The 109,451-nt window shown below is 33.0% G+C and overlaps 5 protein-coding genes across 6 annotated transcripts; 2 read left to right on the top strand and 3 right to left on the bottom strand.

Annotated features, from left to right (window-relative positions):
* Nucleotides 1-8,242: 8,242 nt before the first annotated feature.
* On the bottom strand, nt 8,243-8,674 carry LOC132717639 (prostatic spermine-binding protein-like). The gene has a single exon (XM_060701152.1). The coding sequence runs from the start codon at nt 8,672-8,674 to the stop codon at nt 8,243-8,245; it is 432 nt and encodes a 143-aa protein (XP_060557135.1).
* Nucleotides 8,675-13,461: 4,787 nt separating this feature from the next.
* On the top strand, nt 13,462-33,481 carry LOC132717643 (von Willebrand factor D and EGF domain-containing protein-like). The gene is made up of 21 exons (XM_060701156.1): nt 13,462-13,580; nt 14,036-14,250; nt 15,975-16,134; nt 19,866-19,919; nt 20,314-20,645; nt 21,355-21,490; nt 22,329-22,528; nt 23,342-23,436; nt 23,988-24,051; nt 24,547-24,750; nt 25,240-25,331; nt 25,810-25,926; nt 26,294-26,432; nt 26,858-26,981; nt 27,729-27,889; nt 29,034-29,287; nt 30,380-30,482; nt 30,937-31,045; nt 31,469-31,605; nt 32,099-32,279; nt 33,217-33,481. Exons 1-21 carry the CDS (start codon nt 13,532-13,534, stop codon nt 33,381-33,383), a joined length of 3,093 nt encoding a protein of 1,030 aa, XP_060557139.1. The 5' UTR covers nt 13,462-13,531; the 3' UTR covers nt 33,384-33,481.
* A 548-nt stretch (nt 33,482-34,029) lies between these two features.
* On the bottom strand, nt 34,030-40,600 carry LOC132717638 (uncharacterized). The gene is made up of 2 exons (XM_060701151.1): nt 40,463-40,600; nt 34,030-34,791 (listed from the first exon to the last, which is right to left on the bottom strand). The coding sequence occupies exons 1-2, from the start codon at nt 40,598-40,600 to the stop codon at nt 34,030-34,032; spliced, it is 900 nt and encodes a 299-aa protein (XP_060557134.1).
* Nucleotides 40,601-42,047: 1,447 nt separating this feature from the next.
* Nucleotides 42,048-75,626, bottom strand: LOC132717642 (protein Wnt-11b-2-like). 2 transcript variants are annotated; one of them, XM_060701154.1, is made up of 6 exons: nt 75,304-75,626; nt 72,853-74,711; nt 51,198-51,430; nt 47,771-48,042; nt 43,409-43,701; nt 42,048-42,995 (listed from the first exon to the last, which is right to left on the bottom strand). In XM_060701154.1, the coding sequence occupies exons 2-6, from the start codon at nt 72,936-72,938 to the stop codon at nt 42,821-42,823; spliced, it is 1,059 nt and encodes a 352-aa protein (XP_060557137.1). In that variant the 5' UTR covers nt 72,939-74,711; nt 75,304-75,626; the 3' UTR covers nt 42,048-42,820. The 2 variants fall into 2 exon arrangements, with proteins under 2 accessions (XP_060557137.1, XP_060557138.1); XM_060701155.1 differs by having other exon boundaries at nt 75,336-75,626.
* A 24,438-nt stretch (nt 75,627-100,064) lies between these two features.
* On the top strand, nt 100,065-104,068 carry LOC132717640 (serine/threonine-protein phosphatase 6 regulatory ankyrin repeat subunit B-like; the record flags this gene model as incomplete). The annotated part of the gene is made up of 2 exons (XM_060701153.1): nt 100,065-100,194; nt 103,193-104,068. A coding segment is annotated over exon 2 (829 nt), but the record flags the coding sequence as incomplete, so codon positions are not given.
* Between the last annotated feature and the right edge of the window lie 5,383 nt (nt 104,069-109,451).

Raw genomic sequence — 109,451 nt, 5'->3', positions numbered from 1 at the left:
ATATTTCATAAATTTTACGAAACTAGACTTTTTAACCATCAATTTAGATTTAGGTCTTTAATTCTTGTCCTAATCCTTACATTACCCTTTTAGCAAAGCACCAACATGATTTAAGATGTCATTTTATCTTCACTGATGATCGGATGATGGGTTTACATATTGTTAAAGCAGAATGCCTCCAGATTCATGATAATTTTTATGAAAATTTTGAAACTGTATTTAAAGAGAAAATATTGTGAAGTGAACAAAGAAAGAACTTTACACACTACAATTAATGGCACTTACAATTTACGTAAATTTTACAAAAAGATGTCAATAGCCCTTATTGCGTAAGTCACGTAGTAGAAATATGTCGATAACTACTGCACATTTAGTCATTAGTCGCACATTACATGTAAATTATTGACTCTTTAGTATTCTAAAAATCCTGGTACATTTTCTCAAGTTTTATTTTTTTAGATACTTTGGCTCAACCGGAGGCATGCAGCTTTAAGAGAATACAAATAGAATGTTTTCTTCCAGTTATTTGCTTTTGACATGTATCAAACAGTTTAATGGTTCATACGAAGTGACATGTAACATTATCAGTGAGAAAAAATCACGTATAAAACGTTCTGATAGTAACGTTAATTGATACGGTCTGAATAAAAATGAATATTTAAAAATCAAATACATCCATAAACCTATTTACAAGTCAGCGCTCTTTGTTGATTTAACAGTTTAAGTGATTAAAAACATCGTCCACACTTAAGCATGTAAAGGCAAATGATTATAAATGTAAATTTCAAACGAAAAAAAAATCTGAATGTCACACAGCATTTATACATGCAGGCAAATAATTGATAAATAATAAATAAATAAACTTACACATTTTAACGAGTTTATATTCCAATATGCACGATCCCGTTCCCGTTATACGGGCAAGTCTCACGCAAATGTAGTTTTCACGCACCGGTTACCACAAGGTTATTGACTTTTACATTTACAAATATTACAATCTATCTACATAAGTCACGTGACTCTGAAGGGAAAAAATATTTGATTAATAAAATTAATGTGCAGTATGTGGAAATAAACCAGTTTAAGTTGTTTTCGTTTTATTACCAACCGATATGTACAGATTATATCAGTTGTGTAGGTTTAGTCAAATGGATGTGATTTTATGACTAAATTTCATCTCATATCATTAAAAAGTTTATAGTGTTTGAAATTATATTTCGAAATTATATAAATGAAGAAAGGATATTCAAGTTTTATCTATAAGTTTTATCTATAAATACATGATTTATTTTCATCGAGTGGTATGAAATTGAATATTTCATGAGTGTTAGTAAGTATAATAATTTTCAAACCACAAGATGAAAATAAATCCTGTATTTAAAGACAAAATTGAATTTTCTGTTTATTATATAAATTTTTCTCTTTTTTGGCATTACAATTTGAAAGGCTTTTTGTGTACTGACAGAATTAAGAAGTAGTCCGGCGGTGAAAATATGGATAATATATATTATTAATATGCACCGATGATAAACATCAGTTCATTACTTTCATTATTTTTAAGACAATATAAGACATTTATATTTCAATGATTACAAAATTTTCTAGCGCTGCGATTTTTGTTGATTTTTTGTTATTATTGTGTTTTTGTTGATTTATAATTATTAATTTGTCTTTAATTTTGGACCTTATCTATTTATAAAGTGACCATATCTATTATAAGTTACAAGTAAGCATTGCTTTTAACAACTTTTTTCATCTCAAATAAATTCATGCAAATTAAATACCCCCTCCCTCCTCACAGGTTCGGGAATGACACATCGTTCGCAACAACTGAAACAAGTATCCATGTGTAAGACATCTAATAAAACTTAAAACAGAAACATCTTCATATGTGTATGCACAAGTTGTTTAAGTATAACACACTATTACCGTCTAGGTTATTTTGCTCTAACAGTTTAAATTCGATATACACGGAATTTTGCTTGGTCAGAATTTTCAAACTAGGTTTTGACCACCTAATCTTTATGCAAAATCTAAGATCATTCGCGCACTTCGTTTTTCCAGAATAATAATTCAAATTGTGCAAAAATGACCCAAAATAAAAAGCGTTTAAACGCTTTTCACTCAAATCAGTCTAAGAAAAGCATAAAAATACGATTTTCAATTTATTTCAAAGTATATTTCAACTATCTTTGCACATATTTCTGTTTAAAGTGCCCCAGCTCATTTATGTAAGAAATTCAAGTCCCTTTAAACAAAACGTTATAGATAATTTTGGGGAAATAATCAATAATTCTACAAAAAAGTGAAATTCATGGAAAGGTCATGGTCAATACTTATAGGTATTCACTAAAACGTAGCTATGCCCATGAATTAATACAAATGATCCAAAAAATAATATAGTCGTGGCCAATTTTTAGAAATATTAGACAGTTTGACTTTCGAGGTCAATGTCAACGTCAAGCATCAGTTGCTCAACATGACGATGTTTATGCTAAGTGTTGTTTTGTCCAAGTATCAATCAAATCCATTAGTAGCATAGTTATGGCCATTTTAAGAGCAATTCAACAATTTGAACTTGAAGGTCAAGGCCAAACTTTAGTTGCTCAACATTTTAACTACGTCTTGTTTTGTAAAAGTATATATCAAATCCATCCATGAATAACAAAGAAAATGAACCTTTCCATAATGACCAATTTTAGCAAAGGTCAATAATTTGACCTTAAATGTTACGGTCATTTAAGTGTTAACATCGCGATCAGCTTGACCACCTCGAAAATATTATATAAAGGGTTATTATGCGCGAAAATGCATACAATACATCCATCTATAACAAATTTTAGCCACTTTTAGCCAATTTCAGTAAATTTACATTGAATGTCATTGTCATTTATGGGTCAAGGTCAAACTCCTTATAATATGCAAAAGTGCACATCATCAAGTTTCTTAAAAATCGATTGAGCGGTTTAAGAGAATCGTGCACAGACGGCAAGTGTGCAAGACAACCAGACGGCTATACTGATAGACCGCATCTCACCAGTATAACACCCTTACAACTTTCGTTTTGCGATGGGTAAACACTACAATCAGTCGTCTGGACCGGGATTCGATCCCCCGACATCTCACATCCTAAGCGAGCATATTTCCCCTAGACTAAGTAAGGGCTTTCAGTATAGTTATAAGGAAAAGTTAGAAGTAACCCAAATTAATTTTTATCAGGATTTGTAATCTGTTAAATCAGTGTACCGCATTTGCACGGTGAAGACCTTAAAAATATAATTTAACTTATTTGTTGTTTAGACAGCATTAATTCCATCTAAATCTTAATAGATTTAATGTCATTTATGCTAAGTAACAGAAGCGGTTAAATGCAACGCCGGAAATCCCACCAACTCCGTATAGCTTGGACTTAGACATTAGGAAATATGTACAGTTGCGTCGCAGACTGAGGTGAAAAATCTAAATGCGACATATCTGAGTACGTTCATGAGAACTGACCGAGCGATCACATACACGCATCAAGGACAAATAGCTTAATGATCCTGGTCATCATATTGTACAAATGAGTCCTCTCCAAACTTGATTGAATTTGTTTACTTATATTTGATTTCAAATGAGATATTTCATCATGAAAAAATAAATCATAATAATTATATCAATGATGACGATGATGATTATTTTGTTGTTATTGGATGGTGATGATGATGATGATGATGTTGATGATGATCATGATGTTGTTGTTGTTATTGTTGATGATGATGATGATGATGATAATGATGATGATGATGATGACGACGACGACGAAGACGACGACGCCGACGACGATGATGATGATGATGATAACGATGATGATAATCATACTGATGATAATGATGATTATTATTATGATGATGATGATGATGATGATGATGACGACAACTAGTGTCTAATGTTTTACTTGTTCTTTCTACTCGAGGTAGGGTTATTTCTATTCCCGATGGCTGTGTAGTACGGATAGAGTTGGTTGTCAATGTTATTCCTGAAAATAAAAAAAAATCTACATGTGCATCCACTTAAATCAGGGAATAATTTTAAGTTCCCTCAGCTGACATAAAAAATGTTTAACTTAGTTAAGCGATTTGGCATTAAGTCGTACTTGGTGATAATATTATGCCTATTTAGTTATTGTCAATTTAAATAGTGAATTTCAAGTTAAAATCCGGAAACTAATGTTAAAGGTGTAAGGTATTGATGAAAATAGCACAAGGTATTGAATTTCTTGAAAATAATTATTAAAAGAACTCCAAAAGGGCCATAGAAATTGAAGGTTGAATGTTACAGCATGGCCTTAACAATATAACGCCTTTCGAGTTCCATGGACATTTGATAGAAGTCTTTGAGTTAAACTTTGAAAAGATTAAAACGACATTTTAACTGAAATCAAGGGGCCAACTAGAATGGATACCGTAAGCATGTCCATTAGAAATTACCATGAAATCATGCATATTTTAAATGAACATAAAAAGGTTTTATTTTTCCTAGTTACTAAAGCACAAAAGTCTTAAAAATTGTTTCGTTGAACGGTTTTCAGCGTTCAACTTAAATACCCTATATCTTTAAAAGAAAAGTATTTTTGAAGGTATGGTTTGGAATATGTAATGACAAAATATTGACGTTTACAAATCGTATCTTAAAATGATTTATTATTATGAGAAAACGTATTTTTGTGACTTTTTTTAAAGAAAAATGCCGCATCTAATCGGAAAGTATGGTTATTTTCAATCAAAATTCACGAAAAGAAAAACTTGCACAGACAATTTGTTAGCATGCTCCTTTAGATCCATGTTAAAAATAGATAAATACTTATCGTCCGTCAATTATATTTTTATACCGACATGTTTATAATAGTACGGCTGTCGACGCGTTGAACGGTTTTCTACTCATTTGATTGTACGGTCTGCGATAATGTTTAATTTACGGGCTTGCAATAAATATATAAACTTACCCATATCACACCAGCACTATCCCGGTATCCGAGCAAATATTCCACGCACTGTAGTTTCCACACAACGGAAAACCGTAAATATTGAATTCTACAAAAATAATCTGACAATCCGTCGTAATGCTCATATTTAAATTAGTCACGTGACGCTTAAGGGAATAAATAGGTAATAGAGAGTAACAACAATAATAACATATGTCTCCGTGATGTACATTATTAAAGACAGATGATCATGTGACTTACATCTTTAATCTAAAAATGGAATTAGGTAGAAAATGTACATATATGTAAATCTGATATTAAAAAGACTGAAAATTTGTCCCTATGGAATTGGCATCAAAACGACCGTCTAATGCTGACTTAATGGTAAATTGTCATAAAATAAGCTAACAAGTAGTCACAGAAGAGTGGGAAAAAATATTTCCCTCGCTTGATTCATTGATTGGAAAAAGACTAAGTACGTTTGCGATTTTGAGAAGAATGAAGCTATTTCAATGGCCAAAACGTAAAAACAAATGCGAAGATCATTTAAATTGTAGAAATAGTAGACAGTTCTAAATACAATAATGTATTGGTCAAAATAATTATTGACGGTCACAAGTTAGACATAAGATAATCAATTAACTGATGAAACTATTTAATTGTTGTTGAAAGCATTGATGAGGCCCGACCAGGGCGGGCTGCGAAAAATGTTATACTCTATTTTATGGTGGCTGATTTGATACGTTTTTGTGCGTCGCGTTGGCTCTATCGACAACACGACAAAGAGCCAAACGGCGCGTTGTCGCGCTGTCGTCTTGTCGTCCTGTCTCTAGCGCGGTACGCCAAACGGCGTGTTGTCATGTGGCGTGTTGTCGCGATGTCACATTGTCGCTCGGTTCAAATTGAAGGGTTGGCTTATAAGCCAAGCGACAGGACGACATCGCGACAACGCGTCGCACGACAACGCGCCGTTTGGCGTGCCGCGCTAGAGACAGGACGACAAGACTACAGCGCGACAACGCGCTATTTGGCGCTTTGTCTTGTTGTCGCTAGCGCCAACTAGACGCACAAAAGCGAACCAACTCAGCCACCATACTATTTGAGAAAATGAATTTTGCGGCAAATTTCATTAAAAATGATATTGAATTTGATAATGTACTAAGTAAGAGCGTATCAAGGGAAATAGTGAAAAGATTTCCTCTTTTCAAAGGAAAAAAACAGGTTGGAAACCATATATAACCAGAGATATTCATATTAAACGAAGCCTTTTAATGTATTTTAAGATATCATCGAGCGGTGCTTGATTTTACAGAAATCATTAATTTTCAGCGTTTTTTTTTTATCTAAGCGTTATCACATCGCACGATGTCATCGTATATGCAGCTCAGCAGCTAAAAGTAATCAGATATTTTCAATTTTCTGAAGCTGCGTTCAATAGACTAATTAAGATACACTATTTCTATCTTAGTATAGGAAGTGTGACAGAAAAAAATATAATCAAATGAAATATTTGAAATTACAGAAGAGATATTCACGTGGCCGTCAACTATTGCTCAAAATTAAAGTAGCATGCCTCAAGATTCATGCTTATTTTCATGAAATTTTTGAAAATGTATCTAAAAGTAAAATTATTGTGAAGTGAACATAGAAAAGAATTTACACTCTGCAAACGGCATTTAAAATCACGTAAATTACCAAAAAGAGATAAAAAATGAAAAATAGCCCTTACTGCGTTAGTCTCGCAGTAGAAATATGGTGTTACATACTGGAAAATCTCTGCGCAGGTCATACTGTAAAATGTATTTTACATTGGGGATTATAATCGTTCTTCATAACAAAATGATGTGTTCATTGAATGCCTTCCTTCCTCTCATATTTTAAACCTGCATATCACAGACGTCAAAAGACTAATTTTAAAAATACAGAATTTAAGTAGGAATTATAGAACCATACAAGTTTAAAAGGGAAGCTAAAAACCTCAAGTTATTTTCATTGCAGACACCAAACAATAAATATGATTAAACTAAAATCGTTTTAGTGTTTAATTACGTATTATTCTAATGAATTAGGTTTAGAAGTAAGCATTACGCCCGCTTTTAACATATAGTTCTCGACGAATATAGCTCTCCGGGACCTTAATCATCATCATCAAAACCTTCTCTTTATTTGGTTCGGGTTCACGTCGAACCAACACAGTAAATTTTACATGGCGCCTTTCATACTTGACTGGTAGAAGGGAAATAATAATTTACAACGCTTCTATATATATAATCGTTATCATCAAAATCATTATCATCATCATACAAAACATCATCACGTCGATCATATTCCTCATCACCTCGATAATAACCATCATCACCTAGATCATAATCCTCATCACCTAGATCATAATCATCATCACCTAGATCATAATCCTCATCACCTTGATCATAATCAATCATCACCTCGATCATAATCCTCATCCACCTAGATCATAATCCTCATCACCTTGATCATAAATCCTCATCACCTTGATCATAATCCTCATCACCTCGATCATAATCCTCATCACCTAGATCATAATCCATCATCACCTAGATCATAATCCTCATCACCTAGATCATAATCCTCATCACCTCGATCATAATCATCATCACCTCGATCATAATCCTCATCATCTAGATCATAATCCTCATCACCTCGATCATAATCATCATCACCTCGATCATAATCATCATCACCTCGATCATAATCCTCATCACCTCGATCATAATCCTCAATCACCTTAAACATAATCACATCACCTTGATCATAATCCTCATCACCTTGAACATAATCCTCAATCACCTCGATCATAATCATCATCACCCTCGATCATAATCCTCACCAGCTTGATCAATCATAATCATCATCACCTCGATCATAATCCTCACCACCTTGATCATAATCCTCATCACCTCGATCATAATCCTCACCACCTTGATCATAATCCTCATCACCTCGATCATAATCCTCACCACCTTTGATCATAATCCTCATCACATTGATCATAGTCCTCATCACCTCGATCATAATCCTCACCACCTTGATCATAATCATCATCACCTCGATCATAATCCTCATCACCTCGATCATAATCCCTCATCACCTTGATCATAATCCTCATCACCTCGATCATAATCCTCATCACCTTGATCATAATCATCATCACCTCGATCATAATCATCATCACCTTGATCATAATCATCATCACCTCGATCATAATCATCATCACCTTGATCATAACCATCATCACCTTGATCATAAAACATCATCACCTCGATCATAATCCTCATCACCTCTATCATAATCATCATTACCCTGATCATAATCCTCATCACCTTGATCATAATCATCATCACCTTGATCATAACCATCATCACCTTGATCATAATCATCATCACCTCGATCATAATCATCATCACCTCGATCATAATCATTATTACGTCGATCATAATCCTCATCAACTCGAACATAATCCTCATTATCTCGATCATAATCATCATCACCTCGATCATAATCGTCATCAACTCCAACATAATCCTCATTACCTCGATTATCATCATCATCACCTCGGTCATAATCATCATCACCTAGATCATAATCCTCATCACCTCGATCATAATCCTCATCACCTCGATCATAATCCTCATCACCTAGATCATAATCCTCATCACCTCGATCATGAATCATCTCACCTAGATCATAATCATCATCACCCCCGCCTCGATCATAATCCTCATCACCCGATCATCATCATCACCTAGATTCCTCATCACCTAGATCATAATCCTCATCACCTCGATCATAATCCTCATCACCTCGATCATAATCATCATCACCTCGATCATAATCCTCAATCACCTCGATCATAATCATCATCACCTCGATTATAATCATCATCACCTCGATCATAAGCATCATCACCGTCGATCATAATCCTTCAATCCTCATTACCTCGATCATAATACATCATCACCTCGATCATAATCCTCATCACCTCGATTTCATAATCCTCATCACCTCGACCATAATCATCATCACCTCGATCATAATCATCATCACCTCGATATAATCCTCATCACCTCGATCAATAATCATCAATCACCTCGATCATAATCATCATTACCTTGATCATAATCATCATCACCTCGATCATAATCATCAACCTCGATCATCCTATTACCTCGATTATAATCATCATCACCTCGATCATAATCATCATCACCTCGATCATAATCATCATCACCTCGATCATAATCATCATCACCTCGATCATAATCATCAATCACCTCGATCATAATTCTCATCGAGTTAATTATAATTATAGTTATAATTAGTCATCATCAACTCCATCATAATCAGCAAAATTTATTATCATCACCTTCTTCGTTAAAATCATCACTACAATCATCTTCACATGCATCATTATTACATAAATCACCTGTATATTTGCTTGTATTTTTATCATCACATGCATCAACTCCGTCATCATCATCATCATCATCAAATCATTATCATCTTTTTTCATGATTAGGCTGATGATGTTGATGATCATGTACACGTTATGACAATGATGTAAATATATTAACTAATGTTGATGCTGCTGAACATGATGATGTACTGATCGTATATACTGATGTACATGCAATGGAAGATACGAACATGTACATTTGTTGTTTTTTTCTTGTTAAGTCAGTTGTTTAGATCTATATGTAAACTTGTTATTTAAAAGCGAGAACCTCCGAGTTAAAGACTGGATTTAGAGGCATATTATTGAAATACACAGATAAGTCAAAAATGCTAGGTATACACGTTTGCAATTTCAAAAGTTATCTTCGAAAGGAACACTTTACATGTCTGGAATTTTGGCAACGAACGCCCTCCATACCTACTAGAGTAGAATGCAAAGTGTCACGTGTATAGAATTATTTACTTTTTTAAACATTTCATATATTTTATTTTTATTTTTTGCAAAGAAGTTATCTCTTCAGTAAGCGTGTATCTTTATATTAAAAATAGAACAATAGATTTTTTTTCTTTTCTCCAAAAAATATGCATGTATATGGATAATCGGCCAAATACAAAAAAAATGTATTTGCCCTATAAACAGCAAAAATGTATTTGCCCTATAAAGCGCGTCAAAAGCATTGAAATTTAATAACCGTAAATTGTCCCAATTTGTATGCATTTATGCATGTAGTATAAAGTAGTACAATCTCCTGGTGCAGTATATTTGCATGACTTAAAGGGACTCCACCGAGGTTTAAAACTTTAATAAAAATAACATTTGAATTTATTACATAAACTAACTGGGGGCACATTAAACAGAAATATATGCAAAGATAGTTAAGAAATATACTTTGAAATAAATTGAAATTCGTGTTTTTATTCATTTCTTAGCAAAGCGTTTTTCATTTTGGGCCATTTTTTACAATTTGAATAATTATTCTGAAAAAAAAAACGAAAAGCGCGAATGATCTTAAATTTTGCACAAAGATTAGTGGTATTAACGTACATCAAATGGTACATTTATCTGGAACAAATATTTTCAGTCCCATCATGTCAAAAAACCTCAGTGGCGTCCCTTTTAAGTGAATTGGTCTGTTATGGAAGGTCTGTAACACAGTAAATAATTACGTTGATAATGTTTTGTATCATAATTACAAACAACGAAAGAATTATATATGGCTGTTGTTGGCAAGTGTGAGATACATGATCTGATATTATATATATTTATAAAGTAGATAATATAATGTTCTAGAAACAAATATCATTATTCATCTTATAAATGTTTAAACTAAATCAAACATTCCTCTTTCAATAGTTGATAAGAATATCAAAATGATACATTTCTATTGTTTTTATCATCATTTGAAATACTTATGGATATTTGCCCATTGTAGACCAATCCACTTTAACTGGTGCACGAGCGCGAATAACTTACTTTTATGTAAAATATGTAATAATTAACATATTTAAGCTTTGGTCTTTTGATAAATTTTGATAAAATGAATTTTCCGTATTTCTAATATTGTGTCATGTTATATAGTGTAAATTGACATTTAAATCATACGCGGGTGAATGCGTGTTTTCTTGCGTGCCTATTGACAATAGCAAGGTCAGTTGCAACTTGTCGGCCTTTTCCGCAAAACTTTGGATAAGAACTAATCGTCGACGTGGTCCTAAATAAAATTGATATATTTACTTTCCGACTATAATTCTTGAAGTTAAAATCGTGAATTCATGAAGTTGAAATCGTGAATTCATGAAGTTGAAATCGTTAAATCGTGAATTCATGAAATTGAAATAGTAAATTCGTGAAGTTGAAATCTTGAATTCATTAAGTTGAAATCGTGAATTCATGAAATTGAAAGCATGAACTCATGAAGTTGAAATCGTGAATTCATTAAGTTGAAATCGTGAATTCATTAAGTTGAAATCTTGAATTCATGAAGTTGAAATCTTGAATTCATTAACTTGAAATCGTGAATTCATTAAATTGTAATCATGAATTCGTGAAGTTAAAATGAAATCGGGAATTCATGAAGTTGAAATGTCCCCACCGGTCTTAGTCGAATATGCAAATGAATTGTAACAATAGCAATAGGACACACGAAAAAATTACTTATAAAAAGAATATAATTATGTAGCTTTAAAAAAGTTGTCAATAAGTATATGCAAGTTATTTTTTAGCAGTATCTTCCATATTCAAGGCAGGTAATTCAAACAAAAGTTCCGTACTATACCATACGGAGTTACTCATATATGAGGAAACTGCTAGAGGGAGTATAAAGCCTTCAATTAAGTTTTCTTGATCCAAATATTGATGACACAGAAGAAAACACCCTCTCCTGTGACAAATAGTATTAAATAAGTAATAATATTATGGTAACTGTCGAACAAAAACGAGAGCGTCTTTTTTGCTGGTTTCCTAGTGACTTTATATTTGACTTAATGTCTTACTGAGATAGGATTGTAAAATCGCGAAGGTACGAGTGGATACACGATGACAAAGTCATGATGGAGAGATTATTTTATCGCAATACAATACTGAAATTGCGACGGTAAGATGGTGAAACTCCAATGGTACAATGGTGCCATGCTGAAACCACGACAGGTCCGGTGATGAAATCGCAAAGGTACGATGATAAAACCTGCATGGTTCGTCGGCTAAATCGCGGTAGTACGCTAGTGAGACCACGAAGGTCGGATGATGAAACGTCGATGATAAGATGGTGAAATCGCGTCTCGCGAAGATAAGATAGTGAAATCGCGACTCGCGATGGTAAGATAGCTTAATCGCAATTTTATGGTGATGGAATCGTGATACAATGTAGTACTATGGGAAAACAGCTTTCGTTCGTCCACGACGTGATCCGATACTGCAAATGATATTGTCTATGGTGAAACTGCAAGTGTTCGAGGAGGAATGACAAAAGAACATGTTGAAATCGCAATATTACATCGCGTATTTTCAATACCTCAGCATCGTATCATTATCGTGAACTGTAACTGGTATTTCATGAGGGTTGAATCACGATTGTCCAAACAGAAAAACGTAGTTCGTCTATGAATTATATATTTTTTGAAATGGGGTCACAGTTGTTATAATCGGTTGACATTATTTTTGTTTTGTGTATAAATAATGTAGACAGAATATCTTTAGTCAATAGTAACTACGGATTGTACTGATAAAGTTGTCACACTTTTAAGGCGTTTGATACCGTCCCAAATTTCGCCTATGATTCTTTTTTTTGATAAATTTTAAAAAATGGGAAATTTTGGCGTTTATAAAAAATTTTCCCTTATAAAAAAGTGAGGGAAAAGGGGAGATGATGCGTTTGGGAATTTTTTTAAATTTTTAAATTCTATTTTTCAGACTGCCTATTATAAAAAAGGGCTGAACCCCCTTTGAATTTTTATTTTTTCCCTTGAATTGAATGAACGTGAACGACAGCATGGATGTGACAGCTTTGAAGTGACAGCACGGATGTGAAAGCATGAATATGACAGCACGGATGTGAAGGCATGGATATGACAGCTCGGATGTGAAAACATGGATATGGCAACACGGATGCGACAGCTCGGATGTGACAGTTCGGATAAGACAGCATGGGTGTGACAGCCCATATTTGACAGCTAGGGTGTGACAGCGCGGATTTGACAGCATGATTTGACAGCACGGATGCGACATCTCGTATGTGACAGCATGGATGTGACAGCACGGGTGTGACAACACGGATATGACAGCTCAGGTGTGACAGCACGGATGTGACAGCTCAGGTGTGACAGCAAGGATGTGACAGCTTAGGTGTGACATCACGGATGTGACAGCTCAGGTGTGACAGCACGGATGTGACAGCATGTATGTGACAGCACAGATGTGACCACACGGATACGACAGCACGGATATGGCTCTACTCTATACTGGCGACAAATGCTTTTCACAATCAGTTCAAGCTAGGTTAACATCTACCTTAAGAATGTCAACGATTTTATAACCTTTTTTATTTTTGTTTTTGGTTGCAATGACATAGAAAATATAAAATGGTGAAGTTGTGCATAGTGCTACTCTTCGTTTTAGATTTTGTAAACGGTAGGTGAACTGCTCATTTTTTCTCCCGTATTTTTATGCATTCACGAACCGCGATTTTTCTTTTCTTTTTCTTTTTTGCCAGATTATCATGAATATTAATATTTTGTTCACGCATGAGAAAAATAGAAAGCGGTGTTTTCATTTTGTATTCTGATTTTCATGCATCAAAGCGGTCGGTCTTTGCTTCCACACAGAAAATAAAATGTCATATAGATTGTTACTGATTTTTTTCTTCTAGATTATGATATTTCAGTATTACTGCATATAAAAACATTTAATTCGAAAGACATTTTCTTCTTAAGGAAATATACAAATATATAAACACATTTCTTCCTCGTGGGATTTTTTGAATTGTTCTCTTATTTTTTTTTTCAATATTCAACAAATATTTTGTAAACTGCAGTCCGAAAAGATACATCTAAATACCCAATAAATTTTACACGATTTCATTATAGGCCAGGGCAAAGATCCTTGCCTGACTGCAACTTTGATAAACGACGCCAGAAGACATGTTGATTACAACCAAACTTCCGACTTATGTGATCGTCTGCTGCAGCCCGGGTTTTACCGTTTCCAGAACGCGGAAATCCCCTTCAGTGACTCGTGCATTGACGACTACCACTGTGGAACCCATAAGCCTGTCTGGATTCAAGGAAACAATTATCCGAAGGTAAGTTCAAATGTCCCTGGCCATACCACGTGGAATGTGGCGTCATTTACCGCATTATTATCGTAAAACTGTATCACATTTGCAATTTACTATGATAAACCATTATTCCTTTTCATTTCTAAGCGTGTATAAGCGTGCATAACATCCAACTGCCATAATTGTTTAAGAACATATGGGCATGCTTGTTTGTTGGGTTAACGCACGTTTTTCCGTGTTATAACGTCTGCAGAGTCCCGAGGAGCGTTACCGGGCTCGGGCTCCAACAGTTCCGAGGGACTCTGCAGACTTCATAACACGAAATAAACGTTCGTTGACTCTATAATAGCATGAAATTTTAAAACAGATCCATGATGTATATTTAATACAAAACACATACATTAATTCCTTGTGCTTGGACGGTATTTTTCCAATTATACATGTTTTACGCATGTGTTTTATTTTTCCGGGGCCAACAACTTGGGAAATACAAATGCTCAGAACCGAACGAAATTTCGAATTTTAATTGATTTAACCAAGCTTAACATTGGAGATTTATTTACGTAAGAAAAAAAAACTTAATTTAATCTACCGAAGACAAAACATGACCTTCAGAATTCCTAGAATGATTTCAGAGTGACGGTAGGGCATCAGAAACGTTTGTTGTTTTTTTTCAAGCACACAAGTTTATAAAAAAAAGGCATTATTCTCTCAAAGAATTATAAAGAGCATTTATCAATATAAACATCAATAAAACAACATTTTCTTATATTCATTTTGTGTAATCTTGTTTTGTAAGTTAATCGGAGGGTTAAAGTGAATGACAGATATTTGTTTACATTGACAACTGTCCGTTGCTTATATATATAAAGGGCGACAACCAAGATTAGCGGCGACGTCTATACGCCGTATTTCCGGAATAGTTACTTGAATGCTGCTCGCCGTTATGCAATAGGGGCCCTCGAATCAAAAATTTCAATAAAACAAGAGCACATGACTCTTTGGCAAACAGGCAAAATCGTCAATTTTTTAGTTTGTTTACTGGGATCTGTATCTATTGCGCATAGGTAGTACCGGGCTATAACAAGAGCGCATGACTATGTTAACACATGGTTTTGGTCCCGTTATAACATGGGCAAAAGAGCCGATTTTATGCTATGATAAGTATTTACTGTCATGTTTAAAGACCATCCCAACATACTTTAAAAAACATACTCAAACGCAATTATTTTTAAAGAAACATGACGATGTTTGTTTAAAATCAAACGTTATCTTTGTTTAAGAACCAACATTCATGTTTGTTTGAAATCAAACATCATGCTTGTTCAAGTACTGACCGTCATATTTGTTTAAAATCAATCGTTATACTTGTTATAGAACCCCCGCCATCTTTGTTAAAGAATCAACGGACATTCTAGTGTCAGAGCCATTTAAAAACAAACCGTCAGGCATATTGTTGATCCAACTGCGATGATTGTTTAAAAACAAACTAGACATCAACAAACAAATCTTCATTATTTCGTAATTTTGGTGTAAAATGCACATTCGTAAATATGTTAGCGTCTCGACATCACTTTTTGCAAATGGCGTTAGGGTTGAAAGGGAGGTTACTGTTTTTCAATAGCAATTATTATTTCGCCTGGTCGCCATTTTGTGACTTATTCCCTTCAAATTAGATACAATTGTTATAAAAACCAATATATTATATGCTTAAAAATCTCTCATATGACTATTTTCAATAATTCCAGGTAAGCGATGGACTACAGGCGCGGAATATATGCGTAAACGTAGTTGCCAACGATAACAACTGCTGTGACTACAGTAAAGAAATAGCTGTTAAAAATTGCGGATCCTACTATGTTTATTATTTGCGGCCCACACCCGGATGTTCCATGGCATATTGCACAGGTATCTTTTTCTCTTACAGCAGGTTTAACGCCACTAAATATAATATTTGTCATACGAGCATAATTGCCGACAGCGCTTTAATTGTCCAAGTATGCTTCTTTAAAAGAAGCATGCGAGAGGTCTTTTTGAAGCTGTGCTGTGGAGATATTTTTTTCATAAAATGCACAATGAATGTTTATTAATTACAATTACTTAACAAAATAGAATTTTATTACATATATTGAATATAGTGTCTATATATAGTATAGTATCTATGGTACAAGAGAGAACTAACGACAAACCACTAAGCTATTTGATTGTATACGCGGGAGATATGCAAGTCAGATAACAGTGTATTCGATGTTTATTCTATCACTAGGAAAATCATATTATAGAGACTTATTAACAATTTTAGGTAAATATTTCAGCGAAATTTAAACAAAATAAAGCGATTTCATTGGCAAACAAACTTTGGCGAACTGGGACAGATCGCGTATTAAAGTTGTATAGTTTGTGGTAAATCAAAGTGTCTTTTCTTCTTCTTTTATTGATACTTCTAGATATATAATGTTAACCATTAAAAACTTATGTTTCTTTTTCTGTGTAAACACCGAGAGATATTTGATACATAGAATCTTTTAAAACATTCATATGAAAAAATAATTGTGTGCCGTCTATACCGTGAAGAGGGAAAATGCACATTAAACAAGGTGCGGGTTGAACCGTATTGAAGCGTAGATGTATTTTGAAAGCACGAGGTCCAATAGAAAGTACCATGAATTAATATATATTCTAAAACAAAAAAGTTTTACTCTTTCCTGGTTACTATAGCACAAAAGCCCTAAAAAAATTTCGTTGAACGGTTTTCAGCGTTATTCATTCTTGCTGATGAGTGGATGTCGATTTTATCATCAAATACAGGCGAACGGTTGATGACGTTACTTAAATTTGTAAGACATTCAAACTTAAATACACTATACATGTATACGTGTATATCTTTAATAGAAAAGCATTTTTACTTTGTCTGTTGTTTTTTTTGGGGGGTTTTTTTGTATGATCATTTGAATATATTTTGTTCTTCTAAATTTTAATTACTAATTTTCATTTCTTTTTATTTCATTTTTGTTCCTCTCTTTTTAAAGAAACCAACTACATGTCAAGGGATTTTTAAAAAAAAAATCAACTTTTTAACAATCAAACTACATTTTTGTATATCAAACATGCTACGATTGTGCAATATTAAAATCAATATAGAACACACTTCATTTCATTACTTGTGCTTTATTTTGTATTTATTAGGCTTCAGTCTGCCTTACATATTTTTCGCATCGTAACAAAGGCTCAAGTTATCGGCCTAGGAAAGTACTTCGACAAAAATGCCCCCAGGTTAATATTTGAAAATGTGTGAAATATATCTCCAATATTTAACGTATATAAAACGTTTTTGGAAACGTTCATGTTGGGCAAAATTGAAATAATTCTGTTATATACATAGAATGAAAAGATGAAAATACTTTAAAGTCAAAAATTTCCAATTAGTTATATATGATCCTTTGAAAATTTCATAGCGGAGTTAAAAAGACGGTAGCTGATAACCCGCTTTGTTTGCATTACTATTGCTGTATATAAACCAATTCAAAACATAGGGGTCAAAATTAGCCTCCTTATCGATAGTAATAAGGTAATGGCATATTTTGTAAGTCTGCCCTTTAAAAAAAGGGCGGACAACTCTTTGTCCCCTTCTCATAAGAGAAGGGGAATCCTGGTGATGCGTGTATGTGGTCGCACGGTCACTTTCCTTAAAATATGTCCTCGATGCATGTATGTGGTCGCATGGTCGAAACTTTATATAATTACAACTATTTTCAGCGCAACACGAACCTTCCTTTGAATCTAATGCCATTTGCAAAGATATCAAGGGAGGTCATTCAAACCTACTCCATTTTGAACCCTTACCCCATTTGTAAGGGTTGTAAGGTTATCAGGGGAGGTCACTATAACCAACTAGATATTTAGCGCAACAGTAATCTCCCTTTCAAAATAACGCCATTTGCAATGTTATCAGAGGAGGTCACTCTGACCAACTCGTTATTTGTCCGCAACAGTAACCTCCCTTTAAAACCATTACGCCATTTGCAATGTTATCAGGGGAGATCACTTATCTTACTCAAATTTTAGCGCAACAGTAACTTCCCTTTTTAACCCCTACGCCATTTGCAATGTTATCCGGGGAGGTCACTCTAACTAACTCTATATTTGTCTGCAACAGTAACCTCCCTTTTAAACCCTTACGCCATTTGCAATGTTATCAGGGGAAATCACTCTTACTAACTCGACTTTTTGCGCAACAGTAACAGTAGATGTTGAAATATGATTTTTTTTCAAAACGGCATATATTAAGATTTTTTTATATATATTATCAGTACATGTCCTGGGATTGACAAATATGCATTTTATTTGGATTTTAAAGGCGTTTTGAGCTCCAAACCCCAAGCGTCTGTGGATAAAAACGCTATATTGAAGCTTTCGGCCTGTTTCAGCAGCGTTTATTATATATACAAATATATTCAAGCAAAACAAGGGAAGTAACGTAACGTCATTGAGCGACAATTGATTATTATACCTATACAAGTTTGCTTCTTTAAAAAGAAGTATGCAAGAGGTCTTTTTGCAGCTGTGGAAGATTTGTTTAATTCAAAAATAGTTGGAGATAATTTTGCATAAAAAGCACAATGAATGTTTATAAATTACAATTTTTTAACAAAATAGAATTTATTATATAATTTTATTAAATATAGTATCAAAATAAAAGTTTGTTTTACACATCATTTGTTGAATGTTTTGAAAGATTATATGCCCGAGAAATGGACATTTTCTTGGCGCATCATGGGTATTTTTTCTACAAAGGGAACAATTTATGTCATGTAATCAAACTTAATTGAAAATAAATGATATACAATGCATAAATGCATATTAAAAGTAGTATAAAAATAAGTTTCTTGTAAAATTCAATAATCAAAGTTATTTTCGATTAATGTTTTGGAAAGTATATGGAAACATTTCCTCCTGCGATTTACAAATACATGTATATATAAACAGTTAATACATCATTTGATTGGAATAAACAGTTAGTACAGTTGCATGCATCCAACCACAATATTTCAAGGAATTCAAACTTGAGCAAAATGTGTGTCATTTGCGCCAAAAAAAATCTCCGTTGCGTAATTAAGTCATACCGGTTCAAAAGTTAAAGGAGCAGCAAAATTTCTGTACAATTCACTCGGTCTTATTGTGGTGCATAGTGGTATTGTAGCTATAATGTTCACTGTTACTATTTTTCGGAACATGAAGTAGTAAAACTTTATTCTGAAAGCAATGATCGATTTATACAGTTTAAAGGATTAAAAAAATGGAATGAACCGCTGCTCGTATTGTCAAGTAACGTAAACGATATTTTCTGATTTTTCCTTGTACCGATTTGTTCACTTCGATGGTAATTTTTCGTTTAAGTTAAGTCGTATTTTGAAGCGGAGCATGCGCATAACATTTTTTGTAGACTGGTTCTAATGATTTAAGGCTTAAAATGCGATGCTTTAGCTTCAATTTTATACGAAAAATTATTCTCAACACTGTGGAAAGGTCCTATGACCTCTCCAATGATTGACATATCAATTGAAACTGTGCAATTCTATTCCAAAAAATTCCATTATCAAATAGCTTTAATGTGTTTATAATTTTTATTTCTTTTTCAGAAAAGGCGTGTTCCGGACCTAAGTATTCTAAAACAGGATTACCACCTTGCACAGGTAATTTATAGAACTTTGTTTTGTATATTAGTAAGGTCTGACAGTTTATATAATATAAAGACATTATATTGGAACAAACAAAGCATAATAGGCAACACCTGTTATGAAAATCTTGAACTACTTAACCCCCGCTCCACCCCACAATTCTATTTAAAATGAAATCAATATACCTAATATGTGATATAAAGAAATTCCACATGAACAAGCATGATACTATGAAACATTTAAAATAAATGAAAATGAAATATTTTATATCAGTCACAAAACAAGGACCGAAAGAAGAAATAATATTTTAAACGGAATTTTGAAAAGAAAATGTGTTTTAATTGACTCTTCAGATATTTTACATTTGTATTTTATTAAGGTACTGATATAAATATGTCTTTTTTTCCAGATGCCTACCCGATTCTGACTAAAAACCCTGTTCTCAGCAATCCTATTGTAACAACAAACGATTTTGAATTCAAATGCCACGTTCCATATCCGCCAAATAAGCATGATGCCACTTTCGAAGTCACGTGGCTCATAGATGGTCGACCAACACAAAGTATTCCGAAGCAAACTATTTCCGGCGGACAAAGGGACGTTACTCTGCAAGGTGGAAGTTTGTATGGTCATATCAACAGTGCATTATCTTGTTCTGTAGTTTCAACATTTACCGACCAACACACTGGGGGATTGAAATCACCACCACAGAACAGTAATGAGTACTTTGTTGGCATACAGGTACACATTTACGATATTTAAAAAGAACGTCATTCTAATTCTAACTCTCCATTTTGATTCTCATACTCTTTGGCTTTCTCTAACTTACTTAAACAAAAGGGGCGTCTGTGGCCTACTGGCACTTTCCCTTCACCACTGTAGGTTCGAATCCCGCTAGGTATTTTGGATTCTTTCATGTAGGCAAGCTATCAAGTTAGCTAACGGAACATCTCTGTTTCTCTGTAATGCTTGAAAGTCGCCATATGACAATTACATTGTACATTATTGATGCGACTTTAAACCCAATAAATAATTATAATAATAATACATGTAATAATAATAACTTATCTAAAATATAAAGTAAATTTTCAGAAGTTGTAAAACATGTTTTTCAGATATTTTGTAGTCACCAACTAGCTTTACATTATATCATTAGCTCATTAGCTGACTTTAAGCTCAGCTAATTGTCTGACCAGATTCCTGACCTTTGATTTGTAAAACAAAATCATTGATACTAAAAACACATACATGCATACTAAAAACACATATAGGCAAGAGAATTATGTGCGCATACATATAAGACACTGATGGCCAAACGGTAGAATAGACTCTGAAAAGGGGCAAGTGAAGAAATACCAAAAATAGGAAATAATAACCTAATTCTTTATGAAACCATCCTCATCTTGTTTTGTCCATGCCTAATCACTAATCTTATTTTTTTAAATTGTAGATTAGTCACTCAAAAATTACAGTAGGAGACAAGTTACCTGACCAGCAAGTATTTGTTACATCCACCATACCGATCGTCTGCAGACACCAAGCTCAACAAACCTGTGCTTTAATCTTCACCGTCACAACTGATAATGGTATGTTGTTTTCTTTCTGTTGTTTAATATGTGGTTTAATCAAGGTTAACGCGTAGGAGGTGACCGTGCGACCATAAACACATCTTAGTTTTGGGTCCTCCAGGGGCTCCTTGTCGCTGGTTCTTGTTGCTGGATCGTTTTGGGTTGCGTTTTGAACGCCACCTTCCTTGCAATTGCAACTTTTCGGCCCTTACCGTCAGATAAGGACATCGAACACAATATTTAATTTAGTATGAATACACAGAACGGATACAGTATTTCGGTCTGACCTACGCTAAGAAAGTAGACATGTAAATGCTGGGAGTTGTTGACAAGTTTATTTCCAATATATCAAGTACATGCCCACCTAAAATAAGTAAATTCATAGATACAAAAGCAAACGATACATTATTTGTATATTTATTATTATTGTTGTAGAAAGTACAAAATGTCAACCTGTTGACATTAGTGGCGTATGTTTCAACTTGTACATCAGTGGGCATATTCAAATTAAAATGGTTGTCAGACATATTTTCAATCATAATTGAACTGAAACAGACTTGCTTTTCTCTTGGATGTTAATTATATATACATTCGTTATTACACGTTTACATCTGAAACCACGTGGTAGCACTACTTTCACTCTGTATTGTTTCCGAGATTATTATAGATAATAGCCGAGCACGTTCCGATTGCCTTCCCTGTTGATCTTGTTTATCAAATTGTAGATAGTAAAGTATTCTATAAGAGATTACTAAGTAATTTAGCCAGTTCACAGGTGGACGTCAAATTTGATTTACCTTGAATTTTGTAGTCGATTTAAATATAGTCGATAATTTTCTACTAATTCACATTCCAGAGAATGTCTCACCGAGCACTTGCCACTTGGAAATTAAACATACAGACTGGAACCCTATAACAAACACTGCGCAGACGTCATTCTTTATCAATACGTCTCCGACTTTCACAGCGACGTCATCATCTACGTCACATGTACATTTTGGAGTAAGCACGGTGCCCGGATGGGAATGGAGCGGATTGAAAGTGCCAAATATAACGGTTACTGTTTATTTCATATTTTTGTTTGTATTTTGCTGGCCTGACACTCATCACATAGAAGACGTTATGTTTAATAAAACTTAATAAAAAAATACGAACACGCGTTTCGATGTAAAATACTCTTTGAAGACTACTAGTCTTTGTAGGACCTTATTACAAAACTAGAACGAAGGTCTTACTACATTTTGAATTATAAAGAAGAATTAAGTGTAATGTTTAGTTGTCGTCTTTGTTTCTGTTGATGTTAAGATATTTTTCTAATGTCTTAGTCTTTGGGAGGGGGGATGTTTATGCACCCTTTTATTGTGACCCCCGACTTCTGTGTGTTTTACATTTATCTGTCTCCACTAGGCGGGGAATTTACCAGGGGTTTAAAGCATCACGCTTCCGGATTCTTGCTAATTTTCATGAAAATTTTGATAATGTATTTGAATGTGTAATATTTATGAAGTAACCAAAAGGAAGCAATTTACACATTGTCAAATATCAATGGCACTTAAAAACCACGTAAATTACCAAAAATGGTCAAAATATGCATAAATAGCCTTTACTGCGTAAATAACGCAGTAGAAATATAGTTGCACTGAAAAATCAGTCATTAATCGCACATAATTTGTAAAATATTACTTGAACCTTGAAACTTTTTACTTTCCCTTACATCTTAATACATTTTTCTCAAGTTTTATTTTATTAAAATATTTAGACTCATCTGGAGGCATGTAGCATTACAACTTCAGTAAGTCGAAAGCGGTTCTTGGAGTCTTGAAGTTGCAATTGTCTTGTAAAATGTTATAAACTGAATTTAATTTTCAGGTGGTCTCTACTGCCAACCGACACGGAGCACAGTGCAAATCTGTCGGAGATCCACATTATTTCACATTTGATAACCATTTTACATCGGCTAACAAGTAAATTATTTTTATTTATTGTTTTGACAAATATAATGAAAAATGTTCGCTAAATATCTACATAGCAACACTAAAATGTTTTGTTGGTTTGAGTTTTTTTCCCGTTCGTTCGTTCGTTCGTTCGTTCGTTCCTTCATTCATTCATTCATCTATATATTCACTTACTCACGCAATCAATCACCCAATCATTCATTCGTTCGTTCATTCCTCCGTTCATTCATTCATTCATTCATCCATACAGTCAAATAAAACCCAAGACGGAGATTCCGCAGTTGTATTCGTAGAGAAAGACATCAGCTGTCCCTCTGTGCATTATTTCAGTCACGAGCGGACTCCTAAGAAGATCCACCGGCCTTTCAAAAACTAAATGTATAGATTCATAACATAAAAGAATTCACTCGCGGGATTCAAACTTCGAACTTACAGCGGTTAGTGCCTGATGATTTGAAGTCAGTTGCCTTAACCATATGAGTTTGTAAAAAGTAAAATTGTATGAATTACAAAGATTAAATATGAAACTATTTTTTTATTCTTTTCTTGTTTATTTTTAGACGTTTTTCTAATTTCCATGTTGGACAATTTACGTTGGTGAAACAAAAAAGAGGCTCTTTCCAGGTATATAATTTCAAACTTGTACATTATGTCGTATTGTCTATGGTCTATTATTGTATCACTCCAGTTCAAATGATTGCTTAAAATGTCCAAAAATGTGTTTTTGGAAGGTAATCAATCGCCCTTTTGTTTCGTTAATTCCTCGTGCATTGTCGTCTATTTCTCGTGCATTATTATCACAGGAAATGTGACTATGAAAAGTTTAAGCATGCGCATATGTATTGAAATTTAACGTTATAGACGTTTTCAGACAGGACATGTGACTTAGGTTAACGCATGCGCATATGAATCAATTGTTTCTTTCGTTACAACATACCGGTATAAAAATCATTTTAAAAGCAAATATCGTGGGGTTTTATAATGTTTGTTTGTTTGTTTGTTCGTTCTCTCGTTCGTTCGTTCGTTCGTTCGTTCGTTCGTTCGTTCGTTCGTTCGTTCGTTCAATCTTTCGTTTGTTTGTTTTTGTTGTTTTTTTTCTAAGGTCTCCTTCTCTTATAGGTTGAAAGTCGAACTTGGAAGATGCCTGGTGGACGAGCATCGCTCAACTGCGCAGTCGCCGCACGTGAGGGAAATGACGTCATAATTGTGGATATGTGTGATGGACCATATGAAAAAACTTACCCTAAACTTAAGATTCAGAATCCAGCGATGTTTGAAAATAAGACCAATATTGTTAAAGATCGAAGTGGAAACGTCTTTGTGGTATTTTTCAAATACTTCAAAATATATCCCTCAATTGGGTAAAAAATCGTTTAATATAAAGATTCAAACAGTATTTTCATTCAGAACTATTATACAAACTTTATCGGACATTGAACAGGATAACTTATAGGACGATATACGTCAGTGTAAATTTCCTTTTCCGATGACCTCACTTTCTGAATGATGACCTCACTAAGTCTTTGATCTCTATAAATAAAGTCTTTTATATTACTAAGAGCCTAAACATCACCGTGAGTCGGCAAACTAAGCAATGATTTTAGTAAAGAACTAAATGTAGTTATTACGTACCTTTTTAATGACAGTGCTCAATGACCGAGGCTGAGAACAAAGTTTCATCAATCGTTTATCCAATCGAAAATCTGAGGAGACTCCACGTGATTTTTCATAGAATTAAATATTACAAGGATTTTATTCCTCATTTACAAAGATTTTATTCCTCATTTACAAATATTTTATTCCTCATTTCAGATAAAATTCAAATCAGGAGCTGTGGTTAAAGTACACCTTAGAAATCTGAATTGCCTTGATGTTTTTATAAGTGTACCGGGTACATTTGCAGGGTACGTAATATATACATGTAAAGCGTGTCTGTATATAGGTTGAACACCACTAAATATTTTTCTTCTTACATACGTGTGTAAAGGTTGGTAAATATGTTGTACTGTTCTGTAAAGAATTCTTTCGTTTTCTGTACTCGCTTGTATATAACACTATATCATAAAATATTTGTATTTGTTAGCGGTAGTGATAGAGTTTGGCAAATGTTTAACAGTACAGTATACTTTATTACAATTTTAAAAGTGTCATAAATAACTTACAGGGGAGCAGTTTCTGTAGGGCTAAGATGTACTATTATTCTTCTCAACCCAGTGACCATGGGTTCGAGCCAGTACTGGTTCATTCCAGGAAGTTCAGTTAAAATAAGCTTTAAAGCTTTCACCATAATGGAGCCATAACTATAAATTTTAATCAGAAAAGCTTATGAAAATGTAATAATTTTATCAATTTCTAATAAGCATATTTATTGTATTTACATAGTGACACAATGGGACTATGCGGTACGTTCGATGGAAACTATAATAATGACTTACAACGTCCGAATGGTCACATAGATGCAGTTAGCAGATATCCATATTCTTTTATAGATTCCTGGAGGTATGATCTTGAATAAAATAAATGACAGCTCTAATTATAGTTATTCTAAAAATAGATTTTTTTTCTAGATATATCGTAGTAAGAATAAAGTTGAACATTATATAAAGGCCTGATTTAAATTACAAGGCTTTTAATTAGATTTTAGTGGGCACTGCATGGATGAATGCTAAGACTAAGTTATGATGTAGACAAATTTACCATTTTATTCGAGAAGACTGTACTCATTTTAGTTTGACATTGACGTTTTCTCTTTGCAAACGATTAAGAACAAATTACTTTTTTCATTATCCTCAAGATTACTTTAAATTTTTGCGTTGTTTTTCTTTAAATCTGTATTTAATATAAAACATTTTGTTCTCAAATTAAGGATACCAACTGGTACTAGTTTGTTTGAGAAAGCGGAACCACTTCCGGCAAAGAACACACGGATGGATTTCTGCACGTGCAACAAGCAGACGAATAAACAAGAATGTAATAACAATCATTCGGCAATGCCACCAATTTCGGTATTCCAGTTTCCATTTTTAACAAAAATGCTCGATAAAAAAATAACAGTGTACAAAACCTTTTAAAATATTTTCAGACATTTGTTTGATGGTGAGATTTCTTTTAAAGACCCCCACCCAGTCACAATTAACAGTTTGAAAACATATTGAATTGTATGATAAATATACAGAAATGTTACTGAAATACAGGTAAAACAATTAATGAAAAAAATATAATGACTTTATCTTACCTGATATATAAAACGTAAATTATGACGTCATCTTTAATGTTTAGAGAACAACATTATTATAGATCTATTGCCCTGATTTCAAAAGCGAAAAAAAACAACATTTGACAGAGTTTCAAATTTTAAAAATATCTGGTCACACTGCTCTATAACATTTCAGTCCCCATCATTTTTAGTGTAAACTTTAATATATTGTAGGCGTTTTGTACTGGGTGTACAGCTGTGGATCCTGTACCGTTTTTACCACCAACCACGACACCGCCATCTGTCTGGGTAACTATGCCGCCTCCAGTTGCACAAACAACGTACATCTTCCCACCCCGTGAGTTATATGAAAATTCTACGGAAGCGCAAATACGACACCGTTTGTTGATCAATTTTTTTAATATTGTTGCAAGCCTTATCCTCAACTAGATTTATTAATTTACTGCTTACTTGACTGCATATATCACGAAAAGTGTTGTCTGTTTAAGTATTTATGATATTTAAATTACTTTTAAAAAAAATGAATTTTTGAAGCTGGATTCCCTATAATGGGTCAAATAAAGTTGGTCCTTTTCTTAATAAGAATAAATATCAGTTTTTTAATGACACACTATATTCATATTATGTCCACCTATAGTGTTTATAGTTTAAACAAAACATCTACTTTGTGTGGAAATAAAACATTTTTATTCAATATTTACAAAGAGACTGTTAAGCATTTATCAATATTTTCAAATATCAAATTTGAGCACAGTATATCTTTACCTTATTAAACCCGGAATTAAATTGATTTTTGAGTTATGGATAATTAAATATGACTACACGATTGTAACATATCGTGTGGCTAAGGGGTTGCCTCTACGGACTTAATCTTCAGTTGCACTGAGTAACCGTAAGAGGCGACTAAAGGGGTCTGCGTAACTGGAGTCTATGCATCTCTTACCTCCAGCATATTAAGTGGTTTTGACCCCTGGTGTTGCTTTAAGTTTGTAACACTCGAGGTTAGCCAGAATCATGTTTCCTGTTTCGGCGCCATATGACCTAAACTGTGTTGGCGCGCCATAAAACCAAACATATCTTTCAGCATCCCAGCCCCCTCAACAAACGGCAGTCATTTCACGACCCACGGCCACGATGTATTGCTTTGACGTAATGAACAAGTATCCCTCCGCACAGAAGTGTATACATGATGTTTACCAGATGGGCTTTACGGAAATCGTTGACATGTGTGTAAATGATATTGAGGTACTTTTTTTTTCAAAAAAAAAAACATGGACCGTGTTTTAATTAAAAAGAGACAACGGTAATAGTGTCATAGTGTTATGTACTTAAATAGGGGTTATTCCCCAGAGCTTTATCCGTAACGTACCGGCAAACGGTATTAAGCTAGGTTTTTGAAAAGGTCAGTTAACCAATCATGTACGGTTTACAGATCACGTGCCACTCTATGTACCGAACACAGGGCTCTAGCCCGCAAGGAATAATACTTAACTAGGATAGAGAAGTCATTCAGGTATAGTGTACGTATGCATATGGCCATGTTTTAATAAACGTGACCATATTGTTGAACACGTGACTATGTTGTTGTACACATGGCCATATTGTTGTACACATAGCCATATTGTAATTTATATAGAAAGCAGTGACTAGTTTCTTAAACATCTTTGCTTCCTTTTTAACTTTGAATCTGATTACGTATTGACTGTTTCATTACTATGCTTATTGGGCTAGGTTGACCAAAGAAGGCTTTAACATGGTGAGGATTGTAATTGTATGTGGCCAGCTTGATTGATATTTATAAACGGCATGAATATCTTATATATACAATTATATATTTTTGATTATTAAATTTATTTTGAACTCGAATTCGTGAAAGTTTTTCGTTTATTTTAAAATGTTCCTAAAAATTAGAGGTTGCCTTGAGCCTAAGGTTTCTGTCTCTTAACCCTGAGATCGTCGGTCTGAACATTACTGGTGTCCTGCTTGTTATGACACAAATATTGGTTAGTTCGATAAAACGGACTCCAGGATATTTTAAATAAGCTTAAAGCTCTTTACAATCGAACTTGAATGAATACTCGTACATGTATGTTAAAACTAAATTTCCAAAAAAAAGGGACAAGATGAAAACGAAGTTAAATATTTGATGGTTAAAATGAAAAGAATATTGTTAGATATATGAATATTCTACAAATGGAGAGCCGATGTCAATTAAATCAACTGTTTTGCACTTGAAGATGTTAAAAAAGGAAGTTTATTTATGCGTGGCGCCTGGCATAGTGGTAGGAGTTGGGAGGTACATTGTATGCAAGCAGAAGGTGTCTCATAAGTCAGAAATGGCTGGCCCTTGCAGTAGGGGTGACACTATAATAAACAAGACCTTTTATAGTTAACAGGGGATAAAGATATGGGCCTTTCGGCATTGACAACTATGATGGAAGGGTGTGGCTTCAACAGTCTTATAAAACCCAGCAACGTAGTAAATGGTACGTTCGTAACCCCACCGGAAGCAAAGGTCTGTCCAGGCGCGTGCTCCGGAAATGGTGATTGCAATAATGGCGTCTGCACATGTGTGTCAGGATTTGAAAGTTCTGATTGTTCTGTCAACAAAACGAAATTGCCATCAATTACAGATATTTATGGGTAAGAATTTAATAAACATTTATTTGATAAACAATGAGGGACAGTAGTGAATAACCTCCCCTGAGTACTCCCTATAAATAGATAGGTCCTAAGCTATTGGATTACTCGGACTTTATCGCCTATTTCTTTGTAGCAAACTAAATTAATTGGGACTAATTATGATCATTTGTAATATTCAGATTAGATATTGCGATAAGATGTAGAATCTGTTGAAATAAATGAAACATTTTTTTCTTAAGGTTTACATATTTGTTGATGCATGTGTAAATAATTGATTAAGACATATCAACCTGTCTTATCTAAAACTCAACGATAAAACTAAAAAGCAAAGGATTCCAAATATTTGGACCTACTTACATTTTGGTTAACCTCGGTCTTTATCAAGGGAAGATAATCCACTACTGTCCCCCATTCCGGACTTTATTGAAAATAACCTTTACAGTACCCTTATACCGTATTCAAAATTCCTACCTAAAGCTGTGACTACTAAAAGTTTAACTTTTTATACATGTATAAGGACTTTGGTATAGCGACACATTCAGAATATTTCCAAATTATTTATTTATAAGAACTTTTCATGATGTTATAAGATCTCACATGAGTTGCCATACCATAAATAATTTAATAATATAGTTTATGAATTTCAAATACCTGTTAGAAGATACATTTATTGCACGAATTTAATGTAATTCTGAATCAAAAGACGACTAAAGCCAAACACAACGCTTAAAACGCCATTTATTATGATGAATCTTTAAGGGCGGTGCTTTATAGGCAATGAATACTTATGCTGCTTACTTCATTTTAAACTTACAACAAGGGACTTCATTTAAGACATACTAGAACAAGCAATGTTCATCATTACCACAGGCGTCACAAGATCTTGTATTAACTTCAGCTGACGACAAAAAGGTCAACCAGGCCTTGAATTTGGACAGTTGGGGAGTTGGGGGACTTATGATACTTTAAAAGCTGCAAAACTGAACTGGATTGATATTTGTTTAAAATAAAACCAATTTTAGTTTTTATTATTTTTTATCATACAGTTCTAAAAATAGATTATCATATATTTTGTGTATGATTTTTTTACAGAGGAAGCGCGTGCGATTCACAATCTGGTGACTGCCATAAACCTGTTGTGCTGGGAGAAAACATGAACTACCAAAAGACTGCCTGTAAAATACGAGGAATTCACGTAAATTGACCTTAACTTTGAAATTAACATATAAACTTTAAAGGCCAATTAAGCCCATTGTCGGATACCAACGGTTGGTTAACAACATGCTCTTTTATTTTCGGTATCCTGTTACAGTTTCATATTTGCTTAAAAGCTGGGCCGAGCATCCTTTGCGTCTTTAACATTTTCGCAATAAGTCCAGTTGTAGTGATGTAGTATTTTGTTTACATTTTGTTACTTTTATCATAAATCATAAATTTCACATTAAGCGATATTTCATGAGATGATAAGCATCTTTTCAAATATTCTAAATCTATTATGATCACATGTTATACTACTGTGTCATTTGCGATCTTCTAAATTATTTATTTGAAAACTGCGTCTCTATTCTTAAAGACATATCATTTATTTCCAGGGTTGTGGATTATTTCAAAATGTTTAAACGCACGTATTGTCATTTGTATTGTTTCAGTTTTCACAATATGGTTCGAGCACTGTTGATATGACGTCATCTGTTGTTTTAGCTGACTTCATGTCTACAAGTCACGTTGCCTGCCCACTTCCAAAAGACCCTTATAACGGTATGTGTTCTGTTTCATAATGTTTACATTTAGTATTAAAGTGGTTTGGCATACCATAGACTACTTTTGCGTACGTATTACAAATATTGATAAAAAAACAACAAAGGAATGGTTCCATTTTGATTTACTTATAAAATGTGTTTTGAAAACAAATGCTGATAAAGTTCCTAGTGTTTGATTATGAACATTTATAAATTGAACTATAATGTTTTTGTTCTGCTTAATTTTCTCGCGCTTTCACATTTTTACTGTCTATTGCAAAAATACGAAAACACAGAGATATATAAAGTTTGACTTTGTCGTATCTTCGTACTTTCGCATTTTTTGGGCAAAAAAAGACATGGCGTAAATCAGCCACCATATAGAAAATTATCATACACCTATCCACTTGACTTTATAAAACACATCAAATGTTTGTTATAGGTGATGGGGCAGCTTTAAAGGGATATATGATGTCATTAACAAATAATGGTGGCTCGAAAGAAGGCAATACGCAAGTGTATTACATTTATAATTCTACATGCATGGAATGTGACCAGCTAGGGTCGTGTAGTGTAAAGGTACATATCTCATTTCCACTTCTAATTTGACAGTAATCTTTAACTAATTCAACAAGTCAAACATTTAAAATGCACAAAACCATTTATCATTTTTAGCGAACATTTTGAAACATATACTGATGAATAGCAAATAATGAAGACCATGGCCAACGTATGTACCAATAAAGTGTTATGATTATAAAAATATCTTCCAGATTCATTGCCCTTGATTTTGAAGCCACTTTTAACTATGAAGTAACACGAAAACGCGGAATAATTGAGTCATGTGAAGAAAATGCACATTTTCTCGTGCATTAACATTTGCAGATTCTCTCTCCCTCGTTCAGCGGGCTCAAGCTTTAAATGTAGCCTCGTGCTTCTGTAGATATTGATACACGAAAAAGTATGCATTAACCCTTTCATACATGTATTGTTACTTCCGATTATGGTCTTGATATACCAGGATGTACATGTTCTATCAATTTTTTTTTGAAAGCTTGTTTTATATGTACAGTCTGGCACGTGTATGATTGAGAACAAATGTTATGTTAATGGCGACCATGACAACAGAGATAATCAAGGCTGGTGTATCCCGACGGTCAGTAATACACAGTGGACTAAACAGTCTCCGACGACGGCTGCACCACTTCCAACAACAACGGCATTCTTCCCTCCATCTTCCAAAGCTTCGCAAGGTACGATTATTCTATTTTGAAATTACCTCAATGTTCTTGATCGATCGCATCGTCGTATACCCAGGGTCGAACCGTTAGGATGTAAATCAACAGTGGGTATCGACACTAGTTATGTCGAGAAACTGTTGCAAGGTACTAATATGTCGTTGTTGTCATTCTAGTATTTGATAGTCATAACACACATGTTGCAGTTCAAGATTAACGAAATAAATCCTTAACAGATATGAATTGCTAAGATTGGGGAAAGAGATAACTGACTTAAACAAGAAAATCTATAGAAAAAAAGTTTTATTATCTGGCACTCTCAAAATGTCGTCATATTTTATATTTAAACAGCTAGATGTATGGCGTATATGGCTGTTAGAAGCTATGTACACCGTTACAATGTCAGGATGTCGCTGTTCAATCCCTAATAGAAGGAATGTCTATGATTTAAAACTCATTAACTTTACTGTAATAATTAAGCTGAGGGCCGTTTTGGGATCCATAAATTCCACATCTATGCACTATTTTTGTATTCACAGAAAATGAAAAAAATCAAATGAAAAGGTTACTATATTGTATAGGAACCGTCCGACGTTCTCAATCGGAAGAGCATTAGACTGTGAATTGGGCGACCATTGCTCGATTCCCTTACGTTGCAGAACACTTTTTTTGTGATTGATCATAAATTCCTTTATACGATCATTTGCACTGTTCGTACTGAAGTATTATTAGTTCCTTGCAAAAGAAAAGGCATTAGTACTGGTAAACTGCTGAAGAACCTGCCAGGGAACATTGTTTTTGTTGAACTGTGTTCAGTGTGGTTAAACGTCATTATCCGCAGGGGTTAACTACCAAACCGCCACATACATGTATTGTATAGTTTATTTAAACATGTATATATTTTATTTCTTAGGACTGTAATTAACTTATTTTCTTTGTTTTATGTTCTAAGGATCTGGTGCACTGAACAACTACACAGCTGTGGGCACGGGATGTGGCTGTTACTTCGATACCACGAGGACAGACTGCGCGTGCTGTAAGAACTACGGTTGCCCGTGTGATGCTACGAGTAGACACGTGTGCTTCGACTGTATGACACCTGACATGTGTCACCATTAACATTTGATATTAGTTATATACAGATCACTTTGATGTCATTTATTGATTAGTGAAGTATACATTGATTTGAATTTAGGTTATAAATAATAATCACAGCGTCCTATAGTTTGAGTTTTTTTATTATCCCTTGATCAGTACATAAGGGGAATGAAGGGGATCTCACTGCTTGTAGAATGAGTCTTGAAGCTGAAGTCGCTACACCTCGTTTTATCCGAGTAGAGAATGCCTTTGTTCTAGTTTATACATGTCCTAATGATTGAATGATTTAATCCATCTTGTCAAACATGAGTAATAAAGACTTCTTAGCCAATACTGTTTCGTTTTGAGAAATGAGTAAAATGTATTCATTTTATTTTCACATTCTTCAAACCATAGTGCAATATAACTTTTTGGTATTAAACAATAATATCATGACTAAATATTGCCTTTTTGGTATCTCAGTCCCCACCTTTTCCAACCCCAACCACACCCCAAGCATCACCCGTCATTCAATTGAAACAAAGCTGTACTTTTCATGTAATGAACATTTATTATTATTTACAATTTCTTAATTAAGAACGCTATCTTTAAAGCATATGTTATCCTCCCTTTTTTATTTTTAAATTCTAAACTAAAATCATTACAAAATATGAAGTGCTTTATCGTTTTAATCTTTATCTGACCAAGGGACTCGTTGCAAATGCTGCAGTCTTTTCTTCGTGAGGTCAACATCCGGTTCCGGTTTATACAGATGAGCCGCCGTTCTGTTCAACTCTTTCATTTTCTCTTTGATTTCTTGCAAAGCTTGTTGTCGAGTAAGCAAATCTTGCTGCTCTCTTAAGTTATTTTGTAAGAGTGCTTTAATTGTTATTTCTTCTTGTTTCAATACGGATATTGACTTTCGTGTTGATGTTGATTCGGTATCAAAAGCTGTTTCAAGATCTCGTAGATTCTCGGGTATTTGTTCCATCAGCGAGATTTCGTTTGATTCTTTTCTTTCATGCCTGCCTGCTGGGACATATTCATGTCGTCTGCTTTGATGCTCGGAACGTATTTGTCGTCTGCCGTCTGGGACAATTTTTGATTGTCGTTCGTTCGTTTCATTATGGTAACTACTGGTATGTCCTTTCGGAATATATGGAACATACGGGTACTCTGATTCTGCCAGATAAACAGGTTTATACCTGAATAGTTCGCTTTGAACTTTGTTCTGGTGCATTTGATTTAATATGTCTCGTACGGCCAAAGTATTCCCAACCGCTGAAGAAGAGTTGTTAATGTCTATACTTGTATCTAAAATGTCGTCTGCAATCCAACCATGAAATGTCATGCGCAAAACGTTGAGAAAACCCTGGAACGCCGGAAGACCCCGTGTACGGAGACACACAGACAGGAGTGTCATCTGTTTCTCAACGTCTGCCTTGCTGTCCTGTAAATAATTAAAAATAAGTTTCTTATAATGCATTTAGCTATACAAGTATACCTTTTTACGCTACGATATTTCCATAGAAACGGAAGTAGCATTTCGCGCATGCGCATCCTGCGTAGGGCAAAAAATGCAATGACGAAAGAATAGATTTAATCAGTATTCAACAACTTAATTAACAATTTGTTATAGTCTAAATGATTAACTAAAAGTTAAGAATTGTTTATCTTGATAAATCTATAACGGATGCAATGGTGAATTATATATTTCTGCATCAATTTAGGGTCTTCAATTTGAAAGACCCCAAATGATACATTCGATTGTGACTTAAGAACCTTCGTATACTCGTACAAGCATAAGAATTAAACCGCTTCTTGCATTTTAAGTGTGCTGTGAAATGCAGCACTTGAAAATACATTCCTTCAAAATATTCGGTAAAGCTGTGCGAAGGTGTGCTAGCGTCATTAGCGTCATTATTAAAACACTGAACACCTAATTAGATGTTGTGAATGCGAATTTTATGGTTAATATTTTCTTTCTATTCTTAAGTACTTAAAGACTTAAATGAACTCATTCAAATTATGTCATAGAAATATAAGCATAGCATAACAGAGACATAAATATTTCTTGTAGGGTAACTTGAAAACGGAACACTTTAAGATGTATTTGTTTCTAAACAAACCTATCGTGTTTCGGTAGGTGAACTCAATTTCTAACACCAACATGTACGCAGTCGGTAAGGCAATAATTCTTTTTAAATATTTGATTAATATGCAAAAAATATATAGGTTATAAACGTTATATTTATTTAACACATCAATAATCATATAATATATTAGACACTTATTGAACATCATAAACTAAGGGTACCTAATTAGTTCTGATATTATTCTCGTTATTTTGACAAAATTTAAAACTCAGATCTTGTGTAAAATAAACTCAGTAAGCTCTTACGTATTTAATAAACTGTTTACTAGAAAATGTAATGAGATCTGTAAAACAAAACTTAAATATCTGAGCAATTCAACTGGGAAGTTAAAGAACTATCCTGTACATTGTATTTTAGAACTATCCTTACATTTTAGTTTAGAATTGCCAATGAGATTCCCAGATTTCATTTTGTAATTTTAAAATGACCTATGAAAACTCTTCTAATATTCAGTTCTTCCCTGTATTTTTTACAGGAAGTCAAACTGAAAACAGACCGGCCTTCGTCCGGAAAAGGTCCTCTCACTGTTTAAAGTATCATTAGACGACCTTTTCATCAATAATTTAAATTGAAACAACAGGGTGTTGAAGATGAAATTTTATTACCCGTGTAGTACGTGATATTTCAAAGTTGGTTCTGTTACACTCCCTTTTTGATTATGTTGATTTGATTTGCAATGTGGTATGTGGCAAACAGATGGACACGTTACCGTTTTGATTTTTTTTTTGTTGTTGTTGTTGTTGTTTTTTTCTTCAGCTGGCTTACAATTCATTCAACCGGGACCGTGATATAGTGTCATGGCATTCCTAATAACATAGTTTTTGTACTGTGTAGTTAGTTATTATTTATAATTGGATATAATTTTATGATTAGTATGATATTTTATCGTGTTATTATAAATGTTTTACTAGTCTCTTATAATTCAATGATTGAATGGTCATGTACTTTTTTGTGTTTTATGTTTGCTTATGAATTTTATTTGTGTATGTACATGAATGAGACTTAAATAAATAAATAAATATAATACAATTATGATAATCGTTATTGAATTAAAGTTACATGCCTCGATCCAGATAAGCATAAATGTTTTAAAAAAAATCAAACTTGAAAAAAAACTGTATTAAGATTTTTAAAAAAAATGTAAAAAGATTAAAGATTCAAGTAATTTTTTTTATTTTTTTTTCATGAAAATTAGCATGGATTTGGAGGCATGCTGCTTTAATAACATTCACATATACCAAGGTCAGTCTACCAATAAATAAATTTGCAGGTACTCTGCTTTAAAGACAACATTTAAATATCGAGGGTTCAAAGGTAAAAGGTTATAACTGCCACTTTTGCCGAAATTGACTTTTTATGTTTTTTATAATGTACTTATTGTCCTTTATGTCTGACGAAAATATTATATAAATATTCAATCCTTATAAGGGCAAAAAAATAAAAAGTATTTTGTAATAACTTCTTTTCTACAAATTATTTAGAGGTAAAAGGTTCTAAGTGTACTTATTACCTGTTGTTTACTTGTTGTTCCACATGTTGTTAAGAATCTGTAGTGGAAAAAGGTTATAACTGATTTTATCACCTTTTTTTCCTGACAGAATGCTGCATTCATATAGTTCACAGGCACTATCTGTTATCTCTTTTTCCACGAAATTTATCTTTTAGAATTAAATGCAACGAGAATATAACCGGATATGAAAGACAGAAAATATTCAGTAAATACTGGTCAATGGGTGATTAAATAAGTCAGAGGCAATTCATTTGTTTCCATGTTGCCAATAAAGAACCAGAGAATGCATCTAAACAGAGAACAAAACAAAGACCTATTTCGAATTCGTTTTTCACACAGGTAGAAAAGAGGGCGTGAGGGATGTTGCACTTATTCATTATCTCTCATGTACAGACTCAATCAAACCGAGTCTGCAATTTTTATGTAATTTTGTTGTGATTAATGCTTCCGAGGGATCACTTTGTTTCCTGAATTTTTTACTAAAAACTATCGATGTCGGTTCCAAAACAGTTGCAAACGCAGTTAAGCACAAAGTGGCAGGGTTATATGTTGGAAATGACAAGAGAGGGAAAGCTGTGCCTGGAAATAAAACCACGGAATATCACAGATCATTTGTAAAGAAACACAACGAAAGCTTTCCGACTGTTGAATCACACTACACACGAAGACCCCAACAGGAAGTATCTAACGCAAGATTTAAATATAAAACGAATATACTCACTGTATGTAGAAAAATGCAAAGGACAAAATAGAAAGTGTGTTTCAGAGGCTGTGTACAGAATCATTTTTAGTACAGAATATAACTTTTTTTTCCGTCCTAAGAAAGATCAATGTCCACTCTGCAATCTGTATGACACTTTGAGAATAGAAGATAGACTAGATGAGGCAACAAAAGCAAAATATCAAGTACAATAAGTGACCAAAAAGAAAAAAAAACAGTGCAAGAATGCAAAAATCAGCCGATAAAAAACGCACAAAGAAAGATCCAAAGTTTTCTGTGTCGGCATTTGATATCCAGGCTATTTTGAAAACACCACTCAGTTTAATTGGTGATCTTCGTTACAAAAGAAAACTGTGTTGTTGCAATTTGTCATTCTATGAACTGGGAAATGGTAACGGGACTTGTTATCTGTTGGATGAGACACATGGGGAAACCAGGCTCGTGCAAAGTAGGAACTTTTGTGTACTTGTATGTAACCTCTGTTGCAAGTAAGACATCTGGTATTGAAGAAGTGACATTATATAGTAATGCATGTGGAGGACAGAATTGCAATCAGTTTGTTGCAAGTTGCTTAGTTCACTGTGTCCAAGATATACCTCACATCAATGGTAAAACCACACATTCATTGAAATTGGCCATTCATTTATGGAATGCGAATTCCATACATGCATCTATCAAGCATGCAAAAAGCCTTACAATAGTTCATGTTCCATCGCAGTGGGAAACAGTTATATCATAAGCACGCCGGAAGCAACCATATATTGTCGTTCTAATAAAATACAATGACATACTAGATTACAAGTTGTACAAAGAACAAAACTTTGGCTCAATGAAAATCGATGTTGATGGTGAACGTGTTAATTGGCTGAATATATATAAAATACATGGTTGATTTAGGGATGGATAAGGCTTATCCGGTGAGCTAGAAAGTGTATCTTGGCGAGCTTTAGCAAGCCAAGATTCACTTTCGCAGTGAACCGGATAAACCTTCTCTAGCCCGACATCAACCATGTATTTGCTTTATCCTGCTTTTAATAATGTTTTTAGAATAATTAAATGGTTTCATTCTTCTTTTTCCCCGATAAAATAACATCTATATGTAGTTTTGTTTTGCTGCTAAACATGTGACGTTATCAAATGACGTAATGACAGGAGATAGATAAAGACAAAAATACAGTTTTGTTGTGAGCTATGGTTTTGTGGTTAGTGAGTTCAAGGCAGTAAGGTTAATGCAGAAGAAGAACAGAAGCAAAGAAAAGTCTCTTAAGGCTCCACGAAATGCTTATACAGAGAAGCTTCCAATATCTGCTGCAAAAGCTGATTTGATGTCACTTGTTGCCTCTGGAACAATTCCGAAGGAGTGCGAATCATACTATGAGTCATTGCCATGCAGCAAATCTATAAAAGACAAACTTTCAGTGCCTTCTGTTAGTGAGAGTGAAGACGATGAGTGGAGGTCATAGAATAATTAATGACAAACATTCACATTTTGTGACATGAAACAGTAGTCTTTATTTACTTAACTATGATATGGGTCACTAATATCCTTAATTGCTGATGTCTGGGGTCTGTTTGACTTCAGTTCGATTATATACCAGAGAACATTCAAAATAAATGAAATTTGTAAACTTAGATTTAGTGCGTATTTTCGTAAACTTTTTAGTTATTTAATTTATTTCTGTAGAATCTAAATATTGAGCAGGTACATATTTCATATTTCTACGAATGAAAAGTGTTAATTTTGTGTACGAGTATTAATGTGCATTGTGTTAATTACATTACGTAAGGTTCTTCAAAGTAAGGACATAATTGATAAATTTGCAACAGTAACAATTACTGCAACATCTAAATTTTTCAGAGGAACAAGGCTATAACTGCACTTATAACCTTTTACCACAGTTTATCTCTAACTTTTATTGCTAAACCTTCAGAAGTAAAAGGTCGTAAGTGCAGTTATTACCTTTTACCGCTCAAACTTGTAGTCTTGACAGGATCTAAGTACATTTATTACCTTTTACTTCTGTAAAATGATATTATTTTGATCTTAGAACTTTAAAACAAACTATAATTACAGTGTTTTATCAGCATCAAACAATGTAAACTAAACAAAATATGATCTTATGTAGTCAACAAATATGGGAGAATCAAAATTGTTATAACAATATTACGGAAAATAAAGTTGTATTAAAAAAATAAAAAAATATGTTTTTTGCGTTTTTCTCGAAATATTGAAAATGGCAGTTACTAGTATTACCTTTTACCTTTGAACCCTCGATATCAGAGTTGCAAATTCGCCAGTATTTATAGATTCCACCAACTTTTCTAAGTTCATCGACTTTTTCTTTTTATGTCATGATCATGTATTTAAATTTAAATCTAGATTCACTATCATTGACATATCTAAATGCATCACACCCTCTGTTATTGCGCGTGCGCAGTGTTCCCTTTTACGCAATATACAAAAACATTAAACCATACAAAAAAATGAGCCGTGTCATGACAAAACCAACATAATGGGCTTGCGACCAGCATGGATCCAGACCAGCCTGCGCATCCGCGCAGTCTGATCAGGATCCATGCTGTTCGCTTACAGACCCTATAACAAGTAAAGAAACTGACAGCGAACAGCTTGGATCCTGATCAGACTGCGCGGATGCGCAGGCTGGTCTGGATCCATGCTGGTCGCAAACCCATTATGTTGATTTTGTCGTGACGCGACTCAAATAAACTTTACCATCATTTGGTCTCTTGTATATTTGCCGATGACGTCCATTTGTTTCAGTTTTTCAATAACAGACGTGGATAACACCAGGTGACGTCTTAGAAAATCCTCCTTTTTACTTAGAATAGCCTTTATTATATCAAAATCCATCGTTGATATATCCGGGGAAAACAACGCAACTTTTCAATGTATCTGGCTTTCAAATAATTGTATATATCAATTGATAATTTTTATACAGACCACTTTTCGGTTGTCAATAATGTAAATATGGAAGCCCATGGACAAGAGGCCCTCGAATACAAAGTTTCTAAATCAATTTGTTACGTGTGTCGATCTTGTGTAATGTTTTAAAGGTAGTTTCAAATCCTTGGGATTTCAAGCGAACATTTATATTTTCCCTGACAAGTAAAAGGTTAAACTACATATTTATAATTATTATTTATTTGTCTGTTTTACTCGAAATAATTGACAAAAAGGATTTTTATATATTTCAATACAATAGGTATTTTACTACTTTACGGGCCTCTCATGAAGTTCCACACATAACTCCAAAAGAAAAGGCTGTTTACCCATTTGTGACTATAATAAAATTGCATTTCCGGCGTTTATTTCACCAATCGGTTGTACCGGATGTGACGAAAGTTTACTCTTTTCAATAGAGGTAAATAAATATGCTGTAAGAAAATGAAAAAATCAATAACAAAATCAAACATTATGTACACTTTATTAAATGTACAGAAATTACTATTTACATCAAAACACAAAAACAAACAATAATATAAATAAACATGATGTATAAAGAATGATTATATGAACAAACAGGGTCGACAATTCATGTTTTAAATAAAAAGTTACGTTTACAAGGCACTATCGAATATACATGTATGTCCGAATTTTGTATTATAGTAAATACAACATAATTATATGATAATCTCCTAGTATTTGATTTTTTTATTCTAAGATATAAAGCCTAGATGTGAACATATAGGCCTGAGCACATATTATATCCAATAACTCGTGCAATTCATTTTGAATTAACCGTTGTTTTTTTTTACAGTTTCAAAAGCCCTAAAACACTTTTTTTCATTTTATTAGATTCTTTCACAATGTGCGAAAATAAATAAAAAGCATATACGTGCAACACTTATGCCTAGTTATAGAACTAGTGTGCATGTATTATGCCATGCTTACAACATTCAATCACTTGTAAATATCGATCTTGCAAATCATTGAAATTTTAATATTGCAAATTATCATTTTTCATACAAAAATAGGTTATGAAAATTGGATAGAACGAATGAGTTTTTTCTGGTGTTTTGAAAATAGACACGTCACAAAATAAATGCATAGATTCCTTTCAAATGCATATTTTAAAAAAGGAAACCTTAAAAAATATAGCTTTTTGCAATCATTTGTTTAATGAAATGTGTAAGGTTCCGGCGTTCTATTTCAAATACCTGTTGCATGCAAAATGCAAGACCTCTCGTTAGGAGATGATATAAGATGATATAATAACTATGCATCGTGTGAACATACAAGGCCTGTGCTTACATAAAACAGATACCCCTTATCTAAGGTCTGAGGTGTCTTTTTAAAATATTATTTTACTGCTTGACATAAAGTGATAACTTATACACATATGTATATATTAAGGACGTGAAAACATTTAAATAATGTGCCAATTGTTGTTTACTTATGTATATGGTGTGCAAACATTTTAGTACATTTGTATTTGATAAATATTATAACAATATTTTTCTAACATAAATTTGTCTTTATAACCGTGCCAAGAATGAAACTTCAAGGATCTTGTTTTTTTTCATTTCGTGACTGATGATACATAAGAAATATAGTCTACAACAGTCATGTATAATATCAGTGAAAATATCACGTACACAATATGTGCTTCACAATAAGAAACCATTGTTGTTCACAATCTTTAACTCTCATGCCCGTATAACAAATAGAATTTAGCACTAATCACGTGTCAATTCATGCACACGTTAATCATCAAAACTGACCCGACACAGGACCGTGCCGCATTTTTATCAACCCGGCCTTAAGTCCCACTACAATTTTGATTTTTAACATTTTTTTCGAGTCGGTACACATGTAGATGAAAATAACGTCCTCCCGTGTGTATGAAGAACGACAACTCACTGTCGCAACAGTTCGCGGTAAATTGTTGTTGTCTCCCTTGCATTAATATCACTGAATGGTCCTGCCAAAACAAATATAATAATCTCGGAAAAAATATCACATCCGTTCTCTATAGCTTCCCGTTTCTAACTCCAAAGTCACCCTGTATACCCGGATTTCAATAGAGGCAGGATACAACTGACACACATTGATACGATGTAACACGGAGTATTACCGGCATCGGTGAACACGGACCATTTCTGAACACGTTTTACACTTGACGTAACAACACCAATAATATTTACATTCACATCGTCTAACAATTTCAACGTCTCTCGAATCATAGCCCCGCCCACAGCACATAATATCACAACCTCCGGGCCCGTGACTTTCCGGATCACATGACCTGAAAAGAAAAATTATGATGTCATAACATATCTTAAAGATGCCATACTTAAAACTGTGCATTAAATTTTTAAAAACTATTGAACATTTCTAAAGTAAATAATGTTATTCTGGTAACAATAAATATTTGCTTCCTCTTTTTTATTTCATTATATGCAAAAAAAATCCCACAAAAGCGGGAAACATCGAGAAACATTAGCAGACTTGTAACATACATAAATTTATACATAAATAGAATCACATAACATGATGGAAAACGGCTATTGAGATTTGCACACATTCAGATTGCATGTGAAAACTATCTGGAAACTTAACGGTCAGATTATATCTAAATCATTAACAAAAACGTTAACAATGTGAGATAACTAAGAACAATATAGTACAAGAATCATCAACCAATGCATGGATACATACCTTCCTTGCGTTCCTATAGAACCCATTTTTCTATCTGGCGAACAATAGTCCGGCGACTTTTGAATATAAACTAATTCTTCTTCGGGAATTTTGTCAACTTTCTTGTTTATTGGTGAAAACATGTGCTTTCCTTTCTTGCGCTTCCTCTTCACTTCTATTGCCATTCCGTATTTGTCTTTAAGGGTTTCGGCAATTTTATTAAAGTCTGCTAGGGAACGCCAGCATGTTTTGATAGAACATGATCCGGAAACACCGTGACATTTACACGCCGTCGTCAAACTTTCGACAACAACCTGAAACGGAAGCGGAAATGATTGAAATTCAAAGAATGATAACTCGGACGGACAGTTTCAACAAATGATACGTGAAAGTTATCCTATGTGATACAATGCCTGACATCTGCGTTATTGTATTTAGCTAGCGTACTGACAGACGAAAAATTCATATACATGTATATAATATTTGTATATACGTTGTTCACTAAAATTTATATGAATGATATTGATATCTAAAAGAAGCGTTTGTCAAAACAATCCAATTATGTTTGGTGACAAATGGAATATTTGTTATTGATTTATGATGCTGTTTTGTGTGTGTTTTTCTATATATGTTTTGAAGGCCACATTTAAAATCAAGATATATGTTCTTTGTTTTTACGATGGTATATCTTCATGAGTTACCTTCTTAAGAAAAAGATATTATTACTATTATTGCATTGTTGGCGACGCCGGTGAGCGGCGTCGTCTTTTATGGAATGCTTTTTATTTTGGCCTATGGAAGGAGCTGTTATTATTAGCAGTTAATTTCATGTTGTGTTATATTATTGTTGTTATTATTATTATTACATGTGTTGTTGTTGTTGTTATAATTATTTTCATCATTAATATTGATATTATTATATTAGGTACATAGTACCGAAGTTGTATTAAAAAAGGCTACTGACAGCAAAAAGTATAAACTAACGTTCAAGAGCATTAGATTAAAAACTTAATCACTTAAATTTATTTCTGAAATATGTACCTGTTTTTAACAAGACAGGAGTGGATTGAATGGGAAAATTATCAAGCAAAATATATGTATTGATAGAAGCCTTCAGATCTTTAAGATTTTGAAAATCATAACTTGGCGTCTGGGGGAAAGTAATAATGTGTTTCACTGTACTGCTAAGCAATCTGCACCGCGATAATGTATTTAGTAATGTTTTAAAATAATTCATTTTTTTCTTATAGACCTAAAATTATCATTTCTGAACCAGCGTGGAATATGAGTGTTTTCCGCCTTCCTCTTTGATGCCCGCTTTTCCATATGATGTTTCAAAGCATTATGCATCATACCTTATCATACCTTATATAATAATCATATTGTGCAAAAGTATTAAACCATAAATAAAACAGTTATATGTCTTCTCCTTCAAATTAATCACAAGTTTTCCACAAAGATAAAGGCTCGATGCAAGAGGAAACCCCGTCGAGTAAACAATAATGTTGACATGAAAGTCAAAATATCTCCTGTATAACTATCCCACTTTAATTACAATAAAAAAAACACATCACAAATGCCACACATCATCATCCGACAGGCACCGTTTACCCGTGCAGCACGTGTGTGTTTGTGTCAGGTTTTTATGTTCCCGTGCTTTCACATCTAATAACCACCATACGCCACTCAAAGCTCGGTTTACAAGGATTTTATGGCGTGCCTTTAGCTTTTAACTCCACGAAGATGAATTGTTTTAATTGTAAGGCATGTAATTGGGCTTAGTTATTACGCCTGTAAAATCGTAATGAGCACCGTCTTTGGAAGCGATTCAAAAGAAGTTTTCTGTTGAGGAAAAGATAAACAAAAGAAAAATATTAACCACAACTGAAAAGGTATGTCCATTTCCATCAGTGTGTACACATGTTTTAGATTTTTTTTAGAGGTAATGTGCATGAATATCCTTGATTCTACATATAATTTTGATATTTGTTTGTATACTAATTTTCCCAGAATATGCCAGGAATGGGATCGGGGCGTAATACATGTATAGCTATCGGCGAATGCATCTGCACTCATCGAATTGTTTAAAAGCTGCAGATGAGCAGAACATATTTCAATAAAATCAAACCTCAGATTTTATGAGATGTAAAAAGATTCAAAATTTAAATAATAATTTACATGTTATTTGCGATAAATTATTGAATTTTCAGTTTTTATAACCATATTTCTATTGCGTTACTAACGCATTAAAGGTTATTTTGGAATATTTTGACCTCATTTTCTAAAGTGCTTCTTTACAAGAATTTCTTGTAAATAAATTTTCACAATTTTCATGAATCTGAAGGCGTGCTGCTTTAATATTTTCTCATGAAAACAAATTATAATAACGAAGCATATTTTTCATTAAAACACATTGTAATAACGAAGAACTTTATACTTATTAAAACAAAATGTAATAACGAAGTATTTTGTGCTCGAAGTATTTTATGTTCATTAAAACAACATGTAATAACGAAGAACTGTATGCTCATACCAAATTTATTTATTATTTTTTATTTATTTATTTATTTATTTATTTATTTATTTATTTATTTATTTATTTATTTATTTATTTATTTATTTATCTATCTATTCTAAGCAAAGGCTTTAGAGTGATCGCACTACTAACCTAAGATTAAGCAAAGCATTTGTAAAAGGCCCATTATGCCTCAAAAATACGTTTTACTGCTTTAATCAATGGAGAATAATTAAGACTCCTTTCTTCAGGTGATATGCATGTAATATGCTATTAAACCATTAAGGCAAAATGGGTCTTTAACATTTGATCACTAATTCGCTTAATTGATGGATGCTACGAAAAGGCATAATTATCAAAATATGTTTCGATAAAACATCGTATCTTTATATAATATTATCACTATTCAAAGATCATTTAAAATCTTCTTCGATGACTTTTTTTCTGTTTTCCTTGGCTATATCAAAATCTTGTTCTACGTCATAGTGAAATTGTAGAAGATTTGCAGACGAACAATTAGCGCGGTATAATTCAACAAAACTAGACATAGGTAAAATAGTTCGTGGTAATTTTTTTCTAAAACAAAAACATAAATTGACATAACTTAGCTTTCACCATCAGATGGGGGGGAAGAACAAATTATATTCTTACATCGTGTAGGAAAAAAATGCTTTTAGATGCATTCTGTCCTTAATTTTATGTTATATTAGTTCTTGAAAACTGGAAATTTGTATAAAATGTTTATGCGGTTTTATGACTTTAACATGTTATCTTTTTATTTTAAGTGGAAATGAGATAAAAGTTGCACGAGCTATACAAAAAGCAAGGAGAATAAGTTGTCATTAAATATGAAACAAAAATTAATGTGCATTTGTATTTCAGAAATAAAATGCCGCAGATTTTAAATACTGAAACATTTTTATTTTGAAAGTTAAATTTCTTCGCAAATGCTTATCTTTCCAGACTTGCAAACTATGCAGAAATAGTAATTTGAATCGAAAATTAAGTACAGAATTTCAGAACAGTGAACTCTTGAAATTTAAAGTTGCCCAGACGACATGAGGGCAGAAAAAAACCTGTTTGATCTCTTTGTTTTAACAACTGTTATTTGGATGGGCATTACTAAGACATCGTTTTTATCAATATCACGTATGAAATACATCTAAACTTGTTCTTAATTAAGATGAACCTGACATTTTTTCTGAATGTGTTAAAGTGGCTTCTTCGCTTAGATAAAATGGCTGCCAAACCGGAAGTGAAAGGGAATAGAACGCAGATAAAACCGGAAGTGATCTCTGACATCATCGTTAGATTATTTCTCACACTCAGACAGGTGGTATCATTTTCCGCTTAATTTCTCCGCTACAATGCAACAAAATAACTAGAAGATATTTTAGGCAATGCGTTTTTTTCTCTCATTACACGGAGTCAGTTTTCATGGATTTGGGTCGAAACAATTGGCACAATAATCATAGACATTTCTGATCTGTTCCAAAGAATAGAAAGTTTTACACTTTTGTTTCTGATTCAAAATAAACTTTTTACGGCGTCTTATCGTAAACTTAATTCGAAACGAGAAAAATATAGAAAGAAATTTCATGTTAAAATTTCGGTCGAGGTATATCAAATTTAAAGTTGAAACTTTGATGTACACCTGATGCAACCTTTGAATTAAAGTCTAAAAATAGGAAATATTTTCTCATGCTAACGTGTTAAGTGCACAGTTATAAGTAAAAATGTTATCATTTGAAGTTTATCTAAACATGATTCAATTCCATTCTGTTTAGATGCTTTAATATAGATTTGACAGCAATGCATTTACGGAATATACAGAAGAATACCGGAAATAGAAAAATCACGTGACTTACCTTATTACCAGCGGCTATATTATGGCTATTCATCATGGTTTTCTTTCTTTTAGAATTTTTTAATGTATGAAACGAGGTAAATTGTTCACTGAATCTAAGTCCATAATCTACATCGTCCCCGCAGCCGCCCCATTTGTATTCTCCTGTCGGGGCCTCATTTGGTAACGCCCCGCACGAGCATTTTGTTGTTATACCGACACTACAGGCACGTGCTATTGAATGCATTAAAGTTGCTGAGGCAATTGCATATACAAAAGCTTGTTCCCGGGTGCCTGAAAAAAGTTTGATATTTAGTATTATCATGGAATAAAATAAAAATAAAAATATTTCATGAAAACATATACAATTTAGAGTATTTCGTTATCGACCCGTAGAATTTTCGGCCCCAGATATATTTTCGAATAAATTCGAAAAATGACTCATTTTTTTATAAAAGGACTGTTGTGATATTTGAAAAACGGGCCGATTTATCCTCTGCCAATATTAGCATAGGGTTGATTTTTAAAGTCGAAATGTCTTGCAACTCTAAGCAATTCAGAATGTTAAAACATCTTTTTTTTTAAAAAAATCCTGTACTTATTTTTAACAGAAAAACATGTTGGCTTTGCTATGTTATATCTGTTATTCTTAGACATTTAGTTTTAAATTTTGCGTTGCACGGTGCTAGGGGGCGTGGACGGTACCAAGTACTTACCAGTACCGTCCATTAACAGATCCAATATAACCGAGTCTACAACATTTTTAGGGTTTTTTTACGTTTTTGGACGTCCTTTAGAAGTTTTTATTATCTCTATCCCTATGTAAAACATGACACACTTTAAAACATGTAGATTTACTTATGTAAAGACATGTTATTCTTCAAAACATGTAGATTTAGTTATGTAAAGACATGTTATTCTTCAAAACATGTTGATTTAGTTTGTAAAGACATGTTATTCTTCAAAACATGTAGATTTAGTTATGTAAAGACATGTTATTCTTCAAAACATGTAGATTTAGTTATGTAAAGACATGTTATTCTTCAAAACATGTAGATTTAATTATGTAAAGACATGTTATTCTTCAAAACATGTAGATTTAGTTATGTAAAGACATGTTATTCTTCAAAACATGTAGACTTTATTATGTAAAAACATGCTATTCTTCAAAACATGTAGACTTTACTATGTAAAACATGTCCTTCTTGAAAACCGGTAGACTTGTCATGTAAAAACATGTTATTCTTCAAAACATGCAGATTAAGTTACGTTAAAACATGTTATTCTATAGAAAAATGTAGACTTCATTATAAAAAAAACATGTTATTCTTGCAAAACGATTTAAATATTCATTGATATAAAGGAATATAAATTTCCTTTATTCAGTATTATAGAATAAATTTCTTTTACCAAAACGTCTTTTATTTTTCATTTTACTTTAAAAAGTAATTCTACACTTTTTTGAGCGGTGAGGGGGTGTACATTTTATTACAGAAATTAATATATTATATACTTCAATAAAACCTAAGACATGATTCCCACCCTGTTGGCAAACGTTTTTTCGTATTCATTATTTATCAAACTATGCATTTTAACACACATACTGCACAGATATAAAATAATAAATCATAAATGATAGGTTAAGATATAGGATATCAACAAAAATAATGCATAACAGCGTAATCCCTTGCACCGTGGGCTACTTTAATAAATAGATGATTTAAACGAAGCTTGGGGGTCATGTAATTAACTTTTGATTTATGTTAAATTGGATGAAATTAAAGCACTTAAGGTGTATGCTTTATACCGTAATCCAGTACGGGGTTAAGTACGGGTGGTCGACGGAGTTTCTTCTTACCGAAGACGATGAAGATAAAATCAAAATTGTGTAGTCGTTAATGTTTTAATGTAATAAACATGTTTTCGGTCATTATCCGGAATTAACTCGTTGGATTCTCCAAGAAATATATACGTTACGTTCTCGGCCAAGAACTAACACGTTGTCCACTACTGTTTTAACAGAGAAAGCATATATTTAGCTTATTGGACTTTCTTTAATTTATTTATATATATGTTGTTTTTTTTTGTTGTTTTTAAATTGTGTTAATTAGAATGGTCCTTAGTGTTGCAAGACGTTAACTTATTATTTACAATAATATGAATGGACTTTGGTGTATGGTCATTTTAAACCATTGAAACCAAAAATGACGACTGTTTGTATCGGTATTCCAAATGATTTCAGAGATGATTTATTGTGAAATAAAAAAAAATCTGTAGCTTAAAATTATTAGATTCTATGTTAAAAAAGGACCACCAGGGATCAAGTGTGCCAAATTAACAACACTTTAAAGTAAATAACTTCATACGTAAAGTAGAAAGACTAGTAAGTATAAAGATATTACACACGCCACCCTTTAAATCCCGAATGATAAAGTAGACCTCATATTCTTTCTAATTTTTCATTGAATTTAATAAATCGTGAAATTATAACAGCGTTTTGCATATAAATCATAAAAAGTATTAACATCAAAGCCGACATAAAGCCATGCTCTTCGGGTAATCTGCGCACAGCCAGGCTTTATCCGGGCCATAAAATAATCTTAATTGGTAATCTGGAAAAAGAATAGAGGAGAATTAGACGCGGTTCCGTCATTAACCGTCGGGAACCTGCAAGGCATCAATTTTCAGCCGCACGAGATTTAAATAAAAGTTAGGTAGTTAAAAGATCGCGTACTAAGATACCTTTTTTTGAAATTCTTTGAATGCACGAGCTGTTTGCACGTTATTCTCAATTTTTAAGACGCCCACAGCCCTATGTTCCTAAAGAACAGAAAGTTTTTAACAGTACACTACAAGCGTAACGGGTACATCAAAGTTTTTTAATGTTGAGTAGGAACAATTGGGCCTTTTTGTAACATCTAAGAAAGGCATTTTATTTGTTGTAAGCTTATTAAATGTAAATACATCCATTCTTTCGTACAGCTTTTATGTATATACGATTAATTAAAGTGAGAATTTAATGGCAAGGCCATTTGTTTATATTTTGTTTCATATAATTATTTTAGCTAAATTGCGGCATATGTTCTTATAACTGAAATATCATGTGTGAATCACTTCGAAACCTGCTTCGTGTAGTGATTTCATTTTCCAAAGCATTGTCGTGACCTTATTAGGGATGAACCCCAAACCAGCAACCTAAACCTCTACATTTACTTCCTCTTCAACAGCCAAACCTTTCCCGACTCGTTTGTATGGTGGCAAAAGCCATCGTATTTAGATATCTTCTTTTACAAAGATTCTATTGCAGTGTCAAAAAAGTCCGTCTTTTGATTTTGATAATTACCCATGCACATGCGCAATTGATTTGCTCTGAAAACGAGGCTCTGCTTTTGTTAGAGGTTTGTATGTGATAAAATAAGGCTCATTTGTTACTTAATTTATATACATACCTCTTTTCAAATCTTTTGTCAATTGAGGCGCAGATGTTATGGAAGAACAATTCCACCGCCTATCCATAAACTGTTTTTGGCAAGCATCTATTCCTTTATATGACGCGAGAGACACTGTGCTCATAAGATCTAAATGTTGCTGACATATTTTCAGCTGTTCCGCCGACAGGCCGTACGACTTCTTGCAATCTTTCGAATTCGTCCATGATTTCTGTCGGTTTTCATACAATGCTCTGAAAAATATAAATTTACAATATGATGAAAAATATAAATTTTCAATATGATGATTATGGTTTATTATTTGGAATATTTATATTGGATTGAACTCACTTGCAGTGTTGGAGCAGTACCTCTAGACGCTTGGCTTAAATTATGATCACAAAGAAGAAAAATATCGCTTATTTCGTCGATTCTTATATATTTCATTCATGATCGTATATAAATCGGTGTGAGAGGATGAATTTGTTATCTTATAAATGCATTTCAGCCTGTGAAAGGGCGAGAATTTAAATTTAATCATTCATGGGGCGCCTGTCCGGAATGTACCGGAATACGGCATAAAGTTTGTTGCTCTAACACTGTAAATAACTAAATATTTTCACTCATTTATATTTAGAGCATAGGGCCAACTGTTAATGTAAGTGCAGACATTTGAATATTTGCACAAACAGACGGGGTTATGTTCCGTTATTACATGAAATGCATTTTAAATTGATTGTAAATATGTGAAATGAAGACGTTTTGTCTATCTGGTGAAAATAAAACATAAATATTGAATAATGGCTTAAATATTGTTTCGTCGGCATCTATTTGAAATGTGCTGCAATGCGCAATTTTATATCCGAGTTGCATAACTCGATCATTCATTCTGATAACTGAAAATTAGTTTCAAAAAAAAATTAATGCGACCTATCTTCTGTCTATGAAATTCAAAATCCTTTACAAAAAATTGATTTTAAACCATAAAAAGAATTTAGTTAATCGAGTTTGATTACTGTCGGACTTAAATAATAAAATATGAGATGGTAAATATATGTCATTTTCATATCGGGTGAACTAATGCAGACAGCCAATATATCTCAATTATTTATCATTCGATTCTCTCTTATAAAATTAATGGCGGATCATTTCGCGTTATTCTGGTGTTTTTATTGGTCCATTTCTTCCTGACTAACATTGAGATATTACAGATTATATAAGAAACATTTTTACCTTCGTATTATTTTTTTGTTACAAATTTTTGGGAGATAAAAAACCGGGTAAAATATTAGGCATAAACTCACTAAAAGATAGTTTCAGATTTAATTATGTTGAAATGTGTCTAGCAATCGTAGGGAAGGACATACAGTTTACCTATAAAATTTCCCAGATACCTCGTAAAACTCTTTTAATAAACCCTGTTAGCTTTTATGAGAAGCTTGTTAGAACAGAAAACTATCAGCACGATTTTACCAACTTTATTTCACATTGCTCAAAGTATCGGGCCTATAACTGGTGGCTATTTTCACGTGCATATCCTTTTTAGTATTTTTTTCACGGTTAATGACCACTAAAAATATCGTTTTTTGAATGGCACTGGTTAAAAAATATTACGGCGCTGTACTGTATGCCGATAAAGATATGAGTGACAAAATTATTTTTTATTTTTTCCTACAAAAACAAACAGCTAGTTAAAACAAATTAATCGAGTGATGAAATATTTTTTGCATCTTGTATTCAACTTCCTGTACAAACCAGTCGTCATGTCATGAAACATGGTCGTGATGCGTGTTAGGCTCGAATCCAAACCAACAAGTTGAGAGGCTGGCATCTTAACAACAAGGTCATCTACTAGTATCCCTTTAAAAACGCTTAAATGATTTATATATTTATTCCTATAACTATAATATTTTGTTTTAATTCTAAATCAAAAATCATATTCATTGAATGCGAAATAAATTGCTTGCGTATACACTTCACATATCGAAAGTAAAATACAGCCAAAAATAGAAATTGAATAAAAAAAGATATAAATCATATCAAGTGAAAGGTATAGTTTATCAGGGCTTATCAGTCGATGGTGGTTTGGTTTGCAGTAATAAAATATCTTCGACCGTTCTCTCTGCAAGATGGTCAGATATCCTCATTAACTTGCAATAAAACGCAATCTCGTGTGATAAAAGGTATACGGTAAAAATTTTAGATGCAGAATTCACAGCTGCAGCATATGGTTAGTGTAAGGTTGTCATTTATTCTTGTTCTTGTAGATAAATACAAAAACATCATTTTGCCAAGGGTTATAAACATTTAAAACACATCACTTCAGGGAAATGTTAAACTTTTGGTTTTTTGGTTGTCTCTACATTTCATGAAACTTTCTCTGGTTTTCTTATTTCGAAAAAAGTAGTATTTAATGAAAAAAAAATCTGAGCTGTATTTTTATCAAATCAACTGTAGTTATTTATTAATAAAACACTTTTAATCTGCATTCTACACTTGAACATGTCTGTAAAGACACCCCCATCTCTACCCAACCCCCCTCCCCCCAAAAAAGCAATGTGGTGGCTTTTGTTAAAAAGTGACTTTAATTAAAGTTTCAAGTATGCTTATGGATAAACGTCCATGGTCTTAACTAAAATCAAAAGAGGTCGTTGTCCTTGAGTGGTCCGTACCACAGGTTCTACTGTAATCCAGCTGTACACTAACCAGACAGCGTTCAATTCTTACCTGAACTACGGATTTTTTTATTCATCAAATAAACACTTGAATGATTCAATACCATAATCTGACATCATGCTGTTTTACAAACTAACTTGGAATTACATTAGATTGAAATCTGTAGAGAAAAGCATCATTTCTCTTCAAATATAATCGCGATAAACCATTATTCAAAATCTAATTCGAAAAGGCAACTGTTGATGGATTTGAAGGGGTTTTGGGAATATTCTTATATACTTAGCTCTGACTTGAAAATGTCTGAAAATCAATTTGAAACAGGCAGATACTAACGTATGTATAAGAATACTCTTATAACAGAGTTACCTGCCAAAATAAAAACGATCCAAAGAAAGTGTGAAAGTGTAGGAAGAAAAAGGCGGGGGCATGGAGAAAAAGAGGGGTCTACTGAAAATAAAGAGAAATTAGATTAAAAAAAAATACCATAAAATTTGCATAATTATATCAAAATGAAGGGTAAGGAATATGTTTTATTATTTGCATTATAAAGATACAAACGTGTTGCCACGTTGGTACAAAAAAACATTAAGTCCTCCAACGAAAACAAATTGCTATTTGTTGTTGGTTTTGTGGCTGTTCTCTTTTTTGTTAATATCAAAATAAAAGAGAAAACGGTATAATAATAATGCATTTGTTCTTGTAATGTTTTTCATGTTTGTTATAAAGAAAAATTTGACAGTCGTCGGAAATGCCCATATATGATATTAAAAATATATTAAAGGGAATAAACGAACGGATTTCATGTAAGGGAGGCAATCCTTCACATCGGAGTTTAATTCAAGGGGGACAATCCTATATGAAAAGATAAAATTAACACGAAGTACCCGTATATCACAATACCTTTTGAAATGTTACATATTCCTAAGTTATGCAGAAACAGGCACATTTTTATATGTTTTGTTTTGTTTTGATAACTTGTCCTCCAACTTTTACAAAGCGTATCATTCCATCATTTTTACTTTGATATTTTGCGGTAACTGTGACTATCCATAATGTTTTTGCAATAGCTGTACAAAAAATGTACTTGTATAGATATGCAATCACTTCATTAAATCATTTAATTTATTATGTCATTCTAAACACGTTCTCGTATACCAAGACTAGTTAAAATACTTAATCCTTAATACTTATCCTAAAAGTTTTCTGATGTAAGTACGGTCATTCTCAATAGAGAAAACGTGGTGGAGAAACTGTGGTGGGGAAATTGTGGTGGAGACAATCTGGTGGATTGAAACTGGTGGGAGAATAAGCTAATGGAGATAATCTGTTGGAGTGGATCTGGTTGAAAAATCATCCTGGTGGAGACAATCTAGTGAGGGATAAAAACTGGTGAAGACAATTTCATGGAGTACATTTGGTGGAGACAATCTTTTAAGAAAAATCTGGTAAAAAAAGCAACAACATATTGCAGAAAATATGGCGGAGAAAATCGACACTGGCGTTAAGAACGCTATATCTCCACTATGTTGAATATGACAATCTTATCTCTATTTTGAGTAACTCAAACATCAAATAATTGTATACAGTCGAATTTGAATTGAAGGTCAAATTCTTCTTTGGATAACATTGCATATTTCAACGTTTTTTTTTTCAACAATTTACACTGATGGTACGATTTATTTACATTTTGTTTCCAATTAAATAAAACTTGTGAGAAATTCAATTTGTTTTGAATCGGGTGCAAGCTGGGCATTTGTTCATTTTTTGTAATTTTTTCTAAATGTTGATCAAATATCAAACATGAAGATTTACAATGTTTCATATAAGGGTACTTACATTCAATGATAATATACTGCAGTTGTAAACATCAAAGGCATGCCGCTTTAGAAGAGGTGTACTCGTGAGCTAATAAGCTAGGTGTACAAATACAGGTGAGGGTTTTCAATTTCAACTTAGACTTTTTTAAAATGAATAAGAAATTGACATGATGGGTTAAAGGGGACAGTATTCAGTTTCCTTCAGGAATGCAATGGGATAAAACGTCGCTGGCGGGATGTGTGTCTATGCGAATTGAAACATTACAGAAACATTTTTTACTAAATCCATGTACTCATGTACACATTAATCTGCAGGCTCTTGAATATTACATGTAGTATTTTTGTACGGACCAGAGAAACGGTCCTACTTTAAACCATTGTTTTTTGGAATTTTTTTTGAAATGTTTTTGTAAAGGGCCAAATGCCTTTAAAAATCGTTTTATCCACGACGAACATATTTGTCATTCATGAAAGAAAGTGCGGGTAAATGTATAAAATACTCGCATATAATTATAAGCTATTGCCCACAAAAAGCAATAAAATTGATTACAAATAAAGCTGACAGGGTCTTACGTCATTCTATTAAATGAAATAACGATTAATACGCGCTTATTTAGAATTATATTTAGAATTATCTTAAAGAAAATTTTAAAAAATGATCATCTAGGAACAAAGTAATTTCATGAGATGATATACAGTTCGCATATAATATAATGAAAACACCTTTCCTTATTTACTAAATCTTTCTGATAAATACATAATTATAAATGTATATATACAACTATTTGTTGTCCTCAAGAACAAAATTCCTGCAATCAAGTGCATCCAGACTATTTTTAAGGAGTGAATCAAACACAGCCAAATTCTGACACAGCTATCGATCATTACGTCGCGCCATTTGCTATGAAAGTTTTTCACTAAGTTCATAAGAACATAAATGCATAAATCAGAAAATCTTCATTCTTGGTAAATGTTCTGTGAAATAGAGGCCCGCCTTAGGTTGTTTATGTGTTTATGTGCTTAGAAATACTGCATTCTGGTAAATATATTAACTGTCGGTAATGAACGACCTTTTCGCTTTCAACGGATGTGATACCCTAAATTTGAGTGTTTAATATATACAAGATATACATGTACTCGTACACATGTATTTAAAAACATTTTCAAAATTAACATAAATTTTAATCAGAAAATAAACTATTTTCAACCTTTATAATAATTATATGTATAATATATGATAATAATATAATTATAAATATGTATATATATCCTTTGAAGTATAAATTGAATAATTGATTACGCTTTAGCTAATACAGTCATGTTACATTACACGTCTAATTCTTGTCAGAACCCACGGTACATATTCCGTATATACCGAGTTACCGGGGATGTCAATGATGTTAATTGTAAAACATAATGTCATCAATGTAACGTAACGTCAACGTTATTTATTGCAGATATTCAATGTAAATGCCGCCGAAAAGCAAAGAAAACAAGACTATCGAGTATATTCATCGAACTATAGACCAAGTTACTCTCAGAACCTCTGAAAACTTTTCGGAAGTCTGCTAAAATGATTATTCCTATCTCTTTGCTAAAACGTCTCGAGTTTAGATTAATACTTCTTGATATTTATATAATATCTCTGTTCCTACGATACTTCCATGTGCTAAACACATTACCACTATAAGATCATTGAAATATCTGAAAAACTGAGCAAATCGCTACATACAAGTCTTTGTAGTCGTTTAATGAAGGTTTTTACTCATGGAAATGAACAAATGAACAAAAATAAAGGTATTTAGGCTATGTGAATGTCTATTTCCTAGTATTTATTTCCTAGACAGTAAACGTTATTTTGTTATTATAAAAACAGAATGAGCTTGTATTATGTTCGGTATGTATGTATGTATTTGTACTACAATGACTTACGATACTGTTAATGACGTCATGACGTTTATTTTCATCATTCTAGATAAAAAAAGAGTAAATCGGGTACATATAGAAATAGTTTTTTCCTTTCCTGTATAGGTTGGTCAGAGTAGTTTAATATACGAAGAAATATTAAAACTGAAACTTAACTTTAATTTATCGTCAGGGGAGGAAATTTAACTTACCGTCAAGGAAGGTAACAAACTTACTTAACGTCAAGGGATATAACTTTTACCATGAAGACAGAGGAAATAGCTTAATATAACGTCAGGAAAGGTAATTGAACACAACATGGGGGGGAGATAACTATAAAATTAAGTATGGGGAGGGAGGTAGCTTAACTAAACTAAACTTTATGTCAGTGGAAGTAAGGAGGAATACTAAGTTTAACGCCATGAGAAATAACGTAGTTACGTCAGAGGAGGTAAACTTAACCTCATATCAAAGAAAGTAATTTCTTTAATCAAAAAACGGCATAACTTTTGCTCTAAAATCTACAATTTTGTGAGAAAGAAGAGACATTTACTTGCCCTGGTGTAAGCTTCAGATTTGGACAACAATTATGATTTAAGGACCCACAGCTCTTTTATGCTGGTAGCGTCACAATTTGTTTTGGAAACATAATTATATTGGGTACTACGTTAAATTTGAGCGACGTATCAGTTAATCATACCACGGGTGCACATGGTATCCACCAACCTACCAACTCTCCTTGCATATCGGGTCGTCACAATGGTCAGGTTATGCAGGTTTTTATATCCAAGAAATAGGCCATAAATGCGGATCATAGCTAATCACATAAATTTTGCTTGACAGATTAGACAAAATAAACCAAAGCCTAAATGTTTTGAAAAGAAGTGCGCATGCGTGAGTACCTGGTCACTGGACCTGACGCAATCACATAAAAAATATCCTCCAGTCACTAGAGAGTTAAACAACTCAAGTAATGATGGATATTTTTGCACTAAAAACAATTAACATGTAATAAATAAATCGGGATATCTTAGACATAACACTTTTTAACGTCAGCATTTCATGTTTTATTAGCCAGTTCGAGCATTTTCAGGCAATTCTAAATATATACAAAGTCGTTGTGATTGGGCTTATGTATGCAGTTTATTTTGTGGTTTTGTGAATATAATTTCCATGCGAAACACGTGCTTTTATTTCTCAAATTCCTAATACTCAACAATTCTACATGAATTTGTCTCTCAATTAGATATGTAATAAGAATTGAAGAATTCTCTGACCGATTGTATATATACGTCCCTTAAAGTTTCTTCTTGTTATAACTTTTTTCGCATTTCGCCGCGAAGTAACTCCAGGTGTGGTAGTACAATACGGCATACTTTGTGTCGTATTTTGTCGTCCTTTCACAGTTTTGCCTCGAAAATGTGAAATCATGGCTATACAACAAATTTTAATTTGTCGTATCTTCGTTCTGTCGTAGTTTTGCAGTTTGTGGCAAATTTGCGAAAATATAATATGGCGAAATCAGCCACCATACTCAATAGGATGGAATGAAGTACAGAATATATATTTAATGTTGATAAAAAGAAAAGAATGTACTTTAATTTTTTACAACATACAAATTAAAAGAAGAAAACTGTAAGGCTGTAATAAAGGATTCCAAACAATGCGTCTGTACCAAAATTTAAATTTCACAGGAATTTTAACATGGAATTAAAGGAACTCTGCTAATATTATTTTACAATTATTTGACTGGAAATATATTTTTCAAGATTTCTAGACTATTTGGTCTGGACAAAGATTTCAAACCATTTGCTTCCTCTGTTTTTTTCCAGAATACTCGTTTTTTATTGTGTAAATATGATTTAAAAATGAAAAGCATTTCGTCGCTTTAAACACAGATTGCTCCAAGATTAGCACAAACAAATTAATTTTCAATTTAATATTGAGCAGAGCACATTTCTATATTATCTTTAGCATGTCTCTTTTGACGTTATTAGCAGAAGTTAATTTTTATATGAATTTAAAATTATATGTTTTATAGACTTTTGGACCTTAATGTTGGTCCTTTAGCAGATCAGACCTTAAAAAAAAGAAAACAACTTTATTAGTGTAAGCTTATTTTCTTGCTCTTATTCATGTTTTTCCATTTGGCATCTTAAGTAAATGAGTGCGTCTACAAATGTGTAATTATTCTTGTAAAACAAAATTATATTTATAAGTCATTTGCACTGATAACAGTTTTAAAGCTAGCTAGATATGTATCACATGAAAGAAACCTGACGGGATTCGAATCCACAGCGGTAAGGGGCAAGTAATTTGATGTCAACGATCCTATGGACGCCCTTGCGTCACATTTTCACATGCAGACTCGATTTATAACGTGTTTTTTTCTAAATTTTTAAATTAATATACATGTGTAAGGCTATTATGTAATATGACAACTCATGCAGGTTTTATTTTTAAACGTCCGTCAGATAGCGTGAATCAAGTACAAAAAAGGTTAACAGAATTCTCGCCGGATCAACCAGAAAAGTAACAAAACATTGCAATGTTTGTATACACAATAATATTTTACTTACACTCGCCTGTCCTATAGAAATTGTTTAAATAATTATTTGTGTGAATAAAACATTCAAAGTAAGTTACTTCGTTTTAGTTGTCAATAAGAAGTTTTTATTTGTTTATTCTACAATGCCCATTAAATCTTACTGTTTGATCTTAGTATTAGTTTATGTTTAATTATGGTCCATTCGGTCAGATCATGTGTATTTGACCCAGGTCGCGCCCATGAGGCCGGAATTAAATGCCCCTTTTAAACACATCAAAAAGACATAAAACATTCGGACATTCGTATTTCATCTACGTCATTAAACCTAAATTACACCTCTCAAACAGCCTGTCCAGTTTTATTACTCTAATCGATTGTTCAGCTTCTCACTCGATGGGACGCGCATGCGCACACGCAACATTTTATAATAAAAGATAAAGCCGCCGGACATTAAATGTTATTGTTTAGCCCATGGCAGCAGCCATAAAACTGTTTAATTTGCAGAGTCCATCTGTTTCAAAAATATTTTACAAATTGTACAACAATGACAGCCTTTTTTGACGTTTGTAGGCATTTGAGTGCGTTTTTACTATACCGACAAAAGACGGTGTTGTTATGCTTAACGTAAAACTATGACGTTTTTATTTTTCAAAGAATGTGGTCTACACAATATATGAATTGTATTCGAGCGTACTAAATTGCTGAATAAAGACATTTTTGCACGCCCAAGTACTTACGATTTACACCTATAGATATATCAACGTTGGTCTAACAAGGTGTTAATTTTAGCTAACTCTTTCCCCAATTATCTAGAAAAGTCTTAAATGTCTTCGCCTCGCGAGAATCCTCTGATAATGGTTGGAAATTCTTTCCGCCAGTTGCAATGTCTCATTCCGCTGTTTTCAGACTGACACCCGAACTGGCAAATGATAAATCTGCGAAGCAGTCAGATAAATCGGAAGAAGCCAACGTAGATAAAATGAACCGAACGGTCGTAAAATGAAGCAAATGATCATGGATAAGCCATCGTTGCAAGTGATATATGGGAAATCTAGCCGACTTACAGCTGCTCGATAGAAAAAGCCAAACAGGTTCATCAGCAGTATATGCTTCTCAGTCTACAAAGCAACGCTTTATGTTAAAAAAAACTGTAACACAGTCTGTTCAGTGCACGCTTTATGTCCTCTGTTTGTAAAAAATTATAGTATCAAAAACAAACTTGCATACTTTTTAAACTTGATTCATTTATCAATGTAATATTTATTGACTATCAATTGTTTCAATAGAATAACAAAGACGTCAAGTTGTGAAGTTAAATTTATAGGAAGAAAATAGTTGTGTCATAGTTATGAGTTCATCTGCAAAGGAAGTTGTTTATGACGTCAAAACACGTGCATCGTCATCTGGAGAGCATGCGCGTTTATGTATTCTGTGAGTATTAAGTAAAAGTTATCGAATTATAATATAACAAACTCAAAATAAAAGTATTTCTTACTGACGAAAGTTTTCAACTTTTCAAGTACATGTATTTTCGAGAGAAAAAAATAGTCAACCAACATATGAAACAGAATCTACTCTATTTGTATCGATAAAGTAGATCACAGTTTTTCTTTTATCATTTGTACGAAGCTTTTATTAGCAGATTTTTGAAAAGAAAGAAAAATTTCAGACAGATAAAGATTCTTTCACATTTCACTGAAGAAATGTAAACAAACGAATCATTTCCAATGGAACGTAGCAGAAATGCACGCTGACAGCGATTTTGATATTACATATGTCAGAATCTGTAAACTTATCAAACAAATAAAGATAAGACAACCCTCATTAAATTTTACAAGGTAGAAAATGTAAGATACCCATCTAATATTGTAAAACAAAAGTTTTGGCAAAGCGTCGCAACAGTTTGCCTGATTTAACCGGATAAATACACCTAAGAACAGCTAGATTTACGAAGAATAAATAAAACAGAATTTTAGTATACAGCATTTTGGAAGACCATGCTTGTTAGATTAGATTTAGAAACACGCAAAAAAAAAAAGAAATTTCATTTCAGACTGGATACATCGACCTTCCTTCTTCAGGTTATCAATCGCAATTTTTCGGTCCTTTCCGTCAATCTTTGGATATGGGTAATATATTATGATTAATCATCAAGGGGTAAACAAAATCTGAGATTTGGTTAACGCGAAGAGTGTCAGGTATTCTGGATTATATTTTTTAAGATTCTTTCGATTTGAAGGAGCAATAAAAATGAAATTGCAAAGTAATGTTGAAAGATTTTTTCCTGCTATTTGTGTTTTACGTCGCACAAACACAGTATATTTATCATATGTGGATCCCCTCTGTATATTATTTCAGGCACAAACGGGCACCTGAGTAGAACCCCTGACGTTCCGTACGCTCGCTGGATAGATTCCTCACTTGTAGAATCCGACGACGCTCCAACATACAGCGGTGAGAGACAAGTGGTTTGAAGTCAACAACCTTAACCACTTGGTCACGGGCACCCCCACACACACACCACTACTTCACCCACCGCCCCTCCCCTGACAGATCTTATTGCTTATGAACTTTATTTGTAACATTTCGGAAGCAGGACAGTTGTTGTTGATGTTTCTTAGTGTATCCATTGTATTATTGAATCAGCGGATAATATCAAATCTTAATTTAAATATGATTACCGTAAAAAATGACTGACTGATTACACTGTACATAAAAATACGACCTCTGCCAATAAAATAAGATTTTGAAATCATTAAAACGCTTGCATACCAGGCGTTACTCTAGACGCTTGGATTATGTGCCAAGGAATGCTGGGTAAATGGTAAGAATAATAAGCAGTAAAACAAGTAGTAAGTTAAGCCTTTGCTGGTACTACTGTTTTGAATACGGATGATCTATCATCAAACAGGCGTAAAGACAACTTTATCGTCTGCTTTCATAAAATACGAATGGGCGCACATATGGTGAAACGACTAGCTTTGTATTAAAAAATCTGCGAAACCACAAGTACTCGAATCAAGATCAATGTTATAATAACGAAATTAACCGAGTGATGGAGTTTACCGGGCGAACGAGGGAGAAAAACGCTAACCGACGATGTAAAAACGCGCAATTGAATCATTTCCGCATTCAAAAAAAAAAAAGGCGGAAGATTATTCAATGTCGACATAGTGACCATTTAATCAAAAGTATTGACCCTAACGGAAACATATGCACCGAAAATTTGGAAAAAAACTACTAAAAGTAACAAACAAGTTCAGAGTTTTCTACAATGCACAATGCCTGGTTCCCTGCTGTTCAATTAAGAACATGCACGTAAACATAAGTTTTTTATGAACTTATTAAACAGTTGAACCTGGTAAGTGTGAATGTAATTTATATCATAGATCGGCCCTATTGGAATGGTTCACGTGCAAATAACAACTTAAATTCACACAAAACACCAGTCTATGTTATCTGGTTAGAGGGGAAATCTGGCATCTTGCTCGTATTTGTAACACTGACTTATATCAAAACCGATTGTTAGAACTCTTTGAACTTTTATCATCATAAACGCAACTTAGCTACAAAGTGATTTTTCATATAGAATGTATGATTGATGGTTGATTTTTTTAAAAATAAAGTTTTCAATGAACGCGAAAGTCATTCTGCATCTATTTTGATGCCTATAAGTAAAAAGGTTATTCATTATTTAAAATGTAAAATTATTATTATTATTATTATTATCATTATTATTATTATTATTATTATTATTATTATTATTATTATTATTATTATCATTATTATTATTACTATTACTATTACTATTACTATTATTATTATTATTATTATTATTATTATTATTATTATTATTATTATTATTATTATTATTATTATTATCATCATCATCATCATCATCATATCATCATCATCATCATCATCATCATCATCATTCATCATTCATCATCATCATCATCATTCATGATAAGATGCTGAAAGCTCAGAACAGTACAATATCAATTTATTAATCGTAGAACTTTTATCATAGTTGGCCTAAACTAAATAATTTAGGTAATCTAATTTCGAAATCTAAACTCTATTTATTATAATCAACAAATGCATATTTGTAGGTACCCTTTATAAAAATAAAATTGTTCCTACACCAGTAGCCCGGCTGTCATAAATATAAAGATATCCGTGACGAAGACGACATGTAATTTGCGGCAGTCGTGTTTTATTACACAAGATGGAAGAGGCGATAACACGTGAGAAGAGAACGCGGATTGACAACTTGTTGAAAAGGTAAACAAATTAAGCGAACGGATTAGCAATGTGATACGGCGGCTAGGTGAAAAGATAAAAGAAGATTACGCAATCAAAACAACGACCTTGCTGAATTGTTATTTTTTAACTGTACAGAACAGAATTGCAATAAGTATAGCAAGTTTTCGTGATTTTCTTTCAATATTAGAAGTCGCATTTCCTCTCTTCCACATGCCCAAGAATAGGACAATTTAAATCCATGCGCGTAACAATGTAGTTCAGTGCCATTTTGCGAAATCTAAAGGAAAAAAACGTCAATTTTGTGACTTTAATTAAAATATGAAGTTGAAATATTTTTTTTAATTTCATAAAAAATCGGGTAAAATTGTTTTTTACATATACTTGTCACCAAACGCACTCGAATCCTTTTTCTTACCAGAATATATAATATATCATCTGCAATTTATTCCATTGGTAAGTATTAATAATAATTTGGCGTGGCACAGACGTGTTATTGTGAAGGGTGGTTGAGAGTAGCTTTATATTACTTCATTCGCCTAAGAGAAATGGTTCACTGGCTCCGCTGTGAGTACTAAAATATATATATATCAATCTGGCATTTATAAATAATATTGCAAAATGAAAAATTCCACTTTCCATCAAACTCTAAGTACTTTGATTTAGAATGCTACATTCATTAAAGACAATATTTACTTATATTACACCCGCGAATAGGTATCATTCAAAAGATATACTGTAGAATATTATATATTCATATCACCAAAACGACTTTGATATATCATAAGTATATGTTACGGAACAAAACAATGCATTGTATACAATGACTGAGAGAAAATAAAGAAAATGAAATATTGATACTTAATGAGTCCCCCCCCCCACCCCACTCACTAACCCATTTTTTTTATATCATTTCATTTACAATAAACGATTTTTCTAGCTAATAAAATAAAAGTATGTGTTAACAATTCGGCGTATTTACTCTCTGAATAAGCTATCGGAAGTAAAAAAAGGTAACATCAAAATACAATCATCGACGTGAATTCTTTTGTGTCTAATAAAAACTGAGAGACTATAATTGCTTTAACAGGCACTCATATCGGTAAATATTTACATAAATCAACGGCATGTAGTTTCACCCGAACAAATTTGAGAATTTCTTGGAACGTTTTTCACCTTTTCTCCACTCCATGTTTTATAAAAAAAATAAAAATTTACTACTACACATTGTGTATTTACACGTATATATCCGTTTGAACTATGAATATATATATATATATATGTATATTTGTATTTGAATTACTGTCTATTTGCTTTTGAATGTGTCACGCCGGAATTGTAATAGTGTAATGTAAGGAATACCGACGTGGGAAAAATTCGAAATCAAAATTCTATTTTTTTTCTTAAAAAAAAATTAAGTGTGGTGTTTGAAAGGCAAACGGTCCTAGTTAATACTTGGCTGAGTCAGTAACGGATAAGTATTATTTAGCAGTTTTCAGTAACTCATTTAAGAAATAGTTTGTGTAAATTTGTATAATAGTTGATAATCGAGTAAAATATATGCTTATTAATCTTTAGTAGAATTTTATTCAAATCGTTATTCTATTCAAACACGCCAATGATGGGAATTTCATTTAAAAGTCCATCATAAATTGCGTCTAAACCCCCACATTTAAAACTCATTTTCGGTATCATATATACTGATATTTGATTCACAGTCCCGCGTGGTACTTAAGTTCAATCTCTATGCAAGACATGCGCATGTCAAAATGAAAAACTCCATTTCTTATTTACAAGATCCCATAAAACTCACAGCACCCCTATTTAATTTGATTTTCGTTTAATCGTTTCACTTAAATGCAATATGGCTGACTTCCGTAATTTACGGGCATTATGAGAACTGTCTTGCTGCGTCTGTGACAAATTTACGAACATGTCTATAATTAAGAACGCGGCTATTTCTCAAACATAAAATTACCTGAAATCAAGCCGGTCTAAACGTCTGTACAACCAAACGTCGGGAAGAAAGAGCAGGTGCACACACGTTCGCTCAAATACTGAATGCATTTTTCTACTAGAGAAAAATCGCGCACCAGTATCGTCTGCCAAAACATTTTCGTTTAGTTTGATAATCCTCGAATAATCATGTTGTCTGGTCTAATTTTACAAATGAAGCTAAATTGATGCTAATAATTCGTGCAGTGTACAAACAAATTAATAAGAATCAAAAAGGAGAGCTTATCTACTTCACAAAACCTCGCTAGGCAGGAGATGTCGAAATAATTGAGCTTGTTTTGCCTGTATTTACCAAGACTTTGGGCTGATAGTCTTAGAAAGATCTGAGAAATCCTGCTGATTTATTTGTAAATTATAAATTCCACAGACTCTACAAGTATTAAGCGACAATTCTGTTATTGCGCTCTACTCGTATTTCAATAAAAAAAGGATTTCTGTCTATAAGAGTATAGAAAAACATGGAACCGGAATATCTCTATCAAGAAAACAGACGGCCGTTTGTTTATGGCGACGTATTTAAGTAGAATTTATGTTAAAAATGAAAGGTATCTTTCAAATATAATATAAGCCCTGTAATAAGCTTTAACGACATTTTATAAACTTGTTAGTGATCTATTTAATTCGAATAACACCCTGAATGATTAAACAGGTGTTTCGCCGGAAGGTTTAGAAATACATTAATTATATAATGAGTTAACTTTCAAATTCCTCAAAACTATGCGAAAAAAAAAACAACATTTTTTACATCTCCTTAGCACACAGATTAAGCAGATATACTTTATCTTTTTTCATAGAATTGCGCTCCGATTGACTGTGACGAAGAAATTATTGCTGAATCATGCCGGTGAATCGTAAAAATTAAAATAGAATGAAAGTCACTTAAGTTACAACACATCAAACCTTTCATGTAAACTCGAAAACAAAATTCAATAATAATTTACGTTCTAAGAAACTAAAAAAGTGAAAATCAAATTTTAAACAAACTTCGGAGAAATTGAGATCAATAAAGATACCATTTCGGGAAAAGGGCCTCGTTTCATGAATTGTGCTCATTCAGGAAATGACTGAATGCTTGCGATACCGAAAAGTTGTTTGTTTCGCCAGAAATAGCTGTTCTTGAAATCCTTATGTAATATGTCTAAGTGAGTACTTAACAAAGTATATTAGCAATTTTCTCAATGCGGTGTATTTCTGACAACATCTCCACTTACTACTTCTGAAAAGTGAATGGATTTTTGTTTTGTTTTTTAGAAGAAAGCGGAAAATAAACTCGGGCGGATAAGATATAATATAAAGAAAATGCTGGCGTGTTTTTGTTGTTGTTATTTTCACAGTAATGTGATAAAATGGCCCATACTCATGGAATTAGCATTTTAAGTGGGGTTTTGTTAAAGATTCGGTGTGTGTTTATGGCTTAGATCTAGATTTCAACGAAGTTACAAGTATTAAAACTGCTAATAACTACTCACTGACACAAATGATTCTTTCGATGGGGGCAATTTAGACCAAACAAGAAAACTGACACAATATTATAAAATGTTATAAAAAAATAAGCCTAAATGTCACTAAAATACATTAAAATACTTGCTCCTATCTAAGATTTTACGTTTAAATATGAAATCACCCATTAATCTATTAAATTGTAGCAAATATTCAGTAAGAAAAAAAATCATAAACATATTTTACATCAACTAACTTCTCTATGTGAATTATCAAACTTTAATGAATAAATGTGTCACACGAGGATCGGATAAATTACACTCGAAAACGACTTAAACTGTTGACAGTGTATACAATTTCTTTAATTTTGTTTTCATATAACATGCAAATTTTCGTCACAACCACTTAACAAGCAAAAATTACGCTAGAAACCTCTGGGCGGAATGTACTGATAAAGATTTACAATGTGAAAAAAGTGGAATAGTTCGTTTAATTCCCATTTAATGAAATTCTAGTAAATTTTAGGTATACTAGCTATATAATTTAGTTACACTTGATGACAGGGTTTGCTCGTATAATAGCGCCCTGTATCTGATAATTTTAATGTAAAACGATAGTAACTTTTAAAAAAACTTTTTCTGTCCCATCTGATATCGATATCAGTATAAATAACGCGTTAATGATAACATTACAAATTCGCATAATCTGATTTGAATCTGATTGTTGTTTTTTATTTAGGGACTCGTACTAAAACCCGTATTCGCATTTTGCATTCCGTTATGTTCCGTTTATTAATGTTTTTCCGGAGCATCCTGGCGGTTTTTAATATTACTCTCTATATGTCTGTAGCTTGAATGTTGTTTTTTTATTCTGTATTTTGGTGCATTAATATTTGTATGATTATATTCAAGTTAGATCACAGATCAAAAAATTTAAGATTAAGTAGATATGGATTAAACGGTTAACCTGTTAAAAGTAACACTAAACTCAAAATTAGATTAAACTGTATATCGATTTACAACGATTTTCCAAGAGAATTTTTTTTAAAGAAGATAATGTTCTTCATGAACTAGTTAAACATTTCCGGCAAGTTTGAAATCAAACATGACTGAGTATATAAATCTAATTTTCCAGTTGCAAAACAGAAATTTCTTGACATAGGCTATTTATTTATCAATCAATTTTGATAGGTCATAATTTAAAGCTTTCAAACATAATAAATAAATAGATCGCTTGAGAAATTCCTTGAAGTCTTCGAGTGATAGTTCTTTGTGCCAGGCCCGGTGTAATAAAAAGACTACCATGTTTTTGGTTTTGCATTGATTTGAATGTTTCTGCGCATGCGTCTTATATTTAAATTAACAGTAAAACCTACGGTGTTGTTTATTATGCCAAAAATTTTACTCTTTATCGGTCTCATGTTCTTTTTTTGAAGTGTGATTATTTCGTTAAGATATTTGTCAATTCTACCCAATAAAAGCATTGTTTCAAACAGACGATAAGATAGATTATTGACTCCCGGTTTGTTATAATTTAACCTCCATAGCCATTACATCATAAAAAGAACATAACTAATATTCACAGCTCAAAAAACGCATTGATAGACTTCATATATTCCGAAAATCATGTAATCACCGCGTCTTTAAAATCTAACGCCACTTACTTCGATAATAAATTTAAACACAGCGATCAGATTTTATAACTTTTAAGATAGGCAATACAAGCAAATGATGATCTTAAATAGGGCCATAAACTGACAGTTATCATTAGATGTATAATTGTTTAATTCTTATTTAATGTGCTATTTATGCTTTAAGAGTGATGCATGCTTTTCAACTCATAAAGATTCAGCACTCGAGATGCGGTGTAATTTTAAAACTATTTTTCTTACATTAAAACTTGGCTTAATGATATGTATCCGCCAATACGTTAGATAACAATTATGCATAAACGTAGAAAACGAAATTCATCTATTAGAAAAACTAATCACAGAATATGTAGGGAGAGAAAATTAACTGAAATTGCATGGGAATGCCAATAGACGGAACATTTTAGCTCGGTTTCACGACTACTTTTATCATATAATTATGTGCCTTTTTCAGAAAGTTTTCAAATCTATTTGCTTCCCTAATTATTTCTATTTTTGTTTGGGAACTTTTTTGTTTGTTTCTTTATTACTTGTTTGTCGTTGAAAATAGAACCTGCACTGTATGTAATCCCCATAGTAAGCTCTTGCATCGGACAGTGAATTAAAATGGCATCGTATACAGAGTATGTAGACTGAACGGTTCTTTATTCCTAGCTTTTTTTGTCTTACGCATAACGCGCATGCGCAAAATGTTACTTCCGTTACTAAGGGAATGATCTAAACGGGTCTATAGGCAAGGCATTATCATCGCTTGTATTCAAATACAATTTGCAAAAACGAAAATATATCAAATAGGTATACATTGATACAATGATATCTGTTGGAACATCAGATTCTTTAAATGTATGACACTAAAGCTAACGAGGATAGTGATTGGAATATGACACCGCACATAAAATTTTAGATTAAGCCGGGTTTTTTTTATTCAAATTCTTAAAGACACACACCAACTTCTAATAATTATTTGACCCAATCATTAGTACACTAGATTTATAAAGAAGTTCATTGCTTACTTTTTTACAAAGAAGTTCTTGATTACTAAGATATAAAAGCACATAGGTATAGTAACACTTTCGTTTTGTGCTATAGTATATTTCATTTGCCATCAAACGTTTGAAGAAGAAATTGGAAAACTGCAGGTCGTGGTAATTCTTTTATTTAAGTCATCTTTACTTGCTTTCTTGGTTGAATGTTTGTAAAAAAAAACATTCTTAACTACGGGTCAAAGGTCATGTAGCTCAGGACGTCTTATCGTATCATCTCTTTTATCACGGCCAATTTTACAATTAGTGTTTGGATACAAAAACGAATTAACAACAGAGGGATACGTTAGTACTTGGAACCACTCCAACATTTCTTAGTATACAATGATCTATGTAAATTTTAGAATTGTCTGCAGTTTACAGTTAACGTACTCTGTGTGGGAAAATGACGTTTTTGAATTCCGAATCCACTAGTTAACTTAATGTACCTCTTTTTTATTAGTAAAATCTAACCGTTTTGAAATCCACAAGAAATACATAGATAAGATACTGGACCGTTTTTAATACATTATTTAAATGCTTTTTAACATGTTGAAGAATCACTGAGCGAATTCTGAAGAAAAGTTGGTCCGTTAGAGAAGTCACTTGTCAAATATTATCTATTTTATCCGTCCAGGTTCGAAACCTAGAGAGAAACTGTTAAAACTGTACCAGAACTTTGTTCCCTTCGAATAATTGGCTTGTTTTTCGATCTATATGTAAGGAAAGTTTTGAAAGTCGGTTTAAAAAAATTGCAAAATTATTTTAGGTTTGTAGATTTTTTTTATCTTTTTTTTTTTTAGAAAAAAGTCAACGACCTTTAGCAGTCATTTACAAATTTTAGCATACCAGTCTCTTTCATTTGTTAATTTTTTTACTAAATAAAATTGACTTGTAATTTTTTGTTATCAAAATACGTTAAAAATGAATTTGCATTTTGTATAAAGAATGTAAAAATGTTAAAAGAGGGGGTATATGAGTTATGACAACATTATAGATAGGGATCTATTACTCAGCAAATAAAAATAAGAAATCTGTAACATCAACGATTTGACACTTTTTCTTTTCATAATTTAAACATTATCCTTGTTTCCCATTATCTTTTTTTAGTTTGTGACACTCTCGAATTTTATAAACTGATTTTGTATAAATGTTGTTGAGTTATGATATAATAATTATATATATACATGTATGTATATTATATTAAAGGAACCCCACTGAGGTACAAAAACCGAAATATAAAATTTAATTTCTCACATAGATCAACTGGAGCACTTAAAACACAAACATATGCAAAAGACAATAAAAATATACTAAGAAATATATTGAAAATTTTATTTTGGTGCTATTATTAGCCCGATTTGAGTGAAAAGCGTTGCAACGCATTATGGAAAAATGAAGTGAGCGAATGATCTGGAATTTTGCTAACAAGTTATTGGTTGATACCTACATCAACTGGAACATTTTCAATTTCGTCATGTCAAAAAACCTCAGTTGAGTTCCTTTAAAACGTGATGATTTTTATGTGCAGTATTGAAATAAAGAACACAAGATTTTATACTTTATGCATGTGTTCACTGTATAATATTAAAAAAGTTGATTAAACCGAATAAGTTTTAATATATTTGTTAAATCTGTTATTGATATTGTGTTTGCTGTTTAACAGTCAGTTTGACATTCAAAATAAAGTTTTGCCTAAAATCCATTTTTGTGGGGGGTATACTAATTAATATAAGACAAAGAGTACGCATCAGGTAGAAAAAAGATACGGGTTCTGCAATATATCCAGGGTAACCGGTTTTTAATTAAAACCAATTTTCATTTCAATCTGTATTTTTGGTTTGTGCACGATATAATGATGGAGAGGGGAAAAACGTTATATCTGGATATTTAAAAATAGATAGAAAGTTTTGGCATGCGTTTAAACATACTTTGTTTTGCAAAAAACGTGGCTTCACAAGGCAATTTTTCTTATTTATTCTCCGCGAATGTTTTTTGGAAAAGTTTTCAAATATAATTGTTTAACGAGCAAAATAACCCAGATGTTAATTGTCAGAAATAAATGTTGATATATTGACATCTCTGTAAGCTTGAATTGCGTTTAACTGATTTATATCCCCCAATAGAAATGTCAAAATTAGAATAATAAACAAATAATATACATGTATGTATTAACAATCATGGGCATATAAAAGCTTGACAGTAATTCTGATAGGGATAAGGGGATTATTAGGGGCCGTATTGAGCGATAATAACCAAAAATGAAATAACAGCTAAGTATGAGGCCAATATATTTGGTTATCTTAATTAAAATTACAAAGTAAAATATACATGTACTTACAGCCATCTGATACCCGTGCAAAAGTCCATCCACAAAAGTACAGTTAGCACAATCCGCACGATGCTCGTGCTTACATTTAGCTGCATCTTTTTCTCTCTTTAACAACCGTTCCAATTTGTTACTTTTTTAAAAACAGAATCAGAACACTTTCAGTGGTAAATAATAAAATCCCCTGTTGTTGTTTTTCCTTCTTTTTTCTCTTTTCCTTCACGATGGATGTTCTTTCGTCCACAAAACACACATGCACAACTAAACCTATCAGTTTGATCTGAATAAACTGAAATAATGCTTAAAACTATATGGTTAAGTATTGATATTTGATCACGCAACCGTGCAATTGACTTATTACATTAAATAAATGTCTAATTAAAATCGCATGCATTTCCTTTCAACACTTACACGATAAACAATTTTTACCACTTCGAGGTGTGAACGCCTCTATTTCTGACCGTTTTCGACGGGCTCTGACTTAAGAATGACAGATGGTTAAAATACCGACATAAGTCTAACCGAACGGCCCCATTCTTAGCCGCAGATGTGGTTTAATGAAACAATTGAATTTTATAAGTATTTCACACAATAATTCCCCAAATCTGATTAATTCATTAGAAGATTCGCTTCCTTGTAAAAAATTTCGGGAAGTCTGCTCGCAATTTCCAGATAGTTTCAATAATGACTTAATCTAACATCAAAAACTTTATGAAAACAGACTTTAACACTTGCACAGTTTTTTACAATTCCAGATTGTTATTTTTGTGTGTCCCGTGCATGGCCATGTAACCCCCAGTGCTCGGGTAATTTTCATTCTCTCCGGTTCACGTAAGTTTCAAATTGCATAATTTCCTGATTAACTCAATCCCTGCTGTTGGTACATAAAAATATCATAAATTAATAAACACTCTTTTTTCTGCACGTTAATTCCTTATTATTAAATTCATCCAAAATTGAGAATTCATTCATATTTTGCGTGTGTGGTTGAATATTATTTTACTATACAAAAGATCAAAATCCAGACCCATGCTATATTTTATATCAAAACAAGTGTAATTATATAAAAAGTACAGAACAACTTTCATTTCAAATAAAATTCACCACAAAAATCCATCAAAACTCGCATTATTGTCACATTTGTTTCTTTCGTTTTATATTTTCTCCCTGTTTTCAATTTTCACAATTCATTCACTGAAGAGAATTCTTAAAATAAACGATAATATATTACTTTGAACTCAAACTGATATATCATTAGATTTATTGAACTTAAACTTTACCGATCTTGTTATTCCTTTTCAACTTAAGAAAGACATGAAGAAGAAAAAAAACGAAAAAAAAATTTTTTTCACTCCGCAGATTACAAGTGATTGTTACTGACAATTTGTTCTCACGGGACACCGCCCGAACACTTGAACTAATTTTCGCGTTAAAATAAGATTTTCAGACAGACTTGGTTATTAGTTTGTTATTAGTGTTTTTAAATTTCCGTTCATCATAAGATTGCGAATTTTGAACCAGGTTTCGAGTGATGTTCAAATTGCCGATGGCTGATTCTTTTTTTTTTATTTTTTTTTTATCTCTCTTTCACTTTTTTATCAGCAACCGTTGATATGTATTATTAAAAAGAGATTATCCTTACTGTTTGCAACAACAACAACAACAAAACATTTATTTTATATGATCTTGAAGATGCTTCGTCTAGAAGATGATGTCACATTATTTTCCATATTCACTTCACAAGCGTTGTTTATAAAAACATTTCTAGATCACACATTTTTAGATATGTAATTATTTTACTTGATTATGTATTTATTAAATAAACTTTCCGAACTTGCTCGTCTGTCGTCTGCTAGAGGTGAACTGGTCGTCTGCAAATAAAGATAATACAGATTTAAAGATTGGCAACTGCAATAAATGTTTACGACTTTTCGACCAATGTTTAAAGATAGGGGGTTCGAAACTTTACCGCTGGCAAATCATAAAATCACTGTACATAACAATGGCCCTGCGCTGTTTGATTTATGAATGATAAATTTTTGTTGTTACATTGTTTAATAAAACCGCCCGACAAAAAAGACATGAGAGTTATAAAATTTTATCTTCTGTTAAACGGTGTGATAAAATTTGATTTTAAAGGCTTGAAAAACAGATAAACGATTTGCCTGATCCTGTATGTATAGGTATATATTGTACGATATGTACAAAGCGGATTACTGCATCAAATTTAGAAGTGCTTGCCTAAAAATATCCGACATGAAACTTTTACAAATTTACAATCAAATATACAATAAATATATTTGATACATTTAGATAGATATGAATGAACAGATTTTGAACAAAATGTCGCGCGGTGATTACTACACACAAACCAATATACATGTGCGGACGCTACCCGTTTTTAACAATTTTACAAAAACTGTATGAACACTTCTATTTGAATAATAAATAATCACACTGTACATTGCAAAATCCATATAAAATTCCAAAATTACGTGTAAGGTGAAACATTCAATCTATTCCGCAGAAAACTCTGAGAACCGCTCCAAACAGTCATTTACATAGCGGCGCTTGGTAATAAACAATCCATGACTCCTCCCTTTCACCAGCAAACGTTCATTCACCGAGATCAACTATTATCGTTTAGCTGCAGACGACAGTTGCGAATTTCGCGCTAAATATCTTTCTTATTGAAAATTTCGACGATTACAATAAAATTCGATGAAACCATTAATTTAGGTCTGCTAAAATTTTAGTTCTTGTTTGTCAAATGTGTTCAGCCGTAATAAGTTAAAAAGATAGCTTCTTCTGTTCTGTGAAAGGCCGTAGAAATAAAATACCCCCTTTTTGTTAAATCAGACACATTTTTTAAAAGATTTTCCTCTTTAAACTTGGGATTGATTATAAAAAGACATGTTAAAAGTGTCAAAAGTGTTTATCTAATACTTTTCTGAGGGACTCCAAACTGGCCTGTAAACTATTTCATTTAATGTTTAAAAAAGTTCCTAGCGTGAATAAGCTATGTACATAAACAATTAAGGAATGTTCTTTCAGTAACGTTTCAGATAAAACGTCAATTTAACACGTCACGTGTCTGTAAAGGTAGACAATCTTCAAGTTTTAAAAATTTAATTGCTTTCTTTGGAGTTTAATTGTCGAGTATACATTATGTTTAAAAAAGATATCAACACCTTTGATCCGATAAAAAGTGCGAAATTATTTAACTAGTAACACGTGTGTGTGTTTGCACAACAATGAAAGAGTCGTATGTTTAAATATTTGTTGTTATTGTAGCGTGCTTTTTTTTCAGAGGCCGATTTTTTATAAAATGAATAATTCATTAAAAACATAATAAACTATTTTTCTTCCCTATATTTTTTTATTTTTTACCCCCCCCCCCCATCTCCCCTTTGACCAACTTTCAACGTGTGAGTTACGGCGAACAATTTAGTTTATATTCTAATTTATGCAATATACGATTGTTAAGTCACTTTGACGACGTTTTAAATCAAACCTCGCTCTTTTACAAAGTTGATACACCGGGCGTTTGATGTCATTTGAACAAAACAGGGACTTGACCTATGGCGGGTTCAAAATCGTTTGACATATTTGATAAACAGTTAAAATCTACGCTCACAAATTTTATTTTAAACAGTAGTCAAAATTATGTGCTTGTCCGTTTTGATATTCACGAAGTATTCCCAAGGTGTTAGATTCAAGCGAAAAATTCTCTAAAATTGTCGAAAATATATCTGACATTACTCTAGTAAAATAAGAAAGAACTGGACTGGCTGTAGGATTTTTCGTAATGCCAATATTGTACTATATTTTCATTTTATAAATAAAAAAATCTAAAAATCAATATTATATTTTTTTGTCATAGTGGCTGTATATATAATGAACATCTTCCAAGCTTAAAAGAAAAAAAGGTCCTTGTAGAAAATAAAATGTTAAGACTTTCCCTGCTGTTACTAAATGTGGACAAAACTTGAATTTACAGACAAAACATCCCTTCGTGAGGATAAAAAATGGTAAATTAAGAAAATTTTATCAGAAAGAAATTAAGGAAAAGACAGTGAAATTTGTAGAATGGCCATAAACAGTTTGGGGACAACCTGGGTAAAAGGAAGTTCGGGAAAAAATGTTAGAAAACATATTTCAAGTTTTCTTATTAAGCATTATATATTTCAAACTGTAGCAAAGGCTTTAATTATCGGGGTCTGTGGGGGTAGGGTCTGTAGGTAAATAGGCCTTTAGGTTCTTATTCTTTGCGTTAAAATATTAACAACAGTTTTAACATAAATTACAATTATATAAATACTTATAAAAACGTTTATTTACACGACGCGCCTGTCTAACTAACTTTTCAGTCTATAAATTGTTGAAACGTTGGTTTTTTTCAAAAGCCACCCAAAATCTTAAAGAAAAAATATATGAAGAAAAAAGACATCATATTAAAATCAATTTAGTTTATTGCTCACTTAAGACTTATCACTTTTATCGCCATTTAAAATATTTTTGTTGAAAATCTGTGAAAAGAAAAGGAGACGAATTTCGCTTGATTAAAACCCGCACTCCGTACTAAAAATGTCACGTGCGTATTTAGTACGGTAAATTATGCTCCTAATCAAATCTCGGCGGTAGATTGTGATCAGCTACTTATAGTTTTGTCGGAAATTTATAGGGTCAAGTCATGGGTTTATTAAAGATGGCTAGATATACCGGAGAATAAAATTATCATAAATTCCTATTTTTCAAACAATAAAATATAATCGGTAGGTATAAATAAAGTTTACATATAAATATATCTGTCAGAACGAGATTTACAAAAACGGCGGAAATGAATATTATTAAGTCTTTATAGTAAGATGTAAAAAAAATGTTTGAAATGTCGGCAAAACTTGCCAGTAAAATTTCTATGAAAAAGTACTTCCGAAAGTTCAATTCGTGAATGTTTGCGTTTTGTTTTTGTAATGCTTTCCCTAAACAACTCAATTCGTTAATTTGCCAGCACATTTTAAATTTAAGACAATTCAATTCGTTAATTTGCCAGCACATTTTAAATTTAAGTAAATGTCAATATTTGAACCAGAATTAGCTCAACAACTGGCATTTTACTTTTGGAATCAACATCTACGTTTGATTGTATTTGACCGATTTTGTAAAAAAAAGTTTTTATCCAGCATCAACCCTAGCTGGGACCAAAAAATATATCGGGACGGGCTATTACAGGAATAAGCGCGTTATTTTTGGTCCCAGGCCCAAGCACATCGTCCTGCGTCAAGTAACCTAACCATTCATCTGCCGGTGAACCCTTCATCTGCCGGTGATAAGCCTTTAGGCAGCCGGTACATCCGGGCACTTTGACCAGGCTAGCTCAATTTGGTTTTCAGTATTAAAATTCCTTAAAGACACATTATGCCTCAGAAACGAATATTTTTTACGTTTTCAGAAAGTGCAAACATTAGTTTTATAATGTGTAAATAATGTGTTAAGAGAATGTTTGATGCTTGTTACCTGAAGAAAGTAGTTCTAAATGTGAAATAATTTGTCATAACAGTTGCAAAATGTAACCAAATAGTATTTTGACTTCCATACAAAATACTACATATCTATAACTGTACTTATTGCCAAAAAGCAATAGAAGAAAAAGACGCTTCGGGTAAACTGACCATTTGGTGGCGTTTTGGAAAATGTAAAAGCACACTAAAAAAATAAGCTTTTGAGAAATAGAAAAATAAAATGAGATCTACGACACAATGGGCCTTTAAACTGCTTGCAAAACCCGCAAGGTAAAGACACGAATTCATTATATTCAGGATCAAATGTAAAATTGGTAAAAATTATTTTAATTCTTTTAAACAACATAATTATTATAAACTTTTTCATTTTTGTTACATGTAGATCTATGCAAAGTGAGATGGGTTATGATCCAAATTTATTGCTATTTTTATTCGACTCGTGACCTGAAATTTTCTGTACGGCATTTGCGATTTATTTGACGAGACCGCCGTACGTTTATCAGTCTATAATTACAAATGAAACATTCTTGCCTAGAATTGTGGCAAGTTGTTCAACAAAGCTGGTGTAACCTCGTATATTACGTCATAGTAGAACGACTAAAATGCCACTTGCAACCAATAGAAAATTCCAAACAATTTCTTGTCATCAAACAAAGCCGAAGTATTCCGAAACGTCAGCGTTCATTATCTCTCTACTGGGGATACCAACGAATCCGAAGGGTTCCGTAATCAGCGTTCCTATCTCATTAATATCGACAAAGAATTTCAGAAATCCGACAAGGTGTGAATGAATCCTGAAAGTCATTTTCAGCGCAACATGTTTGACATACATCTTTTTCGACTGTAGTTTATCCAGTGCGACAGAATATACAGTTCTCTCTCTTGTAACTTTTTGATGATTTTCCGGTGAAATGTGAAGAAGAATATTATGAGAAATATGGGTAAACGTTTCCGTTTAATTCTTACCCTTTGCTTAATTGGTAAAATGACATTGTCCTGTGATGAATTTGGAACTGGCCATTGTAACTATAAAAGATTTTAACAAAAAAGAAACGAAAAGAAATATCAACAAAAAATTTCAAAAAACAACAACTTCCCAACAATAGGCCTACAGAGACTGGTTGGAATGCACATTTAGATATATTGGCAGTACGTGTAAATTGTATACAATTTAACACATACATACACACGAGAAGTATAGGGCGGGGGTCGGGTTATAGTCACGCCGACACTGTTCGGGCCATATGGCGACTGTTTTAGGTGTAGAAGAAGAGGGACCTCGTACCTTCTCCATGAATTATTTCAGGCACGAGCGGACACCTGAGTCGAACCACTAACCTTCCATACGCTAGCTGGATAGCTTTATCACAGGAAAAACTTCAAAGTCCCTTGCAGGTATCGAACCCACAAACGGTAGGAGCAGATTGTTCTGAGTCAGCGTCCATTATCTTTTGACCATTGATACTCCTGGTTGTCTTTTTTAATTTTGCATATGACATTTGGACAAAACCCTAGTTACCCCTGCTTAATTTCTTAAGTGGACTTTTCCAGCTTCCATCTTATTTGAACTGTCCTTTACCAACTTTGGAGATTTTAAAGTTTGTCAGCCAGCAGTAAAGAACCCGGTGCGACTGCAAAGGTGTGCAGGCTGGCCTTGTTTTGTACTGGTCGCAGAAACCAATTACTTTTGGTTCCATAATTGTTACGTGGACATATTTTCCACATAGGTTTTACGAATAAGAAGTCAGTATGGGCCTTTAAAAGATGTTTTGTCTGGTTCTCTATTGGTGGCAAAAACTCAACCCTTAAACAATTACCTTCGGTTCTATAATTGTTACGCGGACATATTTCCTTATAGTTTTAACAAATAGTATGGGCCTTTAAGATTTTTTTAAAAACAATTTAAGTTCTTAGGGAATGGCATGGGCCGTCATTAAACGCTGTATGCTTTTACGAATCACCAAAAAAACCGGAAACATTTAAAAACATCTGAAATCATCGTATCAATTGTTGAAAATGTCAGCACGGGAGTGGATTGTGCACATTCCTGGTGGTATAATTTATTATAAAATGAATATTTGCTAGGTTAAGATTAAAATGCGCTTTACTTAAAACAAATATTTAAATTCTCTAAAACAGTTTGCTTTATACTAAGATCAAAGTAAAATAGATAGATTTGGTACAATAAAAGTGACCACTTGGATTGTTATAACAGGGAGCACGTGACAGTGAGAATTGTATATAAATCTAAATTGATAATGTTTTAAAATTCTTTACTCAATCAAGGTATTGGAAAGGTCGTTTAACAAAGGTACATTTTGAGTCATTGACAAATATCCTTTAAATCTTAACACCAGATTTCATATACTATAACAAGCAGTTATTTTAATTCGGAAGGTTTTTCAATATGACGTTTGTTGGCGGGATTATATTTATTACATGTAGTAATATACAGTATATTCAGACATATAATACCGCTGGATAAAACAGATTAACACTTAATCTGGATGGGTTTTTTTCTTCAAACTTTCCCTTTTTAATAACTGCAATTAATAAAACATTATTAATTTTGCGAATATTAAGATAAAAATTTAAAGTAAGTCAACAGTATAGACCCTGTTCCATCGTCGGTGACCCTAGTATTTCCGTACGTAGTATGTTCGGAATATAAGTAAGTAAGTAAGTAATTTATTTATTATAGTGACATGTGTAAACATATTTTACAAATTCAAATAATACAACATATTTGCAGTGGGTAACTGGCGATGGGCCTGGTAAGACTGCACGGACACGATACTGCTTGCATAGTCTAATCACTTCCGGTTAAAGAAAGGTCAAAGATTAAAATGATCTAAATGCCCGTTAATTAAAAGTAAAGCAAGCACGGATTAAAGATGACATATTTATTCTACATGAATGCAATATATTCTTCAGAGTATTCGACCAAACTGTGCCACGTTTGAAGCTTGAACCGAAAAGCACGAACATGCCGAACTATTTTACCAGCGAACTTATTTGCAGGTGGAGCTAAGTCTGAACATGAATTAAATGAAAAAAGAAGTTCCTGATATCATGACGTTTAAAGTAGAAATTGATGTTCAATAGCTTCACCACTGACACAAAATATTTTGCAAATAAGCTCTGTAAATATGTAGTAAATAATATTCTTACGTTTTAAAACTAAAGAATAACTCCAGTTATATTATCTATCACAAATTTCATCTCATTGTACGCGTGCGTCGCCTCAAAAAACTTTAACTTATCTTAAGCAATTAAGCACGGTCAGTTGATCTGAAATAAACAACGCTGCAAATTTTGTCATTTCAAATACTCATCCTGTTGTATTTCGCCGTGTTCGCCCCAATACTTTCATTATTTACACGAGTATTTGTTTTCAGATAGTCTTACGCGATTCGTACTTGAACCTTTAATTAGAAGATATGGAGTCATTAATAAGTATGGATTGAATTACAGAGTTTTCAAAGGCCACGCCTTTTGAAATTTCAGTAATTATATGAAGAAATTCATTCATAAGGAAAGAATCGCTGTTTTTCAAATAGTGGAATGAAATAAGAGAATTTAGTGGACATTGATCTTGCGTGAAATTTAACATGCGTCAGAATTACTTTCAACAAGTATGCTTTGATAGTTGGAGTTAATTTGCTGCTTAAACAGGCATTATTAATATGATAATTATCAGTTTGGAAAAAAATAGTTTGAAATAAAAGATTAAATGCGGCAACCTTGTAACCTCTGTTCCAATGAAATAAACGATAGGGCAGTGTTGCACCGGATAACGGAACCGACGTTTTAGACCGCTGGAAAGTGTTAAACAAAATAGAAGATGCACGGTCACGACGTGCGTTTAATTGTGCTTACTCATCAATAAAAGGGCACCTAATCTTACGCCAAAAGAAAAGCCAGTAACTAATGATATCCTATTTAAAACAAAGAAGCCCTGTCTTTTTTTCTGCTTCTTTTTGTTGGGTTGGGGTTATGAGTCGAACCGACCTTGCAAAGGTCAAATGTCACTTTCCAGCCAGACCTCAGACGCCCTTTCGTTCATTATTACACACATGAATAACTTTGTTAATAAAAACTGCCTGTAAATTTAACTAATTGAAATTATTTCATCTGTGTGAAATGCAGATAAAATGACTTTTACAAAGCATATTTGAATAATTGAAATTAAGAATTATGGCGTTTATGACGTTTTTAGCACAGATTGCGTAAGTTACTGAGTGGTAGAGAATTTTAACGATCTTAAAATATTTTTGGATACAAAAAACATGAACTTATTTTTTGCATTTCAGCTGTAACATGGAGATTTTAATTATGATATGATTTGAAATCTTTTGTCGTAAATTAGTATTTAATTCAAATCTAACTAATACAATATTATTTTTTATGAATAAATATTTGCATACAAACTTCTATTCATCTCAAAGGAGGGGTACAAAAAAGTCTTCATTCAAGCCAATTAAAGATATTAACCAATAAATAAACTGTTTTTCAGTCAAACCGTCCGGAACAACTTCATTGATAAACACAGGTTTTATACATATCTGGGATCTACGTATGTTCTTTGATATTATAAATCATCGTTTATGAGCACTTTTACGCTTATTGTCAATTTATTTATGACTTTATCACAAACTTTCACATGTTCTTTTCTCTTTTAATTCCTTTTTTCTTTCTTCTTTTTCAAATGAAATATGCTGAAAGTTCACAATCCCGAATGACTAAGCATATTTTCTCACATATGGTAACCCATCATCCGAATTTTATCTTGAAAATCAATTTAAAACCCTGATGCCCAAATACATTTTCATCCATACATCCGCATGTTTTTAACACGTTATCACTAATTAAAACAACTTATTTGCTTTAGAGGACATGATTGAGAAAATTGTTAAAGACGCGCCTTGAAAGCAACTGATTAAAACTAGAGACATTCGTGAGAATACAATGTTATTTAGTTGCCTCTCATGGGCGTCTGTGATCGAGTGGTCAATGGCGTTCAACTCCAAACCACTTGCATCTCGCCGCCGTAGATCCGAGCCGCGCAAGCGTCTTTCGATATTTTCATACAGCTAGCTTATGGTGTCCCGTTTGTGCCTGAAATAATGCACAGAAGAGCACCTAAGGTTTTTCCTTCACCCGTATAGCTGGAGAGTCGTCATATGACCTAAACTGTGTTAGTGCGACGTAAAACCCAACAAACAAACAAACAAACAAACAAACAAACAAACAAGAAAGAAAGAAAGAAAGAAAATGGTTGCCCCAGCAACAACTTGGTTGTTGGATGACGGCACAATTTATTTAAATGAAAGCCCGATCGATGAATATGATACACACCTATAAACCAGCAATAGTGTTAAAAGTACACCACTGAAAGCTGTTTGAAATGACAGAACGGATTTACTTTTTTTTCGAGATTTTTATACCAGTTGAAGTAGGTCTATATTTATTAATAACTTGATGATAATGATATCCCCTAAAATTGTTAACATGTCATTTTGTTACATTTTCGTTATATCAATACAAGTACAAGTATAAGGAGGTCACAGAACAGCATATGGAGGCTGTATACAATTTTAATATTAGCCAGGGTCAAATTTACGAATAAGAGACAGTCTTGAAATTGAAGAGAAATATTTAGGTTTCCATATTTCAAGTTTCAGTGGCTAGTATTGTGTTACTATCAAACACTGAGAATATTCGAGCACACTGTCCTGCCGAGATCACTTCTGTAACAGCCCATTTACTCAGTCAGATACAGTGAGTGCGTACACTATAAACACGTGACCAGTCATGTCCTGAAGACTAAACAGTGCATTTTGAGACCAAAGGTAGGTTATTGTACGCTGTTAATTCGGCCTACACTGTACAGTGTTTGATGGATGCAAAAAAAGGAAAGAAACAGTTTGTTAAATGCAGGGCGTCAAACCAATGCCTTACACCAATGACAGAGGTTTAACAAGGGGAAGGCTTAACATCGACTAAACACCGAACCAAAAGAAACACTCTGGTCATTCTATAAAACTAAGTTTCGTCCGGCGCAGATATGTATACATAAGTGTGGGATGAGAAAGCTTGCGTCACCACACGTTTTATATTTTGACGCCTTGATGACGTCGTTCCAGTTGCTTTGTTATTTTTTCTTTGTCACGGAAATTGACGGATTATACCGAATTTTCACGATCATTTAAAGGATTTATAACCTTTACCATACAGACAAGCAAAACATTGGAACACTCATGCTAGGACAATGTTGTCTTCTGTAAGGTTGTGACAGACGCTTGTAAGGCGAGGACTTGTCTTGTAGCTGTTGTTTAAACGACAAGATCAAGTCTAAAAACAGTGTTGCAAATTAAACATAACATGTGCAATGACTAATTGGTGAAATACAAAAAAGGAGATGCACACCATGTTTTAGGCGATACACTTTAGTTAGGGGCGTTCTTTACTATGTAAAAACTCAAAGGTTGTAATGATTGTTTTTACAACTGTTGAGTTTGCATTATAAAACGACATACGTGCAGCAGCAAAAGTTCAAGCTTTAAAGACACATCGAGACCTATATTTTCATAACGTAGGGAACTGAAAGTGTTTTTAAAGACCAGTTTAAGGGCCAGTTTTATATGTTTAGACTTGAATGTCCGACCAAATCTACAACACTAACATCAAACCAACGTTTACGGATTGCCTTGAATAACTCAAAGAAATCGTAAAAAGAAACAGCGAAAAGAAGAGGAAACATTGCACCCGGTCTTTAACGATAAATTGTGAAAAGCTTTTTAAATACCATTCACAAACGTCTATACCTATATTCATGTACAATGTATAGTATAAAAAAGTCACCGTCAACCCGACTAGACAATTAATATTACACTGGTGTCATACGCCAAATGTTCGATGAAAAACAAAACATATTTTCTATGGCAAAAAAATCAAATTTTTACTTAATAAACAATTATGTTCTTGACTTAATAACAAGCTGTTTTTTCCAACTAGTAGGTTACACCGAACAAGATGTATTCACAGCGCAACTGCTTATTGTGTAAAACAAAACAAAAGTACAAAATGTAGGTGTCTTTAATCACGTAAAACAAGGAGGGGTGTTATCTAAATCATACGTTTAACATGGAAAGGAAATGATGTGGCAAAAGTAGCCTTTCATCTAAGATTGCATCTGAGGTTTGAATTGAAAAAAAATAAGATTGAAGGTTTGTTCCGGTTTGATATTTGACACATCATTAAAACATGCATAAGCCACAAGCGCCACCTATCTACAAAATAAATAAATAAATACCATTATTGTTTACATAAACAAAAATAAAGTATCATTCACTTCCCACATACATTTGTATTTAACAATTATCACTCTGATATATGGCTTTTTGTATGTTTGCCATTCCCATTCGGAACATCCTGTCAAAGATTGACGAGAATGGCCGAAACGTTGCGCAAAGAGGATGCTATAATTTGATTACGTCATTTAGTAAATGACCAATTGCAATTTTTCGGCCCTTTCCGTCAGTCTTCGGATAAGAGAACGGATACTGTATTTCGGTCTTTACCTACGCTAACAAACTAAACATGTGACCAAATAGTAATTTAATGCTAGGAGTTGATGACTATATTTATACCAATTTGTCTAGTATAAGTCCACATAAATTCAGTAAATTTACAGACATAACAGATAACACTTCATTATTTTTATAGACTCTGCATATTAAAATGGTTGAAGAAACCAAGGCTATTGACATTAGTTCGGATTTGGTTCAGTGAGCATTTTTTAAATTGATTATGATTGCAATCATAATTCTACCGAAACAGACTTTATTTTCCTTTGAGTGACATACATATACATTAACAAAGATTACACCCACTGTTTTTGCTTACATCTAAAACCACGTGGTAGAACTACTTTCAGTAGGGTATTATTGATAATAGCTGGTAAACTCAAGAAACGACAAATTTATGTAAACAAGACTATGATATTTAAGAAAAACACTTCAAAACATAAAGTAAGTCATTTGAACAAAATTGCATGGAAAATATTGTCATTATGATACCTTTTCTAAGTCATTTTTATGACTAAGTGACAGACTTATATTTTATTTGCCCTTGCTTGTGTCTGTGTGCGTGCTCACGTGTGTGTGTCAGTTGTTTATTATTTCAAGACCCATTATCCCAAAGAAATGTTCGGTTCGCCCAGTAAGTAGAGCGTTGGATTATGAATCGGGCGACCTGGGTTCAAGGACGGTGCAGGTCACTTTCGTTGTGACTGATCGCGGTCATTCTCACTGTTCCTCTATTCTGGCATGTATACTAAGTTCCAGTTCATTGCGAAAGTGGAGGCAACTAGTATTTGTATACTGCTTGACAGCCTGCCCAGGAAAAATGTTGTGGGTGAACTGTGATCTAGTATATTCAATGTGGCTTACTGCCGTGATCAGGAGTGAAAACTACCAGCACCCCCACCATCAAGAAATGTTTTTGTTTTTGATTTCCCAAAAGCTTTTTTCTTTTTGTTGTACTTTTACAGTTTTTAAAAAAGATACTTAATTGTGGCCAAATACCTGAACTATCTTTTTCTTCTGTTGCTTTTTCGCAATTACTATTATAGTGATTTAGTATTTTGTATGGAAGTCAAAATACATATACTTCTTTGTTTACATTTCGCTACTTTTATGACAAATTATTTCACATTTTGCGCTACAGTCGTCAGGTAGCAAGCATCTAACATGCTTTTCTTAAGAAGTAAAATTTGATTAGTTTCTATGCCTTTAAATTCGACGGACGCCAATAAAAAAAAAGCATTGCTTCAATTTTTCCTGCGATAAACTTTAAATTTAAGATGAAGTGTTCGAGACAAAAAAAACTTGTAGTCATAGCATGGCTGAAGATTGCGTTTACATTATACACAGTACAACATTTAGTACCCTTTGATGACTTTTATTTTGACAAATTTTGATAATTTGTCAACAACCAAAAAACAGCGAACTGTTCGCAACATGACAGGTAATAAAAATGTACATCATGATAAAACATAGTCGCAATGTGTGGTCTAATAAAACATAAACGATCCCCACTTAACTTTATATAAAACACTACAATTTGTATATATATAAAACACTAACAACTTCTCCCTTCTATTTAGCCGTATCTGATGAGCCTAAGGGGAGCAGTCATTGCAACGTAATCTATATTTAACATCGATTTTTCGGGAGAGCCCTTTTTTCTTTCATCTAATTACGCTGTATCAGATTATGAAAGCAGTTGAACTTAGATACCCCATAAAGTTACCAATGTTTTGAGAAGGATAATATCTCAATGTACTTTATAAATCTGTTTAAACATAAGTATTTTAAAAACTTTACTATGTATGCAAATGATGTTATTGTTGTTGATATTATTATTATTATTATTATTATTATTATTATTATTATTATTATTATTATTATCATCATCATCATCATCAACAACAACATCATCATCATCTTCGTCGTCGTCGTTGTCGTCGTCGTCGTCATTATTATTATTATTGTTATTATTATCTTCTATCTTCTGTCTGCTCGCAGTTCTTATTCATCCTATATACAGAAATATCAAAAACATTATTGTTCAATGAATGCTAAGTTTACTGGACAATACACACACGTGGGTCAATCTGTACGACCGAGGGCTCCCCGGGTATTTCCTAATCACAACAATTTGATCACCATCCCTTGTGTCGTCTGATCCAACACCATGTGGCGTGTGATATGGTAACGTATACACTGTTTTATTTTATTTTTTTTAAAATGCATTAATTGTTGCCATTGTTTGTCCTAACTCGTCACTTTATGTTGTAAATCTATTAAATATATAAAAATCTATAAATTCAAACCTTTTGAAATCGTATAAAGTTACAAAATGCGTTCAATGCACTTTAGCTTACCGTCGGAAGCTGAAATTGTATACGTTACCGGCAGATCGATCGACCGGTCGACTAACTGATCGACCGACCGACCGACCGGTGCACGTACGATCCATTCTTTTTCGTTTATTTAGTTAACACAATGATGACGTTCGTTGTTAAGCAATTATCAACATACACTAACAAAAATAGATGTCAGTTACTATTTATGATACAGGTGCTCTATAAAAAAAGAAAATATGACTTTGTAAAAAAAAAAAATTCTACAATCGTTTAACATACACTTGCTTGAATCGCGAAAACAAAATAAAATTCATAGTGGTTGATATCATTTAAAGATACCCAGGTGTTAAAGGCAAAAAATTGTAAGTGTTGTTTAACCCATTACTTCATATACACGCCTTTTAACGCCTTTTTCACCCCCCCCCCTTTTTGTTGTCTCAAATGATGAAAAAATGCCTTATTTAGGCCCCAAACACTTGTTTTTGTTTGAGAAATGTTGTTAAAAAAAGTGACCCTTTTTTCGGCGCAGCCCCCCAACCAAAAGATACATCAGGGGGTTGCCAGAAGGGGGATGTGCCCCCTTCTGTTTGGGGGGGGGGTTGAAGGGGGGCGGAGTCCCCCTCATCGCCAAGAAAATTTTGGACTTGTGAGAGGCTGTAAATGACCCCAGATTGATCATAAGGTAACGTGTAACCAACGCTGAAAAGCATTTGACTCTATCTCAATCCATTGAGAAGTTGCAGCACTTTGAAATCAATTTTGATGGAAAAAATCAACGCAAAATAGTGATTTTTGGCAATTTTGAGATGTCCCCTCGTTGCCATGGTAACATAAAATTTAAGCCTGAGCATGTTGTTGCAAGGACAATGGTCCAGTCAACATTTGTGCCAAGTTTGATTAGTGTTGAAGCAGTTTTTATAGTATTATAGCAATTTGAACTTGTAACGGGAGACTTTTCAATGAAAACAGCCATTTTTCACAAAATGCTCATGAAGTAATGGGTTAAATCACAAACTTGTTAACTTATTAAATTCATAATTGATTTTGTAAGACTCGCTTTTTTTGCTTGATTTTTTTGTAGTGGTATTTGTAACGCTTTGGAAATACTAAGATTTGCAAATAGCAATGATGATGATGAAGAGGAGGACGAAAATGATGATGATGATGATTATGATAATAATGATGATGCTTATAAGGACGATGATGAGTACGTCGAAAACGATAATAATGTTGTTGTTGTTGTTGTTGATGATGATGATGATTATGATGATGATGATGGTGATGATGATGATGATGACGATTGTGGCAATGATGATTATAAACATGATCGTGGTGATGGTGGTTACAATGTTCGTAACATTGACTGCTCTATGTAGTCCCTTGGTCAAATGTCTAAAATTGAGATTGAACAATTCTCGTTTAGTAATTCTTCCATAATAACATATCATAAGATTTATTTATAGATAAATTTTAAATCATACTGAGAGATTTATGTTTTCATTTGCTTATGTGCTAAAAAAAGTGGCTCTTTATAAAAAAGTAATGATAAGAATAGTAATTAGAAAATGATTATAAAAGGACAACAAAAGCAAATATTTTCAAAGCATAGGTTTGCGTGAAATGTGAAAAAATGTATATTTATATAAGTGCTTTATATTACAGTGTAATACAATAAAGAGCAACACATGTATGGAAGAAAATTCAAAAGAAAAGAAAATAAAATTCAAAATTTTATGTAGCGTACTTCAATACTTCTGATAAACCTTAATTTCTTATTCATATACAGTGCAACCTCTACATAGAGACCCCCTGTACATCAATAACCCCCCTGTACATCAATAACCTTTTTGACAACAATATTATACATGTATATCCCTAAACGAAGACTTCACAATGAAAATAACCTTTCTTTAACGTTACCTCTACAGAAAAAAACCTCCAAAATACAGGAAAACGTCTAGTTTCAATATTTGGACTGCAAGACCGACATTTTTACAATCTGATTCCGTCTTAAGGGCGACCATCCTCTATATAATAAAAAGCGCTAAAGTGCACAATTTGTTTGACTAGAAAAAAAATCCAACAACCAAAATACTTTTCTACCCAAAGGTTTTGCTCTTTACTGTGTTGTACTGTAATATAAAGCACTTATAAAATATACATTTTTTTTCACATTTCATTTGTAATATGATAAGCCAACCTATGCTTTAAATTAGTCCAAAGAATATGCTCAAATCTTTCAATGACATCAAACACGCTGAACTTGTATTTCTACCGAGACGACAACGTTGTGTGACGAGAAGTTACAAATGATTTTAGACATATTAATGAAAAACAAATATTTAAATAGACCATCTTTCGGTTACTCCCATTGTTCGGTTATATAATTAACGGCTCAAGGAATGCCACTATTCAGATGCACTCTTTTAAAACATATGATATACTATTACAGCGTAATATTTGCTTTCAACTAGCGGACTTATTTAATCTGTGTTCGTTAAGGACCTGACAAACTTGTTAGAAATTTTTAAGTTATTTCAGATCACTTAAAATCCGTCCATTTTTAATGTGTGTTTTTTACGGCTCTTTTCGGCACTTTCCGTTATATTTCGGCAAAGAGTAATTGACAATATGTCCGAATGGTTCATAGCTCTTCCAGATGTTCTTTCTTCCAGATGTAATGTCCGTTTTAAGCGGTAAAATTATAACTTTTGACATAGGAATTGGCAAGGAAAGATGATAAAGAAAGAGAACTTGAACAATAATTCGTCTACCAGCAATAATTATTACACCTTAAAATGATTTGAAGGTTACCAAAAACATAGATTATGGACAATCTTCTGAAATGTCCCGTATGACTTTCAATATAGACATTTGTAAAATACCACTGTGTTTTCACTTAACCATTCAGCACCACTTTAAAATAAAGCGATCGGAATTAGTTGCTACAAAAGATGCACTCTTCTGGTAAAATGGCCTAGAAGATAGGTTTATTCGCAATGTAACTTTTCGTCTCTCAAAAATATCTTAGAATCGCTGAAATTTACTACTGATCTTCAGATTGATCCTTATTTTGATCCATTTTGTATAGAAAATTTGATCCTGAACCTAATTTCTATCATTACATTTATCTTTGCATTTTCTCATGACCCTAATTTCCATCTTTGTAAACACGGGGTCTGAAGATCTTTTCAGAAGTCGGTGTTCGTGAGCCTTATGGTTAACAAAATGCTTGTAGTGTTTGAGATCTTATTTCAAAGGACCACGCCTTTCAGTATTTAAATGCGTCGAGTAGATCAAAATGTTCCAAATGCTATAGTTCTTTATGTATATACAAAGTTATTCAACATTCTAATGAAGTTATTCGAGGTACAGTAGAGCAACCAGAATTTATTGAATAAAGAATGTTATATTAAATTTGCTGCTGAAGAACAGATACCCCCCGCCACCGTCTCGTTTCAAGGTTATCAAAGTGCGGTTTTTTGTGAAATAAAAGAAAGCGCGTGGCTCCGAAATGCACCAGGTCTGTTTTAACAACGTGTCGTTATGTTTACAATTCAATCGCAAATCAATGCTGCTATTTTAAGTACGAATGGCTTCGTGTCCGAAATCTTTTTCAAAGGCAAATGTAATAAATGTAGGACCTAAATTCAACTAAGGGAAACATGATAATCGTTAACACAAAATAAATTCTAACACTGAGTCAAGATGGGTATCACGTGTAAATAATGTTCGTATATGCACGTGTGCTTTGTGTAATGTCGTTGTCACTTGTGTGTATTATACTAGAATACTAATCAAAGCACATATGCATACTATGAAGAAATAGTTATTAGATATTTATAGTGCATTTATAATTTACTCAGTTTTAGACTTCGTATTCAAATGGCCGCTTTTAATTGAACATGCATGCTGCATCAATTGATAGACTTGTTAAAGATTTATTAGTCGGCGTCCTTTTAGACAGGGAAGAAATACACGTATTTTAGAGTTAGACTTTCTTGATAAGTAAAGCCGTCACCAAATGCCTTCGCATGGTTAACGTTACCCCATTAACCCAAAAACGATTAGGTAAGAAAAATGTGCAAAATAAATGCTTTTAAATGCCATTTCCTCCCCTTGATTATCCTAGTTTTACAGATATGCCATTTATCTTTCTTCCACTGTTTAGATTATTTCGAGTTTCTTTATGTAATGGACGCTGTTTGTCTAAACAAAATTTATAACTACATCCATAAAAGCAACCTACTTCTGCGTCTTTGACCCGTGAGGTATTCAGGGTACCGCATATTTGATAGTACCGCCGTCTACGAAAATAACAGTATCCCGCCGCAAAGCGTTGATTATGTCGTAAAATCGCAATTTTCAAGGCGGGAATCTCATCAAACGAAAATTGCCTCAAACATAAATGCAACTTTTATATTCCATGGTCATTAGTAGTTATTGTCCATGAAATTATGCAAATTACTGTAACCTAGGTAACAAAAAAATCCAAGCATTCCATCGATGCACTTTGTTCGCTAGAAAAGGTTGTAAGTGATACCTGAAAGCTATCATTTCAAGCGTTTTTTTTCAATCATTTAAATGTAAAATCGAAAATAGTTGCAAATTATTGTTAACAACTGTATGATACTTATTTGCGTGAAATCGCTAGATAACATTTCGGGGTGTTGGTTTTTTTTTGGTTATTTTTTTTTTGTATTTTTTTCCGGCATAATTATGGTCTCGTGTCGGATACATAACAAAAAAGATACAGTAACAAAAACAACACATCTTGGTTTCAATGATGAATACGAGTAGTCATAAAGATTTGTTTTTCATTTTAAGAGCTGCAAAGTTATGTCGGTATCTAAGGGGTGGCGGTATGCCCTTGGGCATTGTAATATTACACATGGGGCGTATACAGTTGGCAGTTCCAAATATCAGAAAAAAGAGGATCAAACTGAATGCTAAGATACTACTAGTAGCACTATTTCTAACTGAGAATATGACCCAGTATATGCTATGAATTAGGCACGAAAAGTCCTGACGTGGTTGGTCGTGTTTTCGAAGGAGCTGCCTTTAAAATGCTCATGTCAGAAAACAGAGAAATCTCTGGTTAGTCTCATGTTGAATAAACAGAACAATTTGAACCTATGTACTATTTTGAGATAGTGGCCATCGTTTAAAAGAGAGCACAGTCATTATCATTCACCAAAGTGGGTGGTGCTTCATTTGACGCGCCTTTACGACACTCAAACAACAAACGTAGACCACTTTCTGGCATTTAAGGCAGACTTAAATCAACAATGGAGGACATTAATGGCGGTTTTATTCCGGAGAGTTCATGTTTTCGAATCGTTGCCAGTCTGTGATCATAAGCAAACAATAAAAGTCAGGAAGCGGCTTCCACGGAGTGCCATCCAAACATTCATGACTTTACAAACGCCTTAACTTGTCGCTAGCAATTGGGAACAACAGTCATGCCAAGAACAGACGCGCATATATTTAAATCAGCGCATGCGCAGATCAACAAAATTTGGAAAAACCTGATTGGTGGAATATAAGACTTGTTCCTTCTCATCCAGAGAATTTGACTTTTATAATGACGTCACATATCATATGTGAACACATATCTGATTATTATTGTTCGGATTTAATAAGATATATTGCAACTATTCAATACAGGAATGCATATAAGATATGATTGTTCTTAAAGGCACATCATGTCTCAAAAATTATTATTTTTCGTTCTAAAGAAATGGCAAAATGAGTTTTATAAAGTTTAAATAACTGCTTAAGAGCATGTTAATTTTTTGTTAATTAAGAAATAAGCACTGAATGCGAAATTATTCGTCATAAAAGTAGCGAAATGTAGACAAAGTAGTGTTTTGACTTTGTATTATGACATTTTGACAAAATACTAAATCCCTTTAACTGTACTTATTGCCAAAAACCAATAGATAGTTCAGGTAATTGGCCAGTGAGTAACTTTTTAGAAACAATAATAGAACACCAAAAATTCAGAGCTTTAGAGGAAAAGAAATAAATGCATTTCTGTGGCAAAAAAAAGGTTATAATTATGCAAAACAAGAAGCAAGCCTTGCATTAGCCTCAAGACACTTTCTTTCGATTTAGGTTTTGTATCTATATATTTAAGGCAGTTTCCACCTTTTAGTAATTTAAATGCATTTCCTTTCCCACATTGAGACTACAATATTTAACCGTTCTTAAATAGCTAAATTTAAAACATTATAAACTGCATCCTGCACGTGCAAATAAGTGGGTCACGTATGTCCTTCAATTTATAAGCAGATAATACCTTGCAGATGAAAATAACATCATATAAATTAGGACACATTTTTGACCCTGTTCAGCTTTTTATTACTTTGTATGAATTAATTTATTCTATTTATTTAGCGGAAGCACGTGTCTAATTTTCTATAATTTTCTTTAAACGAATTTTTAAACTTTTCATGCAGCCTGTAAAATATATACATTGCACCTAAACGTGCATCGTCGTCGAATTATCTTATTTCCTAGATGCTAGACTATTTCACCTGACTAGCTTGTTTACACACGAAATTATTGTTTGCTTTAACGATGTTTTACCATTATGTTTTTACGGGATAATTTTATTATCTTTGACAGAAAGCAGACGTCAATTACAAAACGGTTAGCGAAAGTTTTGAATTGAGTCTGGTGATCTCGTTTACTTTAAAAAAAACGTGCGGTATGTTTTTGTTGTTGTTTTTTTTTCTTGATACGAAGACATGTCATTTGACGCAGACGACACTTTAGGTGTTTCTAAAACGCTATCAATATTAATGAGTAGATTTATATAAAAAAATGAATTGAAAATCTTTTCAGTACGTAATATTGTCTCGCTGTTAGGATATTATTTATACACCTTTAATGTATTTTCTTTGATCATACTGAATCTACGTATTTATGTTTGTTTTCTATTTCATGAAAAGTTCCTTTGCTACTACTTCGTATTCAAAAAACATTTAAATTCTTTTTTTTAAACACGAAAATGCTTCAATTGACTTACTTACCTTATTTATTCTGCATTATTCCATTTTGTTCCATTTTGTTGTTGTTGATTTTTTAGGATTTATTTATTTATTTAAGGTTTATATGTCCGTCATTCTGTCTTGGAACCAAATCGTAATCCTAGCTTAGATCTTTTCACTTTTATAGCACTTTTCGCAAATTATAAATTATTCTTTTCCGTGAAGATCTGACTCATTAGAGATCTTAATTGTCACACAACAGTATCTTCTGCCCCAACACGTGTTCATTGTCAGCACACAGTTTATTAAGTTTAAATCTAAACTGTTTAAAACAATTCGTGTCATTTTAAATTATACACCTTCAAAAAACTACCCCTGTCATATCCAAAATAAAAACGCGAATTAAATTCAATTTAACCTTCTTACAAGCATATTAAATCATGCTCTAACTGTGCTTGTTTTATATTTTAATCTTCGTAAGTATTTAATCTTTGAAAGAATTAACTTTAAAGTCTATGGACAGGTGTTTGGAATAAAACTATCCTGCACATGTGCCTGGTTAAGACGCTTTAACAAATATTTTAAAGTTATTTTTTTGACAATATATTACTTAACAAGAGTTATCATTTCAAATAACAGAAATCAAAGGCGTCCTGGAAAGCGATATGAAGCAAATTTATCGCGAGCTCTTCATGTATAAAATTTCTGGGCTTTAAATTCAATAAACATGACAATCCATGTTATTATCATATGTTAATATAAAATCAGTGGTTAACGTGTCAGACTAGTAATAAGGATTGCAGACCGCGTGGGTTCAAACCCTGTCAGGAGTAAGCCGTTGTTTCCTTGAGCAAGAAACTTTACATTCATTGCTTAGTACTGGTAGGTTCCAGGAACGGATTCGAGAGTGTTTCAATAAGCTTAAACATAATCGAACTAAAATAAATTCGTATTAACTAAAACCAGTAAACTCCGAAGAACTTCAAAAATTATAGTTTTAAATGATAGTTTTTATCTAATATGTGTGTAATTTCAAGTAATAAGTAATGATAATGCATGTATTAAATTACAGCAATAGACGACATTACAGTGGGTTAACGCATCATCTTTCAGTGCTCGCTATAAATGATACAAATGAATTAAATAAGCTTAAAATAAATCATACACTGATCGGAATTAGCAGAGGCTTGTGCTCGCAATTAATCATACACAATGGATTATAATTATAGACTCGAGATTCCGTGCGCCCATTGTGAACATTCTGTGATAAAATGTTATACGTTCGTATACAACTGGACAAAGACACTTAAAAGGCCATCTGGATATATCTTGTCCGCATTCTTAACAAAACTGAACCAAAAACTGTCAAATGATGTACATGTATTATAATTTTGCATGCCATTATCGAAAACATTCATGAGCATGAATTTTTATCAAATAAATGCCTGGATTTTGCACGTTTTTCTTGTGGAATATCATATTTTATACATATTGATGGATTCGATTTACTCGTGCTGTAACAGAGTTTCGAAGAGGTATTCCGCGTCAGTGCGTAGACTCCATACAACATCTGGAATACATTGAAATGTTTCAAAGAGTAAGTTTTTGATTGACGTCATTCATTGTTTGTTTAGAAAATAATACTACAAAATACTTGTCTTTTTTTTTTTATAGAATAAGCTGTTAATAAGTTGTGTTCCGAAAAGGTTGTGTCCCTTTATACTTCTAATTTTCATATTTCATTGATGTTGGAGCCTCCGTGGTCGAACGCTTCAGATCGAAAATTGCTTGGCCTTCATTATGATTTTTTTCATGGTTTGGAGCAGGCTAGATAGCTTATGAAATGTCGGTTGTTATACTTGACGGCTCTACTCCTTTGGTTCTACTCGGGTATAATTATGCTTCTTTTTGAGTAAATGATCTACAAAGTATCACGTGATCGAGGTCTCCCTCCACCAGTATAGTAAAAAACCAAGCGAAACTTGCATATCTATTTTTGTAGAACTTTAATAGGCAAACAAACATGTACATAAAATGAATTAAATCATAATTATGGTAAGTCATTTTTGATTTGTCTCAACAAAAACAGTTTAATATGCATCCTCACAAAGTAATAAAGGTTCCGTATTTTCACCATATATAAAGAAGTTTCATTCACCCTATCGGTAACCTTTACTTCTTCTTTCTTCATAATAAATGTAGGCCAAATATAACCGTTTGTTTGTTTGTTGTTGTTGTTGTTTTTTTTTAAGGCGATATCGGCTCCTTATGTCGTCGTTTCCAAATGCATAGGTCCAATAACTACAATATCAATGCATGCGCGTAACAATATAAGTCGATGTCATTTGACCTGTAAATCAGAACAAGAATCATTTTATTTTAAGTTTTAAAAGATAATACCACTCTCTGATAAAAATACAACAAAAAAAGACCAGTTGCCCATGGCCTCTCCTTTACGGTGTATATAGAGCCGCATGAGTTACTTCCCCTTATTAGTAATGCAGCGTAGCTACCGTGATGCGTTGAATAGAGAAGCTATGTTGATTGACCTTTTTCGGACCACTAAAATTCGAAGCTCGTTTTTTATTTTATTTTTTCATCTTTTACCTTTAGCGTAGACACAGGCTCAATGTACTTCTTGTACATTGTACATTGTAAGTAATGTACTTACAGATATACATGTATACAGATTTAAATACAGGTACATCTAACTTTAACCTTTTACCTCATATAGACGTGCTTTGACGGCTTTTCGCCCCCACTCTTTTTGAGGCCCCTAACAGTGAAAAAGTGCCCTGTTTTAACCCCAAACATTGTTTTTCGTTTGAAAAATGTTGATTAAAAATCACTTTTTCGGCGCCGCCCCTTATCAAAAAGGTATATCAAGGGGTTGTCAAATGGGGGATGCGCCCCTTCTGTTTCGGGGGTTTGAAGGGGCGGCAGCCCCCCTCATCGTCAAGAAAATATTGGAAATGTGACAGACTGAAAAAGGCCTCAGGTCGATCGTAAGGTAACATGTAACCAATGCTGAAAAGCCTTTACTCTATTTCAATCCATTGAGACTTTGCAGCACTTTGAAATCTGTTTTGATTGAAAAAAAACAATGCAAAATAGTGAATTTTGACAATTTTGAGACGTCACCCAATGCCATGGTACAGGAATTTTAAGATTGATCATACTGTTACCGATACTATGGTCCAGTCAACATTTGTGCCATGTTTCATCAGTATTAAATCATTTTTCATAGTTTCGTAGCAGTTTGAACTTGAAACAGGGGGCTTTTAAATGAAAACGGCCATTTTTCACAATATGCTGATGAAGTAAAGGGTTAAATTAAAAATTGTTATATACATGAAGTAGATCGAACTTTATGTTAAAACAGAACAAAACAGGATAATCTTGAAAAGTGGCAAGAGAATAGTTATGATGAATTTATTGTCCAAGGATTAAAACATGGGTTTAAAACATTATCGTATAATGTTGACTAATTTTTATTAATGAATGTATTCCTATTATTAGGTAATGTGTCAAACGTCGCTGGTATTATTTTGATAATGATGGTTAAAATAATGTCTATCATAATGACCAGAGCGGATGTGTTTGGTGGTATTGATGCTTGATTCTTTTAATAGTGCTCCTGCTACCACTAGTCTTGATGGTGGTGGTGGTAGTGAATCTGCATTTTGGTACTGGTGGGGATTGTAGTGCTGCCTTGTGGTGGTGGTGGTGATGGTGCATCTGCTGTATGATACTTTTGATGATTGTGGTGTTGCATTGTGGCGGTGCTTTGTGGTAGTGGTGCTTGTGGGTTGCGATGCTTAGTGGCGGTTCTAAATTGTTGTTTTAGTTATGATGGTGGTTGTGCTGGCTATTGGTGACGGTGTATCTGCTGTTTGCTGCTGCTTTGTAGTGGTGGCGCTAGGTAATTGTTTTGCTTAATGCTTTGTAGTATTGATGGTGCTTAGTAGTGTTGACCAAAAGCTGACGTGTTTTTCACAAGTCACATGTATTACAACATTAACGGAGATAATTAAGTAATACCGCATTGTATGGTTTAGATCAATGCAAATTGCGATACAATTAATGGCCCTTTGCATACATGTCAACGCTGTTCCCGATCAGTTATAAATAAAATTGTTTGTATCTAATATTCTTTTTCAGCTTAGTGTTATAAGAAATATAGAAGCCACATTATATCAAGTACAAGTCGGGCTCGACTACTTGATTTCGGTTGAAATTGATGCCAAGTATATCTTTCGTCCCAGATATTACCAGTGACTTTTTTTCTTAACCTTACATACATCATTATCTTTCTTATATATTCGTAACATATTTTTACCCTATACTAGTTTGCACAAATTTTATTATATATTTTCTAAGCAAGCGCGTGATCTGTTATAACTAATTAGGTAGTGCATACTTGGTGTAAATTATTCATCTTGCCTCTTATTTTCTTTCTTTTTGGTGGTTTTAATTCAATCATTCGGATGACCTCAGTTTTCGACGGGTTAATTGGGACAGTGAAAATTTTGGCATTTAATTAATTTACTGACTAAATGTGTGGGTATGTATTAAGTAATTTTGTGAATTGACACTTCATTTTGAAGGAACATAAGTTAAACTATCCTTGCAATTGATAATTTAGAATTGTCAGTTATGTAAACTTCTTGTTCACTGTTCAGTAAGGTGATACTCGTTCAGCTGTTCAGCTGTTTACTCAGTCATAAAAATTACTTAATTAGTGAATTGGTCAGTGATTTGAACTGTTAAAGTAATAAACCGATAAAACACTTTCCCAACTAGCAGACGACTGGCTATTCTTATCAGTAGTATTTCGAGTACAGATAACCGGTTGCGTATCTCATTGTATAAATCGTATGTAAAATGGTCTGACATATGGACTATGGTAGGTTTAACAGTTAATCTAAATACTTTGGTGTCAAAAGATGTGTTAAATTATATACTGTGACAAAGCTAAGATCCCAAGCTTTCAATTGATGTAATGATTTTTAAAATCGGACCACAGGAACCCGAAATTCTATCCAAAACAAAAAAATAATGATTTTAAAAAAAAATCCCATACATGTAGTATATGTTTTTTTATAGTAATTATATATATATGAAATATTTTTTAAATCATTATTTTTTTGTTTTGGATAGAATTTCGGGTTCCTTTGATCGGACATTTAATCACAACAAACTAGCGGTTTAAAAATGGCTTAATTTGTATTGTTTAAGCGTAAGAGATTTCGATTTTACTCGAAGATAAGGGAAACAACTCTTATTTTTTCACACATTATACCTCGGTTATTTGCGTAGTTCATATGAAAAGTGTTTATGGGTGTATTGACATAATAAGGGAAAGTACCGTTGTCTGCTATTAGTACTTTTTGGTATATGACATGTATCTTATGTATTTTGTTAAGATTGGATAAATGACAAAACTAATTGAAATGAAATGTCCACTGAAAATTTCAGTGAAATGAGATACATATATACAATTTAGGCTAGAGTTGGGCATTGCTGCTGAAAAATGTACAACTATATTATCACAGTATCTTCTGATCTTGGTTAAGTTACAATGATACTTGCATTTAAACCAAATGAATGCAGTTTGTGTAATGTTCATGTAATTCTTATTAACTTTTATTTGTCCAATTGTACTCAGGGTTCTCACTAGGACTTTAAAACATGGAGTCCATGGACTCCCAACCCTGAAAAAGTTGGAGTCCAAAAGCGCGTCACAATTAATATGTTTACAGATTAATTTGTCATTCAATGTTCACAATAGCAATGCTGATATTTTGAATGTTCAAGAGACTTCCAAAGTAAATAGTTATTCAAAAGAAACTCTGAACTACATAGTATAATTATTGTTTTGTTGTTAATATTTATTATGAAATTATTTCATTATAATGCATCAACCCATGGAAATCTTTTCTTTTTTTTTCACTTTTATACCAAATCAAATTTTTCTCTGGTTAAATAAGTCCTTTCTTAAGACAAAAAGTTTGTATTTGTAAAAAAAAAACGTAAATGTATATAGGCAGCGTTTAGCGGAATGAATAGGAAAATCGTGTACAGATTCACACAGTGTGTAAGAGATTCATCCGATCGACGATTATTTTAGCAAATATCTTCAAAAGGGGGCAAATTAAAGATCGACATTTAAAGATTTAATGTTGATTAAATAATAAAGAAACAATTCATTCGCATGTTTGGCTTGGTAACCGAGAATTTTTGCGAAATTTTAGGGTTTCTGGCGAACGTGAAATCGCCGATGTTCGGGATCAATTATCGGATAGAGAAAAGCGTATGTGTACCTGGCATTTCGGCACAATATCTTAAATTCTTAATACTCTTATAGAAAGTTTTTGCAAGAATGAAACTAAAGCAAATTTGTGCCTAGAAAATGCCGAAAATATTCGACAATCATTATAATGCCGAAAATATTCGACAATCATTCAAAATTACACTCAATTGTAATTTGAGAAAACAGTCTTTAAACTTGCGGCGTAAATAGTCGATAATTTTATCCTTTTGTCGGTAAAATTTGCTAATTTCCAATCAACTGTTGATCAAAGATATAAAATTATCACCTCGTGATATATCTGGTAATTACATGTACTGTACAGCGCGTGTATACAGTACATTAGTCTGATCACTATTGCGTGATAATGATCGGTAGCGTTATCGCTGATTGGCTAATTGCTTCACGGGTCGATGTGCATAGGACCGCCTACCTATAGACTGACACGCGCTGACGCATTTGTGTATTTGTGGTTGTAAACAATCGGGAATGTTTATGCGTCCCCGGGCAAAATTAAGCGTACGTGGAATCCTTGCTCTGAAATATTTGCGTCCAGCTGCAATAAACATGCGTACCGGGACGCCGAAATAAGCGTCCCCGAGAACCCTGGTACTACGCGACAATCAAGATATTGTGCTATTTTAGAGCATGGCAATATCACCCCTCTCTAGAAGTGAGATTCTGACCCAGAACAGACATATCTCAGAATTTAGCTTTGGCACATCAATGTATTTTGACTAGGACTTTAATTGACATTATTGTCATTAAAGTCTGTGATTGAAAACATTTTGCAAAGATTAGATAAATTAACAAACTAATAGACAGTGGACATTACTAAATAAGATACAAGTACAAAATGTAATCATACATTGTCCATGCAATTTGAACAATTTAGAGTTGGGCATTGCTGCTGAAACTGTATCAACAATATTGTCACCAGATAACAATACCTCAAAATTGTATCATGTATTGTGAAGGCATACATGTTATCATGATTCATTGATATATCTGACCATCTATTGTGAACATCATAGGGGTGCGACTCATTTTCTATTTAAAATTAGAAACCTCCCACATCTGGAATTCTAAAAAAAGAAAATAAGTTGAACTAAAATTTAAAGATCCTGTAACACAATTTTTTTATGGTTTTAAATCATAAATATGATGATCAAATTAAGATTTATCAATATTTTAGGTTCCAAAAAGCATTATTTATAAAGATATTACCAATTTTAACATTTCATGTGAATAAAGGGAGGTAATAAAAAATTATTTTCTATAAAGTTTAAGTCAAATTTTACAATATGAAATGAATGCATATATTAAATGATAACATATAATATGCACAAATATTTTCAGTACATATTTAACATATTCTTCGATGTTTGAAAATTGTTTTATTTGCATAAATTAATTATGTACAATGTATTAATATTTCACTAAGTGTGGTTTACCACTTTGATCACAGCATACAGGATCTTTAAATATATTTTATTAATAAGTAAGAAGTTTCCAGCAAGTTGGAACCGAAATAATATAATACTCTTCGAATCAATAACAACATGAAAATAATATCTTTTATACTTTATTTCAGATGGAAATGCTTGGTTAACAAATTTACAGTAAATAATTATTGAAATAATGGGTCAGTTGTTGATAAGATCAGCAAAGAGCAGTCAAAAAAATACATCCCCAGATACAGAAGACGGGTACCAGTACTTGTTTAAGGCAGTTCAATCTGGTAATGTTCACCAATTAAAACGTTTTGTAGACTTGAAACCTGGACTTAAAATTGAAGATATTAGAAAGGAAGGTAAATCACTGCTACACACTGCCGTTATTCATCACCAGTTAGACTGTATGCGCTATATTTTGGAATTAGGCTTGGATGCAAATGTCCAGGATAGCTTTGGGCGTTCTGCTTTAATAGAACTTATTGAAAATAAAGCTAAGGATAGAGTTTGTCTGGCATCTCATAATCCAAGGTGCCTAGAGATACAGCTTATTCTATTACTGAAATTCAAGGCAGACATAAATGCAATAAGTACTGTCGGAAGGACAGCATTGCTAAAATCTATCATTTACAGACACCCGCTTACCGAGCTATTGCTACAACATGGAGCTGACCCTAATTTAGCAGACAAAGATGGCCTATTACCAATTCATGTTTGCGCCACATATTCTTGCCTTCAGTTACTAAAGCAGATCTTGAAATGTGGGGCAGACATAAATGGACAAGACAGTAAAGGAAGGACAGCCCTCTATTTCTCAGTGCTAGCTGGACATCAAGACATATTTAATGAATTGATTTCTCATCAATGTGACATCAATAAAGGATCCAAGTATGGATTCCCATTACAAACTGCCGTAGTTAAAGGGCGGTTAGAAATGGTTCAAGCTTTACTTCAAATGGGTTTGCCGATGTTCAGTCTAAAGTTTGTGAGTTTAGGCAGCCCATATTCAAGGACCAGTGACTATTTGTATCTTGCCTTAATAAAAAAAAAAAAAAAAAAAAAAAAAAAAAAAAAAAAAAAAAAAAAAAAAAAAAAAAAAAAAAAAAAAAAAAAAAACAAAAAAGTTCGCCAGCTTCATTACAAAAACAACCATTTCCAGCTATGTCTACCCGAAAAGACATAGATAAAGCAAAACGATCTTTACAGTACTGTTATCTTATTATTCAAGCCTGTAAGTTATTTCCAAAACCTTTGGTGAAACGCGTTTTTGTGAAAACCAACGCCAGCGCATTTTGAGGAAAAGAAATCTACTTGCATGAATAAAATGATAGCTCTTCTTCTTCGCAAAATTAGGCATTTGTTACAAAATGGGTAAAAATTCCAAACCGTCGACGGCCTTCCGAAGCTTGATTCAGACATGGATACAAATTCATACAGAATATTGTTAGAATGAGGGTACGCCAGTTGATGTCAAAACTCTAAAAACTAACATTATTTTTGCAGTCAAAATTGGATTGTCCAACATTTTTAAAAACTTAATATTGTTAAAGAAATATATGTTGAAAATGTTTTATACAGCATGACTGGTTTTAATGAATTTAATTCTTGTTTGAATGATATCATTGTTTCACAGTGTTCAACATGAGCATGTAACATAACAAAATATTTCCCAAAATATATATAACAACATGAGTGTGTCACATCACAAGTATGACAACATGAGTGTGTCACAACACAAGTATAACAACATGGCCATGTAACAACACAAGTATAACAACATGAGTGTGTCACATCACAAGTATAACAACATGAGTGTGTCACATCACAAGTATAACAACATGAGTGTGTCACATCACAAGTATAACAACATGAGTGTGTCACATCACAAGTATAACAACATGAGTGTGTCAAGCATCACAAGTATAACAACATGAGTGTTGTCACATCACCAGTATAACAGCATGAGTGTGCTCACATCACAAGTATAACAACATGAGTGTGTCACATCCACAAGTATAACAACATGAGTGTGTCACATCACAAGTATAACAACCATGAGTGGTTCACATCACAAGTTTATAAACATCACATTTGTAACAAATCGTGTGTTACAACACCAATATAACAACATGAGTGTGTCACATCACAAGTATAACAACATGAGTGTGTCACATCACAAGTATAACAACATGAGTGTGTCACATCACAAGTATAACAACATGAGTGTGTCACATCACAAGTAAAATAAACATGACCATGTAACAACACAAGTATGACATGAGTGTGTTACAACACAAGTATAACAACATGAGTGTGTCACATCACAAGTATAACAACACGAGTGTGTCACATCACAAGTATAACAACAAGTATCACAAGTAACACTGACCATGTAACCAACACAGTAGTGTTGTCACATCACAAGTATAACAACATGAGTGTGTCACCATATAACAACATGTAACAACACAAGTATGACAACATGAGTATGTATAACACAACACAAGTATAACAACATGAGTGTTTGACACATGTGTGTCACATCACAAGTATAACAACATGGTGTGTCATCACAAGTAACAACACAAGTTTGACAACATGTATGTATCCACAACACCAAAGGTACAACATGCAGCTGTGTCACAAACAAAGTGGGTGTCACATGTCACATGTCACAAGTATAACAACATCACAAGACCATGTAACAACACAAGCTTTGACAACATCGAGTGTATCACAACACAAGTATAACATACATGAGTGTGTCACATCACAAGTTATAACACCATGAGTGTGTCACATCACAAGTATAAACAACATGAGTGCCATGTAACAACACAAGTTTGACAACATGAGTGTATCACAACCACAAGTATAACAACATGGCCATGTAACACACACAAGTTTTGACAACCTATGAGTGTGTCAACAACACAAGTATAACAACAAAGTGAGTGTGTCACACTTCACAAGTTGTATAACATACACGATGCATGTAACAACACAAGTCTGTGCACATCACAAGTATAACACCATGAGTGTGTCACATCAACAAGTATAACAACATGGCCCATGTAACAACACAAGTTTGACAACATGAGTGTGGTATACCATAATGAGTGTGTCACAACACACCAAGTATAACAACATGGCAGTGTGTCACAACAAGTATAAACACCATGAGTGAGTGTCACATCACAAGTATAACAACGCATGGCATGTTAACAACACAAGTTTGACAACATGGGAGTGTATCACAACACAAGTATAACACCATGAGTTGTGTCACATATAACAACCATGGCCATTAAAACATAAGTTTGACAACATGAGTGTTATCACAACAAGTATAACAACATGAGTGTGTCATCATATAACAACATGAGTGTGTCACATTCACAAGTATAACAACATGAGTGTGTCACATCACAAGTAAAATAAACATGACCATGTAACAACACAAGTATGACATGAGTGTGTTACAACACAAGTATAACAACATGAGTGTGTCACATCACAAATATAACAACACGAGTGTGTCACATCACAAGTATAACAACACGAGTGTTGTCACATCACAAGTATAACAACATGACCATGTAACAACACAAGTATGACAACATGAGTATGTCACAACACAAGTATAACAACATGAGTGTGTCACATCACAAGTATAACAACATGGTCATGTAACAACACAAGTTTGACATCATGAGTGTATCACAACACAAGTATAACAACATGGGTGTGTCACATCACAAGTATAACAACATGACCATGTAACAACACAAGTTTGACAACATGAGTGTGTCACATCACAAGTTATAACACCATGAGTGTGTCACATCACAAAGTATAACAACATGGGCCATGTAACAACACAAAGTTTTGACAACATGAGTGCTATCACAACACAAGTATAACATAATGAGTGTGTCACAACACAAGTATAACACCATGAGTGTGTCACATCACAAGTATAACAACATGAGTGTGTCACATCACAAGTATAACACCATGAGTGTGTCACATCACAAGTATAACAACATGGCCATGTAACAACACAAGTTTGACAACATGAGTGTATCACAACACAAGTATAACAACATGAGTGTGTCACAACACAAGCATAACAACATGGCCATGTAACAAGACAAGTTTGACAACATGAGTGTGTCACAACACAAGTATAACAACATGGGTGTGTCACATCACAAGTATAACAACATGGCCATGTAACAACACAAGTTTGACAACAAACTAATGTTGTCATACTTGTGTTGTAACATACACATGTTGTTATACTTGTGTTGTGACAAACTTATCCTGTTAGATTTGTGTTGTATAACAACATGGGTGTGTCACAACTCAAGTATAACAACATGGCCATGTAACAACACAAGTATAACAACATGAGTGTGTCACATCACAAGTATAACAAAATGAGTGTGTCACATCACAAGTATAACAACATGGCCATGTAACAACACAAGTTTGACAACATGAGTGTGTCACAACACAAGTATAACAACATGAGTGTGTCACAACACAAGTATAACAACACGAGTGTGTCACATCACAAGTTTGACAACATTAGTATGTCATAATACAAGTATAACACCATGAGTGTGTCACAACACAAGTATAACAACATGAGTGTGTCACAACACAAGTATAACAACATGAGTATGTCACAGCATGAATGTGTTCCAACACGAGTATGACATCATTATGTGTCACAACACAGGTTTAAAAACAAAATTGGTGGATCACAACACAAGTATAACAACATCAGTTTGTCACTACACAATTACAACAACATTAGATTGTCAAAACATAAGTATAACAACATCAGTTTAATGGAACACAACTCACTGTGACAAAACATGTTTATGTCACAACACAAATCTAACAGGATAAGTTTGTCACAACACAAGTATAACAACATGAGTGTGTCACAACACATATGACAACATTAGTATGTTACAAAAGATGTGACAACATGAGTATGTCACAACACAAGCATGACAGCATGAGTAGTACATGTATGTTACAACACAAATATGACAAGTTTGTCAAAACACATGACAACATTAGTATGTTACAACACAAGTATGACAACATGAGTGTGTCACAACACATGACAACATAAGTATGTTACAAAAGATGTGACAACATCAGTATGTTTCAACACAAGTAAAACATCAGTTTGTAAAAACACAAGTATGACAACAGGAGTATGTCACAACACAATTATGACAACATTTGTTTGTCACAACAAATTTATTTCTTAAGAAATTTAATTCAAACTCGAATATAGTTATTTTCCTTATCATCAACCACATTTTGAAAAGGTTCATCGCTCTAGGAGCTATATTTATCTCCCCTTGAACTTAGAAATTTCCATATTTTTTTTACTATAACTTCTACATGTATTTTTGTAAAGGATCTACTTTAAGCTTCAAATATTTGTTTTTTTATCATCAACCACATCATATGTGATAAGGTTTATAACTCTAGCACTATAATTTATAGAATTATTCCCCCTGGAACTTTGGAGCTTCCCTTATAAATGTTCTTGTTTTCTATAACTATAATTTTTTGAAGGTATCAACTTCAAATTTCAAATATAATTATGTTCCTTATCATCACCTACACCATGTGTGATATGTTTTATAATTGAAGCAGGAATATTTCCAGAATTATTTCCCTTTTGAACTTAGTGATTTTCTGAAATTTGTTTGATTTTTTTAAACCCTTAACTTCATTATTTTTTAAATGATTTACTTTAAACTTGAATTTTAAATTTGATACCATCACCCATATCAGAATAGCATGACAAGATTTATAACTCTAGTGTCAATATTTCTAGAATGATCTTTCCCTACAACTTTGAATTTTCCTTATTTTTTGTTTGTAACTTTTATTCTTATTCGTCTGAGATTTACTTCTAACTTCAAGTATATGTTTGTTATAAACACCTGTGGTAAGATTTCTAAGTCTAACACCTTTATTTCCAGAATTATTTCCATTTTGAACTTGAAATTTATTTTGAAATTGATATATTTTTCAACTGTTATCTTTCATTTGTTACATTAAATGGTATCCATAATATAATAGGTTTTTTATTACTCACATTATATATGAAAAGTGTCACAACTCAAGCATCCTTATTTCTAGAGTTATTTCTTCTTTGATATTTTATAATTTAATTTTAAGAACATTTTGTTATTGAAGCGATTGACTTTAGATTTCATATTGTTGTCTTTTCCATCAAAGCATAGAAATGTCGATTCAACTTTTATTGATATAGGATAAGGGGCACATGCATGTCTTGTGCTGCAAAAATGTTGGACATTTGAGTACTATATTCTTTTTTTTTTTTTTTTTTTTTTTTTT

The sequence above is a fragment of the Ruditapes philippinarum genome, unplaced genomic scaffold, assembly GCF_026571515.1.
Source record: "Ruditapes philippinarum isolate M1 unplaced genomic scaffold, ASM2657151v2 ctg1802_1_1_1_1, whole genome shotgun sequence".
NCBI lineage: Eukaryota > Metazoa > Mollusca > Bivalvia > Venerida > Veneridae > Ruditapes > Ruditapes philippinarum.
The sequence above is the reverse complement of the archived record's forward strand: the minus strand, read 5'-3'. Positions and strand labels throughout refer to the sequence as shown.

Bases quoted from the DNA above. Each gene is read 5' to 3' on its own strand.
- LOC132717639 (XM_060701152.1), bottom strand. From the start codon at position 8,674: ATGATTCATGATCGAGGTGATGAGGATTATGATCTAGGTGATGAGGAT.
- LOC132717643 (XM_060701156.1), top strand. From the start codon at position 13,532: ATGGTGAAGTTGTGCATAGTGCTACTCTTCGTTTTAGATTTTGTAAAC. The intron at 25,332-25,809 runs GTACGTAATATA...GTATTTACATAG, and splicing joins GTACCGGGTACATTTGCAGG to TGACACAATGGGACTATGCG. The intron at 25,927-26,293 runs GTATGATCTTGA...TCTCAAATTAAG, and splicing joins TCTTTTATAGATTCCTGGAG to GATACCAACTGGTACTAGTT.
- LOC132717638 (XM_060701151.1), bottom strand. From the start codon at position 40,600: ATGGATTTTGATATAATAAAGGCTATTCTAAGTAAAAAGGAGGATTTT. The intron at 34,792-40,462 runs GTAAAGTTTATT...AATTATTTACAG, and splicing joins ATACAAGAGACCAAATGATG to GACAGCAAGGCAGACGTTGA.
- LOC132717642 (XM_060701154.1), bottom strand. From the start codon at position 72,938: ATGCAGCTAAATGTAAGCACGAGCATCGTGCGGATTGTGCTAACTGTA. The intron at 51,431-72,852 runs GTAAGTACATGT...TATATTTTTCAG, and splicing joins TGCACGGGTATCAGATGGCT to AGCATTGTATGAAAACCGAC. The intron at 48,043-51,197 runs GTATGTATATAA...AACTTTTTTCAG, and splicing joins GACAAAAGATTTGAAAAGAG to GCACCCGGGAACAAGCTTTT.